Source organism: Pristis pectinata, chromosome 23 (genome assembly GCF_009764475.1).
Source record: "Pristis pectinata isolate sPriPec2 chromosome 23, sPriPec2.1.pri, whole genome shotgun sequence".
Classification (NCBI taxonomy): Eukaryota; Metazoa; Chordata; class Chondrichthyes; order Rhinopristiformes; family Pristidae; genus Pristis; species Pristis pectinata.
The window spans coordinates 35,781,174-35,925,352 of record NC_067427.1 but is presented as its reverse complement, the minus strand read 5'-3'; positions in this window follow the sequence as shown (position 1 = coordinate 35,925,352).

The window sequence follows — 144,179 nt, the reverse complement described above, 5'->3', positions numbered from 1 at the left end:
TGTCTATGACAATTCTAAAGGTTATGGTGCAATGGTCACGGTTCCCCAAATGCTCACCCACCGATAGATCTGTAACATGTCCCGGTTCAATACCTAAAACTAGATCTAATATGGCATTCCCTCCAGTCAGCATGTCAACATGCTGTGTCAGGAATCCGTCCTTGACACACTTAATAAACTGCACCCCGCCTAAACCTTTGGCACTAGGTAAGTGCCAATCAATATTTGGATAGTTGAATTCTCCCATTATAATAACCCTGTTATTTTTGCATCTCTCCAAAAACTGCCTCCCAATCTGCTCCTCAGTATCCCTACTGCTACCGGGGGGCCTGTAGAATACTCCTAGGAGGGTAACTGCCCCTTTCTTGTTCCTATCATCCACCCATATTGACTCTAGAGACTCTACATTATCTACCCTTTCTGCAGCTGTAAAAGTGTCCCTGACCAGTATCGCCACCTTCCTTTTCTCTCTTCCCTTCTGAGCAGCAGGACGGGTCCTAGTGCCACAGACCTGGCTACTGCTGCTAGGCCCTGGCAGGTCAACTCCCTCAACAGCCTCCAAAGCGGAAAACCAAAGCGGATAACTACATCTTCACGAGGTGCATCCAGCTGCAGCTCCTTTCAGACCGTGTTGGGAAATTGTAGCTGCAGCTGGATGACCTTTGACTCCTACAGGAGAGTGAAGAGTTCATAGACAAGAGCTACAGGGAGGCAGGCACGCTGAAGTTCCAGGAGGCAGGTAGCTGGGTGACTGTCGGGAGAAGGATGGAGAACAGGCAGGGAGTACAGAGTACCCCTGTGGCCATTCACCTCAATAACAGGCATACCGCGTTGGATACTGTAGGGGAGACAACCTATTAGGAGAAAGCCGCAGTGACCAGTTCTCTGGCACTGAGCCTGGTCATGTGGTGCAGAAGGGAAGTGGGAAGAATAGGAAGGTGTTAGTGATAGGGGATTCCATGGTAAGGGGGACAGACAGGAGATTATGTGGACGTCAAAGAGACTCCCGGATGGTATGTTGCCTCCTGGGTGCCAGGGTCAGGGATGTCTCAGATCGGGTCCACAGCATTCTGAAGGGGAGTGTCCTGGTACCTATTGCTACCAATGACAAAGGCAGGAAAAGAGATGAGGTCCTGAAGAGGGAATATAGGGAGTTAGGTAGGAGGCTGAAAAACAGTTCATCAAGGGCAGTAATCTCTGGATTGCTGTCTGTGCCACGTACCAGTGAGGGTAAGAATAGGATGATTTGACAGATAAATGCGTGGCTGAGAAATTGGTACGGGGGCAGGGTTTCAGATTTATTGATCATTGGGATCCCATTTGGGGAAGGTATGACCTATACAAAAGGGACGGGTTACACCGGAACTGGAGGGGGACCAATATTCTTGCAGGCAGGTTTGAAAGATCTGTTAGGGAGGGTTTAAACTAGTTTGTCAGGGGGATTGGAACCAGAGTGATAGGTCAGAGCTCGGTTCATTCAGTGTACAAATGTACAGTGTACAGCGTGCAGAAAGACTGTGAGGAAGCATAGGCAGTTGAAAGGGCAAAGTTGCAGTCAGTTGGATGGGCTGAAGTGTGTCTACTTTAATGTGAGAAGTATCAGGAATAAGGCTGATGAACTCGGAGCGTGGGTGAGTACGCGGAACTACGATGTGGGGGCCATTAGAGACTTGGCTTTGCCAAGGGAAGGAATGCCTGCTGGATATTCTGGGGCTTAGATGTTTCAAAAGGGACAGAGATGGAAGTAAAAGCGGTGGGAGAGTGAGTGGATTTGCTGATCAGGGACAGTGTCACAGCTGTAGAAAGGGAGGATATCCTGGAGGGATTGTCTACTGAGTCAGTGTGGGTGGAAGTCAGAAACAGGAAGGGAGAGATCACTCTCTTGGGAGTATTCTACAGACCCACCAATAGCAACAGTATGTGGACATGTTTATTAGAGGAGAGGCCATACTGGACCTGGTACGAGGCAATGAGCCTGATCAGGTTTCATAACTCTTGGTGGGAGAGCATTTTGGAGACAGTGACCATAACTCCTTGACCTTTACCATAGCCTTGGAGAGAGATAGGAGCAGATGATATGGGGAAGTATTTAACTGGGGGAGGGGGAATTATGATGCTATTAGACAGGAACTTGGGAGTGTAAATTGGGAACTGATGTTCTTGGAGAAGTGCACAGAAGAAATGTGGAGGTTGTTTAGGGAGTACCTGCATGGAGCTCTGGATAGGTTTGTCCCATTGAGGCAGGGTAAGGATGGTAGAGTGAAGGAACCGTGGTTGACACACGATGTAGAATGTCTTGTCAAGAGGAAGAAAGAAGCTTACCTCAGCTTTATAAAGCATGGATCAGACAGAGCTCTGGAGAGTCAAGGTAGCCAGGAGGGTGCTTAAGAATGGACTTAGGAGAACTAGAAGGGGGCATGAGAAGTCCTTGGTGAGTAGGATCAAGGAAAAACCCAAGGCATTCTACATGCATGTGAAGAATAGGAGGATCACTAGAGTGAGGGTAGGACCAATCAGGGATAGAAGAGGAAACATGTGCCTGGAGTCGGAAGAGGCAGGGGAGGTCATTAATGAATTGTATTAGGTATTAGTATTGGTTTATTATTGTCACTTGTACCAAGGAACAGGGAAAAACTTGTCTTACATACCGATCGAACAGGTCAATTCATTACTAAGTACAGTTACATTGAGTTAGTACAGAGTACATTGATGTAGTACAGGTAAAACAATAACAGTACAGAGTAAAGTGTCACAGCTACAGAGAAAGTGCAATGCAATAAAGTGCAAGGTCACAACAAGGTAGATCGTGAGGTCATAGTCCATTCTCATTGTATCAGGGAACTGTTCAATAGTCTTATCACAGTAAGTCTGGAGGTACGTGCTCTCAGGCTCCTGTATCTTCTAACTGATGGAAGAGAAGAGAGAATGTCCCGGGTGGGTGGGGTCTTTGATTATGCTGGCTGCTTCACCAAGGAAACGAGATGTAAATACAAAGTCCAAGGAGGGGAGGCTGGTGTCCATGATGCACTGGGCTGTGTCCACAATTCTCAGCAGTTTCTTGTGGTCACGGGCAGAGCAGTTGCTGTACCAAGCTGTGATACATCCAGATTGGATGCTTTCTGTGGTGCATTGGTAAAAGTTAGTGAGAGTCGAAAGGGACAAACCAAATATCTTTAGCCTCCTGAGGCAGTAGAAGTGTTGGTGAGCTTTCTTGGCTGTGGCATCTACGTGATTTGACCAGGAAAGGCTATTGGTGACGTTCACTCCCAGGAACTTGAAGCTCTCAATCTTGTCAACCTCAGCACCATTGATGTAGACAGGTCCATGTACACCAACCCCTTTCCTGAAGTCAATGACCAGCTCTTTTGTTTTGTAGACGGAGAGGGAAAGGTTGTTTTCATAACACTATTCCACTAAGCTCTCTATCTCCTTCCTGTACTCCGACTCATTGCTGTTTGAGATACAGCCTACAACGGTGGTATCATCTGCAAACTTGTAGATGGAGTTAGAGCAGAATCTGGCCACACATTCATGAGTGTATTGGTAGTATAGTATAAGGCTGAGCCTTGACATTTGTGAGGATGGCACACAACAGGCTGATATGCTAGGGCACGTTGTCCTGAGGAAAGTTGATTTGCTGAAACTTCTGAAAAACATTATTATAGACAAGTCACCAGGGCCAGACGGGATATATCCAAGGTTATTACAGGATGCGAGGGTAGAGATTGTTGCACCTCTTGTGATGATCTTTGCATTCTCACTGGCCAAAGGAGTAATGCCAGATGATTGGAGGGTGGACAATATTGTTCCTTTCTTTAAGAAAGGGAGTAGGGATAACCTGGATATTACAGACAAGTGAGGCTTACTTCAGTGGTGGGCAAATTACTGGAGAAGATTCTTTGAGACAGGATTTATGGGCATTTAGAGAAGCATAGGCTGATAGCGAACAAGATGAGGGCGGTTTGCAGCATAAACTGTTCCCAAAGATAAAATAAGCATTTATTTTAGTAATTTAATAATGAGAGTCAGTGGATATTTCAGCCCCAGCTTTATCTCATCTCTGATCTTCCTCTGTGTCCCTGCATAAATAAAGGGGTTCACGCAGGAACACAAGAACTGAAGCACGTATCCGCTTTCTTCCAGAGGGAAAACTGAGTCACTGAAATTGGAACCTGAAAAGTAAGTGACGTCAGGCAATGCAAATGTAGAGGAAAGTTATCATTTCCAGTAGCCACAAGAGGATGAAGATACCTGAGATACTGAGGAGCAAGACGATAGACCTCCTGCTGCTGTCCGTATCCGGGTCGCTCTGTCTCTCACAATTTCCACCACCCTGGAGTATCCTTCAGGTTCCGACGGCTCTTAAAATGTGCCTGACAGTGAGGAAATTGAGCAGCAAAATAAAAAGGAAAGGCAGACAAGGGACTAATATGCTGTCGATCCAGTCATGTGCTGCCAGGCGAGGTATAAACTGCTGACTTAACTTTGCACGGTGTGGGCTCGGTTTTATGAGGAGGTTCATAGACAAAATAGACAAACACATTTTTGAAATAGCTCAGGGCAGTAACCGTTCCGATCACCACGGCCGCCGTTCGCTCTGTGCAATATTTTGTTTTCAATTTTTGGCAGCAAATAGCCACAAAGCGATCAAAGGTGAACATCACCGTCACCCAGACAGAGCAGTCTCTTACAGCATAAGCGAGGTTCACACTGCAGGCCGGAACGATGGTCAAGAAGCTGGACAGGAAAGTCATGGGAACAATCCGGAATAATATCACACTCATGATAATGACCAGGAGATCCGTCACTGCCATCGACAGCAGGTATACAGTGATACATCTGGAGAGACCACATAGTCTGCGGAACATTACCCCAATCACGGCCAAGTTATCTGCAATAGAGGAAAACAGAGGGAGTGCATGTGTGTTAGTGATTGGGAGTGTGTTTGAATCTGTGGTGTGAAAGTACATGTGTGTGTGCTTCTGTGTGTGGTGTGTGTATTCATACTTGTGAAAGTGACGTTTGTATTTGTGTTTTTTCGTAGGTGGTGTGTATTTACATACTTTTCGGAATATATGTCGTGTGTGGTGCATATTTTGTTTTTTGAATGTGTGTGTGTGACAGTGTAACTCAGATAAAATTGTACTTTACAGTATTCAGTGTGACTTTTATCGCTTTGATACTTGGAATTAAGTTGACAGACTGTTACCCCACTAAGAATTCTATCATGTGATTAGCTGTGCTGTGATTTTGCAACATACTTCAGTTTGGATCTTACCATAGAGTCTGTCTCTGTGGAAAACATCTAGAGCAAGAACGTTATCTTCCACTGAAAACGTCAACACCATGAACTTGCATCTTGTTCGTGAACTCTTCCATATGACCTGGAAAAAGCTTCTTTTTCTACCAGTTTCACCCCATCCAATATTTCTCCCTCTGGTACAACAATGCCATCGACCCCTCCTCTTGTGAAGACACCCAGTTGGATGTTTGGAACTCACTTCCCGAAAACTACATATGCATATTTAAACCACATTTGGATGTGTATTTGAAGAGCGTTATAGACATGGTGCTAAAAAGAGGGATGAGGCTTTTCCCACTAGCACAGAGACAGTGCGCCAACTGGCCCAACATTGTAAATCCTCATAACTCCGTTAAATAACAGATCACTGCTGCAAGGCTGCGCTCCATCGGATGTCCTTTTCACATACACGTCTTCATCCACCAAACCAATTCTGTATTTCATTCTGCTCCCTCCCCACATGTACCACCAGTCATCTGGTTTGCCGAATCTGCATGTAGTTGAAGATGTCCCATAATTTTCCTCCTTCACCAAGAATACCAATATCAAGCCCTATTACACCATGCGCTCCTCGTCTTGCCTCCACTAATTTGAGCTAAAATCCCATCCATCACGATACATCAATGACCAATCTTCCACATTGCACCGTCCATAAATTCATTTTCATCATGTTTCTGCAGCCAGTACATTGAATCACAAAATCTCCAGTTCAAATCCCCATCCTGAACTTACTGACTTACTGGATCCCCATTTCCCTACTTCAACATTCTCATGCTGTTTTCTAAACACTCCACATCCTGTTTGAAACTCCTTAATGCAAAGTTAGTCTTAAATTTTGTTTGAAACTGTTCATACAAGTGCCATAAGAAAAGAAATTGCTTCTATTAGAGTTGGGTGTTTACCATCAGAATGAGAGGAGATGATATAAGAGGTATCAAAACCAGATTAGTCGATCGAAACCAGATTAGAAATTGGAAATAAGAAACTCCACAACAATTTGTGATAAAATGCAGGATAAAAAACTAACATTTAAAAGGAATAAAATATTGAATTAAACTGCTTCAACCAATGGTAGAAAAAATTAAAGGGTATTAATGATGCTGAGAGAATAGCAGGATGCAACATTTCACAACATTTCACAGATTGATAATTAACACCAATACTTTACCAGGAATGCCGATGACTGCAATGATGGGATAGAAAATGGCCAACCCCAGGACTTGTGGAACTCCATGCATTGCTATTGAAAACTTTTGGTGTACCACACACTGTATTCACAGTCTGTTATATTTATACCCGACATCAGTCGCCAGGGTGCAGATTAGGAAGGCGTCTTTGTTTCTTATGCTAATTACATGAATTGAAACAAGCAATTTAAAGCAGCTGATGCCAATAATTGTTTTGATGAATAAATGTGTCGAATGTGTAATCCTGCTTCCATTTCTTCCAAGAAAAATATAGAAAGTCTTAAAGGGTGGATGTAATTGATGAAAGCTCTCTTTGGCCCATTGAACACTGCAGCCTGGAATAAGATGTCTTTGGCAGTAATAAATGAATAGACACATTGGATTTCGTTTATGGAATAATAATAGTCAAAGTCAAGTTTATTGTCATATGCACATGTAAGTGTGTGCACAAGTGCAATGAAAATCCTCCACAGCCACATCGCATCAAGTAAGCAGCATTCACAACAATAACATAAATTGAACACAATTTTTACAAGAAAGAACACAATTTGAACCAAAAAGTAAAATGTCCATTTTAGTGTAAAGACATGAAGGTGGTCATAGTGTTGGTAAACTCCAGTGATGAGGGTTGTGCTGGTTGGTTCAAGAACGGAATTGTTGTGGGGAGTAGCTGTTCTTGAACCTCGTGATGTGGGACTTCAGGCTTCTGTACCTTCTGCCCGATGGTAGCTGAAGGAAGATGGCATGGCCCAGATGGTGGGGATCTTTGATGATGGATGTTGCCTTTTTAAGGCAGCACCTCCTGTAGATACTACCGATGGTGGGGAGGGATGTGCCGGTGATGTATTGGGTAGAGTCCACTACCCTTGCAGATTCTTACATTCCTGCGCACACGAATTGCTGTTCATACCATGATGTAACCAGTCATGATACTTTCAACAGTACATCTGTAGAAGTTTTTTGAGTGCTTAGCAACAAGCCAAACCTCCTTAACCTTCTAAGAAAGTAAAGACGTTGGTGCGCCTTTCTTGTGACTGAATCTCTGTGCAGGGCCCAGGACTGGTCAGCCAATATGTTAACACCCAGGAATCTAAAGCTGCTGACTCTCTCCACCACCAATCCCCCAATGTAGACTGGTGCTTGTTGACCTTCCTTCCCCTTCCTGAAGTCATCAATCAGCTCTTTAGTTTTACTGACGTTGAGTGAGAGGTTGTTATTGCGGCTCCACTCAACCAGGTGTCCTATCTTGCTCCGGTAAGCTGACTCATCACCAACTGTGATTCATCCAAAAACAGTGGTGTCGTCAGTGAATTTGTACATGGAGCTGTGCTTAGCCACACAGGTCATGTTATATGTACAGTAGAGCAGGGGGCTAAGCACGCAACCATGAGGTGCACTTGTGTTGATGGTCAGCGATCATCAACCCATATGTCGATGAGAAAGTTGCGTATCCAGTTGCAGATGGAGGCACAGAGGCCCAGGTCTTAAAGCTTGGATGGATTTGGATGGGATGACTGTGTTGAATGCCGAGCTGTAGTCGGTGAACAGCAGCCTGACGTATGAGTTCCTGTTGTACAGATGGTCCAGAGCAGAGAGAAGAGACAGAGAAATTACATCTGTGTTTGACCTGTTCTGGCGGTCGGCAAAATGAAACAGATTCAGCTCAGGTTGGTTTGCGCTACACACAACCTCTCGAAGCACTTCATTACAGTTGGTGTAAGTGCGACCGGACTGCAGCCATTTAGGTCGGTCACCACGATATTCTTGGGCACTGATACAATATATACTTTGTCGAAGCAGATGGGAAACTTAGGCTGCAGAAGCGAGAGGTTGAATATGTTCATAAACACTCCAGCCAGTTGGTCAGCACAGATCTCTGTTACTCGGCCAGGTACATCGTCTGGACCAGGAGCCTTTTGTAGATTCACCCTCTTGAAGGATGCCTGGACGTCGGCCTCTGAGACTGAGATTACAGGGTCATCGGGAGATGTGGGGGCTCGTGTGGCTGTGTCATAGTACTCCCTATCAAAGCGTACATAAAAAGCATTCAGCTCATCCGGGAGTGATGGGTCGTTGCCACTTATGCTGCCGGATCTCACCTTGTAGGAAGTTATATAGTGCAAGCTCTGACACAGCTGTCGACCATCCATCTGTGATTCCAGTTAACCCGAAATTGCCTGTTTGCGCTCGCAATGGCCTGCCGAAGGTGGTACCTGGACTTCTTATATGACTCCGGATCGCAAGCCCTAAACACCGCAGATCTAGCCCACAGCAGATTACGAACCTCCTGGTTCAACGAGGGGTTCTGGTTGGATTATGAGTTAGCGGGCAGTGGGAAAATTATCCCTCTTGTGTTCATTGATCTCGTTACTGGAGATTCAGTCTCACTGTACCCTGCCACTTTGATTGGCTCACGGGTTCATGATCTTGGTCTGGTTCCACTCGCCTTTATTGCTATCTGTGCCTTATTCCAGAATCCATATCTTATTAGTGTGGGATATTGTGCTTGTGGAGGGTTTTTTTTCTGTGGGGGTGATGGTAGGGATAGTCGGGGTGTTGGCTTGGGTTAGTCGGGGTTAGGTTGTGAGTGCGGGCAGTGGGAAAATTATCCCTCTTGTGTTCATTGATCTCGTTACTGGAGATTCAGTCTCACTGTACCCTGCCACTTTGATTGGCTCACGGGTTCATGATCTTGGTCTGGTTCTATTCGCGTTTATTGCGATCTGTGCCTTATTCCAGAATCCATATCTTAATAGGGTGGGAAATTGTGCTTGGGGAGGGTTTTTCCTGTGGGGGTGTTGGAAAGGATTAGTCGGGGTGTTGGCTGGGTTAGTCGGGGTGTTGGCTAGGCTTGTGTAATGTTAGGTTCAGGGGAAGGGGCTAGGGGAGGTGGTGGTGAATTTGGGACCCAGTTGTAAGTGTTTGGGGGGAACGTACGTGAGTGTATGTGGGATCAGGACGGGTGCCCGTTGGCTGGTCTGTGTGAGGAAGCTGTCTGTGATCTGAATATCGGGATGACAGTCAGGTGGCGGGGGGAGGAACGTGTAATGTGCTGTGTCGGGGAAGTCTGCTGACTCCCGGGCTAAGTGTTTTGGGGGAAAAATACGTGAGTGTGTGTGTGGTCAGAAGGGGTGAGTGTTGCCTGATATGTGTTGGGGGACAAAAGTTGTCTCAGACCCTCACTTAAATGTCTCTGGATGTGTGTGGGATGAGGGGGTGGTACATGTGAGCTGGTGTACTGGGGGTGGGTTTTGTCTGAGTCAAGGTGTGAATGTGTGGGAGCGTATGGGAGTGTATGTCAGGTGAGGCGAAAGATCCCATTTTGGCTTTGGTTACCCAGTCAGAGTAAAATTCATTGTGAACGTATGACCCTAATCTTTTTAAACCTAATTTAGTAGGGCTGGTTCTGAATTTTTAAAGTTTTTATTTATTTAGATTTTTAGACTTGGTTTAGACCGTTTGGGGAGTGGGTTTGTAATAACTCAATCCATTTCTTCTCTGCTCTCTTTCTCAGGGAGCTTGACCAGTTCAGGTTCGTTTCCAAGCCCAGGATCTCTAAAGACTGGATCCTGTGCTGTTGGAAATGCCTGCTGACAGGTCTACTCTGCTCTGTGTCCTGTGAGTCGCATCCTTAGGCTGTTACCTGTTTCTCCTATGTATAAGATGTGGCACTCTTTACACTGGATGGCATAGACTACATTTTCCTGCCCACAGGTTATCCTCTGCTCTATCCGTGCCCATTTTCCTGTCGCTCTGTTGTGGATGCTTTTTGCTATTTTTAAATGTTTACATGCTCTGCAGTGTCTCCCGCCACAGTTCGGAGCTGTGTACAGTTTGCTACTAACTAGTATGTCTCTCAGATTCTTGGCTCTTTTAAAAGCCGACACTATCGTGTATGCTCCCAGTGAGATCACCTCTCCCTTCAGTGGTCAGAAGCAGCTCATAATTAGTGTGTGGATATCGATGGACGTCTACTGGACCCTGTTATCAGTGGAAGATTGGCTGTCGCCCTATTCTGCGCTCTGGGGTCTGTCAGGCCTCTCAAGAAATCGGATTTGATGTGTCTGAGTCTGCGTTTACTGTAACCTCTCTGTCTCAGAGCAGTGGGGAGGATAGTCGTGGCCTGCTTGAAATCCTCCTCCCTGCTGCAAATGCGGTGGAAGCGGCTCAATTGTGATTTGACGATGCCCCTGAAGGTGTGTTTGGGTTGATGGCTCGCCGTTTTCAGAAGGGTGTGGGTGTCCGTCGGCTTGCAAAAGACTTTAGTCGCTAGTTTCTGTCTACTATTTTCTGCTGCTAGTTTAAACACAGTGGTGTCAAGGAAATCCATTTTCTCTCCATTCGTGACGGCCTTCACATTTGTGGAGGGGTGATGCGTGTTCAGGATTTGGATGAATTCCTCCAACTCTCTCTCAGAATGTGTCCAGACACCCCAGTTGTCATCTAGATATCTGTGGAGGCACATGGGTTTTTTTGGGACATTTCAGGAAGACTGTCTCCTCCCACTTTGCCATGTATATGTTGGCATGGGCGGGAGAAAATTTCTTTCCCATTGCCGTGCCTTTGACCTGTAGGTATAATTCATCATTGAATTCAAAGTCATTCTTTGTCAGGATGAGCCGGGGGAGTTTTATTAAAGCCTCATATGACCTCTCCGCGTCTGAATATTTCTGCAGGACCTCTCTGACTGCCTCGATCCCCTGTTCGTCTCTATATTTGTGTACAGGCTTACAATGTCCATGGTGAAAAGTATGGTGTCGGGGGGCACTGAGAGGGAATTGACTATTTGGACAAAGTGGTACGTGTCTTTGATGTAACTGGGTTGTTTCTGTGACAGTGGATTCAGGAAGGAGTCAATGTATTCTGCTATCATGTAGGACTCACTGCCACAGTCAGACGCGATGGGCCATCCCGCAGGGACTTCTCCGGGTACTGTCCAAGTGTCCGGCTGCTTGTGTATTTTGGGGAGAATGTAAAACTTTTTCTCCCGGGCTTGTGCCCCTCTCAGGTATTGAAGTTGTTTCTGGTTGACGCACCTACCCCTTCTAAGCTCCTCTAGAATGTCTCTGATCTCCTGTTGTGTTTCCAAGTACATGGGCTCTGTCAGTTTAGTGTAGTGTTCTGTGTTGTTTAACTGTCTGCGTGCCTCCAGTAGGTATTGCTGCCTGTCCATGTTGACTATACTGCTCCCCTTATCTGCCGGTAAATGACAATCTCTCTATTCTCTTTAAGTTCTTTAAGGGCCGTTCTCTCTTTCCTAGTTAGGTTAGGCTTATCTTTAACCACGGCTATCCTTTCGATCGCTCTGGTCATTTGTCTCTCAAATTCGAAGATTTCAGGTGAAATCTCCCTCATCTCTGGCATCCAGTCTGAGGGAGGAGTGAAGGGAGTCCTCCCAGAGCCTGAGACACCAAAGTGGTCTGCTAGTATAAGTCTTCTATAGAAATTAGCCATATCCATCTGGATCTATTCTTTGTGGAGTTTTGCAGTCGGTACAAAAGTCAGACCCCTGTTCAGAACCCTTGCCTGGGTTTTGGTGGGCTTAACCATACGGGAGAGGTTCACGATGGTTTCTCCCAGTCGTGGACCTTGCCTCTTTCGGCTTTGTCTCCATTCTAGTTTAAATACTGCATGCACGCCTTAACCATGTTTAAGGCTGTGTTCTCCGTCCAGTGGACACACACCCTGGGACACACAGTGCCACAGAAGAACAAAGTAGGATCCCAGCAACCATGGGGAAATAACTAGGCACACTAATCCTTAACAGAAGAATTTAAATTGGGGACTGAGGCCAAATAAAGCTAAACCTATCCTAATCATTGTTGACACTAATATCTCTGGGATTAAAAGGTGCCCTAACAAAGACTTGCAATTGGACAGCTATCCAGGAGCCAAATTCATTCACGCCACCGCTATCTTGGAGAACCTAGAGCCACAGTTAGAAACCAAAACGATCATCCTCTCCCTTGGTCTAAATAACTGATCACAGGGACCCCTAACTGCTACTAAACAGCTTCAGAGACTACTGAAGATAGTCAGTGGGAAATTTCTGAATGCCAGTATCTGGGTCCCTGAGATCAATTTCAGTCAGGCACTGCCAGAGTAAGAACAGGTGACTCTCAGGTAGCTAAACGAATACATTAAATACATACCTACTGGGGTAGAAGGGGTCCCACTCTGCAGCCGTGTGCCAGCTCGCAGAGTCCGCCTGCGTGTCTGCACCTGGGCCGGAAAGGAGCGGGGCTCCGAGGTGGACTCGGCTTCTGGGCAAAACCCGGGCTGGATCGCGGAAGGGGGGGGGCGGTGATCCGGGCTCCGAGGAAAACTTGGGTCTGAAAGAGAACTCGGGGTTCTGCCGGGTCTCGGGGGTAGAGGGTCAGGTACCTCGTTGTCCTGGGCCGGGCTGCCCTGCCGGTGAGGTCTCGGCGCTCAGGGTGGTCCCGCTGAGGTCTGGTTGCGGGCTCACTGAACCGGTGGATGCGGTTGGTGCCGACTGTTTGGTCGCCCCTTCCTCTGGGGACGAGGGGGTCCAGCCTTCAGGACGGCCCTCCAGTCCGACCCGGCACCTTAGTTCCATGTGTCGGTCCCGGAGCGGCGCGACTCCCGCGGGCTGCTGGCTGGGTCTTCGGGCTGCTGGCTGTGGCTGCGGGCTGGGCTACCACGCCGTCCTCATGCCGGAAGATGACCACTCGGGGATGCTGCCTGACTGGGTTGGGTGCCGTCGGACGGACCACGCTGGGGGCGGTGTGTCCTCGGGTGTTGGGTAGGACGGGGGCTCTGTTCCATGCGAACCAGAAGCCGTCCCCGGATGTCGAACGTCTGTTCCCCTCGCTCCCCCGGGATGTGGGTTCTCTGGTCCGGGGAAACGTGGGGACGGCTTCCGGAATGGTGTGGGATCGCCCACGGGACCCATCTGCCCCGGTAGACAGACTGGCCCGTCGCTGTGGTCCAGACCTGGAGATTAAATCAAAAACACATTTTTGGAATTTATCTTGTAAATTTCGTTTATTTCAGATCATCGTTTTGGAGACCGCCTCGTGCAGCCGGTCAGTCAGGTCCGATTCCAACAAAGTTTGCTCCAAATTACGCAGGCTGATTTGGTAATGTTCAATTAAAGTTTGGTGTGTCTGTTTGGCCCAGGTCTCAGCGTTTGCAGCCAATTTACGCAGAGTGTCCTGGCTGGGGTTGGCCAGTTTAATAAAACGAGTCAATTTGTGTGCCTGCCTGCTGATCCCCCTCGGTGGCCGGCTCTGTTCTTCCAAGACTCTGAGGTGGTGCAGAGTCTGGCGTATTCTATAATGATCCTAACCGAGGTGGAAAAAGAATCCCGGGGTAACCCTGGATTCCTGTGACTGCCCGGGTACCGGTCGGGCCTGCCGTGTGACCGCAGGTCCCCCCTCCTTCGCCTACTATCACTCATTATCCCGGCACAAGGTGAAGTGGACAATCGCAAAACTATGCTCTAACCGGTTCACACAACGATGTGCTTACCGTCTGTCCTGGGTTTCGATCAATTCGCGTGCTCTGCTTGCTTGTGAAATGCAGTCTTCCCGACTCGGAGAGAATCCAGTTTCGCTTCCTCTCGAGCTTCGTCAGGAAAAGAGGTCTAACAAGTTTAGGTGGGCTCTTTTAAAGGTGGGCTGCTGAGCCCCTCCCTTCTGGAGGATTCTCCCCCACCCTCACTGGTCGATTTGCAGTTATTTTTTGAAATTCCATCTCAGGTTTGGCTGCTGTCAGCTGGTGTTGCTAATGGCTCCACTTGTTGCAAACATTGTTGTTTTTGGGGGTGGTGGGGTGGAGGGGTTTGAAAGTAAGGTCGTCTAACTGACAAGCTGTGGGCCCCTAGTTTAAGAGTTTTTATTTTTATGTTTAGTTTTTTAATTTTACTAGCTAAAATTTATTAGTTTTAATTTGGTCATCTGCTCTACTGGATTGTTGCAGCTTGGGTGTGGGTCCATTAAGATCACCTCACTGAGACATGCTGGTGCCACTGGCTGATGGACTTGTCTTTACGAGATGGGCTGCAAATTCCCATCGCTTATCCTGCCTGCTTTTAATTGTCAAATCAGGAGTGCTCCATTCTTTGAATTGAGTAGGCCTGTCCCGCTTTCTTGTATTTTTATTAGTGGACTTCCATATTCTGAATTGCCATTTTAATTGACAATACATTATTTTAAATTTGTTTTCTGTTATTGTATTATTATTTTATTTATAATTTATAATTGATTAAATAAATTATGATTTGGGGGCTGGGGACAACGGATTTGGGCGTTTGTTAGTTAAGAAGGGAATCTTTAGGCATAATTTAAGGTCGCTCTTGTTTTCTGTGATCCCAACTTAGGCTCAGCTCTCAAGGATCATTCTCACCTGTTGGGTATCTTGGCCTTTCTGTTGGCGCATATCCCTCCATTCCCTACACATTCCCCACATCTCTCCGTTCCCTGCACACGACCCACATCCCTCCGTTCCCTGCACATTCCCCACATGCCTCCATCCCCTGCACGTGACCCACATCACTCCATTCCCTGCACATTCATGTGTCTGTCTAACAGCCTCTTAAACCCTACTGTCATATCTGCCTCCGCTCCCACCCCCAGCAGCCCGTTCCAAGCACCCAACACTCTCTGTGTAAAAACCTGCCCCGCACATCTCCTTTAAACTTGCCCCCTCTCACCTTACATACATGCCCTCTGCTATTAGATATTTCAATTCTGGGGGAAAGACACCGGATCTCTACTCTATCTCTGCCTCTCATAATTTTATAAACCTCTTTCAGGTCTCCCCTCCGCCTCTGCCACTCCAGAGAAAACAACCCAGGTTTGTCCAACCTCTCCTGATTGCTCATGCCCTCTAATCCAGGCAGCGTCCTGGTCAACCTCTTCTGCACCCTCTCCAAAGCCTCCACATCCTTCCTGTGATGGGGCGACAAGAAATGAATGCAATTATCCCAATATTATTTACACAGTGGGAGTCCACAGACAGCAAAGACAAGATCAGAGTGGAAGGTCTCAGTGGAGGGACCAGGACTGTCGTCCTGAGTTTTCAGTCGTGTCCATTCGATGGGCATCTTGGTCAGAATGGAGGAGTCAGGCCGAATGGCTTGTTTCCATGCTGTATTACTCTCCTTGCTCCTGACTGTATGTGTCAGCACAATCATTAGTTCTACAGCTGTATAGCCTGTTGCTGCTGTTAACAACGGCCGTGTCTGTGTTCCCGTGCAGTGGGACACAATATAATATCGCCCATCTCACCGCTCACTGCAGTGCACTCAATCACTGAATGACTCAGCCGTACAGTGATGGCATTATGGTCGGTACACTCATTGTGGGCCGAAGGGCCTGTTCCTGTGCCGGACAGTTCTCACCAAATGATCTCCCCTCCTCCGCAGCTGTGATTACACAGCGGGCAGGAAAAGCGAAACATTCGGCAGAGTTCCTTCCATTGCAAACAAGGAGTTTTGAGTTTTGGGAGCTGAACCTGTCTGGGCAATAATTCCACGGACTGAAGCGGTAACACTGAACATGTGCCTTTACAAGACGAGCAGAGCAGCAACACAAAGCATTGGTTGAGCCATCGATCCCGGATCCGTGCCTTACCAGTGATTCCAATGGCCGCAAGAACAGGGTAGTAAATGCGCTCGATCTGGAAGATTACTGGGTATTCCATTCTCTCCGAGAAATGCCTGGTGTGGTGGAACCGCTGATCCTGACTGGCAAAATATCATTGTGCGTCCAGAGAAGCCACCGTTTATATTAGGAACGAACCTCCGGTGAGACAATTAGACTTGTAACGTAATGTGGATTAGTGACACTCATCTGAACAGGGAGGCAACCAAGCATTTTATTCCAAGGTGTATGATGCAATAGGATCTAATTTAAGGATTTATTATGACACAAATGATCGTACATTGTTTTTAAATTTCAGCAGTAAGGGAGATTTAACCCCGCCATTGTCCTCTCCCCGTTATCAAATTAAGACATTGGACCTACTGATTGCCTGCATTGTGCAGACATCTTCTGGGGGGGGGGGGGGGTGCGGGTTCAAGATTGAGGCCTTATCTGCAATTTCCATTCCACCTCCAACCAGGGAAATATCATCGCCCACTATGACCTCTCTGTCTGAGGTCCCCTGCACTGTTCCACCGGTCTGTCGGTCCTCAGCCTCCTCCACTGCCAGGGAAAAGCCCGAAGCAAACGGGAAGGACGGCAATGTTGCTGACTCTGTCCCTAACATACAACCCGTAACATACAACATAACCTATGTGTTGTGATGGATCTTTGACTTGTTCGTTGTTCAACGGGGGAGGTGTCTTCACTCCCATCGGCTGGGACCACTGACGCCTTTCCACAGACCATGAAGAAAGCGTTTGGCATGCTGGCCATCATCAGTCAGGGCACTGAGTAAAGGAGTTGGGAAGTTCTGTTGCAGTTGTATAAGATGTTGGTGAGGCCAAACTTGCTGGTTCCCTTATACGATGAGATGGACGCTGACCTCACGATCTACCTTGTTGTGACCTTGCACCTTATTGCACTGCATTTTCTCTGCAGCCGTGACATTTTGTACTGTTATTGTTTCTACCTGTACTACAACAGTGCACTCTGTACTAACCCAATGTAAATGCACTGTGAACATTGATGTTGGTGCTCACCAAGGAGAAGGACTTGGAGGACAGTGAGATCAGTGCGGTTACACTCCAGGTAGGAGGGTTTATGTGTCACCAGTGCCTGTGTGAGGAAGTAATTGAGGAGGAAGAGTGGGTTATTTAATAAAGGACCATGAAGGGCTTGTATGTGTCGGCAGTGGTGCCGGGGCTGACGACGTATTCAAACAGCTGCGGAACATTCCCAAGGGGAAGCATGAGCAGCCAAAAGTCATTGTAGGCATTGTCAGAGTGAACATAGGGAGCTAAGAAAGAAGTTAAAAAGCAGGACCTGGAGGGTAGTAATCTCCTGTGCCAAGTGATGGTGAGGGCAAGAATAGGAGGATATGGCTAATGAATGCTTGGCTGAAGAAATGATGCAGGGGGCAGGGATTCAGATTTTTGAACCATTGGGATCTCTCCTGCGGCAGAGGTGACCTGTACATGATGGACGGGTTGCACCTAAACTGGAGGGGGACTACTATTCTGACAGAGAGATTTGCTGGTGCTACCAGGGTGGGTTTAAACTAGTTTGGCAGGGGGTGGGATCCCGAGCATCAGAGAAGCAAATGAGAGGCTGGAAAATGATGCAGAAGTCAGTGAGAGCAAGTTGAACAGACACGACAGGCAGGAGCACAGCAGGGAGTGAGGAAAGTTGATTGGATTAACTGGAATTCATTTCAAAGCAAGAGGTCTGACAGGTAAAGCGTCATGGATAGCTACGTGGGACTTGGAGATTACAGCCATGACAGGAACATGGCTCAGGGAGGGACAGGACTGGCAGATGAATGTTCCAGGGTACGGGAGCTTTAGGTGGGATAGAGTCAGAGGTAAGAGGGATGGGGAAGATGCATTTCTGGTTAAGGAGAACATCACAGTAGCATCCGAATGGAATTACTGAGAGAAAAATGGGGCATCGATCAGGCAGCTGGGGTCGTGAATCCCAGGTGGAGTATAGGGGATGCAGGAGTGCAGTCAGGAAGGAAATAAAGAGGGCAAAAATGGGGCATGAGGTCGCTTTGACAGAGAAGATTAAGGGGAATCTAAGGAGATTTCAGAAGCACATGAAGGGAAAATAGTAACTATAGAGAGAACAGGGTCCCTCGAAGACCAAAGGGGACATCGGTGTGTGGAGCAGCACGGGACAGGCAAGGTCCTCGATGAATATTTCACTTCTGTTTTTACTGTGAAAAAAGACATGAAAACTTTCGACCTTGAGATAGTCAATGACATGTGTTGGGGACAGTCTGCATTACAGCAGAAGAGGTATTAGATGTCTTAAAACATACCAAGGTAGATAAATCTGCAGGACCTGATCAGATATATCCAAGAACACTGCAGGAAGCTATAGAAGAAATTGTGGGAGCCCTGGCTGAGATACATGCATCGTCATCAGTGACGGGTGAGGTGCCGGAAGACTGAAGTGTGCCGAATTCTGTGCTTTATTTAAGCAAGGCTGCAAAGAAAAACATGGGAGCTATAGACCAGTAAGTTTCACATCTACCAGAGAGAATTCTGAGGGATAAGTGTTTGTTAGGGTTAGTTTTTGTTAGGGTTTTTCGTGTAAGGTTTAGATTTTTTTTAGAAGTTTTTTTCTAAGTAGTCGAGTGGGGGCTGGACTGCGCAGGCGCGGCGCGGGCAGCTTAAAAAGGAAACAGCCGATAGAGCGGGCAGCGCCGGAGCGGGCAGCGGAGTGAGTGGCAGCAGAGTGTTCTGGGCTTTGGCTCAAGGGGCTTCGCTGTGAAGGGGCAAGGAGAGTAAGCAGCTGGTAAGTAGGTAAAGGCAAGTTTTACCTTTTGTTCATTATAGATTTGTAGGTGGGACTAACTAGGGAAGAAAGAAAGGTAGTCAGATGGAGGAAATGGTGGTATGCTGCAGCTGTTTGATCTGGGAACTCGTGGACCTTGCTGCGGTCCAAGATGGCCACATCTGCAGGAAGTGCTTGACGCTGGACGAACTTCGGCTCAGAGGTGATGAGCTAGAGTCGCAGCTACAAATACTGCGCAGCATAAGGGAGGGAGAGAGTTATGTAGACACGGTGCATCAGGTGACAGTCACCCCCCTTAGGGTAGGTACATCTGAGGTTCAGGAGGCAGATAGAATGGTGACTGTCAGAGGAGGGAAGAGGAAGAAGAAGTCAGGCAGGCAGACAGGACAGAGAACCCCGGAGGCTGTTCCCCTCAGTAACAAGTTTTCTGCCTTGGAAGCTGTTGAGGAGGATGACCTGCAGGGGCCTAGCTGCAGTTACCAGGTCTCTGGCACTGGGACTGGTACTGCTGCTCAGAAGGGAAGGGTGGGAAAGAGACATGCGGTAGTGATAGGGGACTCGATAGTCAGGGAAACAGATAGGAGGTTCTGTGGCAGTGAGCATGAATCCCGGATGGTATGTTGCATCCCAAGTGCCAGGGTCCGGGATGTCACTGATCAGGTCCACAGAATTCTTGAGTGGGAGGGAGAGCAGCCAGAAGTTGTGGTCCATATTGGCACCAACGACATAGGTAGGAAGGGGGATGAGGTCCTGAAGAGCGAGTTCAGGGAGCTAGGCAGAAAATTGAGGAACAGGACCTCAAGTGTAGCAATCTCGGGATTGCTGCCAGTGCCACGTGATAGTGAAGGTAGGAATAGGAGGAGGTGGCAGATAAATGCGTGGCTGAGAAGCTGGTGCAGGAGGGAGCGTTTTAGATTTCTGGATCATTGGGATCTCTTCTCGGGAAGGTGGGACCTGTACAGAGAGGACGGGTTACACCCGAACCAGAACGGGGCCAATATCCTTGCGCCGAGATTTGCTAAGGTGGTTCAGGAGGATTTAAACTAGTTTTTGAGAGGGAAGGGAACCGGAGGAGTAGGTCAGAGGAAGAAGGGCATGGGGAAAAGTTAGATCAAACAGGTAGAGAGGCTTTGGGGAAGGAGAAGCAGAATACAGGCTATAAAAGTAGTAAGGTAGATGGACTGAAGTGTGTTTACTTAAATGCAAGAAATGTCAGGAATAAGGGGGATGAACTGAGGGCTTGTATAAGTATGGGGGACTATGTTATCGTGGCTATACTGAGACGTGGCTGACGTCAGGAGAGGAGTGGATATTGAATATTCCTGGTTTTCGGTGTTTTAAGAGGGATAGGGAAGGGGGGAGAAGAGGGGGAGGGGTGGCGATACTGGTCAGGGACACTGTTACGGCTGTGGAAAAGATGGATGTTGTAGAAGGATCATCACTAGAGTCCGTATGGGTGGAATTAAGGAACAAGAAAGGAGCAGTTACTCTACTAGGAGTATTCTATAGCCCCCCCCCGGTAGCAGTAGAGATATAGAGGAGCAGATTGGCAGGTAGTGTTTGGAGAGAAGCCGAAATAACAGGGTTGTTATAATGGGAGACTTCAACTTCCCAAATATAGACTGGAACCTGCTTAGTGCCAAAGGTTTAGATGGGACGGAATTTGTTAAATGTGTCCAGGAGGGATGTCTGACGCAGTATGTTGACAGGCCGACTAGAGGGAATGCCATGTTAGATCTAGTTTAAGGAAATGAACCGGGACAGGTGAAGGATCTATTGGTGGGTGAGCATTTGGGGGACAGTGACCATTGCTCCATAACCTTTAAAATTGTCATGGACAGGGACAAGTGCAGAGAGGACAAGAGGTTTTTCAATTGGGGAAGGGCGAACTATGAGGCTATAAGGAGAGAACTTGGGAGTGTAAATTGGGATGTCCTTTTTAAAGGAAAATGTACCATGGAGATGTGGTAGATGTTCAGGATGTTAGGGATAACTATGTCCCGGTGAGGCAGAGAAGGAATGGCAGGGTGAAGGAACCGTGGGTGACGAGAGAGGTGGAACGACTTGTTAGGGAGAAGAAGGTAGCATACGTGGTCAGACAGGTTCAGACAGGGCCCGTGAGGAATATAGGGTAGCAAGGAAGGAACTTAAGAAAGGGCTGAGGAGAGCTAGATGGGGACATGAAAAGGCTTTGGCTAGTAGGGTTAGGGAAAATCCCAAGGCCTTTTTCAAGTACGTGAAGGGCAGGAGGATGGCTAGGGTGAACGTAGGTCCGATTAAGGACAAAGGTGGGAGAATTTGCCTGGAGGCGGCGGAAGTGGGAGAAGTTCTCAATGAGTAATTCTCTTCGGTATTCACCAGGGAGAGGGGTCTTGATGATGCGAAAGGGAGTGCTGGTAGGGGTAATGTTCTCGAGGTTGTTGATATCAAGAGGGAGGATGTGTTGAAGTTGTTAAATAATATTAAGACAGATAAATCTCCGGGACCTGACGGGATTTTCCCCAGGCTGCTTCGAGAGGCTAGGGAGGAGATCGATGAACCGCTGATAAGGATCTTTGAGTCCTTGTTGTCTACGGGGATGGTGCCGGAGGATTGGAGGTATGCGAATGTTGTCCCCTTGTTCAAAAAAGGTAGTAGGGATATGCCAGGGAATTATAGACCGGTGAGTCTCACGTCTGTGGTGGGTAAGCTGTTAGAAAGGATTCTAAGGGATAGGATTTATGAACACCTTGAGAATCATGGGCTGATTAGGGACAGCCAGCATGGCTTTGTGAAGGGAAGATCTTGCCTCACAAGCCTGATAGAGTGCTTTGAGGAGGTGACAAGGAGGATTGATGAGGGCAGTGCGGTGGATGTGGTTTACATGGATTTTAGTAAGGCATTTGATAAGTTTCCTCATGGTAGTCTTCTTCAGAAGGTCAGAGGCCAAGGGATCCAAAGAAGCTTGGCTGTGTGGATTAGGAATTGGCTTGCATGTAGAAAGCAGAGGGTTGTGGTGGAAAGAGTGCGCACGGATTGGAAGGCAGTGACTAGTGGTGTCCCACAGGGATCGGTTCTGGGACCTCTACTTTTTGTGATATTTATAGATGACTTAGGTGAGGGGGTGGAGGGCTGGGTTAGTAAGTTTGCGGACGACACTAAGATAGGCGGTGTTGTGGATAGTGTGGAGGGCTGTCGGAGCTTACAGAGGGATATTGATAGGATGCAGAGCTGGGCTGACAAGTGGCAGATGGAGTTCAATCCGGAGAAGTGTGAGATGGTACACTTTGGCAGGACAAACTCCAGGGCAGAGTACAGGGTAAACGGCAAGGTACTTGGCAGTGTGGAGGAGCAGAGGGATCTGGGGGTTTATATTCACAGTTCATTGAAAGTTGCCTCACAGGTGGAAAGAGCAGTTAAGAAGGCCAATGGGATGTTGGCTTTCATAAGTCGCGGGATTGAGTTTAAGAGCCGCGAGGTGATGATGCAGCTTTACAAAACTCTAGTTAGGCCACACTTAGAGTACTGTGTTCAGTTCTGGTCGCCTCATTATAGGAAGGATGTGGAGGCGTTGGAGAGGGTGCAGAGGATGCTACCTGGATTGGTGAGTATTGAATATGAGGAGAGGCTTAAGGTGCTAGGGCTTTATTCTCTGGAAAGGAGGAGGATGAGAGGAGACATTATAGAGGTATATAAAATATTGAGAGGAATAGATAGAGTAGACAGTCAGCGCCTCCTTCCAAGGGCACCAATGCTCAAGACGAGGGGTCATGGCTTTAAGGTTATGGGTGGGAGATTCAGGGGAGATGTCAGAGGGAGGTTTTTACCCAGGGAGTGGTTGGTGCATGGAATGCACTGCCTGGTGTGGTGGTGGAGGCAGATATATTGAACAGGTTAAAGAGCTTGTTGGATAGGCATATGGAGGAATGTGAGATAGAGGGATATGCGGGAGGAAGGGGTTTGTAGTGTGAGGGTGGTCTGATGGACGGCACAACATGGTGGGCCTAAGGGCCTGTTTTGTGCTGTATGGATCTATGGTACAAGCATTTGGAAAGGCAGAGGGTAATTAGAGATAGTCATCATGGCTTTGTGCATGGGAGATCATGTCGCATGAACTTGCTTGAGTTTTTGGAATGCAAATGGAGTTTGGTGTTGCATCTTGGGAAGACAAACGAGGATAGGACCTTCACAGTGAACAGTGGGGCTTTTGGGAGTGTTGTCGAACAGAGGGACCTTGGGGTTCAAGTACAGGGTTCACTGAAAGTGGCGACACAGGTAGACAGGGTGGTGAAGAAGACTTCTGGCACGCTGGCCTTCATCAGTCAGCGCAGTGAGTAGAGATGTTGAGATGTATAGTTGCAGTTGTACAAGACGTTGGTGAGGACACATTTGGAATATTATGTTCTGTTCTGGTCAACTTGATATAAAAAAGATGCCATTAAGCAGGAAAGAGTGCAGAATAGATGTACAAGGATGTTGCTGGGACTCGAGGGCCTGAGTTATGGAGAGAGGTTGAGTAGGTTAGGACTTTTTTCATTGGGTCGTTGGAGACTGAGAGGTAGAAAATAAAGGTGTCTAAAATTATGAGGGACACGGATAGGGTGAACGCATGGTCTTTTCCCCAGCGTGCGGGAATCAGGAACTAGAGGGCACAGGTTAAGGTGAGACGGGCAATATTTCATAGGAGCCTGAGGGGCAACACTTTCATCCAGGGAGTGATCAGACAATGGACTGGCTGCCAGAGGAAGTGGTTCAGGCAGGTAAATTAGCAACATTTAAAATGTACTTGGACAGGTACACGGATAGGAAAATCTAACCCCTTCCTCCCGTATATCCCTCTATTTTAAATTTTCCATATGCTTATCTAGTAATATTTTGAATTTGACCAATGTACCTGCCTCCACCACCGCCCCAGGCAGCGCATTCCATGCCCCAACCACTCTCTGTGTAAAAAAAACCTTCCTCTGATATCTGCCTTGAACTTCCCACCCATTAATTTAAAGTCATGCCCTCTTGTATTGAGCATTGGTGCCCTGGGAAAGAGGCGCTAGCTGTCTACCCTATCTATTCCTCTTAATATTTTGTACACCTCTGTCATGTCTCCTCATCCTCCTTCTCTCCAAAAAGTAAAGCCCTAGCTCCCTTAGTCTCTCCTCATAATGCATACCCTCTAAACTAGGCAGCACCCTGGTAAATCTTCTCTGCACCCTTTCCAACGCTTCCACATCCTTCCTATAATGAGGTGACCAGAACTGGACACAGTACTCTAAGTGTGGTCTAACCAGAATTTTATAGAGCTGCATCATTACCTCACAGCTCTTAAGTTCCTTCCCTCGACTTATGAAAGCTAACATCCCATAAGCTTTCTTAACTACCCTGTCCACCTGTGAGGCAACTTTCAGGGATCTGTGGATCTGGACGCCTGGATCCCTCTGCTCCTCCACACTACCCAGCATCCTGCCATTATCTTTGTACTCTGCCTTGGAGTTTGTCCTTCCAAATTGTACCACCTCACACTTCTCCGGATTGAACTCCATCTGCCACTTCTCAGCTTAGCTCTGCATCCCTCTGCAATCTTCGACAGTCCTTCACACTATCCACAAAACCACCAACCTTTGTGTCATCTACAAACTTGCCAACCCACTTTTCTACCCCCTCATCCAAGTCATTAATAAAATCACAAAAAACAGAGGTCCCAGAACCAATCCTTGTGCGACACTGCTAGTACAGCCCTCCAATCTGAATGCACTGCCTCCACCACAACACTCTGCTTTCTAAGGCAAGCCAATTCTGAATCCACAGGGCCAAGCTTCCCTGTATCCCATGCCCTCTGACCTTCTGACGAAGCCTACCATGTGGAACCTTGTCAAATGCCTTACCAATGTAGACCACATCCACTGCACTACCCCCATCAATCTGTTGGGTCACATCTTCAAGGAACACTATCAGGCTTGTGAAACATGATCTGCCCTTCACAAATCCATGCTGCCTGTCCCTGATCAGACCATGATTCTCCAAATGTCCAGAGATCCTCTCTTAGAATCCTTTCCAACAGCTTGCCCACCACAGACGTAAGGCTCACTGGTCTATAATTCCCCGGAGTATTCCTACTACCTTTTTTGAATAAGGGGACAACATTTGCCACTCTCCAATCCTCTGGTACCGTGCCCATGGACAACGTGGACTCAAAAATCCTAGCCAAGGTCTCAGCAATATCCTCCCTCACCTCGTAGAGCAGCCTGGGGAATATTCCATCAGGTCCCAGGGACTTACCTGTCCTAATATTTTCTAACAGCTCCAACACATCCTCTCTCTTGATATCAACATGCTCTAGAACATTACCCTTACCAACACTGACCTCAGCGTCATCGAGGCCCCTCTCCTTGGTGAATACTAAAGAGAAGTATTCATTGAGGACTTCACCCACTCCCACAGCTTCCAGGCACATTCCCACCTTTGTCTCCAATCGGTTCTACCTTTACTCCCGTCATCCTTCTGCTTTTCACATGTGAAAAATGCCTTGGGGTTTTCCTTAACCCTACTCGCCAAGGCCTTCTCATGTCCCCTTCTAGCCCTCCTCAGCCCTTCTTAAGTTCCTTCCTTCCTTGCTACCATATATTCCTCAAGGGACCTATCTGGTCCTTGCTGCCTAAACCTTATGTATGCTGCCTTCTTCCTTCTAACTAGATGTCCACCTCTCTTGTCAACCATGCCATTCTTTCTCTGCCTCACCGGGACAAATTTATCCCTAACATTCTGAAAGAGATTCCTGAACATCGACCACATCTCCATAGTACATTTCCCTTCATGAATGTCATCCCAATTTACACTCACAAGTTCTAACCTTATAGCCTCATAATTTGCCCTTCCCCTATTAAATATTTTCTTGTCCTCTTATCTCCTATCCTTGTCCATGACAAAGGGTTAGGGAGCAATGGTTACTGTCCCCCAAATGTTCACCCACTGAGAGATATGTCACCTGACCCGGTTCATTACCTAATAATAGATCTAATATGGCATTCCCTCTAGTCGGCCTGTCAACATACTGTGACAGGAATTTGTCCTGGACACACTTCACAAACTCTGCCCTGTCTAAACCTTTGGTACTAAGCAGGTGCCAATCAATATTTGGGAAGTTGAAGTCTCCCATGGTAACAACCTTATTATTTTTGCACCTTTCCAAAATCTGCCTCCCGATCTGCTCCTCAGTATCCTTGCTGCTACCAGGGGGCCCATAGAATACTCCCAGTAGAGTAACTGCTCCTTTTTTACTGAGGTGTAGCTGGAATGATTAGTAAGTTTGCGAATTATTAAATTAGTGGTGTGGTGGGCAGAGAAGAAGGTGTCTAAGGTTACAACAGGTTCGAGATCAACTGGGAAAGTGTGCCCAAGGAAGGATAGACGGAACTTAACTCAGACAAGTGGGAAGAGATGGTTATTGGGAATTTAATCCAGGACAGGACTTGTACAGAGAATGACAGGGCCCTGGGGAACATTGTAGAATGGAGAAACCTTGGGGTACAAATGCATTATTCCCTGGAAGAGGTGATACAGGAAGACAATATAGGGACGAAGGCATATGGCACGCTTGCCTTCATCGGATCGGACAGGACACTGAGTACCAGAGTTGGGATGTCATGTTCTGTCTGTGCAAGACGTTGGCAAGACCACATCTAGAATATTGTGTACAATTCTGGTCACTGTACGATAGAAAGAATGTGGTTAAACGAGAGAGCATGCAGGAAAGATTCACAAGGATGTTGCCGGGACTGGAGGGCTTGAATGACAAGGAGAGACTGGACAGGCTGTGACTGTTTTCCTTGGAGGGTAGGAGGCTGAGGGGCAACCTCATAGAATTTTATTAAATCATGGGGGGGGGGTGTAGAAAAAATGATTGTAATCGTTTTTTTCCCAGGGTAGGGGAATCTATAAGTACAGAATATAGGTTTAAAGTGAGAGGGGAACGACTTAAAGTGGACCTCAGGGATAACTTTTTCACATTGAGGGTGGTGTGTAAATGGACCAAGCTGCCAGATAATCCAAAGGTACAGTACAACATTAAAAGTATAGTTAGACAGGTACCGTACGTAGAACATAGAATCTAAAACATTCCAGCACAGGAACAGTTCATTCAGCTACCATGTCCGTGCCAACCTTGATGCCAATCTAATGAATTCCTTCTGCCTGCATGTGGTTTGTTTCCCTCCATTTCCTGTCTGTTCATGTGTCTGTCTAAACGCCTCTTAAACTTTACTATCAAGCTACTTCAACTACCTACCCTTGCACCAAGTTCCAGGCAGATCCTACTCTCTGTGTGAAAAGCTTGTCTCGTAAATCTCCGTTAAAGCTTTCCCCCTCTCACCTGCAAGTTATACCTTCCAATATTTGACATTAACACCCTGGGGAAAAAATTCTGACTATATACCCTGTCTTTGCCTCTCACAATTTTATATACTTTCATCAAATTGCCCTCTAGCCTCCAACATTCCAGAGAAAACAATTCAAGTTTGTCCAACCTCTCATTACTGATACTCTCTAATCCAGGCAATATCCTCGTGAAACTCTCCTGTTCCCTCTCCAAAGCTTCCACATCGTTCATTTTACTTTGGTTCATGAGTCTAAAAATGACAAAAAAGCTCGGAGAGTGGTGATTCTTTTCAATTTTCTGCCCCATCGATTATGGAGGCCTGGTAAACAATAGCATTCAAAAATAAATCAATAGATTTTTGAATGTTATAGAGATTAAGCGATGTAGGGCAAGGATGGGTAAATGCATCGGACACAGAACAGCCACGATCTCTTTGAATGCCAAAGCAGTCTGGTGGGACTGAATGAGCTGTCATGCTCCTTTTCCCTGTGTTCTTAAACTCTTATGTAAGCTGTTCTCACTGTTGAAGGGGATGAAGACTCCATGTCACAGGCAGCAGGAGTCTAGCAGAAATCTAAAAGTGACATAAGAAATGCGCTTGTACACAGCTCTTGTACCCCTATGTTTCTCTGTTCTAAAACATTCTCCTGCTATTCACTATGTAAGTCCTGCCCTGGTTTATCCACTTCACACTTGTCCGAGTTAAATTCCATCTCCCATTCCTTGACTCACTTTCTCAGTTGATCTAATCTTGTTGTAACTTTAGATAACTGTGTTCACTGTCCACCACACCACCAATTTTGGTGTCATCCGTAGACACATTCTCATCCAAGTCATTAATATAAATGATAAACTGCAGTGAACCCAGCACCAATCATTGTGGCACACCACTGGTCACAGGCCTCCAACCTGAGAAGCATCCCACTGCAACCAACCCATTGTGCAGGACCTTGTCAAAGATATTGCTAAAGTCCACGTAGACAATGTCGACCACCCCATCCTGGTCAATCCTTTTGATCCTCTCATGATTTCCCAGTACAAAGACATGCTGGCTGTCCCTCATCAGTCCTTGCCTTTCCAATGCTGGTTGATCCTCTCTCTCAGAATCCCTTCCAGCAGCTTCCCTACAACTGACATTAGGCTCACTGGCTTCTAGTTTCCTAACTTGTTCTCACAGCCCTTCTTGAGTAAAGGCACAAAAGGTACTTGGACAGGAACATTGATAGGAAAGGTTTAGAGGGATATGGGCCAAATCCAGGCAAATGGAACCAGTTTAGTTTGGCGCCTTCGTCAGCATGGGTGAGTTGGACAGAAGGGCCTGTTTCTGTGCTCTCTTACTCTATGACTCTATAACTCTAAATGAGTCCTTTTCAGACTAGAAGGAGGTAATTAGGGGAGTACATCTGGGAACAGTTTTTGGCCTGCAAAAGTTCGCTACTTACATTAATGACCTAAAGGAAGGAACGATGTGTAAGGTTTCCAAATTTGCTCATGAAACAAAAATAGGTGGAAGGGCATGTTGTGATGAGGATGCTTTGATTATGCAAGGGGATAAAGACAGATTGAGTTGCTGTACAAAAGACTGCCAAATGGAGTTTAAAATGTGGAAGTTTGAGGTCATACACTTCGGTAAGAGAAAACAAAAGGCAGATTATTATCTAAATGCAGAGACTATAAGTGAGTGAAGTACAGGGGGTTCAAGGTGTTCTCTTGCATAGAGAACATGGAACTTATTACAGACTCGTTGAATGTCCCTTTAAGATAGAGTTGTGTGTGTGTGTGTGTGTGTGTGTGTGTGTGTGTGTGTGTGTGTGTGTGTGTGTGTGTGTGTGTGTGTGTGTGTGTGGCGTGCTTACGTCAACAGACGTTAAAGGACGTAATGACGTTGTTGAAGAAGTCAGTTGAAGTCGAAGACGGAGAGAGAGAGAGAAAAGGTAGAGAGACACCAGCCTGTTAGTTTCTCTATCGATGGATGAGAAACAATAACTGTGTCTGTTACTGCAATCCACGAATGAAAATTGGAAATAATCCGGTGGAGTTCACTTTGTTGCTGAGCTGTAGAAGGAAACAGGTATTTGTGTGGACGACCACGAGTCGGATGCTTTTCGGGGTGAGGAAGTCACTACAGAGTAAACACTGAAGTGTAATTTGAGTTCCATCGTGGAACATTTGGACTTCGCAATTACTCTCTCTATGTTCTCTACATCTACGTCTTATCTTCAGACAACAGTGGTTGTTGAAGAAGCCTTTGCTCATGTTTTACCTTCTGGCTTGCGGAACTGAACTTTAAGAACCATTCCTGGACTTGGAGTTTGGGACTTTGCCACACACACACACGAAGAGTTTAGGTTTGGGTTTAACGTTCAAGGTTTAACATTTTTACTTCTAACATACCAACAATTTTATTTTTATTTTTCTTATTATCGTAAGTAGTGATTAATAAAATAGTTTTTAACACTGAATCATGATTCAGTGTGTTTCTTTTGTTGCTGGTTCGTAACAGAGTATATCACAAGAACAGGCCCTTTGGTCCACAATGTCTGTGCTGACTACGATGCCAGTCCTAACTAATCCGATCTGGTTGCACATGGTCCATATCCCTCCATTCTCGACCTGTTCATGTGTCTGCCTAGATGTGTCTTCAAAATTGCTTTCGTATCTGCTTCCACCACTTCCCCTGGCAGTATATTCCAGGAATATAACACGTTCTGTCTAAAGAACTTGCCTTGAAAATCTCTTTTAAACTGTCCCCTTCTCACCTTAAAACCATGCCCTCTGGTATTTGACATTTCCACCCTGGGAAACAGACTCTGATGTCTATCATATCTATACATGAATCATAGAAATTTAGCAGAGAGGTCCAACAATTGTTTAAGAAGGCAAACAGCATTTTGGCTTTCATTGCAAAGCAGTTGGAGTTTAAAATATTAAGGTTTTGTTGCAATTGTTCATGAGGCTTCACCTGGAAAACTGCACACAGTTTTGGTCCCCGAACCTAGAAAAAGAAATAGTAGCATTGGAGGCAGTACAAAGTAGATTCACCAGGCTAATTCCTGGGATGAGAGGTTTGTCCTACAAAGAGAGACTAAAGAGTATGGGTCTGTATTCCTTGGAGTTTAGAAGAATGATGAGTGACCTTATGAGATCCTAAAGGGACGTGCAGGGCAGATGTTGGGATGTTTTCACCGGTGGGACACTCTAATAAAAAGTCTAATCATGAAGTGCTTTGATAGGCTGGTCACGGCACACATTGTCACGAACCAGCAACAAAAGAACCACACTGAGCATGATTCAGTGTTAAAAACTATTTTATTAATCACTACTTATGATAATACGTAAAATAAAAGTAAAAATGTTAGTATGTTAGAATTCAAAAATGTTAAACCTTGAACGTTAACCCCAAAACTAAACTCGTCGTGTGTGTGTGTGACAAAGTCCAAAACTCCCAGTTCCGGAATGGTTCTTAAAGTTCAGTTCCGCAAGCCATAAGGTGAAACATGAGCAAGGGCTTCTTCAACAATCACCGTTGTCTGAAGATAAGATGTAGATGTAGAAAAACATAGAGAGAGTACATACGAAATCCAAATGTTCCATGATGGAACCCAAACGACACTCCAGTGTTTACTCGGTAGTGACTTCCTCACCCCGAAAGCATCCGAACCGTGGTGGTCCACATACAAATACCTGTTTCCTTCTACAGGTCAGCAACAAAGTGAACTCCACCGGATTACTTCCAACTTCCATACATGGATTTCAGTGGCAAACACAGTTATTGTTTCTCATCCATCGATAGAGAAAACAAGCAGGCTGGTGTCTCTCTCCCTTCTCTCTCTCTCTCTCCTTCTTCTTCTTCTGACCTCTTCAACAACGTCATTACGTCCTTTATCTTCTATTGACGTACGCACGTCCCACACACACATACACACACACTCTCTATCTTAAAGGGACTTTCACTGAGTCCGTTACACCTCCCACCTAAAAAAAAAATTTCCCAAGAAAATTTTAACCGCACATACAGTTAGTAATGTTAATAATTATCATGCTACACAACTACAGAATATCAGATTAGTACAGATACATGTTTCCCATTTAACATCGGGAAAGACAATCAGCAATTACATTATCTTTGCCTTTAATGTGAGTTATCATGAGATCAAACTCTTGCAAAATTAAACTCCAGTTTAACAGCCTTCTGTTCTTGTTTTTGACTCGGCTCAGAAACACCGATGGGTTATGATCTGTATATGCAGTCAATGGTTTCTGAGCGGTGCAAACATATACACTGAAATGTTGCAAGGCTAAAACAAGCGACAGTAATTCTTTCTCTATGGTGAAATAATTCTTTTGATGCTCATTAAATTTCTTTGAAAAGTAAGCTACAGGATGGTCAACATCATCAAGGTAACCCTTCCGCAACAACACAGCTCCTGCAGCTTCATCACTGGCATCTACTGCTAATGAAAATGGCTTTTCAAAGTCAGGTGTTTTGAGAACAGGATGGTAGCATAAAATGGCTTTCAGCTTCTCAAATGCTTCTTGACAAGAATCTGTCCAAACAAACTTTACTCCCTTCTTCAGAAGATTAGTTAGGGGAAGAGCAATATCAGCAAAATTTTTACAAAATTTTCGGTAATATCCAACCATTCCCAAAAATCTTCTAACAGTCCTCGTACCTGTGGGAATAGGGAACTCAGATATTGCTTGAACTTTTGCCTGAACAGGAGCTTGCTTGCCTTGACCTACAACATAACCAAGATACGTCACAGTGGCATGGCCAAATTCACTTTTAGCCAAGTTAACTGTAAGGTTAGCCTTGGAACGTCTTTCAAACAACCTTTCTAACGCAGAGATGTGATCCTCCCATGTATCATTCCCAGTCACTAAGTCGTCAATGTAGGCATCTGTATGTTTTAACCCATGAATCACTGAATTAATCATTCTTTGAAATGTTGCCGGAGCATTTTTCATTCCAAATGGCAAAACATTGTATTCATACAATCCAGAAGGGGTTACAAAGGCTGAAATCTCCCTTCCTCTATCTGTTAATGGAACACACCAGTACCCTTTTAATAGGTCAATCTTTGTAAGAAATTTTGCCTTTCCCACTCTGTCTATGCAATCATCCACCCTAGGAATAGGGTAAGCATCTGACTTTGTTACAGCATTCACTTTCCTGTAATCTGTGCAAAATCTAACAGTTCCATCAGGTTTAGGTACAATAACACAGGGCAAACTCCGATTTGAAGTAGAATGTCTAATATTATCATTTTCCAACATGTATTTTGTTTCCTGATCAACAAGTTTACTTTTTTCTACATTCATTCGATATGGGTGTTGTTTGATTAGTTTTGTATCCCCAATGTCAACATCATGGGTAATTATCGATGTTCTGTTTGGAACATCTGGGAACAGATTTTTAAATTTTAAAATTAATTCTCTCATCTGTTGTTTTTGTGAAACTTGTAAATGGTCCAACTTCATTTCAAGGTTCTCCATGATATTTTGGTTTTTTAGTTTCGATGGAACAATATTTGGTCTAAATTGGCCTTCCTCAACATCAACATCAGGCATTCTAGAAACAACCTTTACACCATCCACCAAGGCCACAACTGAATCCCTCTCATAATAAGGTTTTAGCATGTTTACATGACAGAGTTGTGTTTTCTTGCGTCTATCTGGTGTTTTGATTATATATGTTAGATCAGTCACTCGAGATTCAATAACATAGGGTCCAGAAAAACGAGATTGCAAGGGATTATTTTGGCTAGGGAAAAATACCAACACCTTTTGCCCCACTGCAAATGTCCTAGGCCGAGCACGTCTATCAAAATATGTCTTCATTCTTATCTGACTTGTTTTCAAATTCTCTCTCGCTAGCTGGCAGACTCTCTACAACCGAGTTTTAAATTTTTTGGACATGGGGAGGTCTCCATTTCCTCATTAACACTCCATTTTTGACATAATATCCCATTGGCACTTTTTCAATCTCCTCACATGAGAGTGCTTTTTCTTTCAATTCTGTCAATTCAGGGTCCTTTGTCTGTTCCACCATAAAATCCTTCCTCGACAAAGACAAATCTTTAAATTCAGGCTCACTATAAGGATGTTGATCCTCCAGTGAAGACATAAAAGTCTCAGATAAGGCATCATAATTTTCTTCCTGTTTAGGACTGTCACAAGGAACCACATCAGACTGCATCGGACTGTCTGTCTTGGCTAATTCTCTAGCTCTAGCTCGAGTCACCGCACATGATGGGTAAACATCTGGATCATTCTCAGACTCATCAATCCTTGGTTTGGTTGTTAACCGTACCACAGGATCACTTTCTCCATCTGCAAGGTCATTTCCCAATAACAAAGAAACTCCTTCCACTGGCAAACTAGGTCTTATCCCTATCTCGACTGGTCCTTCTACGAACTTTAAAATCACCCTGTGAAAAGGGACAGACATGGTGTCACCTGTAACGCCTCGTACTAGATTTACTTCACCAGTGTCACTTTCTTCTCCAAAATTTAAAACACTGTCCAGCAAGAGAGATTGACTAGCCCCAGTAACTCTAAGAATTTTCACTTGCACCTGGGGTGACTCATCATTCAGTGAAACAAAACCCTCTGATACATACGAATGGAATTCTTTTCTCACCTCCTCCAACTTTTCCGCTTTTACCTCTTGCAAGGACTGATCTTTAACAGCATCTCCTAAACCTTTTTGATTTTTAATTGCCTGAAAGCAAGCATTGGGCACAGCTTCCTTCATTTTCTTCAAAAGGGCACAATTAGATATTACATGGCCAGGTTTCTTACAGTAATAACAAGTACGCTCAACAGGTTTCTCCAGCACTGGCTTCTTTTCATCCTTCCCTTTTTGATTACCTCCCAATTTAATCTCCGGTTTACCTGGATTGTCTTTGTAACTCTTTTGAAAGGTTTTAGGTTGTCCCCATTTGGATTTATGGGTTAAAGCATAATCATCTGCCAACCTAGCAGTTTCTTGTAAAGTTTCCACGGCCTTTTCATTGAAATATGTTGTTAATTCAGCTGGAACACATCTTTTAAAGTCTTCCACTAGTATCAATTCTTTCAATTTATCAAAATCCCCATCTACATTTTTATCCAGGCACCATCGTTCAAAACATATTCTCTTTCCATTGGCAAATTCCATATAAGTCTGATCTGCAGATTTCCTCAAATCTCTGAATTTTTGTCTGTAAGCTTCGGGTACCAATTCATAGGCCTTCAAAATAGCTTGTTTTACCTTGGTATAAACAGCTGCATCCTCAGCAGACAAAGCAGAATAAGCTTTTTGAGCTTTACCTTTAATCACACTCTGTACCATATGAGCCCATCCTTGCCTTGGCCAGTTTGAACTCACAGCAACCTTTTCAAAATGTTGGAAATACTGATCAACCTGATCTTCCTCAAAAGGAGGGACTAATCGAACCTCCCTGCTGGCTGAAAAACCATCTTCAGAATCAGATTCCAAACTCCTACGCTTCATTTGTAACTCATGCTGCCTCTGTTTCTCCTTCTCCTCACTATCCAGCTCCATCCTCTTCAATTCCTTCTGCTTCATTGCTAGATCAGCCTCTATCTTCATCTGAGTTAGCTCTCGTTCAGCCTCTATCTTTGCCAGCTCCACCTGTGCCTCAGAAATTGCTATTTCACTGCCAGGAAACTGTTTTAACCCTTCCTTCTCAAACACCTTCTTTTCCACATAATGGCCAGCTATCAGTCTCTGAATATCTGCCTTTCTCATAGACTGCTTTACTTCTGTAAGGTTTAACCTTGTAGCAATCTTTATCAAATCATCCTTTTTCGCCACCTCCAATCCCTTTTGGGTTGGTGACTCCAAAAATGCCTTAATATCCATTGCTGCTGGTTTCCACACACACAAGCCAATTAAAAAGTATTTATCAGACCTCCCTCAAAAATCTTTGGATTGAATCCCGAACAAATCTTGTCAATCTGGGGAACAATCCCAGACGACACTTGTTAATCCTTGGATTGGATCCCGGATGAATCTCGTTAACCTTGGGAACTATCCCGGACGAGCCCCCAATTTTGTCACGAACCAGCAACAAAAGAACCACACTGAGCATGATTCAGTGTTAAAAACTATTTTATTAATCACTACTTATGATAATACGTAAAATAAAAGTAAAAATGTTAGTATGTTAGAATTCAAAAATGTTAAACCTTGAACGTTAACCCCAAAACTGAACTCGTCGTGTGTGTGTGTGTGTGACAAAGTCCAAAACTCCCAGTTCCGGAATGGTTCTTAAAGTTCAGTTCCGCAAGCCATAAGGTGAAACATGAGCAAGGGCTTCTTCAACAACCACCGTTGTCTGAAGATAAGATGTAGATGTAGAAAAACATAGAGAGAGTACATACGAAATCCAAATGTTCCATGATGGAACCCAAACGACACTCCAGTGTTTACTCGGTAGTGACTTCCTCACCCCGAAAGCATCCGAACCGTGGTGGTCCACATACAAATACCTGTTTCCTTCTACAGGTCAGCAACAAAGTGAACTCCACAGGATTACTTCCAACTTCCATACATGGATTTCAGTGGCAAACACAGTTATTGTTTCTCATCCATCGATAGAGAAAACAAGCAGGCTGGTGTCTCTCTCCCTTCTCTCTCTCTCTCTCTCCTTCTTCTTCTTCTGACCTCTTCAACAACGTCATTACGTCCTTTATCTTCTATTGACGTAAGCACGCCCCACACACACATACACACACACTCTCTATCTTAAAGGGACTTTCACTGAGTCCGTAACAACATCAACTCCCAGACAACCTTGAACCATTGCAATTTGCCTATTACCAAAACAAGTACACAGCAGATGTCATCTCCCTAGCCTTGCACTCATCTCTGGAGCATCTGGACAGAAAAGACACCGACGTCAGACGACTGTTTAATGACCATAGTTCTGCCTTCTGTACTGTAATTCCAAGCAAACCCATCTCCAAACTCCCAGACCTGGGCCTCAATACATGCTTTTGCAACTGGATCCTTGACTTCCTGACAAACTGACTGAGATCAGTAAGAAAAGACAGAAGCACCTCCACGATTATTCTCAACGCTGGTGCCCCACAAGGCTGTGTCCTTAGCCCTCTACTCTACTCCCTAAGCACTCACGACAGTGTGGCCAGATTCTGCTCTAACTCCATCTACAAGTTTGCAGATGACACCAGCGTAGTAGGCTGTATCTCAGATAACGATGAGTCGGAGGACAGGAAGGAGATCGAGAGCTTAGTGACATGGTGCCAAGACAACAACCTTTCCTTCAATGTAATCAAAACAAAAGCACTTGCCACTGACCTCAGGAGGGGGAAGTCCACGTGCTCCTGTTTATGTCAATGGTATTGAGGCCGAGAGCTTTGAGAGCTTCAGGCTCCTGAGAGTTAACATCACCAACAGCGTGTTCTGGTCCAACCACGTAGATTCCACAGCCAAGTAAGCGCAGCAGCGCCTCTACTTCTGAAGAGCTAAAGAAATTTGGCATGTCCTCTTTGACCTTCACTAATTTTTATCGATGCACCTTTGGAAATATCCTGTCCAGATACATCATGGCTTGGTAAGGCAACTGCTCTGCCTGAGACCGCAAGAAACTGCAAGGAGTCGTGGACACAGCTCAGCACATCAAAAAATCCAGCCTAGCCTCCATGGACTCTGTCTACACTTCTCGCTGCCTCAGTAAAGCAGCCAGCATAATCAGAGACACCACCCACTCAGGACTTTCTCTATTCTCCCTGCTCCCATCAGGCAGACAATACAAAAGCCTGAAAGCACGTACCATCAAGGACAGCTTCGATACCGCTGTTATAAGACAATTGAACGGTTCCCTAGCACGATAAAATGGGCTCTTGACCTTCCACTCCACCTTGTCATGCCCTTGCACCTTATTGTCTGCCTGCACTGCACTTTTCTGTAATTGTAACGCTTTATTCTGTATTCTGTACTTTTCCCTTGTACTTCCTCAATGTTGTGATATGATAAAATGATCTGCATAGACGGCATGCAAAGCAAAGGTTTTCACTGTACCTCGGTACATGTGACAATAATAAATCACTTTACTAATTTAATAAGGGGATATAATTACAGGATAATGGTCCGGTCATTTAAAAATGAGGTGCATCAAAACCCTTTCTCGAAGAAGACGTTAAATCTCTGGAATTCTGTGCCCTGGTGGGTCATAGCATCATAGATCTAAACTGCACGGAAACAGGATCTTCGACCAAACTCATCCATGCCAATCAGGATGCCTTCCTGAGTTAGTCCCATTTGCTATCCATGACTTTCACGGGAAATACAGACGAAAAGTACTCATTTCAGAACTCGCCCATTGCATGTGGCTCAAAACAGAGTTGACCACACTGATCTTTCATAAGACATTTTCTCTCTCTGGAACAACAGAGGGCAGTACAGCACAAGAAAATGCCCTTCGGCCTATACTGTCCCTGCTGACCTTGACGTCAATGCAAACAAATCCTGTCTGCCCGCACGTGGTCTATATCCCTCCATTCCCTGCCTGATCCTGTGCCTGCCTAAATGGCTCTTAAACGGTGATAGGGTATCTCCTCCCACCACTTCCCCTGCCAGCGTGTTACAGACACCTACCGCTCTCTGTGTTAAACAACATGCCACGTAAACCTCCTTTAAACTTTCTCCCTCTCATCTTAAAGCTATGTTCTCTATTATTTGATATTTCCACCCTGAGCAAAATTGTCTGGCCATCTACCTTATCTCTGCCTATCATAACTTTCTATACTTCTTTGGGCTCACCCCTCAACTTCCAACCCTCTGGAGAGAACAATCCAATTCAAACTCTACTGTTAATCTGGGCAACAACTTGGTGAACCTATTCTGCACCCTCTCCAAAGCCTCTATTTCCTTCCTGCAATATAGGGTGAGGGTGGTTTGATGGACGGCACAACATGGTGGGCCGAAGGGCCTGTTTTGTGCTGTATGGTTCTATGGTTCTATAGTTCTGTGGTTCAATGGGACGATCAGAACTGCACACAATATTCCAAAAGTGGCCGAACCAAAGTTTTATACAGCTGCAGCGTGACTTCCTGACTTTTATACTCAACACCTCGATCGCTGAAAGGGAAGCATACAGTCCGCCTTCCTTACCATCCTATCTACTTGTGTTGCCACTTTGAGAGAGCTGTGGACTTGCACCCCAAGATACCTCTGTACATCAATGCCTCAAAGGGTCCTGACATTTACTTTCCTCCTACATTTGACATCCCAAAATACAACACCTCACACGTGTCCGGATTAAACTACATCTGCCCTTCCTCTGACCACATTTATAACCGGTCTGTATCCTGCTGAAACCTTTGACAACCTTCCTCACTATTCACAATTCTGACAATTTTTGCATCACCTGCAAATTTTATCATCCAAAACGTTCATATATATATATATATATATATATATATATATATATATATATATATATATATATATATATATATATATATATATATATATCGCAAACACAGAGGTTCCAGCACCAAACACTGTGGAGCATCAACTGGAGGATGGGCCAAACTGGACCTGGTATTGGGAAATGAGCCTGGCTAAATGATTGACCTTTCAGTGGGAGAACATTTAGGAAACAGTGAGCTCAACTCCTTAAGATTTAATGTAGCTGTGAATATGGATCAGTTTGGACATTGTGGGACAGCATTAAATTGAGGCGGGTAATTACAAGAGTGTTGGGCAGGAACTAGGGAGAGTTAATTGGAAACAGCTGTTTTTGGGCAAGTCAATACTGACATGTGGAGGGTATTTAAAGACCAACTGTACAGAGCACAGGACACGTATGTTCCAGTAAGAAGGAAGGACAAGGATGGAAAGGTAAGGAAACCTTGGATGTCGACAGAGGTGGGGAATTTAGTCAAGATGAAAAATGAATCATATATACAGTTTAGGAAGCTAAAATCAAACAAGCTCTTGAGGATTATAAAGCTGGAAAATAACTCAAGGGAATTAGGAGAGCCAGGAGGGGGTCACAGAAAGTCCTTGGCAAGTTGGAATAAAGAGAATCCCAAGGCATTCTATATGTATGTAGGGAAAGAGGATAACTAGGGAGAGGGTAGGACCACTCAAGGATGAAGGAGTGAACATGTGCTTGGAGTTGGAGAGTGTGGGTGAGGTCCTAAATGAGAACTTTGTGTCAGTACTTACCACGTGTATGAGAGGGAGATCAGTGTAGAGCATGCTGATGTGCTGGGACAATTTGCGATAAGGAAAGAGTTAGCTTTGAATCTCTTGAAGAATGTTAAAGTAGATAAATCCGCAGGGCCTGAAGGAATATACCCCAGGTTATTGAGAGAGAGAAGAGCTGCGATTGCTGTGATCTTGACCAAGATCTTATAGTCCGGTCTTGCTGCAGGCGAGGTCCTAGGGGACTGGTGAGGAGCTAATGTTCAAGAAGGGAAATTCAGATAATCCTGGAAACTATAGACTGGAGAGTCTCACATTATTTGTCAGGAAGCTATTGTAGAAGATTCTTGGCAATAGGAGTTATGACCATTTGGAAAACCATGGCCTAATTAGGGACAGTCAGCAGGGCTTTGTGCGGGGCAAGTCGTGTCTTACTAACTTGATTGAGATTTTTGAGGAGGTGACAATTAGAGCTGTGGATGTTTGCTGCGTGGATTTTAGTGAGGTGTTTGACAAGTAGACTCATCCAGAAGATCAAGATGCATGGGATTCGTGGTGACTTGGCCATTTGGATTCAGAATTGGCTGCCCATAGAAGACAGAGGGCAGTAATCGATGGGTTTTATTCTGCCTTGAGGTCTGTGATGAGTGGTGTTCCACAGAGATTCGGACTGGAACCTCTGGTATATGTCAGATAAATATATATATATATAAATGAAGTTCTTGAGGACTGGAAGGTGGCTAATGCTGTTCCTTTATTTAAGAAGGGTAGCAAGGACAAGCCGATCAGCCTGATACCAAGTTACTGGAGGGAATTCTGAGAGAAAGGATCTAGACAGACAGAGTCTGATTGGGAGGAGTCATCATAGCTTTGAGCGTGGAAAGCCGTGCTTGACGAACCTTTTAGAGTTTGTTGAGGAGGTAACTAAAAGGGTAGATGAGAGCAGGGCAGAGGATGTTGTCGATTCAGACTTTAGCAAGGTCCTTGGCAAGGTCCTCCATGATAGGCTGGTCTGGAAGGTTACGACCCATGGATCCAGCGAGATCTAGTTAGGTGGATTCTTAACTGGCTCGGAGGTAGGAAGCAGAGGGTGGTGGTTCAAAGTTGTTTCTCGGAATGGAGGCTGATGACTAGTGGTGTGCTGCAGGGGTCGGTATTGGGACCCTTGTTATTTGTTATTTATACAAATGATTTGGATGTGAATGCACAAGGCTTGATCAGCAAATTTGCAGATGACACGAGATAGGGAGGTGTTGATAGTGAAGAAAGTTATCAAAGATTACAGGGGGATCTTGATCAGTAAGCGAAGTGGAGTTCAATGCAAATTAGTGTGAGATGATGCCTTTTGGAAAGTCAAACCAGCATAGGACTTAACAATGAATGGTAGGGCAATAGAACAGAGGGACTAAAGAGTGCATGTGCATAATTTGTTGAAAGCGGCGTCACAGATAGGGTGGTAAAACGGTCTTTATCAGTCAAGGCATTGAGTATAGGAGTTTGGACATTATGATTCAGTCTTATAAGTCATTTGTAAGGCTGCACTTGGAGCACAGTGTGCAGATTTGGTTTCCCTATTCTAGAAAATATGTGGTTAAACTGGAAAAAGTTCAGGGGAGATTGACTAGGATGTTTCCAGGAAAAGAGGGCCTGAGTTATTGGGAGAGGTTAGCCAGGCTAAGGTCTTTATTCCTTGGACTGTAAGAGAATGAGGGGCGACCTTATAGAAGTGTTTAAAATTATGAGAGGCATAGATAAGGTGGACGGTAACAGTTTTTACCCAGCGTAGGGGAGTCCAAAACTAGAAGGCATAGGTTTAGGGTGAGAGGGGAAAGATTTAAGAGGGATCTGAGGGGCAACTTTTTCACACAGAAGGTGGTGAGTATATGGGAAGTGGGTGAGGCAGGTACAACAGTATCGTTTAAGAAGCACTTGCACAGGTACATGGAGGGGTGGGGCTTGGAGGGTTATGGGCAGAATGCAGGAAATTGGTACGAGCTCGTGGTCGGCACGGACTCGTTAGGCTAAAGGGCCTGTATCCGTGTATTGCTCAATGACTCTGTGATTGGAAATGACTTGGGTGCAAATGTGGATGAGTGGGTTAGTATCTTCGGAGATGATGCAAAGATTGGCGGTGTTATGAACAGTTTAGAATATTTCCAAATGATACAGTGGAATATAGATGAGTTGCAGATACGGGCAGAGAAATAGCTATTGGAGTTTAATCTGGTGAAGTGTGTTGTGTTGCACTTTGGGAAATTAAATTTTCAGGGACAGTACAGAGTTAATGGCCGGACCCTTTACTGTGTTGATGTACAGAGGGATCTTGGGGTCCAAGTCCATAGGTCCCTGAAAGTGGCTGCACAGGTTGATAAGGTGGTGGATCATGCTAGCCTTTAGTAGTCAGTGCACTGGGTTGAAGCGTTGGGAAGTTATTTTGCAGATTTATAAAACTCCAGTTCGACCACTGGAGGATTGCTTCCAATTATGGTCGTCCCATTATAGAAAGGATATGGAGGATTTTCAGAGGGTGCAGAAGAGGTTTACCAGCATGCAGCCTGGAATTGAAGACATGTTCAAGTTGGACATCCTCCTCTGAAGCGGTGGAGGCTGAGGGGAGACCTGATAGAAGTTTATCGGACTATGAGAATCATAGATAGAGTAGAAAGTCAGTATCTTGTTCCGAAGGTTGAAAGGGGGTGTACGGGTCAAGTTTTTTACACAAAGTGGTAGGTGCGTGGAATATGCTGCCAGGGGTGGGGGTGGAGGCAGATATGATAGATAAGTTTAAAAGGTTCTTAGACAGGTGCACAGATGTGTAGAGAATGGAGGGATACAGACATTGTGTAGATTATACGTACTCAATTTCCCTTTCATATAAAAGGGTTGACCAACCAATCCTTTTATTATCTTCTCAGTGGCTTCATATTGAATGTCTTTATTATACATTCCAGGATTGTCCAAGTAATTGATAAGTAGATTGCTGATGTCCCTCTCAGCCCTTCCTTAAACAGCAGGATTGCATTAACCACCACTTGTTCAGCAGTAAACATTCCAGAATCGACAGAATATTGGAGTATGACAACCAGTCCATGACTACCACCTCTTACAAAGCTTTGGGGAGCAGATTTTACGTAGTTTGGATTTGTCTGCTTTCAGGATCAGTGATTTCTTGAGCCATATTTCTTTACGAAGAAGACTAACGGCAGCTGTATTAGGCAGGAGCTGGGGAGAGTAGATTGGGAGTGGCTGTTGTTTGGTAAGTTCACATCTAACATCTGGGAGTTGTTTAATGGCCAGCTGATCAGTATTTAAGACCAATGTGTTCTCGTGAGGAAGAAAGACAAGGATGGAATTTTTCAGGAAAAACAGATGATGAGAGATGTTGTAAATTTAGTCAAAAAGAAAAAAGAAGCATTTGTAAAGTTTAGCAAACTGAAATTGGACAGGGCCTTGGAGGAACATAAATAAAGCAGGCAAGAACTTAAACATGGAATCAGGGCACTAAACGGGGCCATGAGATGTCTTGACATGTAGGATTAAGGAAAATCTCAAGACATTTTATACATATACTTAAAACAAGAGGTAGTTTTGGAAAGGGTAGGACTACTCAAGGACAAAGGAAGGAAGGAGCGAACCAGAAGAAGTGGGTGAAGTACTAAATGCTGGGAACTGCCTCTGCAGTGTGCTCAGTTGTTTTTGCTTATTAAATGATCATATTATTAAAGTCACCAGATATCTCACTGACATGTTTGGCTGTAAGTGACAGAGCGATTTCCTGCACAAACACCTTTATTTTCAGAGATGCTCCCAATACTTGGGCTGAGTAACTCTGAAAATAAAGGTGTTCATGTAGGAACTCAAGTTCTGCAACATGTAGCCAGCTTGATGAAATATATACAACGAGCCGGAGTAATGTTCGGCATTTGTTCCTGTAATGTCGTTATACAAGAAGCGTACAATATATGTCAACCACAGCAGTTTGTTTATTGCTCCGCTATGCCTTGTCTATTTCAAAGCCTGTCGAAATGCTTCTTAAACATAGTGATTGCATATGATTCCACAACGCCTCATTATAGGAAGGATATGGAAGATTTAGAGAGGGTGCAGAGGAGATTTACCAGGATGCTGTCTGGATTGGAGAGCATGTCTTATGAGGATAGGTTGAATGAACGAAGGCTTGTCTCTTTCGAGCGAAGGAGGATGAGAGGTGATTTGATAGAGGTGTACAAGATGATCAGAGGCATAGATTAAGTGGACAGACAGAGAATTTTTCCCAGGGTGAGAATGGCTAACATGAGGGGGCATAATTTTAAGGTGATTGGAGGAAGATATAAGGGGGGGATGTCATGGTATGTTTTTACACAGAGAGTGGTGGGTGCGTGGAGCACACTGCCTGCAGACGTTGTAGGGGCAGATACATTGGGGACATTTAAGAGACTCTTAGATAGACACATGAATGATAGACAAATGGAGGGCTATGTGGGAGGGAAGGGTTAGGTAGATCTGAGAACATCGTGGACCAAAGGGCCTGTACTGTGTTGTAACGTTCTATGTTCTGTGTTCTAACACATTCCAAATACCAACCACTCTCTGTGTAAATAAACAGCCCTTCGATCCCCTTTAAAACCCCTTCCTTAAACCTATACCCTGTTGTTTTTGATACCCTAACATGGGAAAAAGGTTTTGACTATCTGCCCTAACTATGTCTCATGTATCCTTATGTCAGCCACCCCCCCCCCCCTCAGTCTTCCTTGCTCCAGGGAAAACAAATTAAGCTGATCCAATCTCTCCCGATAACTAAGCGGTAGCAAAATGACCAAGGCCTGGCAAATGAATCGTCAGAGGAATTAGATATTATGGAATAATGGACAGAAATGAAAAGGAGGTGGGTTTGGTTTGCTAATAAAAGAAGAGATCGTTGTAATATTGAAGAATGTTTTAGGTTCAGAGATTCAAGGTGTAGAATCAGTGTCAGTGGAGATAAAGTCAGGTTAAGAAGTCATTGGTGGGAGTGGTATACAGTCCTCATAGCTGTTGCTACACTGGAGGAGAGAACATAAATCAAGAAATAACAGGTAAGAAAGGTAATGCAATTATAGAAATTTTAATTTGGAAAATCAAAAAGGCAGATGCTGTAAATTTGAAACAAAAACTGAAAGTGTTGGAACTGATCAGCAATAACAAAGAAGAGTTAACAATTTATGTCAAAGCTGCTCCACCAGTAATGGGGCAAAAGTGTTTTGACAAAGATCCTTCAACTTGAAAAGTTACCTGTTCCTTTAGATAAGTGCAGCCTGAACCGCGAGTGTTTTCCAGCATCTTCTGTTTTTGTTTAGTTAATTATGATACAGAAATATGAACACATCAAATTAGCAAGGCTCGCCTTGAATACAAATTCATTGTGTATTTGGTGTGGTAATGAGTCAACCAGGGAGCAAGCTATTTTAGTTCTAGCACTGTATAATGAGACAAGGTTAATTAATTATCTCATTGTAAAGGATCCCCTATGTATGGTCGAATTTAAAATTCAGTTTGAGGATTGGAATCTTGGGATTTAAAAGTAGTGGCATAAATTTAAAGGCAATTATAACTGGGAAAAAAATTGGCTAATCTGGACAGGTAAACAGATTTAAGTATCAGATAGTATATCAGAAGAGGCAGCCATCTAATGATATATTCCAGAACATTTAGCAAGGATATGCTCCAGTGATAAAGAAAGAATAAGAAAAATGTATCATCCCTGACCAATGAAGGAAGTTAAGGATGCTGTCAAATTGAAAGAAAATTTATACAATTTTGTGAAGATTGTTGGCACAATCAGAACCAGAATCAGGTTTATTATCACTGACATATGTCATGAAGTTTGTTGTTTCGTGGCAGCAGTACAGTGCAAGACACAAATACATAAAAATGACCATAAGTTACAAAAATAAATAGTGCAAAAGAGGAAAAACACCCTAAAGCTGTTAATGAAATGTTGAGTGTGTGTCTTCAGGGTTCTCCTCCCCGATGGTAGTAATGTGAAGAGGGCATAAGCTGGGTGGTGGGGGTCCCTAATGATGGATGCCGCCTTCTTGTTGAAGACCAGAGAATTGGGGAATTTCAAACAAAAATTGTCATCTATATCAACGATTTGGATGAGAATGTAAAGACACTGTTAATAAGTTTGCAGATGACACTAAAACAGGTGGTATCATTGACAGTGAAAAAGGTTATTAAAAATTATAGGGTGATCTTGATCAACTGGGCCGAGGAATAGTAAATGGAGATGAATTCAAATAAGTACGAGGTGTTGCATTTTGGAAAGTCAAAACAAGGTAGGACTTTCACAGTGAACGGTAAGACCCCGAGGAGTGTTGTAAAGCAGAGGGAACTTATAGTTCAGATATATGGTTCCCTGAGAGTGGAGTCACAGGTAGACAGAGTAGTGAAGAAGTCTTTTGGCACACTAGCCTTCATCAGTCAAGGCAGTGAGTATGAAAGCTGGGAGGTTATGTTGCCGTGGTACAAGGCTCTGGTGATGTGGCACCTAGAGTATTATGTTCCGTTTTGATCAATCTACTATGAGAATGATGTATTTAAACTGGAAAGAGTGAACAAGTGATATTTCCAGGACTCCGTGACCTGACGTATGGGGAGAGGTTGGGCAGGATAGGACTATTTTCTTTGGAGCATGGTAGACTGAAAGGCGATCATATAGAGGTGTATAAAATCATGAGAGGCATCGATAGGTGAATGCAATCAGTCTTCTTCCCAGAGCTGGGGAATCAATAACTAGAGGCACAGGTTTAAGGTGAGAGGGGAATGATTTAACAGGAACTTACAGAGCAACGTTTGTACACAGAATGTGGTACATATTTAGCACAGTATGGAAGTGGTTGAGGCAGGTAAAATAACTTTTCAAAGACAGTTAGACTGTTACGTGGATAGGGAAGGTTTAAAAGGATTTGGGCCAAATGGAGCCAATGGGATTAGTTCAGATGGGGATCTTGATTGACGTGGATCAGTTGGGCCACAGTACTGTTTCTGTGCTGTATGACTCTGGATTCTAATCAACAAAAGAAGATGCAGAAGATAGTAGATGGGTGGAAAAGTTTCATAGGGATATGGGCCAAATGTAGGGAAATGGGACTAAATTGGTAAATTGGTTTAGTATTGCCACATGTACCGATGCACAGTGAAAATTATGGTTTTGCATGCCATCCATACAGATAATTTCATCACATCAGTACATCGAGATAGTACAAGAACTGATGTTCTGCACATAAGGCCCTGCCTGAAATAACGTGGCTCCAGATGTCGAAGGTGCCAAAATCCCCTCTAACTACCAAATTTCCCTGGATTTTAGAGATAGTTCCAAAACACTCACAACTGCGTGGCCAGATTTTCTCTAACTACATTTGAAAGTTTGCAGATGAACACCATCGCGGACTGAATCTCAAATAACAATGAGTTGGAGTACAGGAAGGAGATAGAGAGCCTGGTGACATGGTGTCGTGATAACAGCCTTTCCCTCAATGACAGCAAAACAAAAGAGCTGGTCATTGACTTCAGGGAGGGGCGTGTGTGTGTGTGATGCATACTCTCGTGTTGAAATCAATGGTGCTGAGGTTGAGAGAGTTTTGAGAGCTTCAAGTTCCTCAGAGTGAACATCACCTAGAGCCTGTCCTGCTCCAACCACATTGACGCTACAACCGAGAAAGCTCACCATTGCCTATCGTTCCTCAGGGGCATAAGAAATTTGGCATCTGCTCTGCCGTGACCGTAAGAAACTACAGAGTTGTGGACACAGCTCAGCACATCACAGAAACCAGTTTTCCCTCCGTAGCGTTTGTCATCTCTCTGCCTCAGTAAAGCGGCCAATATAATCAAAGACCCACCCACTCCAGTAATTTTATCTTTCCTGCTCCCATCAGGCAGAAGATACAAAAGCCTGAAAGCACATATCACCAGGCTCAAAGACAGCTTCTATCCCACCGTTATAAGACTATTGCAGGGTCTCCTAGTACAATAAAATTGACTCTTGACCTCACAATCTACCTCGGTATGGCCTTGCACCTTATTGTCTGCCTACACTTCACTTTCTCTGCAACTGTAACACTCGATTCTGCACTCGTTTATTGTTTTCTATTGTGCTACCTCAATGTACTGTCGTAATGTATGGATCTGTATGGACAGCATAGAAAACAAAGTTTTTCATTGTACTTCAGTGCGAGTGAAAATAATAATAATAAAGCAAAATCAACCAATAAACCAATAAATAAAGATCCCAGAGGACAGGCAAACCTGAAATTAAAGATGATTGTTCAAAAAAAGAAGAAGACAGGAAGCAGAAATCAAAAGGCTAGCTCGCCTAAAATCTCTCATTGGGATACTGTTGAATCAGAATCAGATTTATCTTCACTGACGTATTGTTGTTTTGCGGCAGCAGTACAGTCCAAAGGCACAAAATTACGATATGTTATAAAAATAAATGAACAGGGCAAAAGAAAGGAATAATGAGGTCGTGTTCATGGGTTCATGGACTGTTCAGAAATCTGACGGCAGAGGGGAAGAAGCTGTTCCTGGATCATCAAGTTTGGGTCTTCAGGCTCCTGTACCTCCTCCCTGATGGTAGTAATCAGAAGAGGGCATGCCTCAGATTGTGAAGGTCCTTGGTGATGGATGACACCATATTGAGGCACCACCTCTTGAAGATGTCCTCAGTGAAGGGGAGGGTTGTGACCGTGATGGAGCTGGCTGAGTCTACAACCCCCTGCAAACTCTTGCGATCTGGTGCATTGGACCCTCCATACCAGACTGTGATGCAACCAGTCAGAATGCTCTCCACCACACATGCTGCACACCACACCTCCTTCCAGATAAACGCCACATTCTATGTATGAAAATCTACCCCCAGATCTCCTTTAAATTTCTTCCCTCTCACCTGAATCCTGTACCAATCATCACACATAACCACCCCTGGCGATTACGCTATGATAGTGCTGGAGAGGGTGCAGGGGAGATTCACCAGTATGTAGCCTGGGATGGAGGGTTTCACCAATGAGGAGAGACTGGAGAGACTAGGTCTGTTTTCCCCAGAGCAGAAGAAGTTCAGGTGGCACATCTTAAGGTATATAAAATTATGAATATAAATAGAATAGACTGCATGAAACATTTCCCCATATCACTGGAAGATAAGACTAGAGGACAGAGATTTAGGGTGAGGGGATCTGAGGGGAAACATTTTCACCCAGAGAGTGGTGAGTACCTGGAATGCACCGCTTTGGAGAATTGTTGAAGCTGGTTCACTGACAGCATTTAATAAGTGTCCACCTGAGCACTTCAATCACCCAGGCACAGAAGGCCACAGGCTGTATGCTGGGATATCGGATTAATACAGATGGGTACACTGGCCAGGATTGACGTGATTGGTGTAATTCTATTCTGTATGACTCTGTGACCACCTCATGCTGCCTGACACTACAGTCACGCTAACTGATATGGTACAGATGTGGTACTTCTGTGAACGTGGAAGCTGGAATGAATCATTGAGGCTAGCGAGTCAAATCTTGTTTTGGGATTATTACCAGTGACATACCATTGAATCCTTGATAAAATTAAAGTATTTCATAAACAGATAGGGCAATACAGCGTTGTGGCCAAGTGAATTTATGTAGGGGGATGTAGGCTGTCATTGTAAGCAAGAGTGTCTGGAAGACACTCTGTGCAAGGGGCTTGTCATATGTCACTCAATAGTGACATAGGGACTCGATAGTGATGGGGACAGATAGGAGATTCTGTAGACACGAGCAAGACTCCGCAATGGTGTGTTACCTCCCGGGTGCCAGAGTCAAAGATGTCTCTGAGCAGTTGCAGGGCATTTTCAAGGGGGGAGGGCAAATTGGAAAATTGAAAAATTGGTTTATTATTGTCACATGTACTAAGGTACAGTGAAAAACTTTGTTTAGTACAGATCATTTCGACACATCACTGCATTGAGATAGTACAAAGGAAAGAAATATCGGGATACAGAATAAAGTGTTACAGTTACAGAGGAAGAGCAGTGCAGGCAGACTTTATGTTCCAAGGCCATAACAAGGTACATTGTGAGGTCAAGAGCCCAGCTTATCGTACAAGGGGACAACACAATTTTCTTATATCAGAGTTATATAATATATCCTTGAGCCTGGGGTTACGTGCTTTCAGGCTTTTGTATCTTCCACACAGTGGGAGGGGGGAGAAGAGAAAATGTCTGGGGCAGGTGGGGGTCTTTGATTATGTTGTATACTTTATGGAGGCAACGAGAGGTGTAGAAAGTATTCATGGAGGGGAGGCTGGTTTCCCTGAAGCGTTGAGCTGTGTCCACAACTTTCTGCAGTTTCCTGTGGTCCAGGGCCATACCAAGCTGTTGTGCATCCAGGTAGGATACTTTTTGTGATGCATCTATAAAAATTGGTGAAGATAAAAGGGGGAATGCCAAATATGTTTATCCTCCTGAGGAAGGAGAGACGCTGGTGCACTTTCTAAGACATGGTGTTTGCGTGGTTGGTCCAGAGCAGACCAATGCGGTTGTACACATTTGTACCAATGGCAAAAGTAGGCAAAGGGATGGCGTCCTGCAGAGTGAATAAAGGGAGTTAGGCAGAAGGTTACAAAGCAGGAGCTTGAGGATTGTAATCTCTGGATTACTCCTGGTATCACGCACTAAGGTGCATGGATATATGAGGATATAGCAGCTGATTGAGTGGCTGAGGAGCTGGTGCAGGAGGGGAAGTTCTTTTTCTTGGACCATGAGGATCTCTTCTAGGGCAAAGGTGACATGTACAAGTGGGACAGATTGAACGTGAACTGGATGGGGACCAATATCCTGGCAGGAAGACTTGCTAGCGCTGATCAGGAGGGGTAAGGGTTTTACTCAGAGAGTGGTGGATGTCTGGAACGCATTGCCTGATAGGGTGATGGAGGCAAATCTATTGGGGGCTTTTAAGAGGAGGTTGGATGGGCACATGAATGAGAAGAAAATGTACAGATATGGGCATTATGTAGGTAGGAGGAATCAGCTATGCTGGCACAACATTGTGAGCCGGAGGTTACAGTGCTGTGCTGTACTGTTCTATGTTCTATGCTCTATGTAGTCTGGCAGGGTGCATGACCCAAAGCAATAGGGGGTCAGATGAGCAAGTTGATGCAAATATGGAAGTTAAAGTGAGCAAGTTCAATAGACAGGACAAGCTAGACAATGAGCAAAGAAGGTCTGATAGAATGAACTGCATTTATTTTGCTACAACAATCCTGATGGGTAAGGCAGATGAACTCATGGCACGGATTGGTACATGAAACTGGGATATTATAGCTATTACAGAAACATGGCGAAGGGCGGCAGGACTGGCAACTCAATACTCCGTGGTACAAATGCTACAGGAATGATACTGGGCAAAAGAAAGGAGGGGGTGTTGCATTTATGATTAGGGAAAACATCACGGCCGTACTTCGAGATGATATTCCTTGTCATATGTCCGGTGAGGCTGTATGGGTGGAACTCAGAAACAAGGGGGCGATCACCTTGAGGGATCCAATTGTCGGCATGAATTAGAGGAGCAAATATGTCTGGAGATCACAGATGGCTGTAGGAATAATAAGGTTGTAATAATTGGTGATTTCAACTTCTCTCACATTGACTAGGGCTGCCATAGTGCTAAGAGCTTGAATGGACTGGAATTTGTTAAGTGTGTTCAGGAAGTCTTCTTCAAGCAATGTGCAGATGGCCCTAATCAAGAGGGGGCAAAATTTTACCTCCTCTTGGGAAATAAGGCAGGGCAAGTGGCTGAAGAGTCAGTGGGGGAGAACTTTGAGACCAGTGACCATAATTCTATTTGTTTTAAAATGGTTATGGATGAAGAAGACTCTAGAGTGACTGATGTGCCTTTATTTAAAAAGGGCTGCAAGGACAAGCCAGGGAACTACAAGCCAGTGAGTCTAACATCAGTGGTGGAAAAGTTACTGAAGGGAATTCTGAGAGACAGTATCAACCTGCATTTGGAAAGGCAAGGACTGATTTGGGACAGTCAGCATGGCTTTGTGCGTGGGAAATCGTGTCTCATGAATTTGATTCAGTTTTTGAAGAGGTGATCACGTGGATTGACGAGGACATGACCCTGGGCGCTGTGTCTCATGGTAGGCTGCTCCAGGAGGTTAGATCACGAGTTATCCAGGGTGAGATAGCCAATCAGATACAGAATTGCCTTGGTTTTAGGAGTCAGAGGGTTGTAGTGGAGGGTGGTTTTTCAGATAGGAGAGCTGTGACTAGCGGTGTTCCACAGGGATCAGTGCTGGGTCCATAGACTGGGCTCATGCGGGGCATAGATAAGGTTGACGGTCACAACCTTTTCCCCAGGCTGGAGTCTAAAAATAGATGGCGTAGGTTTAAAGTGAGATGGGAAAGATTTAGAAGGGACCTGTAGGGCAAGTTTTTCACAAAGAGGGTGATGGGTATGTAGAATGAGCTTTCAGACCAAGTGGTATAGGTGAGTACAATTGTAATGTTTAAAAGACATTTAGACAGGTACATTAATAGTCAAGGTTTGGAGAAATATAGGCCAAACCCAAGCACATACTGTAGCAATAGCTCTGGTAGGCACCTTGGTCAGTGTGGACGAGTAAGGCAGAAGGGCCTGTTTCTGTGCTGCATGACTCTGTCTCCAAGGAAGATGTGCCCGGAACCAAGGGATAAAACATCAGAATATAATGTTTGTCATTTAGAACCAAGTAGGAGGTAGTGAACTTGTGGAGTTCCCAACCACCAAACTCAGTGGAGGCCATGTTATTAAAGATATTTCAGAAGGAAATTGAGATTTATCTTAATGTCAAAGGTACAGAGCGATTTAGAAAGAACATAGAACATAGAACAGTACAGCACAGAACAGGCCCTTCGGCCCACAATGTTGTTCCGACATTGCTATTCCCTCCTACCTAGAGAATGCCCATATCCATCTATTTTCCCCTCATTCAAGCGCCCATCTAAGGCCCTCTTAAAAGCCCCCAATGAATTTGCCTCCACCACTCTATCAGGCAAAGTATTCCAGGCACCCAGCACTCTGAGCAAAAAACACCACTCACTTCTGTTCTGAACCTACCCCCTCTCACCTTAAATACAGAAGGTGGGACCAGGATACTGAAGTGATTGGATAGATGCAAAGGTGATGAATGGTTTCTATATTTCAAATAACCGGCAAAGATTCCCCAGTTGGGACTCACAACTTCTATAATTTATTTTGAAATGTTGACTCATGATGAAGCCTTAATTACGCATGAAAACACTGGAGTCATAGAGTTATACAGCGTGAAACAGGCCCTTTGGCCCAACACGCCCATGCCAAGAAAGTGGAAAAAAAGAGGTTTCGGGAATATATGGCTTACAGTATGGGGGATGGGGGAGGGGAGGGGGTGGAATCATATCTCTCAAAGAAATGTTACAAACCTTTAATTTTATCAGAAACAAAATTGAGTCCTGCTGTTATTGGAGTAACTGACCGATCATAGCCGTGCACATTGTGAATTTATCAATGATGTTGATCTGGGGACTCTGTGACTGATGACGGGATATGCATAGAGTAAGGTAAACGCAATGAGGATGTTTCTCCTTGCTAAGGGACCTTGGAGTACAAGTACATGGTTCCCTGAAATGGTGTCTCAGGTAGTCAGGGTGGTGAAGAAAAATTTCGGCACGCTGGCCTTCATCAGTCAGGGCATTGAGTAAAGAAGTTGGGATGTTATGTTGAAATTGTACAGGATGTTGGTGAGTGCTGTATGACACTTGGACTCCATTACCCTACGCCATATTCCTTCTTTACCACCCTATCTACTTGTGTGGCTACTTTCAGTGAGCTGTGGCCTTGGACCACAAGATCCCTCTGTACATCAATGCTCTTAGGAGTCATGCCTGCATATTTTCCCCTTAAATTTGACCTTCAAAAGTGCAACATCTCACGATTGCTTTGATTAAACTCTATTTGCCATTTTGCTGCCCACACCCATAACTGATCAATATTCTGCTGTATCATTTAACACCCCTCTACACTATCCACAACTTCCCCAATCTTTGTATCACCTGCAATTTTCTGTCCCACGCATTGACATTTTCATCCAAGTCAATTGTCTTACAAAAATCCACGTAGACAATATCCACTGTCCTGCCCTTGTCAATCACCTTGGTCACCTCCTCAAAAAGCTCAATCAAGTTTGTAAGACATGACCTGACATGCACAAAGCCATTCTGACTGCCTGTAATCAGACCATGTTTTTCCAAAATGCGCATAAATCCTATCCTCACCAATTGCTTCCTTACTATTGTCGTCAGGCTCAGAGGCCTATAATTTTCTGGATTATACCTATTTCCCTTCTTGAACAAATAAACAACATTGGCTACTCTTCAGTCCTCCGGGACCTTGCCTGTTGCTAGTGAGGATACACACAGCTTCATCGAGGCCCCAGCATTTTCTAGACCCTGGGACATATTCCATCTGGTCCTGGGGATTTATCCACCATCAGGCTCTTCAAAAGACCCTGCACCACCTTTCTCATGATCTCAAAAGCTCCAGCACATGAGTATGTTCCACAGTAATCTCACTCTCCTCTGTGTCCTTCTCCTTGGTGAATACCGACGCAAAGTACCCACTTAATATCTCACTCACATCCTCAGACTTCACCCACAAATTCCCTCCTTTATCCTTGATTGGTCCGACCCTCTCCCTAGTAATCCTCTGTATAAAATGCCTTGAAATTATCTTTAATCCTACTTCCTAAAGACATTTCATGGCCCCCTTTGGACTTTCTAATCCCCTGGTTGAGCTTGTTCCTAATATCTTTATATTCCTCAAGGGCCCTAGCTGATTTTAGCTTCCTAACCTCTCTCGTCATCCAGGTTCCCTGACCTTGTTATCCTTGTCTTTCCTCCTTACTGGAACATGCTGGTCCTGAGCTCTGATCAGATGCCCTTTAAACAACTCCCACGTGTCAGATACCTGATAACAGCTGACCCCTATCAACTCCCTCTCGCTCCTGGCTGATTATGATGTAATTTTCCCTCCCCCAATTTCATACTTTCCCAGAAGGTCCAGCCATATCCTCATTTATAACTATTTAAAACTTAAGGAGTTGTGATCACTGGTTCAAAGTCCTTTCCCAATGTAAGGCCAGCAACCCTCCAGGCATATTTCCCAAAACAAGGTCCAGTATGAACACTCTCCTCGGTGGACTGCCCATATACTCTTTCAAAAAGCCTCCTAAATAGAACTGAAGAAATTCTGCCCCATATAAGCCTCTTGCACTAAGGAAGTCCTAGTCAATATTGGGGAAATTAAAGTCACCCACTGCAACAAACCTGTTGCTTTTACATCTTTCCATAATCCGCCTTCATATCTGTTCCTATGTCTCCTGGTGGCTGTTGGGAAGCCGACAATGTAACCCCGTCAGATTGATTGCACCTTTCTTACATTTGGGCTCTACACATAATGTCTCAGTGGATGAGCCCTCCAGTACCTCCTCTCTGAGTGCAGCTGTGACATTGTCCCTGAATAGTAATGCAACTACACCACCTCTTCTACCTCCCTCCTATCTCATCTAAAATGCCAAAACTCAGGAACCTTGAGCTGCCAGTCCTGTCCCTCTCACAATCAAGTCTCTGTAATGGCCACATCGTGTACTGATCCAGGCTCGAAGTTCATCCACCTTACTCATAATATTGCATTAAAATAAACACACTTCACCCCATCAGTCCCACCACATTCATTAACCTGGCCCTGCTGGTCTTTCCTTTCAGACCTACTTGCCTTAATACCTACTTTCTTCTCAACCCCTCCACTTGTTGTCTTGCTGCTCTGCTTTCCACGCCCCTTCCACTGTAGTTTAAAACTTCCCGATTAGCAACTCCCTGCGAGGATATTTGTTCCCCTCAAGTTCAGGTTCAACCTGTCCCTCTTGTACCGGTCCCATCTGCCCTGGAAGAGAGCCCAATGATCCATATCTCTGAAGTCCCACTTTCCTGCACCAGCGGACCTATCTTCCCATTTCTCACCTTGCTAGCACGTGGCACAGGTAGCAATCCTGAGTTTACAACCTTGCAAGTTCTGCCTTTATCTTACTAGCTTACACCCTAAATTCACTTTGCAGGGCCTCATCTCCCTTCATGACTGTTTCATCAATATCAATATGCACCATGACCTCTGGCTGCTCACCTTCCCCTCTCAGAATGTCTTGTGCCTGCTCAGAGACATCCTTGACCTTGGCACCAAGGAGGCAACACACCAGCTGGAGTCTTGCGTGCATCAAAACGCCTATCTATACCCCTGAGGACTGAGTCTCCTGTCAGTCTTGCTTTGCCCGACTTCACCCTTCCCTACTGAGCCTCAGAGCCAGACAGGGTGCCACTGACCTGGCTGCTGTTGCTACACTCTGGACAGTCACCCCATAAGATTGCTCAGAGAGGTCTACATGTTCCTGAGGTGAATGGCCACAGGGGAAATATTGCAGTGTCAGCCTCCTCCCTTCACCTTTCCTGGTGGTCACCCAACTACCTACGTCCTGTACATTAGGTGTGAACATCTCACAAAATCACTTGTCTGTGATGCTCTCAGCACCTCAGATTACCTTGAGTGTGTCCATTGTTTAAATACTTTATTACTTAAATGATTTGACAATTTGAATGAATGGATATCTAACCCCATTTTTTAACTCCTCTCTGAATTTACTCTGAGTTAGAGCATAAATACACGTGTTGGTGCAGGAACTGAGCAGCCTCAGCATGAATCCAAATTGTTGAGCGATATAAACGGGATCACTGATGTTTTTGTCTGAATAATTATAGTTTACAACCGGCCAGTTTAAGGAATGTACCACATACGGAACCCACATCAGTATAAAATTGGCAGACAAAGCAAAGAGTAAAACGATGGATTTCCTCCTGTTCTCCGCCTCTGGGTCAGCGCGGTTCTCTCCCTTGCTGTTGGTGCGGAGTCCCCTGCGGAGACGATTGGCTGTAACAATGTTCCTGATAGTCAGAGCATTAAATACCAAGATCAACACAATTGGAAACAGCGGAGTTATAAAACTGTCGATCCACTCGTACATGGTCCATAAAAGTGAAGTGTAATAGTCTGGTGTTTGGATACAAAACCATGGAACGTTGTCAATGATAACCGAAGGTACAAACAGAAAGTACCAGGGGATGCATCGCAAGCAGCTGACGGTGCTCACTGTTCCTAAAACCACAGCCGCTGTTTTCTCGGTGCAATATCTTGGTTTCAGCTTCTGACAACAAATGGCCACGTAGCGGTCAAAAGTGAAAGCCACTGTGAACCAGACAGAACAGTCCAGGGCCGCAAGAAACATCACAACTCGAACTGCACACACGGGAGTGATGAACAGGAAACTAAGAGGGAAATAGATGTTATTAATTCGATTCAGTATTATATTAATAATGACCAGTAACAGATCGGCTGCAGACATTGCAACCAGGTAGCAGGTGATGCATTTGGAAAGACCACACTTCCCTCGATTCAGGATCACAATCGCCACGAAATTAACTGCAAAAAAAAAGAGTAAAGCAGGAACATTGCGTTGCTAGATTGACAGATGAAATATCTGTTTTTCTCCATTGGATATGAAAATTATAATCTTAGCAACCGGATTGAATTCATTATCCACGACGCGATTGAACTGGGAACCCCTACACATGGACATTGAGAGAGATGTTCCACAAACCGGACAAGTGCAGCCCAACATAATCGTCCTGATAAAATCGAATTTTACCGAAAAATCCCAGGCACATCACTGAAAATTCCTGAGTGGGCCCTGCCTCAGTGGAAGGTCAGAACCCTGGATGTGGCTGCAGCGACTCATAAAAAGCTCCTTGAAGGTGGTTCAGAGAAGGTCCATTTGGATGATCCCGGTACGCAGGGATTGTTTGACAAGGAAAGGTGAAATGGGCTGAAACCCTACTCATCGGAGCTGAGAAGAACGAGAACAGAATCAGAGTTTTTCAGCAAGGAAACAGGTGCTCAAGCCCAATTCATACATGATGACCAAGATATCTATTTAAACGAGAGGGGGCACATGTCGGCCTTAGGCAGTGGGGATCATGCGAACTGCCTGAGCAGGACAGAGGGTTCAGGAGTACAGCAAGAGATTAGGAGAGCAAAAGGAGAACATGAGATAGGTTTGTCAGACAAGATAAAGGAGAATCCAAAGATATTCAACGAATATATTTTGGGCAAAAGAGTAACTAGTGAGAGAATAGAGACCTTTAAGAATCAATAAGGTCATCTATATGTGGAGCTCCATGAAGTGGGTGAGAATATTTCTCATCTGTATTCACCATGGAGAAAGAAATGAATATTCAGGAAGCCAGGGAAGTTTATTGTGATGTCTCCAAGAAAGCCCACATTAGAGAAGAGGAGTTGCTGAAGGTCTTAAAACTTAAAAGGCAGATAAATTCCTGGGGCCTGATGAAGTACCTTCTAGAATATTGTGGGAACTTAGGGAAGTAATTGTGGGGTCCCTTGCAGAGATATTTGTATCATCGATAGCCATGGGTGATGTGCCAGAAGATTAGAGGATGGCTAATGTTGTGCCTTTATTAAAGAAAGGCTGCAAGGAAAAAGGCTGGGAACTACAGACTGGTGAGCCTGGTGCCAGTGGTGGGTCAGTTATTGGATTGGATTCTGAGAGACAATATCAACCTACATTTGGAATGGAAAGGACTGATTACGCATAGTCAGCACGGCTATGTGCATAGGTAATCGTCTCTCATAAATTTGGTTCAGTTTTTGAAGAGGTGGCCAAGAAGAGCTAGGAGGGAAGTGCGGGAGATGTTGTCTACGTGGACTTTAGGAATGCCTTTGACAAAGTACCACATGGTAGGATGGTCCAGAAGGTTAGATCACATGAGATTCAGCGATACTAGCCAACTGGATACGAAAAGAGCTTGATGGTGGGAGACAGAATTTTGATGGTAGGAGGGGGGTTGCTTTTCAGGTTGGAGGCCTGTGACCAACGGGGTGCCGCAGGGATCGGTGCAGGGTCCACTGTTGTTTGTCATCTATATCAACGATTTGGATAAGAATGTCTGTAGACTGGTTAATAGGTTTGTGGAGGATACTAAAATTGGTGGTATACCGGACAGTGAAGGTTATTCAAGACTACAATGGGATCTTGATCAACTGGGACAGTGGGCCTAGGAATAGCAGATGGAGTTTAGTTCAGATAAATGTGAGCTTTTGCACTTTGGTAAGACAAACTAGGGCTGTACTTGTACAGTAAAGGCCAGGGCCCTGAGGATTGTTGCAGAACAGGGAGACCAAAGGGTGAAGGTACATATTTCCTTGGAAGTGGCGATATAGGTAGACAGGGTGGTGAAGGTGGCATTTGGCATGCTGACCTTCAGTCAGAACACTGCATACAGATGTTACAGCTGTGGAATACTTTGAGGCCACATTTGGAATACCGTGTGCAGTTCTGGTCGTTCTGCTACAGGAATAATGTCATTAACTTGGAGAGAGTGGAAAAAAAGATTGATGAGTATGTTACCGGGAGTGGGCAACTTGGATTATAAGCAGAGTCTGGAAAGGCCAGGAACTTTTCCCTGTGCAGGAAGCTCAGGAATAACCTTAGAGAGGTTTATAAAATCATGAGGGGCAGAGATAAGGTGAATAACCAAAGACTTTTCCCCAGGAAAGATGTGCCCCAGACGAGGGGACAAACTTTTAAAGTGAGAGGGAAACATTTAAAAGGGACCTGAGGGGAACCTTTCCAGACAGGGCGTTATGTATATATGGAACAAGCTGCCGGAGGAAGTGGTAGAGGGGTGTCCAATTACAGCATTTAAACGGCATTTGGACTGTTACATGGAGAGGAAATGTTTCATGGGATATGGGCCCAATGCAGGCAAATGGGACAAGTTCAGTGAGGCAACTTGGTCTGCATGGAGAAATTGCGCCCAAGAACGTGTTTACATGCTGTTTTGCACTAAGACACTATGACTTTATGACTTGAGTCCCATTTACCTGCATTTGGCCCATATCCCTCCAAACTTTTTTTATCCATGTACCTGTCCAAATGACTCTTAAACATCGTAATTTTACTGACCTCCACGGCTTCCTCTGACAGCTTGTTCCATGTTCCCACCACCCCTCTGTAAGATGTTGCCCCTCAGGTACCTTTCAAATCTTTCCCCTTTCAACTTAATGTCTCGTCTTTTTTGAAGATTACCCACCCGAAAAAAAAACTGACCATCCACCCTATCTGCACTTTGCACTGCTGAATTAAATTGCATTTTCCATTCTCTTGCTCACTTTCCAGGTTGGTCTCGTTCCCCTTGTAGACTTATATAACATTCTTCACTGTCCACTATACCACCAATTTTGGTGTCATCTGCAGACCTACTAACCATGTTAACAAATTTGTTATCTATTTAATGACATGCATGATAAACAGTGGATCCAGCACCAATCCCTGTGGCACGCCACTGGTCACAGGCCTCCAACCTGAATAATAACCCTCCAATACTATCATCCATCTCCTTCCACAAGCCAATAATGTATCCACTCAGCTTGTTCACTGAATCCCATGTGATCTAACTTTCCAGACTGTCCTAATATGCAGAACCTTGTCAAAGGCCATACGAAAGTCCAGATACACAACGTCTACCATGATGCCCTCATTAATCTTCCTCCTTGCCGCTTCAAAAACTCAAATTCCTGAGATACGACATCCCATGCATAAAACTATGCTGACTATCCCTAATCAGTACTTGCCTTTCCAAAAGCAGATAGATCATGTCTCTGAATCCCCTCCAGTAACTTTCCCACCACTGATGTCTGGCTCATTGGCCTGTGGTTCCTTGGTTTTCCTGTCAGCCCTTCTGAAATAAAGGCACAGCATTAGCATGTCTATGGTCTTCTGGCACTTCACTAAAGGGACAAATCACAGCCAGGGCCTCAAATTTCTTCCCAACCTTCCTACAATATTCTAGGGTGCACTTGGTCAGCTTCTGGGGATTTTTACGCTGCAAGAATCTCTACGCCTTCTCTTTTGTATTGCCGATATGTTTCAGGACATCAATATATCAATATTTTCTTCCCTGTATTCCCTATCTTCTCCATGGTATATACTGCTGAGAAGGACTTATTTAACACCTCACCAATCTTCCATGGCTCTTATGCATAGACGATCACACTTAACCTTAAAAGGAGCTATTCTCTACCTAGTTAACCTTTGCAGTTAACATACATAATATCTCAGCTAGACTGGTAACATCAAACATACACTGTACAACACTGGCCAAAAAGAACAGAACAGCAATTGCAAACATGTTGTATGGTAAATACTAGAAAGGGGTCCTACCAGTAACACCAATAACTGCAAGAACAGGATAGTAAATTCTCTCGATATGGAAGATTACTGGGTATCCCATTTTCTTGGAGAAATTCCTGGTTCTCTGGACTCAGTGATTCTGACTGGCCAAACATTAACATATGCTCAGAGAAGCCATCATTTATATTAGGATCAAATCTCCAGTGAGACAATCAGTCATCAAATATTAAATGAATCAGTTACAGTAATTTGAACAAACAGAGAACCAAACATTTTTTTTCCCCCAAGATATGTGATGCAATGAAAAATCCTCCATGGAGGATTCATTGTGATAAAAATAGTCATAACATTCTTTAGAAATTTCAGAAAATGTCTGCACTAAGTTAGGTTCAATCCTGCCATCGACCTTGTCACACAATCAATTGAAGCAATACCCCTCTCAGATCTCACTCACTGCATTCAGAGGGTGAACATCCATCAGGGCAGGATATGGTTTCCAAATTAAATGGAGCACTTATCTTCATCTTAGCGTTCCAAATGCCCTCCGACCCCTGTTAATAAAGGGTGCATCACTGATCATCAGAATTGTTGGACGTCTAGTTCCTGCAGTGCAACAGGACCATAAGCATCACAGGACTTCGTACCCTGAAGGGGAAATAAATGTGGCCTTGCCCACGTTCCAAGTTCAGTTTAGGGAAAATATTTCTGTGGCATAAAGCTTTATGTTGTTTTCTTGACACGATGAAATTCTTACTAATTATATGAAGAAGTCCACGTCGGGCAATAAATGGGATCATGGCAGAAGACATGATCATGGCATCCAGGCAGCAGCAACTGTGCAGTTGATTATTGTCAGTGCTTATTCACAGGTCAATGATTAAGTCAGTGATGACGAAGGTTACCCGTACCTCTCGGAAGGAAAATACACATTGTCCCCAGATGAAAGTGGACAACCTTCCGCATGGTTCGCCTGAGTACATGTGGTGATGGAACACAGACAGGAGCAGCAGCCTGATTCTCTGGCACCACTCTGGTACGTCCTTTGTTCCTGAAGCTGTGGGGGGAATTTAAAAGCATCCAAATCAGGTTGATTATTACTGACATATATCGTGAAATTTGTTGTATTGTGGCAGCAGTACACAGCAAGACAAAGACATAAAAATTACTATGAGTTACAGATATAAACTAGTGCAAACGAGGAATACCAGGTAGTGTTCATGGAACGTTCAGTAATTTGATGGTGGAGGGGGAGAAGCTGTTCCTAGAATGTTGAGTGTGGGTCTTCAGGCTCCTTTACCTCTTCCCCGATGGTAGTAACGAGAAGGCATGTCCTAGGTGGTGAGGATCCTTAATGATGGATGCCTCCTTCTTCAGGCACCACCTCTTGAAGATTTCCTCGATGCTGGGGAGGGCTGTGCCCATGATGGAGCTGGCTGAGTCTACAACCCTCTGCAACCTTTTTCCACCCTGCACATTGGTTGCATCACCGCTTGGTGTGGAAGCTCCAATCAGAATGCTCTCCACCATACACCTGTAGAAAGATGCAGGAGTCTGGTGATATACCAAATCTCCTCAAACTCCCAACAAACAAGAGCTGTTGGCATGCCTTCTTTTTGATACCATCAATATGTTGGGCCCAGAATAAATCCCCTGGGATTTTAATGCCCAGGAATTTGAAGCCGTTCTCCCTTTCCACTGCTGACCTCTCAATGGACTGGTGTGTATTCTCCTGGCATCCCTTTCCTGAAGTACACAGTCAATTCATTGGTCTCGTTGACACTGTTTTTGTGATACTACTCAACCAGCCGATCTATCTCACTCCTGTATGCCACCTCATTGCCATCTGAGATTTTGCTAACAAAAGTGGTGTCATCGACAAATTTGTAGCTGGCATTTGAGCTGTGCTCAGCCACATAGTCATGAGTGTAGAGAGAGCATACATCCTTGAGGTGTGCCTGTGTTGATTGTCAGTGAGGTGGAGATGTTATTACCGATCTGCACTGCCTGTGGTCTCCCGATAAGGATATAGAAAATCTAGTTTCAGAGGGATTTACAGATGCCCAGGCTTTGAAGCTTGTTCATTAGTACTGAGGGGATAATGATATTGAACACTGAGCTGTAATCGATAAACAGCAGCCTGACATATGTTTTGGTCTTGATGCTCCAAAGCCTTGTGCAGAGCCAATGAGATTGTATCTGCTGTAGATCTGTTGCAGCAGTAGACAAATTGCAGTGGGTCCAGGTCCTTGCTCAGGCAGGAGTTAATTCTAGCCATGACCAACCTCTCAAAGCTCTTCATCACAGTAGATGAGAGTGTGATCGGCTGATAGTCATTGAGGCAGCTCACCCTGCTCTTCTTGGGCACTGGTATGATTGATGCCCTTTTGAAGCAGGTGGGAATCTGACTGCAGCAGAGAGAGGTTGAAGATGTCCTTGAACACTCCAGCCAGTTGGTCAGCACAGATTTTCAGTACCCTGCCAGGTATAGCGTCGGGGCTTGAAGACTTGAGAGGCATAACTCCCTTGAAGGATGATCAGACATCGGCCTCCAAGACAGATCAGTGTCATCAGATGCTGTGGGGATTCGCACAGACAGTGTGTTTTTCTCCCTTTAAAAGCATGCCTAAAAAGGCATTGAGCTCATCAGGGGGTGAAGCATCACTGACATTTATGCTGGTAGGTTTTGCCTTATAGGAAGCAATGGCATGCAAACCCTGCCACAGCTGTTGTGCATCCCATTGTGTCTCGAACTTCACATGAGAGCCTTCTGTAGGTCGTACCTGGACTTCATGCCGTTCTCTAGATCACCGGTTTTCCACGCCACAGATCCAGCCCTCAACAGACTGCGAACTGCCAGGTTCAACAGGGCTTCTGGTTTGAGAAAACAATATGTTCTTGATGGCACACACTCATCCACGCAGGTCTTGACGAAGTCGGTGACAGCCGTGGCATATTCATGCAGATCTAGAGATGATCCCTGAATATGGTCCAGTCCGCCAACTCAAAACAGTCCCGTAATTGTTCCTATTCGCTTGACCATACCTTCATGTCCTCACCACTGGTGTTCTGGTCCTCAGTCTCTTCCTGTATGTTGGGAGTGGAAGTACAGCCAGGTGATTGAACTTGCCAAAATGTGGGTGTGGGATGGTACGGTAAGCGTTATTGATGGTGGTGTAGCGGTGATTGAGTGTGTTGGCTTCTCTGGTTCCACAGGTGACATGTTGGTGGTAGCTTGTCAGAGACGACTTCAAGCTGGCCTGGTTGAAGTCACCAGTGATGATCGGGAAGGCTCAGGGTGTGCTGTCTCATGACTGTTGATCACTGTGCTCAGCTCCTTCAGTGTCAGCTTGACATTTGAATGCATCTTGAAGGAGGCAGGAGGAGTTGATGAAAGTACCACCAGGAATAAGCACTGAGGGCATGGACAGAGCGATGGAAGAGGTTTAATGATGTTACATGCACAGCAATGATGAATATCAGCATGAAATCCCACCTTCAAGCAACAAACCATTTGGCCCCATGTACACTGGAAGACCACCAAACTCAGCCAGTACTTTCTTCCATCAAGCATCTGTGAGTAATTGCAGAGTTGTCAGTAATTGTTCATTTTTCAAGATGTTGGTGTTATTGGAAAGGCTGGTATTTATTGTCCATCCTTAATTAATCTCAAGAAGGTCACCTCCTTAAACTTACTGCTGTTCTGCAAAAGAATGCTCCCACTGTGTTGTTGGGGAAAGCTCTCTGGGACAAGCCTGGCAGTGATGGAGGGAGAATGTTATATTTAACTCAGGAGAATCTGCAGCCAATGTTGTTTCCATGGTCCTGGTGTCCTTGTCCTTCTTGGTGTCTGAGTTTCCAGATTTGGCAAATGCTATCAGGGAACCCAAACGGAATTAATGCACTCCATTGTTTCGTGGTTGGACATACCTCAGCTCTGTATAGAGGGAGAATGTTTCCAGTAAAGAAAGGGGTTTTAATCAGTGGGTTAATCTGTTTTGGATGTTGTTGAACGTCATGGGTGTCATTGAAGCTACATTCACCTATCCAAGTGGAGAGTATTCCATCACACTCCTGATTTATGCCTTGTAGATCGTGAGAAAGATTGAGTATCAATAGGTGAGTCACTCTCCACAGGATATCCAGCTTCTGGCCTGCTCTTGCAGCCATTATATGTATGTGGCGGGTCCAGTTCAGTTTCCAGTCTCTGATGACTGCCAGGATATACATGTTCCATTGAATTGTCTCGGTCTACCGACTGTTTCATCTGCTGAGTTGTGAATGGAATTGAACATCATACAATCATCAGCGAACATCCCTACTTCTTACCCCATGGTGGAAGAAAGGATATTAATTGAAGAGCTGAAGATTTGACTCTAAGGCACTGCCCTGATGATGTCCTTGGGACATAAAGATTGATATGAGAAACACAGGACCCTTACTTCACATGAGGTATGATTTCCAGCATGGTTTGTGTTCTCCACCTGATGCCCTTTGACTTGGATCCTTGATGCCACACCCAGTCAAGTGCTGCCATAACATCCACAGCTGCCACTCCTACGTCAGCCCTCATTCAGATGTTTGATCCATATTTGAATTTAGGCTCACTGAGGTCTGGAGTCCTGTGGTCCTGTCAGAAAACAAACTGTGCTTTAGCAAGCAGGTGTTGGTGATTGGCAAGTTGACAGCAACTTGCAACTGTTTATTACTGATAGTGGACTAATTGGGTGGCAATTAGTGTGACGACTTTCAGCAAGCTATGGACTTGCACCCCGAGGTTTCTGTACATCAGCACTCCAATGGTCCCTGGCATATACCCATATGTTCTACCATGATTTGACTTCCCGAAGTGCATTACCTCGCATTTATCAGGATTAATTTCTATCTGCAATTGCACACCATCTTTCCAGTTGATCTGTGTCACAGACTCATACAACATGGAAGAGCTGAGGCATGTACATTTAGAAATGGGCCTCTGGTGTTAGACCGTGCAGAATAATTTTTGGAGGGGATGCTTCCAATTTTAGTAAATACCTAAGGTACACCAGAATTGATGTTTTGATTTTAAATTCACCGGTAATTATGTTCCATCTGCACAGCGTGTTAAGAGGCTGTGGCAATCTGTTTATTGAACCAAGCAGCACTGTATATTTTGAACGATGTTGCAACCTCAAAATCCCAGTGGATATCTCTAAAGATACAAATTAAATCCCCTTCTAATGCATCGTCACAGACTTAATTAAAGCAGGTGACCTGCAGAACGAAGGAGCATTTTGGAGTCTGCAGAAAATGCAGACAGTTTGACTGGCTTGCTAAGATATTCTACTTTATCATTGCTGTCGTTGGTGTTCCTGGTAAGTCACTTTCTTGTAAAAGTGTGAACTTTAGAATGAATGAATTTTCAGCGATTTCGTGTGTCTGATCATACAAGATCAGAAGGTGTAGACAGTTTCTCAGGTGGACCTTTATCGACTACACTGCCTGATAGTTTTATGGGAGGAAAGTCACTGACAGCATTGAAGATGAGCGCTTGATTTGCCTCGGCATAGAAGGTTATGGGCCAAGTACTGGTGGATGGATTTAATATGATAGGTATCCACTGGTTGGAGAGAGTGTGCTGAGCCAAATAGCATGTTTCCATGAAGTGTGACTCAATGACTCGATGTACAGGAGTATGCCACCTGGCCCTTTGATCTTGATTATTAAGGTCATAGCCAATCTCACATCTCAGTTGTATTTTCATGAACTATGACCATGCCTCATAACCCCCTTGATCTTTAAAAATGCATCAACCTGTTTTGAATAAACTCAATAACTGAGCCTCCACACCCATCTAGGGTAGAGAACCCCACAGACCCACTAACATCACAGTTAAGAAATTTCTCCCTATTGGTACAAAACAGACTTCCCCTGTTCTAAAACTCCTGAGGTGGGGAAACATTGTCCTGCACAATTCTGTGAGAATATTGTAGATCTAGTGAGTTTTCCTCTTCTGGACTTGAGACCACTGACCCAGCTCAGACAATAGTTCCCCAAACAACATACCAGGAGCCAGTCTGATCAATATTCATTCACCCTTTATATACAAGCTTTTTGTTTAGGTAAGAATACAAAGACTGCACAGAAAAAAGCCTTGTTTGATTTCAGTAAGACATTTTTACGGTTGTTCTCACATCCCCTTGCAATAAAGGTAGATACTATAGTAACATTTAAGAGGCAATTAGACAGGTATGTGAACAGGCAGGGAATTGATGGATATGGATCATTTGCAGGCAGATGGAACAAGTTAAAATTAGCATAATTGACGGCACAGACATCGTGGGCGAAAAACATCTGTGAAAAACTTACCCCTCGGATGTCCTTTAAATGTCTCTCCTCTCACTTTCTGCCTTCTAGTTCTAGGCTTCCCTCCCCGGGGCAAAATTTCAATTATCTATCTCATCATGCCCCTCATGATTTTATAAACCTCCAGAAGGTCACTTCTCAGCCTCCTACGTTCCAGTGAGATTAAGCCCAGCCTGTCCACTCTCCTCATGCTTCAGCTCTCCATTCCAGGCAATGTCACGGTGAATATCTTCTGTACCCTGTTGCTACCACATCCTTCCTGTAGTGTTATGACAAGAACCTCCATGTGCAGTCCAACCAGCATGTTGTTCAACTGCAATAGGATGTCTCAATGCCCAAGTATATAAAGGCAAGCACACCAAATGCCTTTTCACTACCCTCTCTCTACTTGAGTCGCTACTTTCAGGGAGCTTGGACTTGCACCCCAGCTCTCTGTCCACCAGTACTCTTAGGATCCCTGCCATTTACGTCTACATCCCACCAGCATTTGACTTCTCAAAGTGCTTTACCTCACGCTGGTCTGGATTAAGTCCCATGACTGCATGGCCAGAATCTGCTCTAACTCCATCTACAAGTTTTCAGATAATACCACCATAGTTGGCCATATCTCAAATAAAAATGAGTCGGAGTACAGGAAGGAGATAGAGAGCACAGTGACATGGTGTCATGACAATAACCCTTTCCTTAATGTCAGCAAAACAAAACAGCTCGTCATTGAGTTCAGGAAGCTGGGCGGTGCTCATGCTCCTGGTTACATGAATGGTGTTGTGGTAGAGAGGATTGAGAGTTTCAGGTTCCTAGGAGTGAACATCATCAATAGCCTGTCCTGGTCTAAGCACATTGATGCCACGGCCAAGAAAGTGCAGCAGTGTCTCTACTTCCTCAGGAGGCTAAAGAAATTTGGAATTTCCCCTTTGACCCTCACCAATTATTATCGATTCACCATGAAAAGCATCCCATCCAGATGCATCATCACTGCTTGGTATGGCAACTGCTCTGCCCGTGATGGTAGTAAACTGCAGAGTGTTGTGGACACAGCTCAGCACATCATGGAAACCAACCGCCCCTCCATGGACTATGTCTACACCTCTCGCTGCCTCGGTAGAGCAGCCAGCATAAAGAAAGACCCCACTCACCCCGGACATTCTCTCTTCTCCCTCTCCCATTGGGCAGTAGATACAAAGCCTGAAATCACGTACCTCCAGGCTCAAGGACAGTTTCTATCCTGCTGTTATAAGACATCAATTTCGTAGTATGATAAGATGGACTCTTGACCTTACAGTCTACCTTGTTATGACCTTGCACCTTATTGTCTGCCTGCAGTGCACTTTCTCTATAACTGTAACCCTTTATTTTGCATTCTGTTATCGTTCTTCCTTGTACTACCTCAATGCACTGTTGTAATGAATTGATCTGCACGAACAGTATGCAGGTTTTCCACTGCACCTCAGTACATGTGACATTTATAAATGGTTCCACTTTCCACCTGAACTGTGCACTATTATATTTTTAGACAACCTTCTTCACTAACTGACTCCGCCAATTTTTCTCTTGTCAAAGAACTTCTGAATCATAACAGCTACATTCTCATCCAAGACATCTGTGTGTATATGGAAAGCAACAAGGGTCCCAGCACCGATCCCTGTAGTTCACCACTTCTAGTCAGAGAAACACCCATCCACCACTACCCTCTGGTTCCTAGAACACAGAAAATTATGGATCCAGTTTAACAACACTCCTCATATGACCTACTTGAAAGTTTGTCAATTGAAGCTTCTGTACAACTGACGAAGAACCATAAGGCAAGCACAAATCAGCGATGATCTGGAGAGTGTAGGGTGTTTAAAGAACAATTGCACAGAGTGCAGGACAGGTAGTTCCAGCAAGTAGGACAAGGATGGCAAGGCAAGGAAATCTTGGATTACGAGAGAAGTGGTGAATTTAGTCAAGGAGGAAAAGATAGTGTCTTAGGTTTAAGAATCAAAAATCAAACTGAGCCCTTGAGGATTATAAATAAGTTAGGAAAGAACTCGAGGGAATTAGGACAGCCAGGAGGGGCAATGAAAAGCCCTCAGAAATGGGATTAAAGAGAATCCCAAAGTATTCCATACGTACATCGAGAGTAAGAGGATAACTAGGGAAAGGGTACAACCACTCAATGATAAAGGAAGGAAAATGTGTTTGGAGGCGGAGAATGTGGGCGAGGTCCTAAGTGAAAACTTTACACCAATAATTACCAAGGACAAGGACATGGAGGAGAAAGATTAGTGTGGAGCATACTGCTATGCTGGGGAATTTTGAGATAGAGAAGGTAGTGTTGGGTCTCAAAGAACATTAAGGTGGATAACTCCCCAGTGCTAGGTGGGATACATCCCAGTTTATTGAGAGAAGCAAGATATGAGATTTATGGGGGAATGACCAAGATATTTGTGTCCTCTCCAGCCACAGGTGAGGTCCCAGTGGACTGGCAAGTAAATAATGTTGTTCCATTATTCAGGAAGGGAAATAAGGATAACCCCTGTTAACTATAGACTGGTGAGTCTCATGGCAGTGGCAGGGAAGAGATTAGAAAGGATTATTCAGGATAGGATTTATGACCATTTGGAAAACCCTGGCCTAATTAGAGACAGTCAGCATGGCTTTGTGTGGGTCAAGTCATGTCTTACTGACTATATTGAACTTTTCAAGGGGGTGATGAAGATGATTGATGAAGGTCGAGCTGTACATGGAGTTTTGTAAGGCTTTCACAAGGCCCCTATTAGGAAACATCCATAGAACAATAGAACCATAGAACACTACAGCACAGAAAACAGGCCATTCAACCCTTCTAGTCTGTGCTGAAACGTTATTTCACTAGTCCCATTTACCTGCACCCAGTCCATAACCCTCCAGACCTCTCCCATCCATGTATCTATCCAATTTATTCTTAAAACTCAAGAGTGAGCCCGCATTTACTACATCAGATGGCAGCCTGTTCTATACTCCCACCACTCTTTGGGTGAAGTTCCCCCTAAACCTTTTCCCTATCATCCTAAAGCCATGTCCTTTTTGTACTTCTCCTAATCTAGGTGGAAAAAGCCTACTCACATTAACTCTGTCTATACCCCTCAATTTTGTAAACCTCTATCAAATCTCCCCTCATTCTTCTCCGCTCCAAGGAATGAAGTCCTAACCTGTTCAATCTTTCCCTGTAACTCAACTCCTGAAGACTTAGCAACATTCCAGTAAATCTCCTCACACTCTTTCAATCTTACAAATATCCTTCCTCTAGTTAGGTGACCAGAACTGCACATAATACTCCAAATTTGGCCTCACCAATGTCTTATGCAACCTCACAATAACATCCCAACTCCTATACTCAATACTTCGATTTATGAATGCCAGGATGCCAAAAGCCTTTTTTACAACCCTGTCTACCTGTGATGCCACTTTCAAGGAATTATGTATCTGAACTCCCAGATCCCTTTGTTCCTCTGCACTCCTCAGTGCCCTACCATTTACTGTGTATGTCCTACCTTGATTTGTCCTTCCAAAATGCAACACCTCACTTGTCTGCATTCAATTCCATCTGCCATTTTATGGCCCATTCTTCCAGTTGGTTCAGATCCCTCTGCAAGCTTTGAAAGCCTTCCCCGCTGTCCACTACGCCTCCAATCTTAGTGTCATCAGCAAACTTGCTGATTCAACTTACCGCATCATCTAGGTCATTGATATAGACAAAAAACAACAATGGCCCCAGCACAGATCCCTGAGGTACACCTCCAGTATGAGAAACAATCATCCACTACCACTGTCTTCTCCCACACAGCCAATTTCAAATCCAGTTTACAACCTTTCCATGGATACCGAGTGTCTGAACCTTCTGAAATAACCTTCCATGTGGGACCTTGTCAAAGGCCTTACGAAAGTCCATGTAGACAACATTCACAGCCTTTCCTTCATCTCCTTTCTTGGTAACCTCCTCAAAAAACTCCACAAGATTCGTTAAACATAATCTACCACGCACAAAGCCATGCTGACTATCCTTAATCAGCCCTTTGTTGTCCGATCTTGTATATCTCATCTCTCAGAACACCTTCCAATAATTTACCCAATACTGATGTCAGGCTCACTGGCCTGTAATTATCTGGTTTACTTTTATATCCTTTTTTAAACAACGGAACAATATGAGGTACCCTCCAGTCCTCCGGAATTGCAGCCTTGGCTAAGGACATTTTAAATATATCTGCCAGGGCCCCTGCAGTTGCTACACTAGTCTCCGTGTCCGAGGAAATATCTTATCAGGGATTTATCTACCTTTATTCTCTGTAAGGCAGCAAGCACCTCCTCCTCTAATCTCTATATGTTCCATGACACCATTGCTTGTTTCCCTTTCTTCCATATCCACTATGCCCATTTCCTGAGTAAATACTGATGCAAAAAACTCCCCCATCTCCTGAGGCTCCACACAGACGTCAACTCTGATGTTCTAGGGGACCAATTTTGTCCCTTACTATCCTTTTACCCTTTTAATATACTTGTAGAAACCCTTCAGGTCTATTTTCACATTATCTTCCAAAGCAACCTCATGTCTTCTTTTTGCCTTCCTGATTTACTTTTAGTATTTTCTTACTTTTCTATACTCTTCAAGTACCTCATTTGTTCCTAGTTGCTTATACCTGCTCTACACCTCTCTTTCTTAAGCAGATTGCCAATATCCCTTGAAAACCAATGTTCCCTATGCTTGTTAACTTTGCCTTTAATCCTGGCAGGACACATGCAAACTCTGCACTCTCAAAATTTCACCTTTGAAGGCCTTCTATTTACTGAGCACATCCTTGCCAAAAACAACTTTTCCCAATCCACTCTTCCTAGATCCTTTCTCATTTCCACGAAATTGGCCTTTCTTCAATTTAGAATCTCAACTCGAGGACCAGACCTGTCCTTATCCATAATTAACTTGAAACTAATGACATTATGTTCACTGGACCCAAATTGCTCCCCTACACATTTGTCACCTGACCTGTCTGATTTCCTCAGAGTTCAAGTATTGCATTCTTTCTCGCTGGTCCCTTTATATATTGATTTAGAAAACTTTCCCGAACACATTTGACAAATTACAAGCCATCCAGCCCTTTCACAGTGTGGGAGTCCTAGTTAATATGTGGAAAGTTAAAATCCCCCACTATTACAACTTTGTTTCTTACATCGGTCTGCTATCTCACTACAGATTTGTTCCCCCAATTCTGACTTATTGGGCAGTCTATAATACAACCCTATTAGTGTGGCCACACCTTTCCTGTTCCTCAGCTCCACCCATATGGCCTCTGTAGACGAGCTCTTCGGGCTGTCCTGTCTACGCACAGCTGTGATATTTTCCCTGACTAGTAATGCCACTCCTACCCCTATCACGTCTGAAACAACAGAATACCGAACCATTAAGCTGCCAGTCCTGCCCCTCCTGCAACCAAGTAATAACAATAACATCGTAATCCTACGTGCCAATCCACGCCCTAAACTCATCCGTCTTACCTACAATACTCCTTGCATTGAAATAGATGCACCTGAGAACATTTCTATCACGTACAAACCTTTTGTTTCTGTCTATACCTGCAGTACTCACATGACCTTTTCCCTCCTTCACCTCACTATCTGCTCTAATACTCTGGCTCCCCTCCCCCTGCAAACCTAGTTTAAACCACACACCCCCACCCCAGAGAAGCACTAGCAAACCTACCCCCAAGAATGTTAGTCCCCCTCCAGTTCAGGTGCAAACCGTCCCATCGGAACAGGTCCCACCTTCCCTGGAACAAAGCCCAATTGTCTAGAAACATGAATCCCTCCCTCCTGCACCATCTCCTTAGCCACGTATTTAGCTGCATAATCCTCCTATTTCTAGCCTCACTAGCTCGTGGCACGGGTAGCAATCCTGAGATTGCAACCTTGGAGGTCCAATTCTTCAATTTTTCACCTAATTCTCTAAACTCTTTGCAGGACCTCTTCCTCTTTCCTATCCACATCATTGGTCCCTACATGGACCGTGACATCTGGCTGCTCACCCTCCTTCCTGAGAATATCGAGAATTCGACCCAAGATATCATGGACCCTGGCACCAGGAAGGCAACAGACCATCCAGGATTCTCGATCTCTCCCACAAAACCTCCAATCTGTCCCCCTAACTATCAAATCCACTATTACTACTGCTCTCTTCTTTTCCCTCCTTCCCTTCTGAGCCAAGAGTCCCATCTCAGTGCCAGAGACATGACCACTGCAACTTGCCCCGGTAGGTCATCCCCACCAGCAATATCCAGAACAGTATACTTACTGATGATGGGAACAGCCACAGGGGTACTCTGCTCTTTCTGTCTATACCCCTTTCTTTTCCTGACAGTCACCCAGCTACCTGCCTCCTGACTTTCAGGGGTGACTATCTCCCTGAATCTCCTGTATTTCTGCCTATGGCTCACAAATGATCCAGAGTTCATCCAGCTCTGCTTCCCTAACTCAGTTTGTCAGGAGATGCAGCTGGATGCACCTTTTACAGGTGTAGTCATCAGGGCCAAGTGTGCTGTCTCTGACTTCCAAAATGCTGCATATGGAGCACATGACTGCCCTAAATGCTGCCATCACTACTACTCCTAAGTTAATTAAATTAAAGGAACTTACCAGCTTTACCTCTCAGGGAGCAAGTTCATCCTCTGCTCGCCAAAGCCTCAAAGCTCCACTCTTACCCTGAGCCATTCACACACTGACCACTGCTCACTGGCCACTCCTCTTTAGTTACCCCTCCTTATATTTGTCCCTGCCAATTACCTCAAGTACACACTCCCTCTAATCAAGCACGCAACACTCTATTTAACCCTTCAGTTGCCCTCCACTTATTAAGCTTTTTAAATACACTCACCGTACCTGAAGGGGAACTGCTGCGCCAACAGCTGCCGGGCTCTGTATCTAAGGAAGGATGTGCTGGTCCTAGGGAAAGTCCAGAGGAGGTACACAAGAATGAGCCTGGGATGAAAGGCTTAAAGTATCAATGTTTGATGTCTCTCGGGCTGTACTCAATGTTGTTCAAAATTATCAGGGGGATTCTCATTGCAACCTTACAAATTGTGAAAGGTATGGACATAGTGGACATAGAGAGGATGTTTCTACTCATAGGAGAGTCTAGGGTTCGTGGACACAGCCTCAGAATAAAGGGACGTCCCTTCAGAACTGAGACGGATGAACATCTTCAGTCAGATAGTGGGGAATCTGTGGAATTCGTTGCCACAGAGGGCTGTGGAGGTCAAGTCATTGGGTGTATTTAAGAGAGAGATTGATTGGTTCTTGGTTGGTAAGTGGTTAAGGGTTATGGGGAGAAGGCGGGGGAATGGGGTTGAGAAAATTCAGCCATGATGGAGCAGAACCGATGGGTCGAATGGCCCAATTTCTCTCCTATATCTCAGGGTCTTATATTGTTATGTCAGATGCGGACTGACCCAATGACAGCCACTCACAATCTGCTCTCCCCAGTTCCTATCAAACCTTGTTGTAATTAGCTCTCCCCCAATTTAACACTTTCTTCTGCCGCACGACCCAGGCTCATTCCCCAATGTCCAGAACGTGCCCTTCCCCGTCTGGACGACATGCATACAGTTTCAAGCAGCACCCGTGGCCACACATAAAAAGTTCTGTCCCAACCAAACCACAGGTACTGAGAGCGACAGTCAATCCTGTGGAACTTAAAATCTCCCAGTGCGACATCTCTGCCGTTTTAACGTATTTCCATAATCTGCCAACATATATGTTTCTCCATTTCCTGCTGGCCATTTGGAGGCTGCTAATTCACTCCATCATTGTGATCGTACTTTTCCTATTCCTGAACGCTACCCATTTGGCTTCAGTGGCTGAGCGCTCCAGGATGATCCCAGTGCAGCTGTTATATTTTCCTTCATCAGTAGGGCAACACCTCCATCTCTCTATCGTGTTTGAAACATCTAAATACTGGAACATGCAGATGCCGGTCATGCCCTACTTTCAACCACGTTTCTGTTTTGGCTCCCATATCATTGTTTAAAAAAAGCCCAAAATGTGATGGAAAGACTTTTGGACTGTGGGCCACTCAACCAGGGACACCTTGACATTGATCTGCACCAATAGTCACAGGATTTCTGTCAGTGGTTGAGTTGAGGTCTTGGAGAGCATGTCAAAGAAAACGCAAGACACATAGTCTTATCGAAGACCAGGAAACCCACTTAATTGCTACCTTTTCCACCACTCTAAAGATTAATTTGCTCCACCACCAATGCACCGTGGTTGTAGCGTGTAGGAGCTACATAAAGAATGGTAGTTATGCACCTAAACTGTATGCCCCGAGCCGATTATCAAGAAGAACAATTAATTCCATACCATAGAACCATAGAACCATAGAACCATACAGCACAAAACAGGCCCTTCGGCCCACCATGTTGTTCCGTCCATCAAACCACCCTCACACTGCCTAACCACTTCCTCCCGCATATCCCCCCATCCCACACTCCTCCATATGCCTATCCAACAGGCTCTTGAACCTGTCCAATTTATCTGCCTCACCACCACCTCAGACAGTGCATTCCATGCACCAGCCACTCTCTGGGTGAATAACCTCCCCCTGACATCTCCCCTGAACCTCCCACCCATAACCTTAAAGCCATGCCCTCTCGTCTTGAGCATTGGTGCCCTGGGAAGGAGGCGCTAACTGTCTACTCTATCTATTCCTCTCAATATTTTATATACCTCTATCATGTCTCCTCTCATCCTCCTCCTTTCCAGAGAATAAAGCCCTAGCACCTTAAGCCTTTCCTCATATTAAATACTCTCTAAACCAGGCAGCATCCTGGTAAATCTCCTCTGCACCCTCTCCAACGCCTCCACATAATGAGGCGACCAGAACGGAACACAGTACTCTAAGTGTGGCCTAACTAGAGTTTCATAAAGCTGCATCATCACCTCGCGGCTCTTAAACTCAATCCCGCGACTTATAAAAGCCAACATCCCATTGGCCTTCTTAACTGCTCTTTCCACCTGTGAGGCAACTTTCAATGAACTGTTAATATGAACCCCCAGATCCCTCTTCTCCTCCACACTGCCAAGTACCTTGCCATTTACCCAGTACTCTGCCCTGGAGTTTGTCCTTCCAACGTGTACCACCTCACACTTCTCCGGATTGAACTCCATCTGCCACTTGTTAGCCCAGCTCTGCATCCTATCAATATCCCTCTGTAAGCTCCGACAGACCTCCACACTATCCACAACACCGCCTATCTTAGTGTCGTCCGCAAACTTACTAACCCACCCCCTCATCTAAGTCATCTATAAATATCACAAAAAGTAGAGATCCCAGAACCGATCCCTGCGGGACACCACCAGTTACTGCCTTCCAATACGAGGGCACTCCTTCCACCACAACCCTCTGCTTTCTACATGCCAGCCAACTCCTAATCCACACAGCCAAGCTTCTTTGGGTCCCTTGGCCTCTGACCTTCTGAAGAAGCCTACCATGAGGAAACTTATCAAGCGCCTTACTAAAATCCATGTAAACCACATCCACCGCACTGCCCTCATCAATCTACCTGGTCACCTACTCAAAGAACTCTATCAGGCTTGTGAGGCAAGATCTTCCCTTCACAAAGCCATGCTGGCTGTCCGTAATCAGTCCATGATTCTTTAGGTGTTCATAAATCCTATCCCTTAGATTCCTTTCTAACAGCTTACCCACCACAGACGTGAGACTCACCGGTCTATAATTCCTTGGCCTATCCCTACTAACTTTTTTGAACAAGGGGACAACATTCGCAACCCTCCAATCCTCCGGCACCATCCCCGTGGACAACGAAGACTCAAAGATCCTTACCAGCGGTTCAACAATCTCCTCCCTAGCCTCTCGAAGCAGCCTGGGGAAAATCGCGTCAGGTCCCGGAGATTTATCAATCAATATTATTTAACAACTTCAACACATCCTCTCTCTTGATATCTACAACCTCGAGAACATTACCTCTACCAGCACTCCCTTCCGCTTCATCAAGACCCCTCTCCCTGGTGAATACCGATTGAGAACTTCTCCCACTTCCGCCGACTGTAGGAAAATTCTCCCACCTTTGTCCTTAATGGGACCTACAATTACCCTAGCCATCCTCCTACCCTTCACGTACTTGAAAAAGGCCTTGGGATTTTCCTTAACCCTACTAGCCAACGTCTTTTCATGTCCCCTAGCTCTCGTCAGCCCTTTCCTAAGTTCCTTCCTCGCTACCCTATATTCCTCACGGGCCCTGTCTGAACCTTGCTGCTTTTACCTCGCGTACGTTACATTCTTCTCCCTAACAAGTCGTTCTACCTCTCTCGTCACCCACGGTTCCTTCACCCGCATTCAGCCGCATATCTTCCCGTTCTCGTCCAAATTACACGTTATCAACACTTAGACATTTGACGTCCGACCTGTCACTTAGTCAAAGTCCTACCCATAGCATGTGGAAGAATATTCATCGGAATGACTGTGGCAGCTCAGGAGCCAACTTCCACTGTCTGCTCAAGAGCAAAGACTGAATGACAATACATGTTGGATTTGCAAGTGACTTCCAAATCATGATGAGCCTTCCGAAGCTGAAGTAGTGGATGATCATAGCCAGGCCTCTGTAGCCCCCTACCTCACTTCATTCAACAACTGTCGTCAACTATTGTTCCTGCCTTCACATCGCTCTCCATATTAGGAAAACCCATCATCTATGTCTGTGCAAAATTTACCCACATACCAGCACGTAATGTTGCCACTTACAGAGAAAATCAGAGCACTCAGATTTATTCCACTTGAATTCTTACTGTCAACCTACCAGGTACACCAATAACGACAATGGTAAAATAATATATTTTCTTGACACTGGTGAAGATTCCGAACATATTGCTGTCTGAAGCGATGTGTCCCTTCTTGCCGAAGATGCTTCTTTGAGTGAATCTCCGTTTTGATACCTTCTCAGAGTCTGTAATTTATACCCCGCTGGTTCTCCACAGGGACATTGGAACGTCGTTAAAGCTTCTATTTTTAATATTCAGCAAATATGTTATGATAGTTGATTAAAATTCTCGTTTGGTGGAGAAGTAAATTCTTGATTGCTTCGAGTCGGTGGACTGGACCATGTTCCAGGATTCGTCAGCGGACCTAACTGAATCTGCCTCGGTCGTCTCTGACTTCATAAGGACACACGTGGACGAGTGTGTACCCACAAGAACATTCCGAGTCTTCCCCAACCAGAAGCCCTGGATGAACCAGGAGATTCGTAATCTGCTGAGGGCTAGATCGCTTGTATTTAGGGCTGCCGATGCAGAGTCATGTAAGACGTCCAGGTACGGCCTCCGGTTGGCCGTTGCAAGCAGAAAGAAGGAATTTCAGACTAAACTGGAATCACAGATGACGCTCGACAGCTGTGGCAGGGCTTGCACAATATAAATTCCTACAAGTTGAGATCGGGTAGCAGAAGTGGCAACGACCCATAATTCCAGGATGCGCTCAGTGCCTTTTATGCAGGAGAACTATGACACATCACCACGAGTCACCACAGCTCTGATGCTGACATCAGGGCATCCTTCAAAATGGTGAATCCACAAAAGTTGTCTGGTCCAGATGTCGTAACTGGCTGAAGATTGGAAATCTGTGCAAACCCACTGGCTGGAGAGCTGACGGACATCTTGAACCTTTCACTTCTGTGGTCTGAAGATTCCATCTGCTTCAGAAAGGTGACCAAGAAGAGTGTGGTGACCTACCTCAGTGACTACAGTCCGGTTGTGCTTACCTCAACTGTAATGTAGTGCTTTGAGATTTTGGTTTATTGTGCAAATCATATCTTCCCCCGGACATGACCTGGGTCTGCTTCAATTTCCCTGTTGCCAGAACAAGTCAACAGCAAATGCATTTTTCTCTTGCACTTCAGTCTTCTCTGGGCCATCTCGACAACAGGAACTCATATGTCAGGCTGCTGTTCATCGCCCACAGCTCGGCGTTCAACACAATCGTACCAACCGAACACATCATCAAGCTTCAAGACCCGGGCCTCTGTGCCTCCCTCTGCAACTGGATACTCGACTTTCTCATCTGCAGATCTCAGTCAGTGAGGATTGGTAACAACATCTCCTCACTGACCATCAACACAGGTGTACCTCATGGCTGCGGGCTTAGCCCCTTGCTCCACTCTCTGTACACACATGACCATGTGGCTAAGCACAGCTCCATATACAAATTCGCCGACAACACCACTGTTGTTGGACGAATCACAGGTGGTGAAGAGTCAGCTTACCGGAGCGAGACAGGACACCTGGTTAAGTGGTTCTGCAACAAAAACCTTTCACTTAATGTCAGTCAAACTGAAGAACTGATTGTTGACTTCAGGAAGGGGAAGGAGGGTGAACATGCACCAGTCCACACTGGGGGATTGGCAGTGGAGAGAGTCAGCAGGTTTAAATTCCTGGGTGTTAACATGTCGGATGATCTGTCCTGAACCCTCACATAGATACAGTAACAAGTAAAGTGCGCCAGCATCTTTACTTTCTTCGGATTTTAAGCAGGTTCGGCTTCTAACAGAACACTCGACCAAACTTCTCCAGATGCACTGTTGAAAGTGTCCTGACTGGTCGCATCACGACCTGAATGGCAATTCGAATGCACAGGAATGTATGATGCTGCAGAGAGTGCTGGTGTCTGCCACATGCATCGGTGGCATCTACCAGAGGCACTGCCTCAAGAAGACAATATCCATCATCAAAGATCCCCACCATCCGGGCCATGCTATCTTATCCCAGCTACCATCGGGCAGGAGATACAGAAGCCTGAAGTCCCACACCATCAGGTTCAAGAATAGCTACTTACCTTCATCCATTCAGATCTTGAACCAACCGGCACAAACCTAATCACTAGTGTTGAGTAACACCATGACCACGTTCATCACTTCACACTAAACAGGATTTTTTTCTTCTAATTGTGTTCTTTCTTGTAAAAATTGTGTTGAATTGATGTTTTTCTTGTGAATGCTGCTTATATGGTGCTATGTGCTTGTGATGCTGCTGCAAGTAAGTTTTACATTGCACCTGTGCTCACATGTAGTTGTGCATGTGACAAAAATCTCAACTCCGACTTTGATCATTCCACAAACTAAATTCAATGTGTCTGTACATTTTTTAATGCCAAAAATACTTCTTCCAGGTTGGTGTGTTAAATAGACTAAAGATAGATTTCACCAAGTCCATCCACCCTTTAAGACTTTCTTTAATTTTCCTGGAAGAAATCGAAGCAGAATTACACAATATGCACAATTATACATGAAAACAATGATTGGCATCAGTTGTTTAAGTTGCTTGTTTCAATTAATACAATTCGCATAAAAAATAAAGATGCCTTCTTAATATGCTACTTGATGACTGATGTTGGGTATAAAATAACAGACTGTGAATACAGAGTATTGTGTGCTTCAGCTTTCAACAGCAATGCATGGAGTTCTACAAATCTTGGCATTGGCCATTTGCTATTACATCATTGCAGTTATCGGCATTCCTGGTAAAGTATTAGTGTTAATTATCAATCTGCAAAATGCTGTGAAATGTTGCATCACTGCTGTGTTTACTTGGATTGTTTCTTTCTGTCAACTGGAGATTTTTGCCCCTTTGCTATTCTACCAGTATCATTAATACCCTTTAATGGCTTTCTAGCTTCGGTTGTACAAGTTTAATTGAATATTTTATTCCTTTTAAGTTATTTTTAATTGTGCATTTGATCACAAATAGCTGTTGAGTTTCTTTTTTACAACTCCAAATCTTCAACAGTTTTCATATCTATTATATCATCTCTTCTTATTCTGATGGTGAACACACAACTATAATGGAAGCAATTGTTTTCTTATGCCACTTGTATGAACAGTTTCAAACAAAATTTGACCCCAAATTTACGCGAAGGAGTTTAAAACAGGACATGGAGTATTGAGAAAACAGCATGAGAATATTGAAATGGTGGAACTGAGGATCCAGTACGTCAGTAAGTGCAGGATGGGTATTTGAACTGGAGATTTTGTGATCCAATGCGGTGGCTGCAGAGAGGTGACGAAAGTGAAATTATGGAGAGTGCAATGTGGAAGATCTGTCATTGATCAATCCAGGTGGATGGGATTTTAGCTCAAATAAGTGGAGGCAAGAGATGGAGTATGGGGCTTGATATTGGTATTCTTGATGAAGGAGGCAAATTGTGGGGTATCTTAAACTACATGTAGATTGGACAAACTGGATTACCAGTGGTGCATGTGGGGAGGGAACGGAGTAAAATACAGAATTGGTTTGGTGGATGAAGACGTGAATGTGAAAGGGACATCCGAGGGAGCGCAGCTTTGCGGCAGTGATCTGTGATTTAACTGAGTTATGAAGATTTACAATGTTGGTCCAGTTGGTGCACTGTCTCTGTGCCAGTGGATAAAGCCTCATCCCACTTTTAGCACCATGTCTATAGCCCTCTTCAAATACACATCCAAATGTGGTTTAAATATGCATATGTCACTTTCGGGAGGTGAGTTACAAACATCCGTCTGGATGTTTTCACAAGAAGAGAGGTCGATGGAATTGTTCTACCAGAGGGAAAATATTGAATGGGGTGAAACTTGTAGAAAAAGATGAGGTGATGCAAGTAGAAAAGAAGCTTTCATCAGTATTTTCAGTTATATGGAAGAGATGACGAACACGACAAAAACTAGTGGTGTTGACAGTGTTGAAGTTTTCAGTGAAGATAACGTACTTGCTCTGCATTACTTCCACAGAGACAGACTCTCTGGTAAGATCCAGACTGCAACAGCACAGCACAGTTACTCACATGATAGAATTCTTAATGAGGTAACTGTCTGTCAACTCAGTTTCAAGTGTCAAAGTAATAAATGTCGCACTGAATACAGTCAAGTTAGATTTTATCCGAGTTCCACTGTTTTACATCTTTGTAAAGCACACACATTCAAACAAAATATGCAGCACACACCATATACATTCAAACTAAATATGCACCACACACATAAAATATACACCACACACAAAAACACACCACACCACACCGCATCACTCTCACACCACACACACACATCCCACTTTCAATGACTAACACACACTCACTCCATCTGTCTTCCTCTATTGCAGCTAACTTGGCTGTGATTGGGGTAATGTTCCGCAGACGATGTGGACTCTCCAGATGTATCACTGTCTACCTGCTGTCGATGGCAGTGACGGATCTCCTGGTCATTATCACGGGCGTGATATTAAACCGGATTGTTCCCATGAATTCCCGTTCAATTTCCTGACCTTCGTTCCAGCTTGCATTGTAAACGTTGTGGTGGCTTATGCTGTAAGAGACTGCTCCGTTTGGGTGACGGTGATGTTCACCTTTGATTGCTTTGTGGCTATTTGCTGCCAAAAATTGAAAACAAAATATTACATGGAGCGAACGGCGGTTGTGGTGATCGGAACGGTTACTGCCCTGAGCTGTTCCAAAAATGTATTTGTGAGTTTTTACATTGAACCTCCACACAAAACCGAGCCCACACCGTGTAAAATTAAGTCAACATAGTATACTTCACCTGGCTGGATCGTGTTCGCTGGATTGATAGCATTTTATCCCCTTGTCTTCCATTCGTTCTAATTTTACTGCTGAATTTCCTAACCATCAGGCACATTTTAAAATGCTCTGTTATAATAAATAGAAAATTTGTGAGAATTTTGTACACCTCCAACACAACTGCTGCACCCCAATGATACTGAACTTCCGCATCATACCCCAAAACACTGATATTTTTCTTGTGTCTCGAACTGTATCATAGATTCACAGAGCAATACAGCACGGATACAGGTCCTTCGGCACAACAAGTCCATGCCGACCACGGTTGGAATTGGAATTGATTTATTATTGTCATTTGTACCGAGGTGTAGTTAAACACTTATCTTGCATTCCATTCCTACAGTTCAATTCAGGACACAGTGCATTGAGGTAGTACAAGGTAAGGCAATACAGAATGCAGAGTAAAGTGTAACAGCTGCAGAGAAAGTGCAGGGCAGGTAGACAATAAGGTGCAAGGTCACAACGAATTAGATTGTGATGTCAAAAGTCCATCTTCGGACTTGGGAACTGTTCAATAGTTTTATAACAGTGGGATAGAAGCTGTCCTTGAGCCTAGTGGTATGTGCTTTCAGGCTTTTGTATCTGCTGCCCAATGGGAGAAGGGGGAAGAGAGAATGTCCGGAGTGAATGGGGGTCTTTGATTATGCATATTGCTTTACTGAGGCAGTAAGAAGTGCAGACAGAGTCCATGGAGGGGTGGCTGGTTTCCGTGATGTACTGAGCTGTGTCCACAACTCTTTGCAGTTTCTTGCAGTCTTGGGCCAAGCAGTTACCATGATACAACCTTTCTGTGTCGCATCGATACAAGTTGGTGAGTGTCAAAGGGGACATGACAAATTTCTTTTGTCTCTTGAGGAAGTTGAGGTGCTGGTGAGCTTTCTTGGCCATGACGTCTATGTGGTTGGACCAGGACAGGCTACTGCTGATTTTCACTCCAAGGAACTTAAAGGTCTCAACCTCAGCACTGTTGACGTAGACAGGAGCAGGTACACTGACCCCTTCCTGAAGTCAATGACAAGGCACTTTTGTTTTGATGACATTGAGGGAAAGGTTGTTGTCATGACACCATGTCACTGAGCTCTCTATCTCCTTCCTGTACTCTGACTCATCGTTATTTGAGATACAGCCCACTACGGGGGTACCATCTACAAACCTGTAGACAGAGTTCAAGCAGAATCTGGCCACGCAGTCACGAGTGCACAGGGTGCCCACACAGCTAGTCCCAATTTCCTGCATTTGGCCCATATACCTCCAAGATCTGTCCCTCCATGGACCTACACAAGTGCTTCTTAAATGATACCGTTGTACCTGCCACAACCAATTCATCTGGCATCTCGTTCCATATACTTACTTCCCTCTGTGTGAAAAAGTTGCCCCTCAGGTCCCTTTTAAATCTTTCCGCTCTCACTCTAAATTTCTCTCCCCTAATTTTGGACTCCCCAACCCTGAGGGTGGACTGTTACTGTTCACCTCATTTGGTTATTTATTCTCTAAAATCATTAAATTTTAGAGTTTCACCAGTAAGACGGATGAACTGAGAGCATTGAGCAGTACATGGGAATAAGGTATTGTTACTGTCACAGAAATGTGGTCAAAGCAAGCAAAGGACTGGCAGCTGAACATCTCAGTGTCTGGAATCTTCAGACGTGACAGGGAGGGGTACAAGAGGTGGTGGCATTACAGCATTGATTCAGTCGTCCATTAAAGGGGTATTGAGGGAGGATATTCAGATGAGGCGACTCAGTGGGTCAATGTTAGACCAAAGAGAGAACTGTCACTCTGCTGGGTGTACACAAACCTCCAGACTGAGAAAAGAGTCGGAGGCTCAAGACTTGGCAGATGAGAGGAGCGAAAGAGCAGGTGATTGCTTCGTATTTCTTCCAAGTCTCTTCTGCTTGGCTAAGATAGTTAAATCAGTGGATGCTGTTGGATCCAAGGCGTCCAGCAGGTTATAATAATTAGATACAATTCAAACTGATCTAATCTAATTCATGAAACAAAACGAAAACAGTTGGGTGCACAATGACTTGTAGTTGCAACATGTGGGAACTGGTGGACCCATTGAGTTTAATGGTGGTCAAATCTGCAGCAAACGTTGGCTGCTCGGGCAACTTCAGCTCAAGGTCGATGAGTTGGAGTCCAAGTCTCAGACACTATGACACATCAGGGAGGGGAATCAAGAACTAGAGGTCAGAGGTTCAAAGTAAGAGGGGAGAGAATTAATAGGAACTTGAGATGCAACCTTTTTACACAAAGGGAGATATGTAAGTGGAATGAGCTGCCAGAAGAAGTGACTGAGGCAGATACAGTAACAACCTTTAAAAGGCAGTTGGACAGGTACATGGATAGGTGAGGTTCAGAGGGGTAAGGTCCAAATGTTGGCAAATGGGATTAGCTTGGATGAGCATCTTGAACAGCATGGACCAGTTGGGCCGAAGGGCCTGTTTTCATGTTGTCTGACTCTATCAGGAAGTGATAGAGTTACATGGACACTGTTCTGGGAGGCCATCTCACCTCTCAGATTAATTTCCTTCGGAACAGGATGGTGTGACACCAAAAGAGGGTTGTTCTGGAGAAATAACGGCCCTTCCTCTGTTCTAACAAGTACAGGATTCTTAGCCTCTAGTTGGATGACGGAAGACACGCAAACCGTCCAAATCACCGTTTGACAGGGGGCCGTTCAAGTCGGGGGTGGGGGGGGGGAGAAAAGATAAGTGCAGTATTTATGGGGGACAGCAGAGATCTAGGAACAGACACTGTTCTCTGCAACAAAGACAGAGAATCTACAAAGCTGGGTTGCCTGCCCAGTGCTCGGGTGACAGACATCTCTGGGTTAAGGAGCACAAGTTACTTACCTGTTTGCCCTCATTGGGACCATTTCCGTCCATGCCTTGTCTACTTAACTGTCTGTCTAAATGCCTCTTAAACACAGTGATTTTGTCTGATTCCACCCCCTCCTCTGGCAGCAACTTCCAGATATCAACCCCCCTCTATGTAAAACAAAAAAATTACTCTTATTCCCTCATTTAAATCTCCTACCTCTTTCCTTGAGATAAAGTCATTTTGATTTCGGTCGCCCTACCATAATGAAAAGATCTTGACTCTCCTCCTATCGATGCCTCTCATAATCTTATATCCCTCTGTCAGGTCACCATTCAGCCAGCTGCACTCCAGGGTTTTGCCCCAACTGGAGGACTTTAGTTCCGGGGAGAGATTGGAAACATGGGCAGCACTTTGGTAAATCCGACCACCAGGCTGTGCTTCTTCCCCAACCGGAAGCCCTGGATGAACCAGAAGATTCGTAATCTGCTGAGGGCTAGATCTGTGGTGTTTGGGGCTGGAGATCCAGAATCACATAAGAAGTCCAGGTATGACCTCCAGTCAGACATTGCAAGTACAAAGAGACAATTTTGGACTAAACTGGAATCACAGATGGACACTCGACAGCTGTGACATGGCTTGCACAATATAACTTCCTACAGGGTGATATTGGACAGCATAAGTGGCAATGACCCATCACTCCCCGATGAGCTCAATGCCTTTGATTCACGCTTCGACAGCGAAATTGTGACACAACCACATAAGCCCCCACACCTCTGGATGACCCTGTAATCTCAGTCTCTGAGGCCGATGGACAGGCATTCAAGAGGGTGAATCCATCTGTCCTGTTGAAAGTATCCTGACTGGTTACTTCATGGTATGAACGGCAAGTAAAATGCACAGGAACATAATAAGCTGCAGAGAGAAGTGGACCCTGCTCAATAAATCACGGGCACGTCCCTCCCCACCATCGGTAGTATCCGCAGGAGGTGCTGTCTCAAGAAGGCAACATTCATCATCAAAGATCCCCACCAACTGGGCCATGCCATCTTCTTGCAGCTGCCATCAGGCCGGAGGTACAGAAGCCTGAAGTCCCACACCACCAGTTTCAAGAACAGCTACTGCCCTTCAATAATTCAGTTCTTGAACGAACAGGCACAACCCACATCACTTGAGTTTACCAACATTCTGCCCACTTTCATCACTAAAATGGGCTTTGTTTTTTTTTTGTTCAAATTGTGTTATTTTTTGTAAAAGTTGTGTTTGTTTTATGTTATTCTTGTGAAAGCTGCTTTTATGATGCTTTGTGTCTGTGATACTACTTCCAGTAAGTTTTTCAGATGCACAAGTACCTGTGTATACACGTACTTGTGCATCTGACAATGAACTTGAATTTGAATTTGACCATTCCAGAAAATAAATCCAATGTGCTTGTTCATCTTTTAATGCCAAAAACTTCTTGTTCCAGATTGCTCTGTTCAATGGGCTAAAGATAGCTTTCACCAATTACATCCACCCTTGAAGGTATTCCTTACTTTTCTGGGAAGAAATGGGAGCAGGATTACACATTACAAACATGTATTCATCAAAACATTTATTGGCGTTGGCTGTTTTAAGTTGCTAGTTTCACTTAATGTGATCAGCATAAAAAAAACAAAGAAGCCTTCCTCATGTGCTCCCTGGTGACTGATGTTGGGTATAAATACAACAGGCAGTGAATGTAGTGAATTGTGTGCTCAAAGGTTTCAATAACAATGCATGGAGCTCCAAAAATCTTGGGGTTGGCCATTTGCTATTCCATCATGGCAGTCATCGGCATTCCTGGTAAAGTATTGGTGTTAATTTTCAATCTGAAAAATGTTGTGAAATGTTGCGTCACTGCTGTGTTTACTGGGATTGTTGCTTACTGTCTTTTGTAGATTTTTAACCTTTTGCTATTCTCCCAGTATCATTAATAAACTTTAATTGTTTTCTCCCATTGGTTGTACCAGTTTAATTGAATATTTTATTCCTTTTAAATTTTATTTCTTGAGAGTGAATTTTATCACAATTAGCACTGGAGTTTCTTCTTTACACCTTCTAATCTTCTCCTCTGATTTTGATCTTCTCATCTGGTTTTGATGCTTATTATATCGTATATTCTAATTCTGACGGTGAAGACCCACTGTAAGGGAAGAATTTTGTTTTATTATGGCACTTGTATGAACAGTTTCAAAAATCTTTGACACCTAAGGTACATTAAGGGCTTTACGAGAGGACGTGAAGTGTTTAGAAAACAGCATGAGAATATTAAAATAGCGGAACTGAGGATCCAGTACGTCAGTAAGTGCAGGATGGGTATTTGAACTGGAGATTTTGTGATCCAATGTGGTGGCTGCAGAGAGGTGATGAAAGTGAATTTATGCAGAGTGCAATGTGGAAGATCGGTCATTGATGAATCCAGATGGATAGGATTTTAACTCAAATTAGTGGATGCAAGAGGAAGAGTGCATGGTGTAACAGGGCTTCATATTGGTTTGTCTTGGTGAAGGAGGAAAATTGTCGGGTATCTTGAACTATATGTAAATTAGACAAACAAGATCAATTAGTGGTGCATGTGAGGAGGGAGCGGAGTGAAATACAGAATTGGTTTTGTGGATGAAGACGTGCGTGTTAAATGTACATCCGAGGGAGCGCAGCTTTGCAGCAGTGGTCTGTGATTTAACTGAGTTATGAAGATTTACAATATTGGGCCAGATGGTGCACTGTCTCTGTGCCAGTGGAAAAAGCCTCATCCCACTTTTTAGCGCCATGTCTATAGCGCTCTTCAAATACACATCCAAATGTGGTTCAGATATGTATAATCGCTTTCGGGAAGTGAGTTCCAAACATCCATCTGGGTGTCTTCACAAGAGGAGGGGTCGATGGCATTTGTTGTACCAGAGGGAGAAATATTGGGTGGGGTGAAACTAACAGAGAAAAAAACGTTTTTTTCTGAATTTTCAGTTCTATGGAAGAGCAAACAAACAACACAAAAATCAGTGATGTTATTCATGCTGAATTTTTCAGAGGAAGGTAATATTCTTGCACTGGATTTTTTCCGCTGAGACAGACCCTCTGGTAAGATCCAAATTGAATAATGTTGCAGCTTCACAGTGAAGTAAATCACAAAGAGAATTCTCAGTGTGGTAACAATCTGTCAACCCTCTTTGAACTGTCAAAGCAATAAAAGTCTCATTGAATACCGTTAAGTACAATTTTCTCTGAGTTCCACATTTTAGCTTCGTCACACTCACAATAAAAAAACGCACCCCACACCACATGCCTTCAAAACAATTATATACCACACACACAAAATACACACCACCCACAAAACACACTGCACACACCACACTGACAATACAAGCTGGACACTCACACCGGACAAATGTACCCACACCACTCTCACACCACACACACACACAAACACACACACACACACACACAGACTAACACTCACACACACACACTTACACAGACACACACACACGCACACACACACACACACACACACACACGCACTCCTTCTGTCTTCCTCTATTGCTGATAACTTGGCCGTGATTGGGGTAATGTCCCGCAGACGATGTGGTATCTCCACATGTATCACTGTCTACTTGCTGTCGATGGCAGTGACGGATCTGCTGGTCATTATCACGGGCGAGATATTAATCCGGATTGTTCCCATGACTTTCCCATCCTATTTCATGACCATCGCTCTGGCCTGCAGTGTGAATCTCGCGATAGCTTATGCCGTAAGAGACTGCTCTGTCTGGGTGACGGTGATATTCACCTTTGATCGCTTTATGGCTATTTGCTGCCAAAAATTGAAAACAAAATATTACACAGAGCGAACGGTGGCTGTAGTGATCGGAACGGTTACTGCCCTGACCTGTTTCAAAGATGTATTTTTCTATTTTGTATATGAACCTCCACATAAAACCAAGCCCACACTGTGCAAAGCTAAGTCAGAATTTTATACCTCACCTGGCTGGATAGCATTCGACTGGATCGACAGCATTTTAGTCCCTTGTCTGCCATTTGTTCTAATTTTTCTGCTCAATTCCTCACCGTCAGGCACATTTTAAGGGCCATTATAATCCGCAGGAGACTCCAGGGCGGTGGGAACAGTGAGAGACAGAGCGACCCGGAGACGGACAGCCGCAGGAAGTCTATCGTTCTGCTCCTCAGTATCTCGGGTACCTTCATCCTCTTGTGGCTACTGGTGCTGATAACTTTCCTCCACATTCGTGTTGCCGACGTCACTTACTTTTCAAGTTCCAATTTCAGTGACTCAATTTTCCCTCTGGAAGAAAGCGGGTACGCGCTTCAGTTCTTGTGTTCCTGCGAGAACCCATTTATTTATGCAGGGACACAGAGTAAGATCAGAGACGAGATAAAGCTGGGGCTGAAATATCCACTGACTCTCATCAATAAATTACTGAAATCAACTGTTCCCAAAGAACAAAAATTGTTTATGTTGCAAACCACCCTCATCTTGTTCTCTATCATCTCACCTGCTCAGTCATGTTGCTTTACATGAAAACAGCCCCTTCAACCCAACTCGTCCATGCCGACCAAGTTGCCGAACTGAGCCCGTCCCATTTGCCTGCCTGTGGACCATCTCCCTCTCAACCTTTCCTATCCATGTACCTGTCCAAATGTCTCTTAAATGTTGTAATGTTTCCCACCTCGACCACTTGCTCTGGCAGCTCGTTCGATACACTCACCACCCTCTGTCCTCACTCTTACGTCCATGCTGCGTTGTGATGGCGCCTTGCTCCTTCCTGCTTATTGCTCATCTTGTTCTCTACCATCTCGCCTGCTCAGTCATATAGTCACAGAGTTACACAGCACGGAAACAGGTCCTTCAGCCCACCAACTCCATGCCGACCATCAAGCCCCCATTTCCACTGATCCCTATTTTATTCTCCCCACATTCCCATCATGTCCCCCAGATTCTACCACTCACCTACACACTGGGGGGCAATTTTTAGCAGCCATTTGACCTCCCAACCTGCATGTCTTTGGGATGAGGGAAGAAACGCATGCAGTCACAGGGAGAACATGCAAACTCCACACAGACAGCACCAGAGGTCAGGATTGAACCTGGGTCTTTGGAGCTGTGAGGCAGTAACACTATCTGCTGTCCCACAGTGCCACCCACTTGCAACAAGTTGGATGAATTAGCAGTACCAAGAGTGCCTGGTCAGCTGGACATTGGACGTCTGGTCACAAGGAAGACAGATGAATATCTTGGAGTGTTTATTAGTGTTACAGAGCAGTAGGCAGAGTCACCAACAGGAAGGAGCAGGGTCGGTCTGATAACAGAACGGCATTAGGCCACTGGTAAGAAAGGAACAAAAAGAATTAGTAAGTGGAACTGTCTTGGGAGGGGTGGGAGTAATTGGATAGGGACAGAAAACAACTGTCTATGCCCCTATTTGACAAATCAAGAGGAAATTTGGAGCTTAAATCTAGGGTAAAGCAATCATTGACGCATTCGTTGACTGTCCATTTCCCTCCACAGATGCTGCTCAACCCACAGAATTCCTCCAGCAGTTTGTGTGTTGCTCCACATTCCAGCATCTGCAGTCTCTTGTGTCTCCTGTGTTAACTCCTTGTTGACTGGGAAATCAAATTGGCAGATGTGGCCTTGAGGATGTAAGGTCTGTTACGAACCAGCAACAAAAGGAACACACTGAGTCATGATTCAGTTTTAAAAACTGCTTTATTAATAACTACTTATGATAATAAGACAAATAAAATTAAAATGTTAGAATGCTATAAGTAAAAATGTTAAATCTTAAACATTAACCCCAAAACTAAACTCGTAGTGTGTGGATGGCAAAGTCCCAAACTCCAAGTCCAGGAATGGTTACTAAAGTTCCAGTCAGCAAGCCATAAGTTGAAACATGAGCAAAGGCTTATTCAACAACCACCGTTGTCTGAAGATAAGACGTAGATGTAGAGAACATAGAGAGAGTAATTACGAAATCCAAATGTTCCACTTTGTAACCCAAACGACACCTCAGTGTTTACTCAGTAGTGACTTCCTCACCCCGAAAAGCATCCGAATCATGGTCGTCCACGCAAATACCTGTTTCCCTCCACAGGTTAACAACAAAGTGAACTTCGCCGGATTACTTCAAATAATTCATACGTGGATTGTAGTGACAGACACAGTTATTGTTTCTCATCCATCGACAGATAAACTAGCAGGCTGGTGTCTCTCGCTCTCTTCTCCCTCTCTCTCCTCTAACTGACTCTGACTGACTTTTTCAAAGACGTCCTTTATCTTCTGTTGACGTAAGCATGCCCCCCCCCCACACACACAATGCCCTATCTTAAAGCGACATTCACCAATAATAACCTAGTCCATAACAGTTCATTGAGACGGGTTCCTTGAACATTATGTTGGAGGTGCAATCGGAGGCAGGATACTTGAAGAGATACAAAATTCAGAATTAGACAAAACTGCAGATGCTGTAAATTTGAAACAAAAGCAGAAAATGCTGGAATCAGGTCAGACAGCGTCAATGGGAAGTCAAGGAGTCATCGTTTACAACAACCTTGACTCTCAAATCCCAATAACCCAAATTTTTAATAAAAAAAACCTTAATTAACAACATTTTGTCAATCCACTGTCTACATTTATCCACCGAGCCAAATACAGCTTCAAAATATTCCAATGGATTTGGCAATTGCAATTTCCATTTTTAAAATACGTTTTGATTTTTCTCAATCATTGTTTGATTTTCCACATACCCTGCAGACCCAATTTGTAGCAGGAGGTTCCAGCATTTTCCCCTCACACTGATGTCAGACTAACTGTGAACAACTTCCTTTTCCTTTCTCTATTTTCTTCAATATCTGAGATGCATCTGTCACCTTTCAGTCTGAAGAGACAGTTCTCCAGTCGACTGAAGGTTATAACTATTGGGATCATGGTCTCTGTAGAGATCTCTGTCAATTCCCTGGATATCGGCCATCAAGCCCAGAAGATTCAATCCAATCATTCATTCCAATTGTTCTTATCTTAATATTTCAAAAGCCCAATTTCTTAAAATCCCTCACTCTGAAACCGATCCGTGGTTCCTCACACTTTCCTAAACGTTTTATGTGTCTTCGATCATTATAATAATTATAATGCATCTGTGCGATTTCTTGACCTTTTCCATCTTCCATTCATAATTCTCCTATCTTCCTGTACTGGACCCACATTTACTGTTGCTGATCTCTACATTTTACATACCTGTTGGACAATTTGTTTTCCTCACTCTGTGGTTTACTCTCATATTTTACTTTCTCTCTCCATCAATTCCCTCACAAGTTTCCAGAATCCTCCCAATTCTCAAGGTCACTGCTGTTTTTAATCAATAATCAATGTCTTCTTTCAGTCCACCTTTCACTTTTGTTATCTCCGGTCACACTGTGTGTCCCGTCCCAATTCATTCCAGAGTGATATTTATTACATTATGAATCGTGTGGCTCAATGTTTGATCACACAGGTCGTCAGCGCAGGAAATACAGAAGGAAAGTGAATGAGCGAAAAACAGTGCCTGAGAGAGATGAAATGAGAGAAGCAAAATCAGAGAATGTGACACAGAAGGAGAGAGAGCAGCTGGAGAGGGGGGATAAAGATGAAAGGAAGCAAACCTGAAAGAAATGTTGGAACAATCTCTTCCAGAGGCCAATGAGGGATCATGAAGGTGACACGTGGTGCAGCCAGAATATTCGGTGCACAGTTTGCATTGGTGTTTAACAGGGAACTTGATCCTGCTGAAGTCTCAGAAGAAACGGAGGCAAGAAGTGATAATGGATGGGATGAAACTCGTTGAAAACTGCTTTAATTAAAGGACATTTTCCACCAGATGTGAAGGAGGTGCAGAAGGTTTGCCTTCATCTTTGAATCCTCAGCTCCAAAGCACTGGAAAATAACAGATATGACATTCCTGTTCAATGAAGGTGCAAGGATCTGCCCGTCAGCCACAGATCGGTCACCTTGGTGGTTGGAATGCAAAAGTGTCCTCAATGTTTTTGTAAAAGATTTTGAATAAGTTCCATGGACAAAGATATTTAGTAAACTAGGGGTGCAATAGAATTAAAGGCTCAGGGGCAGTGTGGAAAAGAATCCAACATCCAAATCAGCAGCGGCTGGATCTTTGAAAATAAATTGTTAAATAAGAAGACAGACGGTAAATGTCTTTTCTCCCGCGCAGACTCAAGAATAACAACATGAGAACCTCAGAAATAAGAACAAGAGGAGGCCATTCTGCCCCTCAAGTCTGTTTTGCCATTCATTAAGATGACGGTTGATCTTCTGCATCCATTTTCCAGCACTATCCACATATTCCTCGATTGCCTTCATGTCCAGAACCCGACTGATCACCGTTTTGAATCAACACAATGACCGAGTCTCCACAGAGCTCCGGGGAGAGAATTCCAAAGGTTCACCACCTTCCAAGTGAAGAAATCCCTCCTCATCTTTGTCCCAAATGGCTGACCCCTTATTCTGAGACTGTGCCCCCAGGTTCCAGAGTCCTCAGCCGGAGGAAACATTCTCCCTGTTCCCAGCCCTGTCAAGCCCTACAAGAATATGCAAGTTTCAGTGAGACCATCTCTGGAGAACACAAGCCTGAACACAAACTTTTCTCAGATCTTCTGTGCCAGGAACCTTCACTGCGCCCCACTCTATGGTTGGTCTATCCTTCCTTAGATAAGGGAAACCCCAACTACCCAATACTCTGGTACAGTCACTAAGGACCTCTTTACTCCTATCCTCAAATCCCCTTGACATGAAGGGCATTTACTTTCCCAATCCCCTGCTTTGTTTCAGTGACTCAAGTACAAAGACACCTCAGCAGCTTGGAATTGTTCCCATTTAATAAAATCCTCCACTTTTCTGTGCATTGAAATGCACAACTGACATTTCCCCCCCCATCCCACTCATCCAGCTTACCTGTTACCTCTTCAAGGCTCTTTGTATCCTCCTTTCTACTGACAATTCCTCAGATTTGTTTTATCAGCAAACTTGTAAATATGGCGTTTGGTCACCTGCCAATTCATGGAGTTATACAGCACGGAAACAGGCCCTTCAGCCCAACGGCTCCATGATGGCCAAGATGGCTCATCCAAGCTTGTCCCATTTGTCCGCTTTGGCCCATCACCTTCCGAACTTTTCCAAATCCATGCACCTGTCCAACTGGTTTTAAGAGATGTTCCACATAGATACCACACTTAATGTAAAATAAATAAGAGTTGCCTCTCAAGTTCCAAGAAATCTGACCCCTCTCACCTAAACCTATGCCCTCTAGTTCTTGATTCTCCAACTCTGGGAGGAAGACTGAGTGCATTCACCCTGTCTCTGCCATCAGTCCCCGGAACTCAGTCCCTCAAGTCCTGGCAACATCCTTGTAAACCTTTTCTTCACTCCTTCCATTTAATATCATCTTTCTTGTAGCAGGGCGGCCAACACTGAACACAACACTCCAAGCGTGGCCTCACCAGCGTCCTGTACAACCGCACCATTACCTCCCAACTTTTATACTCAATACTTTAACTTATGAAGGTCAGTGCACCAAAATCCTTCTTTGATTCTCTATATTCATTAAATTATAGAGTCTCATGAGTAATGAATGAAAACAGCTGAGTGCACAATGACTTGTTGTTGCAACATGTGGGAACTGGTGGACCCCACTGAGGTTACTGGTGGTCAAATCTGCAGCAAATGTTGGCTGCTCGGGCAACTTCAACTCAAGGTCGATGAGCGGGAGGCTAAGTTTCAGACACTACGACACATCAGGGAGGGGAATCAAGAACGAGAGGGCACAATTTGAAGGTGAGAGGGGAGAGTTTTATAGGAACTTGAGGGACAACCTTTTTTACACAAAGGGTGATGTGCGAGTGGAATGAGCTGCCAGAAGAATTGGTTGAGCCAGGTGCGATAACAACTTTTAAATGACATGGACAAGGACATGGACAGGAAATGTTGGAGGGATATGGGCCAAATGCTGGTAAGTGGGTCTAGCTAATGGTCGGCATGGACCAGTTGGGCCGAAGGGGCTGTTTTCATGCTGTCTGACTCTGAGAATCTATCAGGAAGGGGTAGAGTTACATGGACACTGTTCTGGGAGGCTGTCTCACCTCAGATTAATTTTCATAGGGACAGGATGGTGTGAGAGCAAAAGAGGGTTGTTCTGGTGCAATCACGGTCCTTCCCCTCTTCTAACAAGTCCAGGGTTCTTGGCCCCCAGTTGGATGAGGGAGGACGTCAAACTGTCCACAGCACCGTTTGACAGGGTACGTTCAAGTGGGGGTGGGGGGATAAAAGAGAAATGCAGTATTCATGGGGGACAGCAGAGTTCGAGGAACAGACACTGTTCTCTGCAGCAAAGACAGAGAATCTATACAGATGGGTTGCCTGCCCAGTGCTCGGGTGACAGACATCTCTGGGTTAAGGAGCACAAGAGGTGTCTGTGCTGACCTGTTTGCTCTCATTGGACCATTTTCTACCATGACTTTTCTATTTAAGTGTCTGTCTAAATGCCTCTTAAACACAGTGATTGTGTCTGATTCCAGCACCCCCTCTGGCAGCACCTTCCGGATATCACCCCCTCTCTGTTTTTAAAGAAAATTAATCTTACTTAAATCTCATAACTCTTTCCTTGATAAAATGCTTTTTTTGATATTGGTTCGCCGACAATAAGGAAAAGATTTTGACTCTCCACCCGATCGATTCCTCTCATCATCTTAAATCCCTCTGCCAGGTCACCCTTCAGCCACCTCTCCTTCAGGGAAAACAAGCCCAGCCTGTCCAGGATTTTGCCCAGATTAGAGGAGTTTAGTTCTGGGGAGAGATTGGAAACATGGGAAGATGTGCAGACAGAAGGTAACCAGGATGGGAGCCAGGTGTGTGGACAGAGCGGTTTGGGAATGGGGCCAGATGTGTGGAGTCTGGCTGGGAAAAGAACCAGGTGTGCCGAAAACCCATGGATGGGAACGGGCCAGGTGTGCAGAGGGAATGGGAGCAGGTGTGTGAACAGAGTCTGGCTGGGAACGGGGAGAGATGTGGGGATGGAATGCATTGGGAATGGGGCCGTGTGTGTGGCTGGGAGTGTGGGTAGGAATTCCCAGAGAGAGCGGGATGGGTGGGAGAGTGGGAGAGGTGCAGCAGTGGAAAGGAAACACTCAGTCACAGAATGGATGGTGTCAGACAGTGAGGGAGACTCTGTGTGTGTGTGTGTGTGTGTGTGTGTGCGTGCGTGCGGGTGCGTGTGTGTGTATGCGTGTATGTATGTGCGTGTGTGTGTTCGTGTGTGCGTGCGTGTGTGTGTGTGCGTGTGTGTGCGTGTGCATGAAGTCTCTTTCACTTCTGAACAAAGAAATTAGTGAGTTTCAAAACAGGTTTGCTCTGTTTTATATCACTTTGTGAACAATATAACCAAAGCAACATCTTACACTACGATGCCACATTTGCCCACTACTGGAGGCAATTTAAGGATTAGCATTAGGTTTACAGGGGGATCTGGGCAACATGTGGGCAAATGGGACTAGTTTAGATGGCCATGTTGGTGGGCATGGATGACTAGGTCTGCAGGGCCTGTTTCCCTGCTCTCTGCCTCTCTGCCTCTCCTCCTGATGGACAAGATGTTGGAAAGGCCACACGATGACTCAAAACAAAGCAGACTGCATCCCCACTGAAGATATGAAAGTTGATGGTCCTAAATTGGACTCATGAGTTACCTCAACCATAGGTTGTAGCAAGTTAATCTTGATTCTGAAGGACCCGCAAAGGCAGTGATTTCTATGTGCGTAGGTACAAGAAGTTGCAATGAATCTTGTTAGAAATTAATTCTGTGGTAGAAGCAGTTTTACGCACTTTGAAAATACCAGTCTTGTTTCCCCAAGTGGTAACATTATAGTTTGATTCAAACAAACTGCTTTTCATACATTAACGAAAGGCGCTCCTGGCCAAGGCAGATGGGACTGCAGTCAATGCAGTGTTAGATTACAACGTCCGGGCTATTGCTCTGCGTGTGTGTGTGTGTGTGTGTGTGTGTGTGTGTGTGTGTGTGTGTGTGTGTCTACCTCACCCCCTGTTGCGATTCCCTCCACATTTGCGATCTCTTGCTTGAGAGTGTGTGAGTGTGTATCTGTTCTCATTCATTCTGTCTCCGCCTTTGTCTTTGTTAATAAACCATTTTTTTAAATTACAAAGACTGTGTCCAGAGTTCCTCTACCTTTAAGACATCAAAGAACCGTTTCACATAACAGTTGGCGCTGTGAGCAAGGTCTTGAGGGTATTGGCTGGACACAGTCGTGGGTGGGATGTTCTGGAACAAGGGGAAGAAAGAAAGTGCAGGCACTGAGGAGAGGATCCCAGGATGGACAGATGAGAATGACGGATTTGGGAGCTTGGCCAGCATGCTGGCAGACCATGGTAAGCCAGGGGACTGGACCGAGCAGTTAGATCCACGTGGTGAAAAACTGGGACACCATGTGGTGGTCCTCCTCCAGCAGTCAGGGTTCCCCAGTGCCAAGGAGAGCCGAAAGAGGGCCCTCTGGCAACTGGCATCCCTCCTGAGGCGCCAGGTCGAGATTACTGGTCAGTTGCAGGATACCTGCCTGTAGAGGGAAATAGAGATGGAGACCCTCCGGCAACGATGTTGCACGCTGCAAGAGGCAGACCAAACGGCTCAGACCTGGGCCAATGACCTCGAGGTCTGGGGTACCGAGGTTGTCTGCCGGCTGAGCCAGGCACAGCAGGCACAAGCCGCCCGCAGGTCTGGCTAGCAGCCAGATCCATTTAAAATTCGAGCCCTGGTCTGGCGCGATGACAGGCTGGACGCATGGCTGGGGGATGGGGTTATATGGATGGACACAGACGAGGAAGGGGCGATTGATAAGAAGGGGCTCCCTCGCGCCCACCCTCCCCCCTACCCACCCGAACCCCTGCATGCTCGACCCGTCACCATGCGGTCCCAGGTCCACCACAGAGGGGAGGGGAGTCAGGATGAGACCTCCACAGGGCGAAGTGCCCATGGTCCCTCCGAGACTACTGGGACTCGGGATTTCTCCATCAAGGAGCTGACCCAGCTGGCAGACCGGTACTACCAGCGACCGGGCGAGCACCTGGTTACATGGCAGCTCCGACTGTGAGATGAGGGAGCCCCCAATGTGACCCTCTCTCACCAGGAATCGAGCGCCGTATAGAGCTTGTTTGACCAAAAGAGCAATTAACAATGCCCTGCGGGCGCCACATGGAGGGACTGGGAACAACACTACCCTGTAGGATCGGGTAATGACCGCAGTGAGGGTCCGGTACCTTACCCTCCTCGAATGGGACTTATATGGGTGACCGCAGTGGAGCACGGTCAGTGAGGGCACCGGGGTCGTCAGGGAATGGGAGCTGGTGACAGGCATCTATGAGAGGCCCGGCAATCGCAGGTTGTTAGAAAACACCAGGGTGACCAGAGCGCTAATAGGATACCTGGTCACCTCCAAGAGCACCGATTTGAGGCCAGTGGTCCTGCCCCTCATGGGACCGGCTAATGGGAAGACCGTGAGGGACGCCATCACCTTCCTGGAGGGCTCCAGTTCTTGCAGTGGGGGAAGCCCACCCAAGTCCGTAAGGCAAAGACAAGGGCTGGAGACAAAACCCCCTGTTTTACGCGCAAAAGGCTATTCTTGGACCTGCTGCGCGCAGGGGTGGACCGCGCCAGCATAGATATGTGTGTGTGTGTGTGTGTGTGTGTGTGTGTGTGTGTGTGTGTGTGTGTGTGTGTGTGTGTGCGCGCGCGCGCGCGCGCATTACCACCTGTTGCGATTCCCTCCACCTTCACGACCTCCTGCTTGAGAGTGTGCAAAAGTGAATTTGTTCCTTTCCATTCTGTTCTTGTGTCTGTCTTTGTAAATAAAAATTCTCCTTTTTGAAATACAAAGACTGTGTTCAACAATGAACTTGACTTTGACTTTGATCATCCCACTAATTAAGTCCAATCTGTCTGTTCATTTTTAAATGTCAAAATCATCTTTCCCAGGTTGCTGTGTTCTATGGGCTAAAGACAGCTTTCACTAATTACATCCACTCTTGAAGACTTTTCTTATTTTCCTTGAAGAAATGGAAGCAGGATTACACATTGTACACGTTTACTCATGAAAACAATTATTGGCATCAGCTGATTTAAGTTGCTTGTTTCAATGAATGTTAATAGCATAAAAAACGAAGGTGCCTTCCTAATCTGCACCCCTGATGACTGATGTTGTGTATAAATACAACAGACTGGGAATGCAGAGGATTGTGTGCTTCAAGCTTTCAACAGCAATGCACGAAGTTGCACGAATTTTTGGGATTGGCCATTTGCTATTCCATCATTGCAGTCATCGGCATTCCTGGTAAAGTATTGGTGTTAATTATCAATCTGCAAAATGTTGTGAAATGTTGCATCACTGCTGTGTTTACAGGGATTGTTGCTTTCTGTCATTTGTAGATTTTTACCCCTTTGCTGTTCCCTCAGTATCATTAATACCATTTTGTTGTTTTCTCCCATTGGTTGGAACCAGTTTAATTGAATATGTTATTCCTTTTAAATTTTATTTCTTTATAGTGCATTTTATCACAAATAGTGATAGAGTTTCTTCTTTACAACTTCTAATCTTAACTGGTTTTGGTACCATTTTTATCTTCTCTTCTCATTCTAATGGTCAACACCCAACTATAATGGAAGCAATTTCTTTTCTTAAGGCACCTCTATAAACAGTTTGAAACAAAATTTGACATGAACATTACATTAAGGGGTTTAAAACAGGATGTGGAGTATTTAGAAAGTAGCATGAGAACATTGAAATAGCGTAACTGAGAATCCAGTAAGTCTGTAACTATAGTATGACTATTTGATCTGGACATTTTGTATGTATGGTTCTGGTTACCACAGTACAGGTAGGTGTTGCTTGCACTGGAGACGGTGCAGAGGAGCTTCAGTTCGTCAGTTCTGCGGAGAGACTGGATAAACTGGGTTTGTATTCCTTGAGCAGAGAGGGCTGAGGGGGTCCTGATGGAGGTATAAATGGGACAGGTAGAAGAAAACGTTTCCACAATTAGAATCATATTTGTTATCGCTGTATTAGATGATGTGAAATGTGGTGTTTTGCGGCAGCAGCACAGTGCAAAGACATAAAATTAATATAAATTACAACAATACGTAAATAGTGCAGAAAAAGAATAACGAGGTAGTGTTCATGTACCGTTAAGAAATCTGATGGCAGAGGGGAAGAAGCTGTTTCTTAATCACTGAGTTTGGGTCTTCAGACTCCTGTACCTCCTACTCGATGGTGGTACGAGAACAAGGCATGTCCCAGATGGTGAGGGCCCTTAGTGATGGATGTCGCCATCTTGAGGCACCACCTCTTGAGGGTGTCCGCGATGGTGGGAAGGGTTGTGCCTGTGATGGAGGTGGCTCAGCCAACAACCCTCTGCAGTCTCTTGTGATCCTGTGCATTGGAGCCTCCATACCAGGCTGTGACGCAACCAGTCAGAATGCTCTCCACCGAATATCTATGGAAATGTGTCCCGAGTCTCTGGTGACACACCGAATCTCCTCAGATTCCTAACGAAGTAGAACCATGGTGTGCCTTCAATGTGATAGCATCAATGTGTTGGGTCCAGGATGGATCCTCCAAGATGTTGACAGTCAGGAACTTGAAGCTGCTCGCTCAAGGCAGCTAAAACCAGAGGGTGTCGGTTTAGGGTAAAGGATAAGAGGTTTCGAATGGATCTGGGGAAGATCATTTTCAGCTTGAGGTTGGTTGGAATCTGGAACACACAGCCTGAGAGGGTGAGGGAGGCAGGCACTCTCACAGCATTTAAGAAATATCTGGTTGGGCATTTGACTCGCCAAGGTATAGAAGTCTGCAGACGGTGCTGGTCATTGGGAAGAGTGTCGATAGGTCTCTGTTGGTCGGCATGGACACAGTGGGCTGAAGGGCCAGTTTCCATCCTGTACATCTCCAATTGATTCAGGTGTTATCTTTTGAAATGAATAAATTGCCTGAAATGGATGAAATATTGGAATGAGTTTATTACTGTCACATGTATCGACATACAGTGAAAAGATTTTGTTTCTCTGACACACCGTTCCACACAAAAGTACATTGAGATAGCGGAAAGGAAAACAGAATGCAGAATATAGGGTTGTAGTTACGGAGAGTTTGCAGTGCAGGCAGACAATTGAAGTTCAAGGGCCACAGTGAGGTTGACTGGAAGATCAATAGCTCACCTTCTACCGTATGAGAGGTCTGTTCAATGAGACGTCTGTTCAAGAGTCTGATAACAGCGGGATAGAAGCTGTCCTTGAGTCTGATGGAACATGCTCTCAAACTTTTGTATCTCTGCCCACTGGAAGTGGGGAGAAGAGAAAATGACCGGGATAGGAGGGTCCTTGATCATGCTGGCTGCTTCTTAGAGGCAAAGGGAAATGTAGACTGGGTCAGTGGAGGGGAGGCTGGTTTGTGTGATTCCTTGCGGTCTTGGTTTGGACAGTTGCGGTCCCAAGCTGTGATGCATCCAGAGTGGAGGTTGTTAAAGGAATCAAGGGCATAAATTGAGGAGACTCTGCTGGCCATTTTCCAATCATCCCAAGCCATGGGAGGTACCAGAAGAATGGAGAACTGCTTCCACTGATAAAAGTGAGATGAAGTGTAAAGCTGTGTAATTGTAGAGCAGTTAGTCTAAATTCAGTTATGTGACAATCGTGCCTCAGCACCTTCAATGATACTGGGGAAAAAAAACTCAGCCATTCAAATTAGTGACCAAAGTACAAGGGTATTAACTCAGTGAAAAGTTCACAATGGAAGGTAATGTTCTTACTCTGAATTTTTTTTCCAGAGGCAAAATCTCTCGTAAGATTCAAACTGAAGTATGTTGCAAATTCACAGCTCAGTTAATCACATGATAGAAATCTCAGTGGGGTAACTGTCTGTCAACTCAACGCAATAAAAGTCGCACTGTATACCGTCAAGTACAAGGTTTATCTGTGAGTTCCAATGTTTTGTTTCTATGTCACACACAACACACAAAATACAGAGAACACAGACAGAAACCACACACACCAATCTCACACCACCCACACACACACACACCCCACACATAAACACTAATACACACGCACTCCAACTGTCTTCCTCTATTGAAACAAACACCGAACACCCACACCACAGGCAAACATAACACACACCATACCACTCTCACACCAAACACACACCACAAACATGCTCGTGCCATTATCGCACTACATAAGCACTTACATAAACACACACACACACAACTATTCTCTCACTCTCACACACACAATCACTGACACACACTCACTCCCTCTGTCTTCCTCTATTGCAGCTAAATTGGCCGTGATTGGGGTAATGTTGCGCAGATGATGTGGTCTCTCCAGATGTATCACTGTCTACCTGCTGTCGATGGCAGTGACGGATCTCCTGGTCATTATCACGGGTGTGATATTAAACCGGATTGTTCCCATGACTTTCCCATCCAATTTCTTGACGATCATTCTGGCCTGCAATGTGAATATCGCGGTAGCTTACGGTGTAAGAGACTGCTCTGTCTGGGTGACGGTGATGTTCACCTTTGATCGCTTTGTAGCTATTTGCTGTCAAAAATTCAAAATGAAATATTGCACGGAGCGAACGGCGGCTGTGGTGATCGGAACAGTTACTGGCCTGAGCTGTTTCAAAAATGTTTTATGTGTTTTACATAAAACACATAACCTCCACATAAAACCGAGCCCACACCGTGCAATTTTAAGTCAGTATATTATACCTCACCTGCCTGGGTAGCATTTGACTGGATCGATAGCATTTATACCCTTGTCTGCCATTCGTTCTAGTTTTGCTGCTGAATTTCCTAACCGTCAGGCACATTTTAAGGGCCATTAGAATCCGTAGGAGACTCCAGGGTGGCGGGAACAGTGAGAGACAGAGCGACCCGGCGGTGGACAGCCACATGAAGTTTATGGTCGGGTATCTTCATCCTCTTGCGGCTACTGGATCTGATAACTTCCCCCTACATTCGCATTGCCAGCGTCACTTACTTTTCAGGTTCCAATATCAGTGACACAATTTTCCATCTGGAAGAAAGCAAGTACGTGCTTCAGTTCTTGTGTTCCTGCGTGAACCCATTTATTTATGCAGGGACACAGAGTAACATCAGAGACGAGATAAGGCTGGGGCTGAAATATCCACTGACTCTCATTAATAAACTACGAAAATTAACAACTTTCTTTCTTTGAGAACAGTTTATGTTGTAAACCACCCTCATCTTGTATTCTGTCATCTCGTCTGCTCAGTCATAGAGCATGCTTGCAGTTCTACTTCGTTAGAAGTTTTTGGAGATTTGGTATGTCAACAACGAGTTTTGTAAATTTCTATAAATGTACGGTGGAGAGCATTCTGACTCGTGGCATCACCGCCTGGTGTGGAGACTCCAATGCACAGGACCACAAGAGGCTGAAGAGGGTTGTAGACTCAGCCAGCTCCATCACGGGCACAAACCTCTCCACTATCGAGGACATCTTCCAAAGATGGTGCCTCAAGCAGCTGACATCAATCTCTAAGACCCCTCACCATCCGGAAAATTCCCTTGTCTCTTTAAAACCATCAGGGAGGAGGTACGGGAGTCTGAAGATGCACAATTACCAATTCAGAAACAGCTTCTTCCCCTCCGCTATCGGATTTCTGAACAGTCCGTGAACCCATGAACACTCTTTCTTCTTATTCTTTGAACGATTTATTTGTTTTCTAATTTATAGTAACTTTGTAGTGAAGTGCTATGCACTGAGCTAGGAATAATGACGCATAGTCCGTGGGTTGAACTCGAGACTGGTTTATTCGAACCTTGCCGCGCTGGCTTTTAAACAGTTAAGTTCCCGCTTTCGACGCGCAGCGATGATGTCAGAGGTCCGTCAAACGAACTCCTTCCTGCGCGCGGGCTTTCTCCCTTCGCTGTTGGAGGAGGCCCAACGCCATTTTGCGGCTGGCCTGACTGCTGAATTGCTGGCCGACTTCGGAGCCGGTTCGCTCGCGTCGAAGGTGATTCGCCACATAACTCCCCTCCCCCCAGAACCATCGATACACCCCCCGAATGTCCGCAGTCTGTATCGGCCGTTGTCTGGGCGGTCTGCCCATGCGCCGTGGAGCCTGAACCTTGACCGGCTGCGCCAAGTCCACATGTGCTGGTTTGAGCCGGTCCACCGTGAAAACTTCCTCTTTCCCCCCCGTGTCCAGAACGTACGTGGACCCGTTGTTCTTGAGTACCTTTAACGGACCCTCGTACGGCCGCTGTAGCAGTGGCCGGTGTGCGACCCTCTGTACAAATACAAACATACAGTTCTGCAGGTCCTTGGGTACGCAGGTAGGGGTCGGTCTGTGCCGTGAAGTCGGTACGGGGGCCAGGTTTCCAAGCCTCTCACACAATCTGTCCAGGACTGCTGCGGGTTCTTCCTCTTGTCTTCTTGGAGCTGGTATGAACTCCCCTGGGACGGCCAATGTGCGCCGTACACCAGTTCAGCCGACGAGGTGTGCAGATCCTCTTTGGGTGCTGTGCGGATCCCAAACAGAACCCAGGGCAGCTTGTCTACCAGTTAGGGCCCTTCAGGCGGGCCATGAGTGCCGACTTCAAGTGACGGTAGAAATGCTCCACCAGTCCTTTCGACTGTGGGTGTTATGAAGTTGTGTGGTGTAGCCGTGGTCCCAACAGGCTGGCCACAGCCGACCACAGGCTGGAGGTGAACTGGGCGCCTCTGTCGGAGGTAAAGTGGGCCGGTACCCAGAAGCATGCTACCCAGGTTAAAATTAGCACTCGGACGCAGGAATCGGCGGAGGTATCAGAGAGCGGGGTCACCTTTCACCATCTCGTGAACCGGACTACCATAGTTAGGAGGTACCATGCTCCTCGCGACACTGGCAGGGGTCCCACGATATCTACATGAATATGGTCGAACCTCCGGCGGGTGGGCTCGAACTGCTTCTGCGGGGCTTTGGTGTGCTGCTGCACCTTGGCTGTTTGACACTACGCGCACGTTTTTGCCCATTCGCTGACCTGCTTGCGAAACCCGTGCCACACGAACCTGCTGGAGACTATCCAAACGGTTGTCCTGATAGATGGGTGCGCCAAGCCGTGGATGGAGTCGGAACCACGCCACCGCCAGGCTGCTGGGACGATAGGGCAAGGTTGGTCGGTAGCTACATCACACAGGAGGGTCCTCCCACCTTGGCCTACTAGGAAGTCTGGTAGCTGCGAACCCGAGAGTGCGGTCCTGTAGCTGGACATCTCGTCATCGGCCTGCTGCACCTTCGCCAAAGCCGCATAGTCCAACCCCTGGGACAGGGCCTGGATAGCTGGTCTGGAGATGGTGTCCGCCACGATGTTGTCCTTTCCCAAGACATGTTGTATGTCCGTCGTGTACTTGGAGATGTAGGTCAGATGTCGCTAATGGAGTGCCGACCAGGGATCTGACACCTTCGTGAACGTGAAGGTCAACGGTTTGTGGCCTGTGAACGCGGTGAACGGCCTACCCTCTAAGAAGAACTTGAAATGTTGGATTGGCAGGTATAGTGCCAAGAGCTTCCAGTCGAAAACACTATACTTTTCGGGTTGTCGCAGGTGCCTGCTGAAGACTTCTAGGGGTTGCCAGCGCCCTTCGACGAGTTGCTTCAGCACCCCACCGACTGCAGTGTTGGATGCGTCCACTGTTAGAACATCCGTCCTGGGGTGTACCAGCATTGCTGTGCCTGCCAAGGCTTCCTTGGCTTGAACGAAAGCGGCCTCAGCCTCTTCATCCCACATAATGGCCTTGCCTTTATCCGACATCACGGTGAACAAATGGCGCATGACACGGGCTGCTGAGGGGAGGAAACGGCGGTAGAAGTTGATCATGCCAACAAACTCCTGCAAGCCTTTGATGGTGTTGGGCCGGGCAAAGTGGAGGATCACGTCTACCTTGGGGGGCAGGGGTGTTGCCCCGTCTTTGGTAATCCTGTGGCCCAGGAAGTCGATGGTGTCGAGTCCGAACTGGCATTTGGCCAGATTGATCGTGAGGCCAAAATCACACAGGCGGCAGTAGAGCTGGCAGAGGTGGGACAGATGCTCCTGACGATCCCTGATGGCTATGAGGACGTCATCCAAATAGATAAACGCGGAGTCCATGTTGTGTCCTACTGCATCCATTAGCCGCTGGAACGTCTGTGCGGCGATCTTCAGATCGAAGGAACTCGAACAGGCCGAACGGGGTGATAAGCGCTGTCTTGGGGATGTCCTCTGGGTGTACTGGGATCTGATGGTATCCCCAGTGAGGTCCACTTTGGAAAAGACTCTTGCTCCATGCAGGTTTGCAGCAAAATCTTGTATATGCGGCATGGGGTAGCAGTCTGGGGTTGTAGCCTCATTCAGCCTGCAGTAGTTGCCGCAGGGTGTCCAGCCCCCGGCTGCTTTGGGCACCATGTGCAGGGGGAGGCCCATGGGCTGTCGGACCTCAGTACGATCCCCAATTCCTCCATCGTCTTGAACTCCTCCTTCCCCAGGCGGAGCTTGTCTGGGGGAAGACGTCGTGTGCGGGCGTGGAGGGGTGGTCCCTTGGTTGGAATGTGGTATTGTACCCCATGTCTGGGTACGACTGCCGTGAACTGCAGTGCCAGAACCGATGGGAAGTCCGTCAGCATTCTGGTGAATTTGTTGTCCGACAGTGTGATGAAGGCCAGATGCGGGGCTGGCAACTTGGCTTTGCCCAGGGAGAACGTCTGGAAGGTCTTATCATGGACCAATCTTCCTCCGTGCAAGTTGACCAGGAGGCTGTGGGCTCGCAGGAAGTCCGCTCCCAGGAATGGTTGGGCCACGGCGACTAGTGTGAAGTCCCACGTGAACCGGGTGGCGCCGAAATGCAGCTGCACTGTGTGGGCGCCGTAGGTGCATTTCATCTTGCTGTTTGTAGCCCTCAGTGTGGGTCCCGGCTCCCTGTTACGGGTGTCGTAACCTGTTGGGGGTAAGACGCTGATTTCAGCTCCGGTGTCGACCAAGAAGCAGTGTCCCGACTGTTTGTCCCAGACGTACAAGAGGCTGTCCTTGTGGCCAGGCGCCGCAGTCATTAGCGGCGGCTGGCCTTGTCGTTTACTGGGAACTCGCAGGGCGGGTGACACCGGCGGGCTTCTGCACCCCACTGCTGGTGGTAGAACCACTGTACAGTGGCCTCCTCACTCCTGCCTCTGGGTTGTGTGCGCTCCTTTGCCAGGCCTGGTCTGCCCTGGCATTGGGCACGTGGCTTGGTAATCTGGCCAACGGAAGCCCGGCTTTCCCTCTTGGCCTTCCACAGCACGTCTGCCCGGGCCACTACTTCCGTGGGTCACTGAAATCTGCGTCGGCCAGTAGCAGATGTATGTCCTCAGGCAGTTGCTCTAGGAATGCCTGTTCGAACATGAGGCAGGCTTGTCCATCAGCCACGGCCAGCATCTCGTTCATTAATGCTGACGGCGGCTGGTCCCCCAAACTGTCCAGGTGCAGCAAGCGGGCACCGCACTCCTGTCTTGAGAGGCCGAAGGTCCGAATGAGCAGCGCTTTGAATGCTACATTCTTGCCTTCCTCCGGGGGCGACTGTATGGAATCCTCAACCTGGGAGGCTGTCTCCTGGTCAAGGGAGCTCACCACGTAATAGTAACGTGTGGAGTTGGAAGATATCTGCCGAATCTGGAACTGGGCCTCTGCTTGGTCAAACTACAAGCGTGGTCGCAGCGTCCAGAAGGGTGGCAGTTTCAGCGAAACAGCGTGAACGGATGAAGGGTCGGTCATCTTCGATCCAAATCCAATTGGACCGTCGGGGTCACCAATGTAGCGAAGTACTATGCACTGAGGAGTAGTCGGTGGGTTGAACTCGAGACTGGTTTATTCGAACATTGCCGCGCTGGCTTTTAAACAGTTAAGTTCCTGCGCTCGACAAGCGGCGATGACGTCAGAGGTGCGCCAAACGAACTCCTTCCTGCGCGCGGGCTTTCTCCCTTCGCTGTTGGAGAAGGAGGCTGGCCTCCTTTTGCGGCTGGCCTGACTGCCGATGCGCAGGCCGACTTCGGAGCCGGTTCGCTTGCGTCAAAGTTGAGTCGCCACAATTTAATGTTTTTGCACCGTACCGGTGCGGCAAAACAACAAATTTCACGTCATGTTAGACAGTGATAATAAAGCTGATTCTCTACCATCTCGTCTGTTCAATCACATAGTCATTCAACCAGGACCTTCAGCCCATCAACCCCATGCTGGCAATCAAGCCCCATTTACACTCGTCCCTGTTTTATTCTCCCCACATTCCCATCATCTCTCTCCAGATTCTACCACTCACCTACACACTCAGGGCAATCTACAGCTGCCAGTTAACCAACCACCTGCACGTATTTGGGATGTGGGAGGAAACCCATGCAGTCACTGGGAGTACGTGCAAACTCCACACAGACAACACCGGAGGTCAGGATCGAACCTGGGTCTTTGGAGCTGTGAGGCAGTAACACTATCTGCTGTCCCACAGTGCCACCCACTTGCAACAAGTTGGATGAATTAGCAGTACCAAGAGTGCCTGGTCAGCTGGACATTACAGAGGTCTGGTCACAAGGAGAGAGCTGAATATCCCGGAGTGTTTATCAGTGTTACCGGGCGGTTGGCAGATTCACCAACAGGAAGGAGCAGGGTGGGTCTGATAACTCAACGGCATTAGGGCACTGGTGAGAAAGGAACATGAAGTATTAGTGAGTGGAATTGTTTTGGGGGTAATTGGAACAGACAGAAAATAACTATTTGACCTCTGTTGGACAGATCAACAAGAAAATAGGGGCAGAAAACTTGGGTAAAGCAATCATCATGGGCTCGTCGTCGACTGTCCATTTCCCTCCAAAGATGCTGCTCGACCCACAGAATTCCTCCAGCAGTTTGTGGATTGCTCCACATTCCAGCATCTGCAGTCTCTTGTGCCTCCTGTGTTAACTCCTTGTTGGCTTGAAAATCAAATTGGCAGATGTGACCTTGAGGATGTAAGTTCATTGAATGCCGGTGATACGGGTTCCTTGAACATTCTGTTGGAGGTGCAATCGGAGGCAGGATACTAAAAGATAAACAAAACTCAAAATAAAAAAATGTTGCAGATGCTGGAAATCTGAAATAAAAGAAGAAAATGCTGGAAACACTCGGGTCAGACAGCGTCAATGGGAAGTAAAAGAGTTCACGTTTTACATCCAAGGTCTCTTTGTCAGAACTGAGGGAGGGTGGGGATTGGTGCTTGACTCCATCCCACTGCAGCCAGTTCAGGCCAGTCTTGCTCCCAGTACTGGAGGCAATTTAATGTCAGCGTTAGTGTTACAGAAGGATATGGGCCAAACGTGGGCAAATGGGCCTCACTTTGATGGGCATCTTGGTCAGCATGGAAAGGTTGGGCTGAAGGGTCTGTTTCTGTGCTCTGTGCTTCTCTGCCTCCTGGTGGACAAGGAGTTGAAAACCCACACGATGACTCAGTAAATAACCAGACCTCAGGAGCGGTGATTGATTATGCAAATAAGTCATTTGAATGTACACAAGGTACCCGATTGGTCAATATCTGTATAAAAATGGCATTTCTTTGTTCAGACTTTAGACTAGTTCGGTGACAGGGGCCGGAGTGTTCTCCTTGTGTACAAGTAGATAAAGTGTGATTGAGAAACGAGAAAAAGTTGTCAGAGTCCAGTTACTCGGCGACGACGACAAATGCTCTTTAATACACAAACCGAGCTTCCTTACCCAAGTGTTCCAATAAATTATTATTTGAATCCTTGAACTGCTTCCACTGTTATCTCTTATTCTGTTGGTCGGATGCTTCAGCCTTAACCTCTTATGTCCAGTTTTCTAAAATTTAAATCTTGAACAGTGATTCACCTTTCACCTTCTTTCTTCTAATATTGAATCACTATCATGGTTAGCACCTTTCTCCCTACCTTTTGACACTTGCTCAGTTCAGGATTGAAGTGTGGAGTCCTAATGCCCGCTTCTCCAGGGCATCCTCCTGACTAATGTGCAGTCATGAAAAAACAAAATTGAGGATCTCAGAGCAAGATTGCTTTATCAGAGGGACATGAGGGACTGCGGTGTACTTTCTTTCAAAGAGACATGGCTCACTCCCAACTCTCCTGACACAACGCTCCAGCCCGAGGTTTTCTCGATCCACCGCATGGACCAGACAGCAGCGTCGGGTAAGGGAAAAGGCAGCATTGTCTGCTTTATGATAAACTTGTCATGGCGCACGGATGTGGAAGTCTTGTCCCATTCCTGCTCCCCCGACCTGGAACATCTGACAGTGAAGTGCCGACCGTTCTACATACCGCAGGAGTTCTCCGCTGTCACCCTGACTGCAGTCTACATATCACCTCAGGAAGTATCAAGCTGGCACTTGAGGAACTGAGTGTTGTAATCAACAAGAATGAAGGGACGTAACCCGACACCTGTCAACACCTCTTCCTCGCTGACCATCACAGGTGCACCTCAAGGCTGCGTGCTTAGCCCCCTGCTCCACTCTTGAAACACACATGACTGTGTGGCTAAGCACAGCTCCATTTACAAATTTGCCGAGGTCACCACTGTTGTTGGATCAATCACAAGTGATAAGTCAGCTTACCGGAGCGAGATAGGGCACATGGTTGAGTGGAGCTGCAACAACAACCTCTTACTCAACGTTAGTAAAACTAAAGAGCTGATTTTTGACATCAGGAAGGAGAAGGAGGGTGAACATGCGCCAGTCTACATTGGGGGATTAGTGGTGGAGAGAGTCACCAGCTTGAAATTCCTGGGTGTTAACCTATCAGATGACCTGTCCTGGGTCCTGCACATAGATGCAGTCACGAATAAGGCACACCAGTGTCTTTACTTTCCTAGGAAGTTAAGGAGATTTAGTTTGTCACCAAACATTCCGACAAGTTTCTACAGATGTCCTGTTGGAAGTATCCTGACTGGTTGCATCTTGGTCTGAATGGCAATTCGAATGTGTAGGGATGTAATAATCTGCAGAGAGTACTGGACTCTGCCCAATACATCACGGGCACATCCCTCCATACCATCGGTAGTTTTTACAGGAGGCGTTGCCCAAAGAAGTAAACATCTATCAAAGATCCCCACCATCTGGGCCGTGCCATCTTCTCGCAGGAGGTACAGAAGTCTGAAGTCCCACATCACCAGGTTCATGAATAACTACTTCCCTTCAACCATTCAGTTCTTGAACCAACCAGCACTGTGTTGTTATGTAGTTATAATAAATAACTACAGTTTCCAGTAGGCAATGCAGGGGGTCACATGGGGCAAACAGGAAGTGGCTGTAAAAGGAGCGGGAAAGCAAGCCAGTCTGGTGGTTTTAATAAACGTTCAGATGTGAAACCCACGCGAAGTTTGTCGCTTGATGAAGAATAGACATAACATGGTGTCAGAAGTTGGTGTGAGGTCGAACAAGAGAGTAGATGAATACTGTGTGCAGTTGAGAAAAAGACACAGTGAGTACGGAAGAAAAGCTGTAATAAGACAGAGAAAAAGCCGGCCGGCGTGGCGAGGGAGCACATTGTTCCTGAAGTTCAGCAGTCACCAGATTTGCTAAGAGAGCTTCAGGTGAGAGGCCGAGAGTTCCCGCTATGGATAAACTCAGTCCTCCCAACCCTATGCAGTTTACTGGCAATCTAACCGATAATTGGAAACACTTCAAAGAGTGATTCAACATATATTTAGATGCTAGTGGAGCAGAAAGGAATGATGAAAAATTGAAAGCGACTATTTTTCTGCACGTAATTGGCGAAGATGCTTTGGACATCCATAACAGCTTTCAAATTGAAGAGACAGCTTTTGAGTCGGGCACTTTGATGGAAAAATTTGAGGAGTATTTTATCCCAAGTAACAACATCACATTTGAGAGATAATTTCTTTTCCTGTGACCAGAAACAAGGTGTTAGCTTCGACCAATACTTAGCTGAGCTTCACACACTGAGTAAGTCTTAATTTGGAGATTTGAGAAACTCACTAGTTAAAGACAGAATAGTTTGTGGAATTCCAGATAATGGACTCGGAGAAAGACTGCTGTGTGAAAAAGATTTGACCATGGAAAAGGCGGTGAATATGTATAGGTCAGCAGAAATCACACGAGCATAAGAGAAGGAGCTGTACAGAGCAGACACAACAGTACATGCTGTGAAAACAGGGAAGCAGCTCCCAAGGCATTTCTGAAAGCTACAGCAAAGCAAAGAGGAAGGCTCAAACAGCAAATGCAGCAGATGTGGAGGTAGATACATTCCAAAGATGTGTCCTGCTTATGGGAAGTCCTGCAATAGCTGTGGGAAGAAGAATCACTTTGCAAGGTGCTGCAAAGCTGGGGCCAACACGAGAAAGTGCACACAATTGATGAGAAAATGGAGGAATTCTTTGAAGATTCTGGACAGACTGTGTCTGCTGGTAAAACAGAATGGATTGTTCCAGTAACTGTGAATGAGACAGTAATTCCATTCAAGCTTGACACCGGAGCTCAGGTGAATCTGTTATCCATGGATGATTATGAGACTCTCACAGTAAAGAGTAAGATTTACCCAGTGAAGTTAAAAGTGACTGGCTACATTGGAGAGAAAGTTCCAGTAAAAAGGTTCTGTATGGTGACCTTTTAGGCACAAGGGGCAGCACTTAAAATCACAGCTGCTGATGGTAGAAAAGAGAGTACAGCCAATATTAGCTCTGAGTGCATGTGAAAAGCTCAACCTAGTGAAAAGAGTTTTCATAGTAGCTTCACATACCAAAGATGACCACACAACACTCATGGAAGAGTATTCAGATGTCTTTGAAGGTCTCGGATGCTTACCTGGTGCAGACAAAGTTCACATAGATGAGACGGTAGCTCCTGTTGTCCAGGCATGCAGGAAAGTTCCGTTTCAACTTAGAGATAAACTTAAACAAGAACTAGCACACATGGAACGAATGAATGTCATACAGAAAATTGAAGAACCAACAGATTGGGTGAGTTCACTGGTCATTGTGCAAAAGAAAAATGGAGCATTGTGGATATGTCTAGGCCCAAGAGAGCTCAATAAAGCCATCAAGAGAGAGCATTTTAAATTGCCAACACGGGAGGAGATCATATCCCAGTTTTCAGGTGCCAAACGGTTTAGCAAGCTCGACGCATCATCTGGGTTTTGGCGGCACAGTAGCGTAGCGGTTAGCGTGACACTATTACAGCGCCAGCGATCGGGGTTCGGTTCCCGTCGCAGTCTGTAAGGAGTTTATATGTCTTCCCGTGTCTGCGTGGGTTTCTGCCGGGTGCTCCGGTTTCCTCCCACATTCTAAAGACATACGGGTAGGTTAATTTGGGGTTCAAAATGGGTGGCGCGGACTAATTGGACCAGAAGGGCCTGTTACCACGCTGTAAATAAAATTTAAAAAAGGATGAAGCTTGATGAGGCAAGGTCGAGACTGTCTAATTTTAACACAGCACGGGGAAGATATTGCTATCTTCAGCTGCCATATGGGATACTGTCCGCCCCAGAAGTCTACCATAAAACCATCCACATGATTTTTGAGGACATACCTGGTGTCGAGACCATCATGGAGTCTGGGGTTCCACCAAGGAGGAACATGATACTTGACTGATACAAGTGAGTGACGTGACAAGGAATGTCAATTTGAAATTAAATAAAGAGAAATGTGAGTTTGGTGTCAAGACACTGATCTTCATAGCAGATGTCATATCTGAAGAGGGAGTGAAGCCTGACCCAAGAAAGACGTCAGCCATTGAAAACATGGAGAGGCCCCAAAACAAAGAGGAGGTGAGACGTTTCTTAGGGATGGTGACTTACTTGGCTAAGTTTATCCCTCGACTGTCAACAGTGTCATCATCATTTAGGTCACTCCTTGAGCAACAAAATGAATGGATTTGGTCTCATGAGCAAGAAGAGTGTTTCCAGACGTTGAAAAGGGTCCTAACTGAAGAGCCCGTGCTGAAGGTTTATGATCCCGAAAGGTGTATCAGAATATCAGCTGATGCATTCCAGCACGGCCTTGGATCGGTACTACTGCAGCAGCATGATGGCTATGGCAACCTGTGGCCTATGCATCAAGGGCTTTAACAAGTGCGGGAGCCAACTATGCACAAATAGAGAAAGAGCTTCTCGCCAGTACATATGCATGTGAAAGGTTCCATCAGTACATCTATGGGCAAGCTATTGAAGTGGAGACAGACCATAAACCATTGGTCTCAATTATGTCCAAACCACTGAATGACTGTCCCATGAGGATACAGGGCATGTTGATAAGGCTGCAGAAATATGATGTGATGATGATATACACACCGGGAAAATATATGTTTGCTGCTGATGGTCTGTCTCGAGCAGTCGACAAGACAGAAAAGAGTGACCAACAGGTTAATCCAGGTATACAGGCCGATGTTGACATGATTGTCACCTCCCAGTATTTTTTCCAGTATAACTTGGATTTAAAATGGGCGGCGCGGACTCGTTGGGTCGGAAGGGCCTGTTACCACGCTGTAACTAATTTTTTTTTAAATTAAAAAAAAATAAAAATTAAAAAAATTTAGATTTAAAATCTCCTGATAGAACAGAATAGATTAGAAAAGCAGCAGAGGCAGATGAAAGAATGAAAGTACTCAAGGATACAATATGGCAAGGATGGCCAGCAGCAAAGTATGACTGTCCAATGTGTATTCGAGATTATTGGGCATGCAGAGTTGAACAGTCAGTAGTGAAAGATATGGTCTGCAAAGGGAAGAGGTTTGTGAGTCCAGTGTCACTACGCAAGGAGATGCACCAGAAGATACACAGAGGGCATCTTGGGGAGGACAAATGTAAACGTAGAGCACGTGAAGTGATGTACTGGTCAAGCATGAACCAAGACATCAGCCGGACCACTGCTTCATGTGAAATATGCCTTACCTACAGACCAAAGCAGCAAGCAGAACCACTTTCACCACACCCTGTATCAGACAGGCCGTATTTCAAAGTTGGAGTAGATATGTTTGACTGTAATGGGAAGAGCCATATTGTTGTAACAGACTACTTTTACAATTACCCAGAGGTTGCAACACTGCAAACAACGTCTAGCAAAGTAGTTATCATGACCTGAAAGCTGTGTTTGCGAGGCATGGAGTTCCATGTGAAGTAGTATCAGACAATGGTCCACAATTTGAGCAGCGAATTTGAATCCTTTGCCAATGTTTGGGGGGTTTCAACATATAACCTCAGGCTCACACACCCAAAATCTAATGGCCTAGCGGAAAGTTCAGTTAGGGTGGTGAAGGGCCTCATGAAGAAAGCGCAAGATGGACGAGAGGATTTCCACAGAAGTCTACTGACTTACGGAAGTGCGCCACTGCAGAATGGGCTTTCACCAGCCCAAATGCTGATGGGTCGACGCATACGCACTAACCTTCCAATACATGAAAACCTGTTGACACCTGAAGGAGTACACAAGGTCAAACAGGCTAAAGAGGAAGGGAAATAAAACCAGAAACAGAATCAGGACAAGACAGCGAAAAGCCTACCAGTCCTGAAGTCGGGTGATCAAGTCTGAATCCAAGATCATGATTCTGACACATAGTCCATGCAAGGAGTTGTGCAAGAGGAAGTGAATCCACATTCATACCAGATCCAGATGGAGCGAGGGACACCTCTGAGGAGGAACAGCATGAATCTACGACCACAAGCTCCAACCCATGACTGTGACCCATCCCCTGTGTTTTAAGACAGTCCGAGGTCTCAGAAGTAAAGGACTCCGAACACAGTCTGGCAAGGAAGGATTTTATTTACAAAGACAAATGCAGGGAAAAGGTAACGGGAACAACACACACACACACACACACACACACACACACACACACACACACACACACACACACACACACACACACACACACACCAGTGATAGCAAGCGTGGGAAAATCGCAGCAAGGGTAAGACACACACACACACACACACGCACACGCACACGCACACGCACACACACACACACGCACGCAAAACGAACTGGGTACAAACAATCAAGGAAAAGCAACACACTACCCACAACCCTCCTTAACTCAGTACAGGCACATCACTTTGTTCCCAGGGTTCCTGAACTAATTTCTCTTAAACAATACACAGCTTACTGACAGGGCATCCCTCGGAGACAAAAGAGAAAGAACCCAGCATAAGCGGCATTCTTTATAGTGCTGGAGGGCTGAGTGATCTAGCCCAGGTAGTTCAAACAAGCCAATTGCCCAAGGCCAGGTACACAGGTGTTTACAGAGGCCAATGGTCAAGTGTGGACTGATGGGTGGGTGAATCCAGACCTTGATTGACAGTGATGTTACTTTTGACCAGGTGATCAGTGGTGTCACGTGACAGCCAAGACTCTTCTCAATACACCCTGCTTTCATTTGCTGCATTGGTGTTTTCCTGGGAACTCTGGTCCACGTGTTCACATGGAGAAAATGAACATGTGGACAAGAGTTCCCAGAAAAACACCAATACAGCAAATGAAAGCAACACAACTGCAGAAACAAGTCCCAAACCAAAAAGAACCATTAAACCACCTCAGAGACTGATTGAAAGCTGCTGAGTGGACAAGGGTTCTTGGCAGGTTTATAAGAACAAAGTATTGTGTTTGTTTAAAGGGGAAGATGTGTTACTTTGTGTTATTATGTGATATAATAAACTACAGTTCCCAGCAGGCAATGCAAGGGGTTTCATGGGGGAACAGGAGGTGGCTGCAAAAGAAAAGGAAAGCAAGCCAGATCTTGTTTTCTAATGACAGCACATTAGCCAGGAGGATGCTAGGGAGAGGGGGACCTTTAGACCCTGCGCTTCAGTCTTGAAATGACCAAATATCAAAAGGTAGGGAGAAAGGTGCTAACTATGAAAGTAATTCAATGAGAAGAAAGAAGGTAAAAGGTGAATCATCGTTCAAGATTTAAATTTTGGAAACTGGACATCAGAGGCTGAAGAATCAGATAGACAAGGACAATCAATGCACAGAATTAGAGATAGTTCAAGGATTCAAATAATTATTTATTGGAATACTTGAGTAACCAATAAATGAAGGAATCTCAGTTTGTGAAATAAAGAGCATTGATCACCAAGAGAAATGGGAGCTGGTGTGAAACCAAAGAAAGATTAATCGACTGTCAGGGACTGTACAGACTCAGCAGATAGTGAGTGTTGCAGGTTGAGATTTTCTGATTCTAAGATAGCAGAACTGTTGGTCTTGACTTTCATTCACCATCAAACTGACGGCAACTTCAGGAGTTAATTCTGTGTGTAGACATACGGCGGAACCTTTTAGTAGGGGACAGACCTATAATAGATCCTCAGTAGGACAACGATTACGACTCCGATTCTACCACTAATAGTGACGACCTTAGAGATCCTGACCCATCACCTATGCCGAATAAGGGAAAGGGAACTAAGGCTAAAAGACAGCTCCCCAATAGGAGTGTCCCCAATCCCGATCCAACCCGAGAGCCCGCTAAACCCATGATCCAAATTTACACCCCTTGGAAGCCTCAGGAGATGTGCCTAATTATGAGTCAGGCGCCCAACCGTAAAACCAATCTGGAGGATTTTATAGATTATATCATTTGGACAATTCAGATGTCTCAGGCAACACCCCAGGACCCTTTTAGTCTTTGTTGCATGATCCTTACAACTGCTGAGGCAGATAGGTGGAAAGAGCACCTGGGTAACTATGTGGACTGGACAGCCTTCCGAGTGGCCATCAGGCTCCGAACCAGGTAGACACCATTACAGCTGCCTTCCGCAAGACCCTCCAACAGCCCATTGAGATAGTTAAGGTTTTAGAATGCCGACCGACACAGGGCGAGGACGGTCCAGATTTCTGGGATCGTTTCTGCTCACGTTACAGCACCTGTGCAGGAGACAATGTCTATAAAAAGAGGCAATGCCTCCCCTCAGTTTAACACCCTCCTACTACAATGTATTTCTGAGGGAGTGGCGTCAGCCGTCCGCACTAATGATATAAATTGGCCATCATCAAGTTCTCAGCCCACCTCTCAGACACCTCCCTAATAACACAAGGCAATAACAGGGCAGATGCAGAGGCAAAATTGGCAGCACACCGGGGGACTAATATCATTTCGACTGCAGAAAAACAGGTGGTTGTTTATAAACCGACAATAGCAACGCAGGGCACTGTGCAGCCCTTACAGTGGGACTCCCCTGACTCAGAAAAACAAGTCTGGAAGGTGCACGGGTGTACGCACTCTGCGCCACATGGCCTCTGGACTACTCTAGACGGTCAAGTACGTATACGTGATTCCTTGTTACCGATGCTTATTGACTAGCTGTATTCTGACACCCACATTGGCAAAGAGGGAATGAGTAACATTTTACTCCGTACCTGGTGGCACCCCAGGTTGGAGGAAGCAGCACAAGGCAAAATACGATCATGTTTAATATGCCAACAAACCAATGCTGGGAAAAGGGTGAGCTGCATATTGTGCTGTCTGCCGCCTTCTCCACAAAGGAAATCACTTGAACGTTGAGTAGATGAGTCTCCTTCATTGTAAATTACCCTGCAAAACATTCACTTTGTTGCATGGGGTCGGGCAGGACAGTAAGTCATATTAATGCACAGTAAACTGTCGTTCCCAGTCCCGTATCAGCACAGACTCTCCAATTTCCAGGTTAGGCAATTCCGCATCCTGTCCTTCCAGCTGCGTAAATGCGCTCTTCACCTGTGAATGAAGGAACTTTAACGAGGTCGTAAGTTGCCTGATCTTTGTCTTTCATTCCCCATGATATTAAGGTCGACCTAGGTGGGGGGCTGGGTGTCAGCATCCCATGGGGTTCCTCCCAGGCGTCCATAGACGATTTCGGCAGCCGACACCCCGGTGGCCGAGTGAGGAGTAATTCTCATGTGGTATAAAGCTAATGGGAGAACCTTCAGTCAATTTAGACCTGTCTCTGACACTACTTTAGTCAATTTATTCTTCAGGGTGCCGTTGGCTCGTTCTACTATACCCGATGCCTGAGGGTGGTAGGTGCAATGGAACTGCTGTTCAATATGCAGTGCCTCGCACAACTCTTTATTTATTTTCCCTATGAAGTGGGCACCATTGTCTGAACTTATCTGTCGGGGTCCCCCAAATCTTGGTAAGACCTCTGTAAGCAATGACCTCACCACCGTTGAGGCCTTGCCTTGGAAAAGCTTCAATCCATCTACTAAATACATCAACAATAATAAGACAGTACTTATAACAATGTACACGCAGTAATTCAATAAAATCAAGTTGTATACATTCAAAAGGACCCCCTGGCAAGGGGGTTTTGCCTGGGGTGCATTTCGGAAAGTGAGTTCAAAACATACAAACATCCATCTGGGTGTCTTCACAAGAGGATGGGTCGATGGCATTTTTGTACCAAAGGGAGAAATATTGGATGCAGTGGAACAAGTAGTGAAAGAAGCTTTTTTCATGATTTTCATGACGGACAACACGAAAATCAGTGATGTTGATAAGATCCAAACTGAATATAAATCCAAACAACCTAAGCTGGGACCACAGTGGAAAGACCCTGACCAGATACTACTCCAGACCCCTACATCGGTGAAAGTACAGGGCCAGGAACGCTGGATTCATCTAAGTGACTGTAAATGATGGCCACCGGAGAGGAAATGAAGCTTCTTAAATTTGGACTCTTCATCATTACCAGTACCTGTGTGTGGGCATTAGAGGACAATTTAGTTTACAAAGCCCATATACAACTGCATGGCAATCACACAGTTTGCTACCCCTTGGCAGAATCAGTAAAAGGTCTTTTTGTAGCCACACCAAGATGGAGCCCCAGGGCTCTCTTGAGGTAAATATGATTACTTGAAAACAAAGTGCAATAGGCAGACAGGGTCTTACGGGAGGGTGCTGCCAGGTAAATGTTTTCAAGGAACTACAGCAAACCTAAGCAGTACAACTAGCCACCAGTCCTTCCCCCACTGCTTCAACGGTAAGGGATGGGGTTGTGGGCTAGCGATAGTACAGCACCCGATATCATGTGCCACCAACACTTGTAGAGGGAAATTGTGCATTAACGGGAGGATGGTTCAGGTGTGAGTGTGCCAACACGAGGTGTGTTGAACTACTTGCAGGAGAGCGATGGGTTTGTGGGGAAGGGAACATTACCCATGTGAATGTGTCAAATATCTCTTTGGAATGTCTCAGCAGGGAAAGTTATCTGAGAATTCATGGGATGAGAGTTGCTGGAATCTCTTGGTATTCTCAGATGCCTAGTCCACAGCAAACAGGTAATGTAACCTGTTACCTGGCCAAGGAAGGGTGTGTGCTCCTTTTCAATGGTACCTATACCACCACCAACCCCACTCTGCCAGCTTGGTTCGCAATAGAAGCGATTGGGCCAGTCACGGTCCCCTGCCACCAGAAAGCTTGTATCCAATGAAGACTTGGAGCACGGTCAGAAAGTAAGGAATTCTGCGAAGAATGGAGGGATCCTGTGGTAGTGGGATCATCGTTAGGCTATGCGTTCCTGAGTGCTCTCACTCAAGGGGGTTCGGCAGGGACCATGGCCGCAAACAATCGGAACTACCTCGTCTGTGGACTGACTGTGCTGGGAAACAGCACCATCAATGGCCTGGAGGCAGTGAACCAGGAAATGGTGGAACTTTGACTTTATGCCCAACAGACCCGGTACGCTGTGGACTACCTGTTCGCTCAGAAAGGGAGAGTAGGTGCCATAATGGGGGGTAAATGTGTAACCAATGTTAGGGATGAGTGTTACAATATTTCCCATGCCATTCTGGATATTCAGAAAAAAGTAGATAACTTTGGACAGGGACTTGCAGGAGGGAAGGGTTGGTTGGGGTGGCTGATGGGAGGGTCAGTAGCATCATACCTGTTGCATGGAGCAGTAGGGCTTATAGTTATTATTATTATATGCTGTGTGGTGCTGACCTTCTTGAATACCTGTTGCAAGGTCTTTATGTATAAAATCTCGACCCCGTTCTAAGCACCGCTCTAGGTTATCATGATATGATAAAAGGGGGGAACGTGGAGGTGTAGGATTAATAAACTATAACTGTATTCATATCTTAAAACGGATGAGAATTATAGCTACTCAAAATACGGATTTAAGAAGTGTCCTTCAGGCCAGAACAGCCACACCGCTGTGTGGTAATTGCTGTGTCTGGAACTTAGTTGAATTCCCATTATGTTTGACTATGGAGATGATGGTCAATCTTAACAGGAAATGGGAAGGCTGTCTCAAACAATGAAGGTGATACCTGCCTTTGTATCTACCGATTGCAAAACGATAAGCTGAACCTGGGGTGTGAGGCTGCTCTTTGTTCATCTGCAGTAGCCCTTTGTCCGTTTCCTGCTCAACCAAGAACTTCGGCACCTGACTCATTAAAATAAATTACTGTATCTCGGAGAACTCCACTGCGGACTCTATCTGAGGGCAAGGAAATTTCTCCCGAGCGATATATTGCTAAATAAACGCATTTGAATTAACCTGTGTCACTGTGTGAACTTGCATCAGACAGAAGTGGGCCTTCAAAATCGGGATAACAGAACAACCAGTGCACCACTACAGATTGTGCTGTCTGCAGCCTTCTCCACTGTGGTCAAAGGAAATCACTTGAACGTTGCGTAGTTGAGCCTCCTTCATTGTAAATTAACCTGCAAAACGTTCACTTTGTTGCATGACGTCGGGCAGGGCGGTAAGTTACATTAATGCTCAGCAAACTGTTCGAGGCTCTCTTATTTATGTATCGTAATTCATTAAGATATTTTTTTCCAATGGATTTTGGAAAAATGTGCGAGGGATAAAGAACAATACGTGTTGATTCTTTCCTGGAATGTAAATGTGAGCCCAACTGATGTGCCTTGTTCACCATGAATAGAAGAGTCATGGAGTGATAGAGCTATACAGCAGGGAAAACAGGCCCTTCAGCCCAACTCGTCCATGATGACCAAGTTGCCGAACTGAGCTAATGCCACTAGTTTACGTTTGACCCATATCCCTCTCAACGTTTTACATCCATGTACATGTTCAAATGTCCTTTAAATGTTGTAAATGTACCTGCCTCTCCCACTTTCTCCGACAGCTTGTTCCATATCAGACCACTCTCTGTGAGAAAAAAACTCCTCCTCAAGTCCCTTTTAAATCTTTCCCCTCTCACTTAAACCTGTTCCCTCTAGTTTTGGACTCCCCTACTCTAGGAAACAGACTTTTGCTATTCACCTTATTTAGGTCCTTCATGATTTGATAAACCTCTATAAGGTCACCCCTCAGCTACCTCTGCTCCAGGAGAAAAGTCAGAACCTAACCAGCCTCTCCTTATAACTCAAACCTTCCAGTCCTGGCAACATCCTCATAAACCCCTTTCAGTTTAATGACATCATCCTGCAGAAGGACAACCAGAACTGTACGCAGTACTCCAAGCTCTTACCAAAGCCTTGCCAATGTCTCACACAGCTGTAACATGACATCCCACCTCCATCACTCAGTATCCTGACCGGTGAAGCCAAGTGTGCCAAATGCATTCTTCACCGCCCTGTCAACCTGTGTCGCCACTTTCAAGGAGCTATGTCCCTGACCCCTGTGTCTCTCTGTTCTACAACACTCTCCAGGGCCCGACCATTTACTGTGCAAGTCCTGCCCTGGGTTGTCTTACCAAAAGCAACACCTTGCATTTACTCAAATTAAATTCATTAGCCTGATTAAGTATCCTCTTAATCTAGGAAACATAACTCTGCTGAAATGGATCAAACTCTGAAACCAAAGTTTGCAGTGAATCACATTCTAATTCTGAGGTGTGGGTAAAAAGATCACACAGCTTCAAGATGGTTACTGGAAATTTAGTATGAAGCACTCTAAATCCTTTGGTGGGGTCTATAAGAGTGTACCACCCCATCTCTGAAAAAGCTCGTTCTTATTGTATGAACTGGCTTCCCCTTATGGCATCGCCTTCAATGAGGAAGCTTATTGTAAGGGATGACACACCATCAATGAATTTCTGAGATGCCATATTGTGATCTGTGTAGATTCAAGCAAACAGCAATACTGTTTCAATATAAAGTCGTGATCAACAATGCCAAGTCAGGTCTGGAAGATACTGAATTATTTACCTTTTTCGAATTTACCTTTTGAGATTTATGCAAATGGCAGTTATACATTTATAAAAACAAAATCTCAAAGTAAAATATGGCTTTGACCAGGTCATTGGAAATTTAGTGCGGAACACTAACACCTGTGTTGGGGATTAGCACGCCACCAGCAAAACATATTATCCACAGGGGGAGGAACTTCCTTCCAGTGAATGAATTTCTGACTGGATTGTTTATTAACTGCTTCGCTTCAGACAATAAGTAACAGCACCATTTAAAGGATTCATCATCATGTAAGATGTTGCTTTCGTTAAATTGTTCACAATGTGATATAAAGCAGAGCAAATTTAAAATGAAACTCACGAATTTCTTTAGGGACTAAAAGAGACTTCACTACCTCTGACCGGCTTAATCTCAGTCTGAGTTATAACTTCATGCAAGTGAGTCATGTCTCAATGTGACATTGGAAGATGTCTATTGTTTCCCTTCAAGTACAAAACAACACAGCATTGGGTAGATCTTTTAATCCTTCTCAAAAACACACACACTTAGTTTTCATGTCTTGTAGCCTCACTCTATCTGTTGCTTATTATCCCTCCTTTTTCTGTCCATTCAGGGTATGTATGTGTGTGTGTGTGTGTGTGTGTGTGTTTGTATGTGGGTGTGTGTGCAATTCCATATGTCTGATTTCCCATTTCCTTGTTGCTGTATTTATCCCTCACTCTCCAAAACTGTCTCGCTCAGTGTATTTTCCCCCTCCCTTCCCGGATTGAATGTGTTAGGGATGGGGGTTGGATCAGTTTTTGCTCATTCTCTCTCTCTCTCTCCCTTTCTCCATATTGTCTGCAAAAACCTTTGTTTTGGTGCCTGCCCTCTGTCATCTTCTCTATGCTTCTATTTTCTCTCTCGGTGCCTTTCTCTTCATCTGTGAATGCTGGTTTCCTTCACGTTTGCTTCCTTGCATCTTTATCAGACCTCTCCACCTGCTCTTTCTCCTTCTCTGTCCCATTCTCTGATTTTGCTTCTATTGTTTCAACTGACACACACACTCTCTCTCTCTTTCTCTCTCTCTCTCTCTAACGCACTTTTTCCCTCACTGACTTTCCTTCTGTATTTCCTGCTCTGATGACCTGTTTCAGCGTTGGCAAACATTTAGGCACACGATTCATATAATAAATAATACTTTGGAATGAATTGGGATGGGACACATTGTGTGACTGGAGATAACAAAAGTGAAAGGTCGACTGAAAGAAGACATTGATTGTTGAATAAAAATAACAATGACCTTGAGAATTGGGAGGATTCTGGAAACGTGTGAGGGAATTGATGGAGAGAGAGTAAAATATGAGAGTAAACCACAGAGTGAGGAAAACAATTTGTTCAACAGGTGTGTAAAATGTAGAGATTAGCAACAGTAAATGTGGGTCCCGTACAGGCAGATAGGAGAATTATAAATGGAAGGTGCAAATGGGCAAGAAATTTAGAGTATGCTTTGTAATTATTATAATGATCAACAACACAAAAACATTTTGGAAAGTGGAGGAACCACGGATTGATTTCAGAGTGAGGTTTTTTAAGAAATTGGGTTTTTGAAATATGAAGACAAGAACAATTGGAATGCATCTGCTGGGCTTGATGACTGATATCCAAGGAATTTAAAGGATCTATAATGATTCCAATCGTTATAACCTTCCATCGACTGTTGAACTATCTCTTCAGAATGAAAGGTGACCGAGACCGTTCCCAAAGAATAAAAAGTGTTTATTTTCGTAATTTATTGATGAGAGTGGGTGGATATTTCAGCCCCAGCTTTATCTCATCTCTGATCTTACTCTGTCCCTGCAAAAACAAATGGGTTCACGCAGGAACACTAGTACTGAAGCACGTACCCACTTTTGTCCAGAGGGAAATTTGAGTCACTGAAATTGGAACCTGAAAAGTAAGAGACACTGGTAATGAGAATGTAGAGGAAACTTATCAGTACCAGTAGCCACAAGAGCATGAAGATACCCGAGATACTAAGGAGTAGGATGATAGACTTCCTGTGGCTGTCAATATGCAGGTCGCTCGGTCTTTCACTGTTCCCAAAGACCTGGGGTCTCCTGCGGATTCTGTTGGCCCTTAAAATGTGCCTGACGGTTAGGAAATTGAGCAGCAGAATTAGAACGAATGGCAGACAAGGGACTAAAACGCTGTCGATCCAGTCATGTGCTACCCAGCCAGGTGAGGTATAAAATTCTGGCTTAATTTTTCACGGTGTGGGCTCAGTTTTATGCGGAGGTTCACACACAAAGTAGAGAAATACATTTTTGAAACAGCTCAGTGCAGTCACCATTCCAATCACCACAGCCGCTGTTCGGTCTGAGCAATATTTTGTTTTCAGTTTTTGGCAGCAAATAGCCACAAAGCGATCAAAGGTGAACATCACCATCACCCAGACGGAGCAGTCTCTTACACCATAAGTGACTGCCAGATTCACACTGCAGGCAGGAGCGATGGTCAGGAAATTGGATGGGAAAGTGATGGGAACAATCCGCATTAATATCACTCCCGATTAATATCGACAGCAGGTAGACAGTGATACATCTGGAGAGACCACATCGTCTGGGGAACATTACTCCAATCACGGCCAAGTTATCTGCAATAGATGAAAAAGGAGGAAGTGTGGGTGTGTCTGTGATTGTGTGTGGTGTAGGTTTTGTGAGTGAGATTGTATGTGAGTGTGTGGTGTGATAATACTTGTGTGTGTGTTTGTGTGTTTATGTGTGATGCGAGTGTGGCTGTGCTTTTGTCTGTGATGTGTGCTGTGTCCTTTTTGCAGTGGGTGTATTTAGTTTGAACGTATGTGGTATGTGCTGTGCATTTTGGTGTTTGAGTGTGTGTATTTGACAAAAAAGTTAAACAGTGGAACTCAAAGCAATGTATTGCTTTGACACTTGAAACTGAACTGACAGACAGTTACCCCACTTAGAATTCTATCATGTGATGAACTGCGCTGTGATGTTGCAACATACTTCAGTTTGGATCTTCCCAGACAGTCTGTATCTGTGGAAAACATCCAGAGCAAGAACGTTCTCTTCCACTGAAACCTCCAACACTATCAACAGCACTGATTTTCGTGTTTTTCGTCAGCTCTTCCAGATCACTGAAAATACTGAAAAAAAGCTTCTTTTTCTATTAATTTTTCCCCATCCAATATTTCTCCATGACCTCTCCTCTTGTGAAGACACCCAGATGGATGTTTGGAACTCACTTCCCAAAAGAGATATATGCATATTTAAACCACATTTGGATGTGTATTTGAAGAGCGTTATAGACATGGAGCTAAAAAGTGGGATGAGGCTTTTTCCACTGGCACAGAGACAGTGCACCAACTGGTCCAACATTGTAAATCTTCTTAACTCAGTTAAATCACAGATCTCTGCTGCAAAACTGCGGTCCCTCGAATGTCCCTTTCACATGCACGTCTTCATCCACTAAACCAATTCTGTATTTCATTCCGCTCCCTCCCCACATGCACCACTAGTCATCTGGTTTGTCCAATTGACAAGTAGCTTCAGATATCCCAAAATTTTTCTCCTTCACCAAGAATACCAATATCAAGCCCTATTACACCGTGCACTCCTCCTCTTGCCTCAACTGATTTGAGCTAAAATCTCATCCATCTGGATTCATCAATGACCAATCTTCCACATTGCAATAATTTCACTTTCATCACCTCTCTGCAGCCAGTACATTGAATCACAAAATCTCCAGTTAAAATACCCATCCTGCACTTACTGACTTACTGAATCCTCAGCTACGCTATTTAAATATTCTCATGCTGTTTTCTAAACACTCCATGTCCTGTTTTAAAGTGCTAATTTAAATCTTGTGTCAAATTTTGTTTGAAACCGTTCATACAAGTGGCACTAGAAAAGAAATTGCTTCTATTATAGTTGGGTCTTTACCATCGGAATGAGAAGCGATGATATAATCGGGATCAAAACCATTCAAGATTAGAAGATTTCAAGAAGAAACTTTGCCGCTCATTGTAATAAAAAGCACAATGAAGAAATAAAACTTAAAAGGAATAAAATATTCAATTAAAATGTTACAACCAATGGGAGAAAATATTTGAAGGGTATTAATGTTACTGAGAGAATAGTAAACACAGCAGTGTTGCAACATTTCACAAATTGATAATTAACACCAATACTTTACCAGGAATGCCGATAACTACAATGATGGAATGGCAAATGGCCAACCCCAAGATTTGTGGAACTCCATGCATTACTATCGAAAGTTTTAACCACACAATACACTGCATTCACAGTTTGTTATATTTATACCCGACATCAGTCACCAGGGAGCACATTAGGAAGGCTTCTTTGTTTTTTTTTATGAATTATATTAATTGAAACAAGCAACTTGTGCAGCCATGTCAATTATTGTTTTGAGGAATAAGTGTGTGTAATATGTAATCCTGCTGACATTTCATCGAGGAAAAGGAACAAGAGTCTTAAAGGGTTGGATGTAATTGGTGAAAAATGTCTTTAGCACCTGACACACAGTAATCAGGAACAAGACGTTTTTCAAATGAGAAAATGAACAGACACATTGTATTTAATTTGTGGAATGATCAAAGCCAAGTTCAAATTCAAGTTCATTATCAAATGCACACATACATGTCTACACAGGTGCAATGAAAAACTTACTGGCAGCAGAATCACAGGCACATCGCATCAATAAGGAAATCAAATTGAACATTTTTACAAGAAAGAAAGAACAAAAAACTAAGATTTTAAGTGCAAAGTGTTGAACGTGGTCATCGTATTGGTAAACTCAAGTGCTAAGAGTTGTGTCGGTTGGCTCAAGAACCGTATGTTTGAAGGAAAGTAACTGTTCTTGAACCTGGTGATGTGGGACTTCTGACTTCTGTACCTCCTGCCCAATGGTAGCTGTAAGAAGGTAGCATGGCCTGGATGGTGGATGCTGCCTTCTCGAGGCAGCACCTCCTGTGTATAAAACCGATGGTGGATGAGTACCTGATGCATTGGACAGAGTCCACAACACTGTCATTTTTATATTCTTGCACATTTGAGGTGCTGTTAAGACCATGATGCAACCAGTCAGGACATTTTTAACAGTACATCTGTAGAAGTTTGTTATAGTGTTCAGTGACAAGCCAAATGTCCTTAACCTTCTTATAAAACTAAGATGATGGCACACTTTTTTTTACTTCATCTGTGTGCAGTGCCCAGGACAGCTCATGTAATATTTAAAGCTGCTAACTCTCTCCATTGTCAATCACCCAATGTAGAGTGGTGCATGTTCACCCTCCTTCCCCTTCCTGAAGTCAATAATCAGCTCTTTAGTTATGCTGACATTGAGTGAGAGGTTGCTGTTGCGGCACCACTCAACCAGGTGTCCTATCTCGCTCCAGTAAGCTGACTCATCACCACCTGTGATTCATCCAACAGCAGTGGTGTAATCCACGAATTTGTATAAGGAGCTTCAGCGAGGAGGAGATGTTGTTACCAATCCTCACTGACTGAGGTCTGCTGATGAAAAAGTCGAGTATCCAGTTGCAGAGGGAGGCACAGAGGCCCAGGTCTTGAAGGTTGATGATAAGTTTGGATGGGATGATTGTGTTTAACACCGAGCTGTAGTCGATGAACAGCAGCCTAATATATGTGTTTCTGTTTCCAGATGGTCCAGAGCAGAGTGAAGAGCCAGAGAAATCACAGCTGCTGTTGACCTGTTCTGGTGGTCAGCAAATTGAAGTCGATTCAGGTCATCTCTGAGGAAGGAGTTGAATTGTGCCAGAACCAATCTCTCAAAGCTTCGCATTACATTTAAGTCCTACCGGACTCTAGTCATTGAGCTAGGTCACCACGCTCTTCTTGGGCACCGGTACAATGGATGCTTCTTTGAAGCAGATGGGAACCTCAGAGCGCAGCAGTTGAATATGTCAGTAAACACTCCAGCCAGTAAGTCCGCACAGATCTCTGGTACTTGGCCAGGTACGCTATCTGGACCAGGCATCTTTTGTGGATTCACCCTCTTGAAGGATGCCCGGACGTTGGCCTCAGAGACTGAGATCACAGGGTCATCGGGAGATGTGGGGCTTGTGTGGGTGTGTCTTAGTTCTCCCTATCAAAGCGTGCATAAAAGGCATTGAGCTCATCCGGGAGTGATGGGTCGTTGCCACTTATGCTGCCTGATCTCACCTTGTAGAAAGTTATATTGTGCAAGCCCTATCACAGCTGTCGAGCGTCCATCTGTAATTCCAGTTGCCTCTTTGCATTCGCAATGGCCGACCGAAGGTTGTACCTGCACTTCTTATACGCATGTCCTTATGAAGACGGTGATGGCCGTGACATAGTCATTTAGGTCTACATGTAAGTCTGCTAACGAATCCTTGAACAAGGTTCAGCCCACTGTCTCGAAGCAATCCCGAATTTACTCCTCCACCTCTGCCGTCCAGCTCTTCCTTGTCCTCTTCACCGGTGTTGAGCTCTTCAGTCTCTGTCTGTACTCAGGCAGAAGAAGCACAGCCAGGTGGTCGGATTTACCAAAGTGCGGGTGAGGTATGGAGCGGTCGGCGTTCCCGATGGTGGTTCAGCAGTGGTCGAGTGTGTTGTGTACTCTAGTATTGCAGGTGATGTGTTGATAGTAGTTCGGCTGAGACTCCTTCAAGCTCGTCTGATTAAAGTCTCCTGCCACGATGTGAAGGTGTTGGGGTACGCCCCTTCGTCACTTTACTTTTAAACTAAATGTTGCTTCCTTTCTTGGGCTCCCTGTTCTTTCCCCACTCTCCTCTGGCAAGTCTTGAGCCTCAAACTCTTTTCTCAGTCTGGAGGTTTGTGTGTACCCAGCAGAGTGATAGTTCCCTCTTTGTTCCTGATGTCGACCCACAGAGTAGCCTCATCTGAATATCCTCCCTCAATACCCCCAGAATGGATGACTGAATCAATGCTGTAATGGCACCACCTCTTTTACCCCTCCCTGTCACGTCTGAAGATTCCAGACACTAGGATGTTCAGCTGCCAGTTCTTTCGACAGCTTCTTTCGGCTCTTCCCACTTCTTCCAAACTAAAGGTATCACCATGGGCACTCGCATGTGCCCCAACTATGCCTGCCTCTTTGTCGGCTATGTGGAACAGTCCATGTTCCAAGCCTACACCGGTAACACCCCACAACTCTTCCTCTGCTACATCGATGACTGCATTGGGGCTGATGACTGCACCCGTGCTGAGCTCGTCAATTTCAGCAATCTTTCCCTCAGATTCATTTGGTCTGTCTCCGACACCTCTCTCCCCTTTCCGAATCTCTCTGTCTCCATCTCCGGAGACAGATTAACCACAGACATCTACAAACCCACTGACTTCCACAGTTCCCTTGACTACACCTCCTCCCACCCTGTCACTTGTAAGGACGCCATCCTCTTTTCCCAGTTCCTCTACCACATCTGTTCCCATGATAAGGCTTTCCATTCTAGGACATCAGACATGTCCTCCTTTTTCAGTGACCGGGGTTTCCTTCCACCACCATCAATGCTGTCCTTACCCGTATCGCCTCCGCTTCCCGCACGTCTGCCCTTACCTCCTTACCCCGCCGACATAACACGGCCAGGATCCCCCTTGTCCTCACCTACCACCCCAAAAGCCTCCATATCCAACACATCATTCCCCGCAACTCCACCTCCAACAGGATCCTACCACCAAGCACATCTTCCCCTCCCCGCTCCCCCCGCTTTCCAAAGGGACCGCTCTCTCAGCGACTCCATTGTCCACTCATCCCTCCCCACCGATAACCCTCCTGGCACCGATGCCTGAAACTGCACCAAGTGCTACACCTGTCCCGACACCTCCTCCCTCACCGCCATTCATAATCCCAGACAATTTTTCCAGGTGAGGCTGCGCTTCACCTGTGAGTCCAAGGGTGTCATTTATTGCATCTGGTGCTCCCAGTGCAGCCTCCTGTACATTGGTGAGACCCAACACAAATTGGATGACCGCTTCGTTGAGCACCTTCACTTGGTCTGCCGCAACAACCAGGACCTCAAGGTGGCCACCCACTTCAATTCCACATCCTATTACCACAATGACACGTCTATCCACGGCCTCCTCCACTGCCACGTTGAGGCCAGATGCAGTTTGGAGGAACAACACCTCATCTTCCATCTTGGGAGTCTCCAACCTGATGGCCTCAACATCGATTTCTCAAACTTCCAGTAACTCCACCCCTTCTTTTTCTCCCCCTCCCCTTCCCCCCCCAACTTTTTTCTCTTCCATGATTTCCTGTGGCTCCCCTCGCCCAGCTTGATGACCTGCCCATCTCCTCTCCTCTCATTCCCCCATCCTTCATTCCATGGTCTACAGCCTTCTCCCACCGGATTCCTTCTTCTTTTCCCTTTACCTCTTCTACCTATCACCTCTCAGCTTATTACATCTTCTCCACCTCCTCCACCCACGACCTTCTCCCTCACACCTGGACTCACCTGTCCCCTGCCAGTGTGTGCTCATCCCCCTCCCCCTACCTTCTTATTCTAGTTTCTTCCCTCTTCCCTTCCAGTCGTGATGAAGGGCCTCACCCGTAAATGTCGACTGTTTATTTCCCTCCACAGATGCCGCCTGACCTGCTGAAGTCCTCCGGCACTTATTGTGTATTGTTGCAGATTCCAGCATCCGCAGAATTTTTTGTGTTTGCCAGTCCTGTCCTTCCTTCCAGGAAGGGGAAGGAGGGTGAACATACGCCGGTCTACATTGGGAGATTGGCGGTGGAGAAAGTCAGCAGCTTGAAATTCCTGGGCATTAACATATTAGCTGACCTGTCCTGGGCCCTGCACATAGGTGCAGTCACAAGCAAGGTGCGCCAGCATCTTTACTTCCTTAGGAGGTGAAGGAGGTCCGAAACAGGCTGAAACAGGTCTACAGCGGATGCAATCTCCCTGGCCCTACACTCAGTTCTGGAGCATCTGGACAGTAAAGACACCTACATGAGACTATTGTTTATTGCCTACAGCTCTGCCTTCAATACAATAATCCCAGGCAAGCTTGTCACCAAACTCCGAGACCTAGGACTCAACACCTCCCTATGTAACTGGATCCTTAACTTTCTAACAAACAGACCGCAATCAGGGAGGATAGGCAGCAATACCTCTGGCACGATTATTCTCAACATTGGTGCCCCACAAGGCTGCGTCCTCAGCCCTCTGCTCTACTCCCTATACACTCATGACTGTGTGGCCAGATTCTGCTCTAACTCCATCAACAAGTTTGCAGATGATACAACCGTTGTAGGCCTTATCTCAAACAGCGATGAGTCGCAGTACAGGAAGGAGATAGAGAGCTTGGTGGAATGGTGTCATGACAACAACCTTTCACTCAATGTCTACAAAACAAAAGAGCTTGTCATTAATTTCAGGAAAGGGGGCTGTGTACATGCACCTGTCTACATCAATTGTGCTGAGATTGAGAGGGTTGAGAGCTTCAAGTTCCTGGGAGTGAACATCACCAACTGCCTGTCCCGGTCAAATCACGTAGATGCCACGGCCAAGAAAGCTCACCAACGCCTCTACTTCCTCGGGAGGCTAAAGAAATTTGGTTTGTACCCTTTGACTCTCACCAGCTTTCACAGATGCACCATAGAAGGCAAACTATCTGGATGTATCACAACTTGGTACGGCAACTGCTCTGCCCAGGACTGCAAGAAACTGCAGAGAATTGTGGACACAGCCCAGCGCATCACAGTCATCAGCCTCCCCTCCTTGGACTCTGTCTTTACCTCTTGTTGTCTTGGTGAAGCAGCCAGCATAATCAAAGACCCAACCCACCCGGGACATTCTCTTTTCTCTCCTCTTCCATCGGGTAGAAGATACAGGTGCCTGAGGGCACGTACCACTCGACTTAAGGACAGCTTCTACCCCACTGTGATAAGACTATTGAACAGTTCCCTGATACAGTGAGATGGACTGTGACCTCACGATCTACCTTGTTGTGACCTTGCCCCTTATTGCACTGCACTTTCCCTGCAGCTGTGACACTTTACTCTGTACTGTTACTGTTTTTACCTGTACTACATCAATGCACTTTGTACTAACTCAATGTAACTGCACTGTGTAATGAATTGACCTGTACGATCGGTTTGTAAGACAAGGTTTTCACTGTACCTCGGTACAAGTGACAATAATAAACCAATACCAATACCAATACCTGGTTTGGCTTGTCACCGAACACTCCAACAAACTTCTGCAGATGTACTGTTGAAAGTATCCTGAATGGCTGCATCATGGTCTGAACAGCAACTCAAATGTGAATGAAGGTAAGAATCTGCAGAGAGTAGTGGACTCTGCCCAATACGTCACGGTCACATCCCTCCCCACCATCGGTAGTATCTACAGGAGGTGCTGCCTTAAGAAGGCAACACCCGTCATCAGAGATCCCCACCATCCGGGCCATGACATCGTCTTGCAGCTACCGTCCAGCAGGAGTTACAGAAGTCTGAAGACCCACATCACCAGGTTCAAGAACAGCTACTTCCCTTCAACCATACATTTCTTGAACCAGCTGTTACAACTCTCATCACTGAGTTTACCAACACCATGACACACTCATCATTTTGCACTGAAATGCGTTCTTCCTTGTAAAAAATGTGTTTAATTTATGTTTCCCTTGTGAATACTGCTTCTCTGATACATTATGCCTGTGATGCTGCTGTTAGTAAGTTTTTCATTGCAGCTGTGCATACAGGTACTTGTGCATATGACAATAAACTTGAATTTCAATTTGACTTTGGTGATTCCACAAACTAAATACAAAATCTCTGTTCATTTTTTAATGCCAAAAGCTTCTTGTTCCAGGTTGCTGTGTTCAGTGGCGAAAGAGAGTTTTCACCAATGACATCAACTCCTTGAGATTGTTGTTACTTTTCTTGGAATAAATGGAAGAAGGATTACATATTATACACATGTGTTCATCAAAACAATTAATAGCATTATCTGCTTTGAATTGCTTGTTTCAATTAATGTAATTAGTAATAGGAAACAAAGATGTCTTTCTAATGTGCTCCCTGGTGACGGATGTCGGGTACAAATATAACAGACTGTGAATGCAGTGTATTGTGAGCTTGAAGCTTTCAATAGCAACGCATGGAGTTCCACAAATCTTGGAGCTGGCCATTTACTATTCCATCATTGCAGTCATCGGCATTCCTGGTAAAGTATTGGTGTTAATTATCAATCTGCAAAATGTTGTGAAATTTTGCATCACTGCTGTGTTTACTGGGATTGTTGTTTTCTGTCAATTGTAGATTTTTACCCCTTTTCTGTTCTCCCAGTATCATTAATACCCTTTCATTGTTTTCTCCCATTGGTTGTACCATTCTATTTGAATATTTTATATCTTTGAAGTTTTATTTCTTTATCGTACATTTCATCACAATTAGTGGTCGAGCTTCTTCTTTTCCGCTTCTAATCTTCAATAGTTTTGATACTTGCTATATCATCTCTTCTTATCCTGATGGTAAACACCCAAATATAATGGAAGCAATTTCATTTCTTATGGCTCTTGTATATACAGTTTCAATCAATATTGTTTGAAATCGTGGAACTGAGGATCCAGTTAGTCAGTAAGTGCAGGATAGGTATTTGAAGAGGAGATTTTGTGATTCAATGTACCGGCTACAGGGAGGTGATGAAAGTGAATTTATGGAGCGTGCCTTGTGGAAGATCGGTCATTGATAAATCCAGATTGATAGGATTTTAGATCAAATAAGTGGAGGAAAGAGGAGGAGTGCATGGTGTAACAGGGGTTGATGTTGGTATTCTTGGTGAAGGAGAAAAAATTGTGGGTTATCTTAAACTGCACGTTGATTGGACAAACCAGATTACCAGAGGTGCATGTGGGAGAGAGCGAAATGAAATACAGAATCCATTTGGTGGATGAAGACGTGCATGTGAAAGGGACATCCGAGGGAGCGCAGCTTTGCAGCAGTGATCTGTGACTTAACGGAGTTATGAAGATTTACAATGTTGGGCCAGTTGGTGCACTGTCTCTGTGCCAGTGGAAAAATCCTCATTCCACTTTTAGCACCATGTGTACAGCGCTCTTCAAATACACATCCAAATGTAGTTTAAATATGCATATATCGCTTTTGGGAAGTGAGTTCCAAACATCCATCTGGGTGTCTTCACAAGAGGAGGGGTCGATGGCATTGCTGTACCAGAGGGAGAAATATTTGATGGGGTGAAACAGGTAGAAAACTAAGCTTTTTCAGGATTTTCAGTGATATGGAAGTGCAGACGAAGAACACGAAAATCAGTGGTGTTGATAGTGTTGAAGTTTTCAGTGGAAGATAACGTCTTTGCATTGGATTTTTTCCACAGAGAAAGACTCTCTGGTAGGATATGGTGATATATGCCAGACACATAAAATACACACCACACACACAAAATACAAACCAGATGGTCACACCACACAAACACACACACACGTGTTCCCACACCATACACTCGCACACAATCTCATTCACAACACCCATAAACACACACACACAATGCCTGACACACATGCACTCCCTCTGTCTTCCTCTATTGCAGCTAACTTGGCCGTGATTGGGGTAATGTTCCACAGACGATGTGGTCTCTCCAGATGTATCACCGTCGTAAACTGTCGATGGCGGTGACGGATCTCCTGGTCATTATCACGGGCGTGATATTAATCCGAAGTTTTCCCATAACGTTCCCGTCCAGTTTCTTGACCATTGTCCAGCCTGCAGTGTGAATCTCGCGGTAACTTACGGTGTAAGAGACTGCACCGTCTGGGTGACGGTGATGTTCACCTTTGATCGCTTTGTGGCTATTTTCTGCCAAAAATTGAAAATGAAATATTGCACTGAGCGAACGGCGGCTGTGGTGATCGGAACGGTTACTGCCCTGAGGTGTTTCAAAAATGTATTTTTCTATTTTGCATATGAACCTCCACATAAAACCAAGCCCAAACTGTGCAAAGTTAATTCAGCAGTTTATACGTCACCTATCTGGATAGCATTTGACTGGATTGACAGCATTTTGACCCCATGTCTGCCATTCGTACTAATTTAGTAAACAACTGCCTGACGTATGATTTCCTGTTTTACAGATGGTCCAGAGCAGAGAAATCACCCATCGTGGCGGTAGGGAAATTGAGGCGGATTACAGGTCATCTCTGAGGCAGGAGTTGTTTTCCTTCACGAACAACCTCTTAAAGCACTTCATTACTGTTGATTTAACACCACCGAACTGCTGAAGTGTCAGTGAGGTTGGTCACCACACTTTTCTTGGGTACTGGTACCTCTTTGAAGCAGATGGGAACCCCTGACCACAGAAGCAACAGGTTGAATATGTCCGTAAACCCTCCAGCCAGTTGGTACACACAGATCTCTGGTACTTGGCCAGGTACGCCGTCTGGACCAGGCGCCTTTCGTGGATTCACCCTCTTAAAGGATGCCCGAACGTCACCCTCAGAGACTGAGATCTGTAGTGTGAAAGGTTATGGCTGTCACGTGACATTATTGAGCACTGGTCGAAAGTGACACCACTGTCAATCAAGGTCTCGCTCCACCCCGCATTAGTACACATCCTTGACCATTGGCTTCTGTACACACCTTTGTACCTGGCCATGACCCATTGGATCTTCTGAATTACCTGGGCTGGATCCACCCAGCTCTCCAGCACTATCAAGAATGCCACATGTGCGTGGTTCACCCTCTTTTGATTGCTGCAGGAATCTAACAACGCCGAATGGACCATTGGTAAGAGTGTGCACTTCCACAGGGATTAGGAGCGTCCTGAGTAGACTCCCGTTAGCGTAGAGCCGATGCTTGCACTGAGTCAGGGGGGCAGGCATTGTATTGTTTCTTACCCTGATCATTTGTAACCAGTTTGGTGTGTATGTATGTGTGTGTTCATCTCACCCTCATTGCGATTTCCCCCCACGTTCAGGATCACCTGTGTGTGTGTGTGTGTGGATGTGTGTGTGTGTGCATCTCACCCTCATTGCCATTTCCCCCCACGTTCACGATCACCTGTGTGTGTGTGTGTGTGCGTGTGTGTGTGCATCTCACCCTCATTGCCATTTCCCCCACGTTCACGATCACCTCTGTGTGTGTGTGTGTGTGTGTGTGTGTGTGTGCATCTCACCCTCATTGCGATTTCCCCCCACGTTCACGATCACCTGTGTGTGTGTGTGTGTGCGTGTGTGTATTTGTGAGTGTACATCCGTTCCCTTTCATTCTGTCCCGCATTTGCCTTTGTGAATAAATTATTTCTAAACTCCAAAGACTGTGCCCAGAGTCCTTGCCCTTTAAGACCTCAAAAAACCTTTCTTACAACAAGATCACAGGTTCATCCGGTGATGTGGGGGTTCGTGTGGGTGTGTCATAGTTATCCCTGTCAAAGCGAGCATAAAAGGCATTGAGCTCATCCGGGAGTGATGGGTCGTTGCCACTTATGCTGCACGATCTCACCTTGTAGGAAGTTATACTGCGCAAGCCCTGCCACAGCGGTCGAGCGTCCATCTGTGATCCCAGTTTAATCTGAAGATGGCACTTTGCACTCGCAATGGCCTTCCAGAGGTCGTATCTGGACTTCTTATGTAACTCTGGATTGCCAGCCCTAAACACCACAGATCTAGCCCTCAGCAGATTACGAATCTCCTGGTTCATCCAGGGTTTCAGGTTGGGGAAGATTCGGAATGCTTTTGTGGGTACACACTCGTCCACACATGTCCTTATGAAGTCGGTGAGGACCGTGGCAGATTCATTTAGGTCCACTGATGAGACCTCGAACATGATCCAGTCAAGTGACTCAAAGCAATCCAGAATTTGCTCCTCCGCCTCTGCCGTCCAGCTCTTCATCCTCCTCTTCACCGGTGCCGCGCTCTTCAGTCTCTGTCTGTACGCAGTCAGAAGAAGCACAGCCAGGTGGTCGGATTTACCGAAGTGCAGGCGAGGAATGGAGCGGTCGGCATTCTTGATGGTGGGACAGCAGTGGTCGAGTGTCCTCTGGTGTTGCAGGTGATGTTTTGATAATAGGTAGGCAGAGACTCCTTCAATCTCGCCTGATTAAAGTCTCCCGACACGATGTGACAGGCGTCGGGGTACACCCCTTCGTTATTGTTGATTGCAGCACTCAGTTCCTCAATAGCCAGCTTGATGCCTGCCTGAGGTGAGATGTAGACTCCAGTCAGGATGATGGCGGGGAACTCCCGCGGTAGGTAGAACAGTCGGCACTTCACTGCCAGATGTTCCAGGTCGGGGGAGCAAGAATGGGACAAGACCGCCACGTCCGTGCACCATGACGAGTTTATCATAAAGCAGACACTGACGCCTTTTCCCTTACTCGACGCTGCTGTCGGGTCCTTGCGGTGGATCGAGAAACCCCCGGGCTGGAGCGCTGTGTCAGGAGAGTTGGGAGTGAGCCATGTCCCTGTGCAACAAAGTACACAACAGTCCCTCATGTCCCTCTGATAAAGCAATCTTGCTCTGAGCTCCTCAAATTGTTTTCTAATGACTGCACATTAGCCTGGAGGATGTCAGGGAGAGCGGGGTATTCGGACCCTGCGCTCCAGACTTGAATTGAGCAAGTGTCAAAAGGTCAGGAGAAAGGTGCTAACCATGATAGTCATTCAATATTAGAAGAAAGAATGAAAAAGGTGAATCATCGTTGAAGACTTAAATTTTGGAAAACTAGACATTAGTTAACTAGACATTAGTTAACTAGACATAAGGCTGAAACATCAGACGAACAAGAAATATCATTGCACAGAATTAGAGACAACAGTGGGAGCAGTTCAAGGATTCGAATTATTACTTATTGGAATATTTGGGTAACCAACAAATGAAGGAAGCTCACTTTGTGGAATTAGGAGCATTGAACGTCAAGAGTAATGGAAGCTGTCGTAAAATCTAAAGGATTAATCGACTGTCATGGACTGAAAGACTCAGCAGATAGTGAGTGTTGCAGGTCGAGATTTTCTGATTCTAAGATGGCAGAACTGTTGGTCTTGACTTTCATTCACCATCAACCTGACGGCAACTTCAGGAGTTAATTCTGTGTGTAGCAAAACGTGGAACAACCAGTGCACCTCCACACATTGTGCTGTCTGCAGCCTTCTTCACTGTGGTGAAAGGAAATCACTTGAACGTTGAGTAGTTGAGCCTCCTTCATTGTAAATTACCCAGCAAAACGTTCACTCTGTTGCATTAGGTCGGGCAGGACAGTAAGTCACATTAATGCTCAGCAAACTGTTGGTGGCTCTCTCATTTTCGTTTCGTAATTCATTCAGATATTTTTTCACTGGATTTTGGAAAAATGTGTGAAGGAAAATGAAGAACAATACATGTTGATTCTTCCCTGGGATGTAAATGTGAGTCCAGCTGATGTGCCTTGTCCACCCTGAGTAGGGGTGTCATTACATCTATACAGCGCAGAAAACAGGCCCTTCGGCCCCATTTGTCCATGCTGACCAAATTGTCTACCTGAGCTAATACTATTCGTATATGTTTGGCTCATATCCCTCTCAAACTTCCCTATCCACGTACCTGTCCAAATGTCTTTTAAATGCACCCACCTCTCCCACTTCCTCCGACAGCTCGTTCCATACACAGACCAACACTCTGTGTGAAAATGCTCCCCCTCAAGTCCCTTCTAAATCTTTCCCCTCTCTCTTTAAACTTATGTCCTCCACTTTTGAACTCCCCTACCCTGGGGAACAGACTGCTGCTCTTCACCTCATTTCAGTTCCTCGTGAATTTATAAACCTCTGTATGGTCACCCCTCAGCTTCCTCTGCTGCAGGTTTAAAAGTCCTCGCCTATCCAGCCTCTCCTGGAAACTTAAACCTTCCAGTCCTGGCAACACCCTCATAAATCTTTCTTACACCCTTTTCAGTTGAATGACGTCCTTCCTGTAGAAGGACAACAGGAAATGTACGCAGTACTCCAAGGTCTTACCAAAGTTTTACCAATGTCTCTCACAGCTGTAACATGATGTTCCAACTCCTGCACTCAATATCCTAAACAATGAAGGCAAGTGAGCCAAATGCCATCTTCACCACCTGTGTCGCTACTGTCAAGGAGCTATGTACCTCCTCTCTGGTAGTAGTGATGTGATGAGGCCGTGTCCCGGAGTGTGACGGTCCTTGGTGATGGTTGCCGCCTTCTTGAGGCACAAGCCTCTTGAAGATGTCCTCGATGGTGGGGAAGGATTTGCCCATGATGGAGTTTGCAAAGTCTACAAACCTCTGCAGCCTCGCTCGATCCTGCACATTGGAACCTCCATGCCAGGCGGTGATGCAACCAGTCCGAATGCTCTCCACAGTAAATGTATGGAAATTTGCAAGAGTGTTTGTTTACAAAACAAATCTCCTCAAACTCCTCACCAAGTAGAGCTGCTGGCGTGTGCTAGGACTGAGCAGGCGAGATGACAGAGAACAAGACGAGGGTGGTTTGCAACATAAACTGTTCCCAAAGAATAATAATTGTTTATTTCAGTACTTTATTAATGAAAGTCAGTGGATATTTCAGCCCCAGCTTTATCTCGTCTCTGATCTTACTCTGCGTCCCTGCATAAATAAATGGGTTCTCGTAGGAACACAAGAACTGACGCGCGTACCCGCTTTCTTCCAGAGGGAAAATTGAGTCACTGAAATTGTAACCTGAAAAGGAAGTGACGTCGGCAACACGAATGTAGAGGAAAGTTTCCAGTTCCAGTAGCCACAAGAAGATGAAGATACCCGAGATACTGAGGAGCAGGACGATAGACTTCCTGCGGCTGTCCATCTCAGGGTCGCTCTGGCTCTCACTGTTCCCACCGCCCTGGAGTCTCCTGCGGATTCTAATGGCCCTTAACATGTGCCTGACGGTGAGGAAATTGAGCAGCAAAATTCCGAGGAAAAGTCCTGTGACAACCCACTGGTCACTGCTTGCCACTTGGAAAAAGACCCTGTTTATTCTTCCTTTTGTCCCCTCTTAACCTCCTACCCCTTGCCTGAGAACTATGTCCTCTGGTTACACGCACGTCTGCTGAGGGAAGAGTCACAGAGCGACACATGGGAAAGATGAAACTGGAAGGGGTGTGAATCAGAATCAGAAACAAGTTTATTATCACTGACATTCATCATGAAAAAGATTGATGAGGATGTTACTCGGACTGGAGGGCTTGAGTTGTGACAGAGGCCGGATAGACTGGGACATATTTCCCTGGAGGACACGGAGAGGTGAACTGATAGAGATTTACAAAATATTGAGGGACAGAGATAAGGTGAATAGCCACAGCCTTTACCCCAGGGTAGGGCAGTACAAAAGTAGAGTGCACAGGTTTAAAGTAAGAGGGGAAAGCTTAAAAGGCACCAGAGGGTCAAGTTGGCACACAGCGGGTGATCCCTATGGAACCAGCTGCCAGAGAAAGTGGCAGGGGCGGGTACAATTACGATATTTAAAAGACAATTGGACAGGTAGATGTAGAGAAAACGTTTAGAAGGATAATGACCAAATACAGTCAATGGGATTAGCTCAGTTTACGAAACTTGGACAGTATGGAAGAGTTAGGCCGAAGGGCCTGTTTCCCTGCTGTGTAGCTCTATGACTCTTCACTTAGCAGACGTGTCTGTAACCAGGGGGCATCGGTCGAAGGAGATTTAGAAGGGAATAAAGAGGTCTTTTTCCAAGTGGCAAGCAGTGACTAGTGGGTTACCACAGGATTCGGTGCTGGGACCCCAACTATTCACAATATATCTTAATGATTTCAGTGATAGTTTAAATGTAATGGCTGCACATGACACAAAACTGGGCGGGAGTTTGAGCTGTGAAGATGGTGCAGAGAAACTCCAGTGTGATTTACACAGGTTGAGAGGGTGGGGAAACGCATGGCTGATGCAGTATAGTGTGGGGAAATGTGGGGTTACCCACTTTGGTGGCAAAAACACAAAGGCAGACTATTATATGAACGGTGAGAGATTGGGAAAGGTGTAGAAGCAGCAAGGTCTGGGTGCACCAGTCACTGGAAGATGCATCAGGCAGTTAAGAAGGCAAATGGTGTGTTGGGCTTCAAAAATAGGATTTGAGCATACCAGCAGGGATGCCTTGCTGCAATTATACAGGGTTTTGGTGAGACAACACCTTGAGTACTGTGTGAAGTTTTGGTCTCCTTAGCTGAGGCAGAACGTACTTGCTATGGAGGGAGTGCAGCGAAGGTTCACCAGATTGATTCCAGGACGATGTATGAAGAGAGATTGAGAAAGTTGAGAAGTTTAGAAGGCTGAGAGTAAATCTCATTGAAACTTATAAAACCCTGACAGGACCGGATAGATCAGATGCAGGAAGGATCTTCCCGATAGTGAGGAAGTCCAGAACTAGAGGTCACTGCCTTAAGGACAAGGGACAGGTCACTTAGGACCGAGCTGAGTAGAAATCACTTTACCCGGAGGTGATGAGCCTGTGGAATTATAAGAAGGCAGCTGAGGCTGAATCAATAAATACAATAAACCACACCACCAGGTTAAGGAACAGCTACTTTCCTACTATCATCAGATTTTTGAACCAACCTGCACACCCCTAACCCTACCTCAGCAACGGAATACTGTGGCCCACCATGACCATGACGATGGACTTGTATCTGATTGTGGTGTTTTGTACCAAAGTCTTGCTTTACACTGTCTTTTTTTCCTTAACTGTCTTGTACCATTTCTGTTTGATGTGTTACCTGACTCTACGTGCCTGTGATGCTGCTGCAAGCAAGTTTTCCCTCTCACCTCTGTATACCGGCTCTCTCCCCTCTTTTCAGTCCGGTTCAGGATCTCCACCCTAAGCGTCAAACACTCCTTTCCCTCCTCAGATGCTGACTGACACATTGAGTTTCTCCAGCATCTGCCGTCTTTTGTGTCTCCAGCACCACATCTAACTCCTGCTTGAATATCAAGTTCAGTCGACTTTGTTGTCACGTGCACAAGTACAGTGAGGTACAGGTACAATGAACACATCAAACAGAAATTGTGCAAGACACAACTCAAGCCCGCCAGTCCCAGTAACATCCTCATCAATCTTTGTCATGACGAATGTCAGTGATAATAAACTTGTTTCTGATTCTGATTCACACCCCTTCCAGTTTCATCTTTCCCATGTGTCGCTCTGTGACTCTTCCCTCAGCAGACGTGCGTGTAACCAGAGGACATAGTTCTCAGGCAAGGGGTAGGAGATTAAGAGGGGACAAAAGGAAGAATAAACAGGGTCTTTTTCCAAGTGGCAAGAAGTGACCAGTGGGTTGTCACAGGACTTTTCCTCGGAATTTTGCTGCTCAATTTCCTCACCGTCAGGCACATGTTAAGGGCCATTAGAATCCGCAGGAGACTCCAGGGCGGTGGGAACAGTGAGAGCCAGAGCGACCCTGAGATGGACAGCCGCAGGAAGTCTATCGTCCTGCTCCTCAGTATCTCGGG